The sequence below is a fragment of the Salminus brasiliensis genome, chromosome 4 (assembly GCF_030463535.1).
Source record: "Salminus brasiliensis chromosome 4, fSalBra1.hap2, whole genome shotgun sequence".
Taxonomy (NCBI): Eukaryota; Metazoa; Chordata; class Actinopteri; order Characiformes; family Bryconidae; genus Salminus; species Salminus brasiliensis.
In genome coordinates, this window is record NC_132881.1 from 44,007,120 (window position 1) to 44,151,298 (window position 144,179).

At 43.3% G+C, this 144,179-nt stretch overlaps 1 protein-coding gene across 1 annotated transcript; it reads left to right on the forward strand.

The window, feature by feature from the left end:
- Positions 1–60,293: 60,293 nt before the first annotated feature.
- hhip (hedgehog interacting protein) lies at positions 60,294–109,085 on the forward strand. The gene is made up of 13 exons (XM_072677135.1): positions 60,294–60,643; positions 65,686–65,878; positions 76,084–76,228; positions 79,402–79,603; positions 86,772–86,923; positions 88,191–88,364; positions 89,198–89,341; positions 89,592–89,713; positions 92,383–92,506; positions 93,075–93,205; positions 94,402–94,486; positions 105,412–105,560; positions 105,913–109,085. Exons 1-13 carry the CDS (start codon positions 60,383–60,385, stop codon positions 106,107–106,109), a joined length of 2,079 nt encoding a protein of 692 aa, XP_072533236.1. The 5' UTR covers positions 60,294–60,382; the 3' UTR covers positions 106,110–109,085.
- Positions 109,086–144,179: the final 35,094 nt, after the last annotated feature.

Consider the following 144,179-nt stretch of genomic DNA (forward strand, 5'->3'; position numbering starts at 1 on the left):
CATGACTTTAGATAATGTGCAGACCTGTTGAAGACCAGTGTGGAGATCTGCTGCCCTCTGCTAAGAACAAGGTCTGGGTGGGCTGATATGGAGTGCGAGCTCTGCCGGGAAGTGACAGGGGAGTTTGGGGTGTGTGCTGAGGTCAGTTTGTATAGAAATATGGTTTTTGTGTGGAGCTCAGTGAGGCAGGGTTTAGGTCAGGCTACTGAAGCGAACTGCTGGTGGTCGGCTGTGTCCGAATACTTTACTGAAACGTCCTCTACTAGATTCAGCTGACCTGGTGGCCGTGTGGATCCATTGACTTGTCAGCTCTGCCAGTGTATTTACAGAAGCAATGAGATACCAAGGTAAACCATCAATCATTCATCCATCACTTCTGTATCTCTTATTACAGCACATCATTTATTCATTTCAAACAATGTATTCATATCTAGTTACATCCCTAGGGTATCCATAGCATTGTGTGTAGCACTGTATGTTAGGATGTGTGTATATATGTGTGTGTGCATGCTTGTTTGTACTCTTTAGGGAGATAAGCAGTGCAGGTGGTCTGTGTTTGGTGGGAACAGACCCACTGGCCATAGTCTACCTGTGACCCCCACCCAACACGCACACACACACATATGTACACACTCACAAACACACTAGGGGGAAACCCAACACTTCAACACTTCACACCCACAGCCTGCAGCTTGCTGGCCCCCCACACCCTGACAGGTCAGGCAATCTTTACACCCACTGTGCCCTGTCTGCTGCTATTGACCACTCCTGCTAGAGGAAACATGGGAAACCTAATCCGTGAGCCATTGCATATACACAGTGTGGACAAAAGTATTGGGACACCTGCTCATTCATTGTTTCTTTAGCATTGTGATTTGATTGCATTCAGCCATAATTCAGCATTAGTGAGTTCAGGATGTTGGATGATCACCACCCCACCTCATCCCCAGCTCCCTAAATCATCCCGAATGTATTGGATGGGACACCAACCATCATTCCAGAGGACACAGTTCCACTGCTGCACAGCTCAATGCTGGGGGGGGGGTGCATTCCTCTGGCTCATGCCTGGCATTAGGCATGGTGCCAATAGGTGCCAAAAACTGTGTATGTACATTTGCACAGCTGTGAAAGCAATGGGTGAACTTAAAGCATGAAGAAATGTATTCATTATAAGAGGTGTCCACAAACATTTGGACATATTGTGTACATGTGCATTTGCATTATGAACATGAGTCAGAATGTTTAAAATTATAAGTATCCAATTATTTATAGGACAATTAAATGAAATTGACCTCATACACATGGATAATATCAGTGGGTGTACCTATGATCTACAAATGATATCAATCAAGTATCTTATTTCTGTCTATAACTGTGACTTAGATAATGATCAGACCACATTTTATAGTAATAATAGTAATTATATAGTTAGTGTTATTAGTTAAGTTAGATTGTTAGTTGTATTTGTCTAGAATTATCTAGATTTATTATCTGATTTAGATATTGAATTGGTTTTGAAATCAATTCAGAATTCAAAATCCAGGTACTTCCAGAGGATTTACTTACTTTTTCTAGCCTGCACTGTGGATGTTGCAGTACAGCTATATTGTGGCTGAGGCAACAATCAAAGCGCATTTATCAAAGCACAGTAAAGTACATTAAGTAGTAATGTTGAAATCTAAGTAATTCCAAAGGAATCCAGAATTCCAAAAACTTCACTTACTTTTTCTAGCCTGCACTGTGGACATTTACATTTATGGCATTTAGCAGATGCTCTTATCCAGAGTGACTTACAAAAGTGCTTTGTTGTTTACTCAGTGAATGATGTGCTCATTAAAATACATTAGAAGTAAAACTGTTTGTGTGTTTTGTGATTTTTTTTGTTACATTTATTAGTAATCAGTGCAGAGATGCCTAGATTTGACAATTTCAAAAGGTTCACTTACTTTCTTACTTTCTTGCAAATGTACATGAGTGGTCTGTGCCCGCTCCCCCCTACTGCATTCAAAATTCGCCCCATATTGTGTATCTCGGCCCACTCTGTCTTTGTCCCACCCACGAGCGCTTGTGGGTGTTGTTGGAGAATCACTGTAATTGCAGTAATCTGATACAGTCCCACAGAGTGACGGAGCATCTCTGTATCAGAGACATAGCGGGAAGTAAAGGGTGTAATAAGGGCCTTGTCATTTTTCATCAGTGTTTCAGGGCAAGTATGATCCAGGCCAGAATGGAGCAGGCATGCGGCTGACACACACTACATCACGGGGGGCAAAAGGGAGGGAGGGGGGGTGCAGGAGCAGGGCTGTGATGTTCTTGGAAGCATGGCTGCTGGAAGTGAGGGCCTCTGAAGGTAAAAGCTATCGGCTTCTTCCATTCATCTTCATCTCGCAGGAGACAGCCTTTGTTCTTTTCCACTTCCTTCCGTCACAAAGCATTTGGAGGTAAGAGCCAGAGAAAATCAAGGACACACACACACACACACACACACACACACACACACACACACTCCACCCATATACACAAATTCAGTCCATACACACAACCCACTCATAAACACAAATAGAAACACAAACACAAACCAAATACCAAAGAGTACACACACACACACACACACACACACACTAGACAGATACAGATACTGTATGTGTGTATACACTCACAAACAATGTATTACATACATTACACACACACATACACACACTGCACAAACCACCCACCAACAAATACACATTCTATTTATACCCCACACACACATTTACATACAAACCACCCAAAAACACACACCCTGTCACAACTAAATACAAGCACACACACACAGACACACAAATATGGACCATTCTTCAATTATGAAAGCTTTTATGCCCCCAGATTATAAATACATATTGGTAATGCTAGCCTAAGTATATACAGCTCTGGAAAAAATGAAAAGACCACCCTACATGATCAGGTTCTCTGGTTTTACTATTTATAGACTGTGTGTTTAGGAAAATTATTGTTGTATTTCATTAATCATGGACAACATTTCCCCTATATTCCAAATAAAAATATTTACTATTTAGAGCATTTATTTATTTGCAGAAATGACAACTGCTCAAAAACAACTGCTTAAATAATGCAAAGAAATGATTATAATAATTATAATACAAAGAAGTTATTATTGAAATTGAAGCACAGTACTAATATCTGAACTTTAAGAGCATTCAGAAATCACTATGGTGAAATAACCTCGACTGCCAATCACAGCTCTCACGTCTAGGCCGGCTCTCCACTAGTCTTTTACATTGCTGTTGGGACTTTATGCCACTCATAGTCTGCAGATTCAGCTAACTCAGCTTTGTTTGTATAAAACAAATGCAAATTTAAGAAAAAGTAAATTAATTGGTCTCTTTATATATATAAAGTTTACTTTGCAACTTATGCAACTTATATATCATATATATGGAGTTTTATTTAAATATATATATATATATATATATATATTACTTATTGCACCACTACAAAAGCACTAGAATCATTGATTTCCATTTTTATAATGTTTTAATCATCAGCACTTTGCTACTTGAGCCTTTTTCCCGACCCCGACTTCAAAAACTAAGCAATACATAAAAAAATAACAATGTGCATTTTTATAATAACCTTAAAAGGATTGACTGAATGTATTATTTCCATTCATCTACCCAACTTTTGTATATTGCAAATCTAGGTCATTCCAAAAGGGTCACTTACTTTTTCTAGTCTGAACTGAATGAACTGATGAGAGACATGAACAGTAGAACTGTGTGAGTGTTATTGGTGCAGTTAGATTGTGTTTGTCTTTAACTATGACTTAGACAGTGAGCGATGGTAAAGTAAACGAAATAAACATTTTAAAGTTGCAAAGTAAACTTCTGAAAACTAAATGACACTGTTGTTTGGTCAATATGACCGTAAGACATCAGTAAAGCTCTAGAGACAAAAAAAAAAAGGATGAAAAAGTAAGTGCACCCTTTGAAATGACCTGGAATCTCATGCCATCTTTACATCTTTGCTTTAAAACATGTACAACCGGCTTTACTGACATAATTCATAACAATAATTATTGCTATTTTTAAGTTAAAAAGAGGTAAAAAAAAGAGCACCCCCCTTACAAACCACCCATCTACACACCCACCCACCCACTCACAACCACATACAAGAGTACACAAAGATACACACACACACACACACACACACACATAAATACAAACCACCCACCCTCCCACCAGCCTACACTCCCACCCTCTCACAACTACACACAAGTGTACACACAGGCACACACACACACACACACACACACACACACACACACATATACATATAAACCACCCACCAACCTACACACCCATCCTCTCACAACCACATACAAGGGTATACACAGTTACACACACACGCAAACACACACACACACACATACACACATACAAAGCTCCCACCCACCTACACATACAACCACCCTCCCACAACCACAGACATACAAAGTGTACACACAAATACAGACAGTGTCTCACACATACACACATACACACACACACACCCACCCCTACACACATGCATAAATCCACACAACCACCCACCGATACACAGGTCCAGCCACCCACGCACCAGCGCTTTTTAATTTGATTGTCCGTCTAATCATGGTCAGAGCTGTCTTGTGGATGGAAACACACACAGTCTTCATGTGGTGGGTTCTGTTTCCAAAGAGTCCTTTTAGAAACAAACCAGCCGTCTTCGACTGTCATTTAAAGTAGCAAGCGCCGACGGGACAGTTGGCAAAGAGCACAAACCCAGAGCAGTCCCAAAGATAACGGAATCGGCCCCTGAGCATCAGCAGAGTATTCCTCTAGAAGACAACTCCTTTAAAATGATGATGATGAGTTAAGAAGAAGCTCCTGGTCTCGTTCTTCTCATTCTGGATCTTTTTGGGCTTCAGTAAAATGCTGAGAGAGGTTAGCAAAAGTAAAGTCTTCCACAAGCTGGAGCAAAACAACAGAGTCACTAGAAAAGTGGCTTTCTGAAAATTCCATCATTCATCCCCACTGGAAAAAGTGTACAATCATTTTTATGAAGCTTAAAGCATAAAACTGCGCAATTAGTTTTGTCATTTGCCAAATTTGGTGCTTGTAGCTCGAAACATGTGACCACTAGAGAAGTTTGAATGTTTGGTTAAAAGTTTATGGACACATTTCAATGCATTCCAATGGGGGGGGAAATCCGCAAAAATCTGTTGCTATGTGGAAACCATGCATCTGATTTAAAAAGACATTGTATACAAACCCACATTAAACAGTCAGGCCGTGTGAATAATGTGGAGTTGATATGGTGTCCATATCTTGAAAACTGGGATGAGATACAGTGAAAATCAGGCATAATAATAATAATAATAATAATAATAATAATAATAATGCTCACTTATTCTGTGTGTGAATTATTACAGCCTGTCTGTTTAAGTCCTGCCTTCTCACCACCACTGTTGGTCTAATGTTGGTCAAACTGCTTCCCACTACAGCCGATTGACCACAGCAAGTGCAAATAAACCCAAACCAGTTTGACTTATTTTATTGATACATTTATTAATATTAGTTTTTTTACATTAAAATAATTAAATGAAAATTATTACAGCTTGTCTGTAAACCCGGCTGTTTAAGTCCCGCCTTCTCAACACCACTGTTGGTCTAATGTATCTGCATCTACATCAGATTGCCCACTGAAGTCCCCTCTACCTGCGTCAGACCAGCTGCCACCTACCAGCAGGCCTTGCCCCCACACCACCCATGCCAGACCAGTGGCACACCCTCCTACCACTGCTACCTGTCTAATGACCATGTTCAAACCTAAATGGACTCTTAACTATCTGCCACTATTAATATCACCACTACTAACTATCATTACTCCGACCATCACTGCCATGACTATATGAAGTTCTACTACACCATGATTATTATATTATGATGATGAATATGTTGCACGTCTGAGCAGTTCGACAGTTTAGATGGTTTGGTAATTTTTATCAATAATTAATAAATAGTTCTGATCAGAGGAGGATGGGTCGGGTCTCCCTTGTGAGTCTTGATTCCTCCCAAGGTTTCTTCCTCCAGCTCTGAGGGAGGTTCTCCTTGCCACTGTCGCCGTTGGGGCTCACTAGGGGTCTTGGATCCTTCATGTTTTTTTTACGTTATTTCTTTTTTCTCAGTCTTTTACTAATTACTGATTATGTAAAGCTGCTTTGTGGGACAACAGTTGTAAAAAGAGCTATACAAATAAATTTGACTTGACTTAACTTGACATCAACTGTTGGTCAAACTGCTTCCCACCACAGTGAAGTTGCCTTAACGCAAACGCAGATAAACCCAGACCTGTTCGATTTTTTCTTTCTTATTTAATTGATGTTTTATTAATATTTGTTTTATACATGAAAATAATGACATAAAATGTCTGTAAACTCGACTGTTTAAGTCCCGCCTTCTTCAGGGCCCACATGAACTAAAAAATATAATTTTAAGACACAAACGCTGAAATGAAAGAAGATGCCTTATCAATATAGACTATGATAGAGATATGAAACTCTCTGAAATCTAAAGGGGGTGTGGTTACTTCCCGTCCCCATCTGACTACGATGACTGTATTCACATCCACCCAAACAAACTGCTCCAAGGGTGAAAACCAACCAGAATCGAATTTAACCAGACTATAAAGTGCAGTTACACTAAGTACCGGAACTGCCCAGAACAGAACTGGCCATTATAACTCAGGACTGGACCCTCTGTAAAAGTACAATCAATTAAAACACTCTGAAAAGTCCCAATTCCCCACAGCTGTAGTCAGGTACTGTACATGTAACCAGACCCGCCCAAAGCATGCTTGAATTACACGGACGCTTATGGCCCCAACGCCCCAGGTGGCCCCAACAGCAATTAGATATCATGATAAAAAATATATATTTTAATGTTATCACATTAAAGCCTATGGACTGATGAGGCATCTGGTGCTGAGGTGGTAGTATGGGGGCGCTCCAAATGAAAATCTGCTCAAGGCCCCATAAAGGCTTAGGCCGGCCCTGCATGTAACTGAGAAAACACAGCTAGCCTCTACCCACCTGTTGGCAGGGTACGTACCAGGTGGATGAAAGCTACAAGCTGGATGCAGACAGACGATGGAATGAACAGGGTCTGAACGACTGGGCAGAGCAGCACTGAAACCCACCCAAAAGCCAACAGCGGCGGAGAGAAAGGCGCACGATTTAATTACAGATAGCGACAGAGCAGGGTGGAGGTGCCGACAGGCTGATGGAGGTATAGAAACAGGTTTAACTGACAGACATGTGGCAGGATGAAGGAAAGACATAGAGAGAGAGATAGAGGGAGAGAGAGGGAGCTTACAGCAACAAGGGTGGCAGACAAGAAAAAAAAGCACACAGCAATTACGCCATGCTGCTACCTGGTTTGGCTTGTTTAGATATAATTAGCATGCATACTGCACCCTCTAAGCACAGACTCTCACCTATTTACAAAATACACACTGGTACAGTAAATAAACCCCAGCAGCTTTATGGGTATTTACTTAGTAATCTCATGCTCACGACACGCTTTTCTTGATGTGAGGGCGGAGGAGCAACCAAGAAGCCGGCAGATGAAAGCGGGAGGGCTGTTTTTAAGGTTAAGCTCACTGTTGTTTAGTCCAAAACTAGGCCACAGTGCCTGAAGATCAGTCCTAAGGCATGGTTTAAGACTTTATGTGATTGATGTTTGAGCTCCAGAAAGGTGTCCAGAAGCAGACGAGACCAAGAGGGGGTTGTTTCATCACACGCTGCTCTTATCCAGAGTGACTTACAAGGTTACTTGTATTACAGAGGTGGGGCAATGTAGTGTTAGGAGTCTGGCCCAAGGACTCTTATTGGTGTAGTGCAGCATAGTCACCCAGATCAGGAATCGAACCCCAGTCTCCCACAAGGTGTGGTAGTTTAGTGGCGTTATCTGTTGCACCACACCAACCACTATAGCTGATGCTATTGAGTCTGAACTGACCTGGCCCCAGAGTCGTAAAGTTCATAGAAGAGTTAACGTTAGGTTAATGTTGGGTTTAGGCATAGATTAAGGTGTAGGTTAAGGTTGGGTCTAAGTGTAGATTAAGGTGTAGGTTAAGGTTGGGTCTAAGTGTAGATTAAGGTGTAGGTTAAGGTTAGGTGAGGGTTAGTCTCAGGTACAGATAAAGTTGTAGATTAAGGAAAGGTTAAGATTAGGTTTAGGTGTAGATTAAGGTAAAGGTTAAGGTTAAGTTAACGTTAGGTTAAGATTAGGTTTAGGTGTAGATTAAGGTAAAGGTTAAGGTTAACTTAATGTTAGGTTAAGATTAGGTTTAGGTTTAGGTGTAGATTAAGGTAAAGGTTAAGTTAATGTTAGGTTAAGGTTGGGTCTAAGTGTAGATTAAGGTGTAGGTTAAGGTTGGGTCTAAGTGTAGATTAAGGTGTAGGTTAAGGTTAGGTTAGGGTTAGTCTTAGGTACAGATACAGGGGTAGATTAAGGTGTAGGTTAAGGTTGGGTCTAAGTGTAGATTAAGGTGTAGGTTAAGGTTAGGTTAGGGTTTGTCTTAGGTACAGATACAGGGGTAGATTAAGGTGAAGGTTAAGATTAAGTTAAGATTAGGTTTAGGTATAAAACAACCCAGTGCTACATTCAGAGGAAACGTGACATGGGAGACCTACTCAACATTAAGACAGTGGTATTAATGTTATGGCTGATCAGTGTATACTACACAGTGACAGTGTTCAGTAATGTCAAAAGTGACATAAGTCAGACAGTGACTTTAATTTTGACACAGTCTGGTCAGAGCCACAATACTGTTGGCTCTCTCAGTAGAGAGAGAGTGTTCAGTATGATGCTCGCTCGACCATTTTAGAATCATCTTCCCAGCTGGATGATGGATACAACGAAAGAACGATAGAATGATAGATGTTGTGATCTGGTTGAGTGCGATGAGGCATTTAATAATGTGATGTCAAGTAACCAAGATCCAACATCTTCTAAACATCACATGCTAACATCATATTGCTATAAATGACCTTTTAGCTGTGAGGTATGGTGACATGCAACGACTAATCGACTTAGTCGACTAAAATCCACAAAAAAATGGAAACAGAAATGCAACCATAACAGTGTAGGATACAGTTTTACTTAAGCTGCTCATTTTTACAGCAGTAATTCCGTCCATTTTTATGCAAAGCTGCAGTGAAAACACACAGACTGAGCAGCTGTCCATCACAACGGAGCATGTGGACAAAACCGGTACGGCTGCACAGCCACCCAACTGCAGCCCTATCACTCTGGTGTGTGAGTGGAGAGCAGAGTTCTATTAGTGTGAGGTGTGGGAGTCTCATTTGGAGACGGGCAGAGTGTGAAGTAAGTATAACATAACATTAATATCATTAATAACATTAATACCACTGGCCTAATGTTGAGTAGGTCACCCATGTCACCCATGTTTCCTCTGAATGTAGCACTGGGTTATTTTTACACCTAAACTTAATCTTAACTTAATCTTAACCTTCACCTTAATTTACCCCTGTATCTGTACCTAAGACTAATCCTCACCTAACCTTAACCTACACCTTATCCTACACTTAGACCTAACATTAACCTACACTAAGACCTCATCTTACCCTACCCCATAATCTATGCCTAAACCCAACCTTAACCTAATGTTATCTCAACCTTAACCTTTACCCTAACCTACACCTAAACCTAATCTTAACCTTTCCTTAATCTACAACTTTATCTACCTAAGACTAATCCTCACCTAACCTTAACCTACACCTTAATCAATACCTATATCTAACCTTAATCTACACTTTTATCTTCACCTAAACTTAACCTTAATCTACACCTGAACCTAACCTAACCTAACCTTAACCTACACCTTAATCTATACCTGAATCTAACCTTAACCTTCACCTTAATCTACCCTGTATCTGTACCTAAGACTAACCCTCACCTAACCTTAACCTACACCTTAATCTACACTTAGACCTAACCTTAACCTACACTTAGACCTAACCTTAACCTAGACCCTAATCTATGCCTAAACCCAATCTTAACCTTTCCTTAATCTACAACTTTATCTGCACCTAAGACTAACCCTCACCTAACCTTAATCTACACCCAAACCGAACCATAACCTAACCTTATTCTACATCTTAATCTACACCTCAACCTAATCCTAACCTAACATTAACCTACATCTTAATATATACCTAACCTTAACCTAGACCTTAATCTACACTTAGACCTAACTCTAAACTACACCTTAATCTACACCTAAACCTAACCTTAACCTACACCTTAATCTACACCTAAACCTAACCTTAACCTACACCTTAATCTACACCTAAACCTAACCTTAACCTACACCTTAATCTACACCTAAACCTAACCTTAATCTACACCTTAATCTACACCTAAACCTAACCTTAACCTACACCTTAATCTACACCTAAAACTAACCTTAATCTACACCTTAATCTACACCTAAACCTAACCTTAACCTACACCTTAATCTACACCTAAACCTAACCTTAACCTATGCCTTAATCTACACCTAAACCTAGCCTTAACCTGACAGGTTGTGTGTGTGACGACTAAATAGGTCATATTCTTGGACTGGAACACTTGACCTATTTGGACGTTTCTCAGTGAGATCATGCTGTTCTGACCAGAGAAGCTCCACCACAAACTCTAATACATGCTTCCAGGCTTTATGTAATAGTAAAAGGCCTGGCTCTGTGAGGTTGGACCACACTTAGCTTCCATCAACTCTTGTGTCCAACACCCCCAGAGCCCATGGAAGCAGTGGCCAGCTGGGCTCAGCAGACCCTTGTAATTAGCTCTTTGTGTGAAGGCCTTCATTTTGCTTCTCCTTTTATATCTCACCACGTGGCAGCCATCATTATTCTACCAATATAACGATTAGAGATGGTCAGAACGTGCCAGCTGGTGAGCGTGTGCAGTCCTATGGCATGGACGCATGTACTTTGGGAATTGCGAATTATAAAGCATGTGGACCGTAATACCCGCTCATTACTGAAATGAAGGGGGTTATAATATGGGACTGGCCATATCACACCAGCTTTAGCTGCCTCCAGGAACACAGACCTGTCATTGACTAAATGAGACAAATAGGCTTTTCCTGTTTGTGGTCAAACAAGATTTGGGGAGGTTGAGAATATCCCTCGCTTTCTGCTTTTGAGAACAGGATTCAGACAGGGAATAGGAGCGGGCCTTTTTCATCCAAATCATTATCAGCCACTATTTACCTAGGACTGTGAGTGGATGCTATTGTCTGGTAGGAGATGAAAGAGGTCCAGGAGGTTTTCTGAAAGGCCAGTCTCCATGTGTGGCCAGCGGAATAGTATCTCGCTTGTCTTCTTCTGTTCCCGGCGTGTAAATCAACCTCTAACTGTTACAAAAGATGGCAGAATGTGAAGTGTTGCTCCTACATCAAAGCAATGGGAGACAGGTTTCTAAGCTGAACAAAGCCTGGAGAGAATGTGGATCCATCACTTCACGTGCAAAAAAAAGATCAATTCTCTAAAACACACACGTAGAAGTTCCTCATCCCCTCCCTCGGTCTCGCCTTCTCTCTCAGCCCGGAGAAGTTATTAATGCACAGTGTTCATTACAGCTGTTCAAACATGGGGTCGGCAAATGACCCGCGGTTTAGGAAAACACTGTGATTTACTCAGCAGTGTGTGTTAAAATAATCCAAAGGGGAGCATAATAACATTTGTCATAACTCACAGGGCGCCTGGTCCTGGAGTGTCAGGAGTGGAGGTGAGGGAGGCGGAGGAAGAAAGAAAGAAAGAAAGAAAGAAAGAAACGAGGGTAAAGATGACTAGGAGGCTAGGAGTCACAAAGCAGTGATGATGAGTGCGTGCACTGGCTTAGAGAGAAATCCCATTAGCGGCGAGGCGCACCAAAGACGATGCATGTTCCTCAAAATCCCATCTCCTTCATCTCCAGAGGAGGTCCTGGAGTTTTCCATAAGATCAGAGACAGTCCTCTTCTCTTGCCTGGAGGCCGAAAGTAAAGTCAGTGCCACAGTTGCTTTGTATGTGTGTTGCTCAGGGTAATTAGCATGAAACTGCTGCCACCATGGTGGCTGAAACCGCACAGTTCCTGCGGGCAGCAGTGCCCAAACAGAGCCTCTCTCCACGCGCAACCATGGGTCACACTTGGATGCCTTTCTGGCTATTCCAATTCCTTTGAGACGGCAAAGAGGGAACAGAAGAGCTAAAGCAGAATGGAAGCAAGGAGGTGGAGAGGAGAAGGAAGGAAGGAGGTACATCAGAGGCAGCGGAGGAGGACGGGAACAGAGATTAAACTGAGGCTAGAAGAAGAAGTCCTGTGAAAGAAGAGAAAGAAGAAGCAAGAAAGAAGAAGGTCATGGCTTGAGTTTGTTTGGAAGCTGATTGACGTTCCTTAGCCACCATTCAAACAATCCTTCCCTGCAATCTTCCATCAATTTCTATCATCCATCCACGTCCAGGTGGGTTAGCTTCAGTAAACAGGCTCATTGCGCACAGTGGACACTGGGGCATTGAGGATCTCTGGAGATGGACTTGTAGATTGTTTATACTTTTGCTGATAATTCTCTGCTCTTTCTTTTCTCCAGGCTCAGTGTGGTACACAGACCCAGAGTCAAAGACTGAGTCAACTTTTCTCCATTGAAACTAGCTGGACCTGCAGTTTCTATATTGCAGCCTGATCTCCCAGTGAAAATTACATTACTGTAACCAAGCAAAGACTGCAAAACTGTCAAATTTGATGACCTTAATCTACACCAACAACTAATACTAACCTAACCTTAACCTACACCTTAACCTACACCTAAACCTAATCTTAAACTAACCCTAACCTACACCATAACCTACACCTAAACCTAATCCTAAACTAACCTTAACCTAGACCATAGCATACACCCAAACCTAATCTTAAACTAACCTTAACCTACACCATACCCTACACCTAATCTTAAACTAACCCTAACCTACACCTAAACCTAATCTTAAACTAACCTTAACCTAGACCATAGCATACACCCAAACCTAATCTTAAACTAACCTTAACCTACACCATACCCTACACCTAAACCTAATCTTAAACTAACCTTAACCCACACCATAACCTACACTTAAACCTAATCTTAAACTAACCTTAACCTACACCATAACCTACACTTAAACCTTATCTTAAACTAACCTTAACCTAGACCATAGCCTACACCTAAACCTAATCTTAAACTAACCTTAACCTACACCATAACCTACACTTAAACCTAATCTTAAACTAACCTTAACCTACACCATAACCTACACCATAACCTACACTTAAACCTAATCTTAAACTAACCTTAACCTAGACCATAGCCTACACCTAAACCTAATCTTAAACTAACCTTAACCTACACCATAACCTACACCATAACCTACACTTAAACCTAATCTTAAACTAACCTTAACCTAGACCATAGCCTACACCTAAACCTAATCTTAAACTAACCTTAACCTACACCATAACCTACACTTAAACCCTATCCTAAACTAACCTTAACCTAGACCATAGCCTACACCTAAACCTAATCTTAACCTACACCTTAATCAACACCTAAACCTAGTATTAACCTACACCTTAATTAACAACTAAACCTAATCTTAACTAGTCTTTAACCTACACCCAAATCTATACCAACACATTGACCTACACCTTAATCAACACCTAAACCTAATCTTAACTAGTCTTTAACCTACACCTTAATCTATACCAACACATTAACCTACACCTTAATCACCTTAAACCTAATTTTAACCTAAAACTTAAAAAAACCCACTCTGTAATCTACACTCTAACCTAATCTTAATGATTATTAACATACTCCCAAATCTACCCCAACACCTCAACCTACTCTGTAATCTACACCTAAATCTAATCTTAATTTAATCTTGACCTATACCTTAATCTACATCTAAACCTAACCTTAATTTAGCTTTAACCTACCCTTTAATCTATATCTAAACCCAGTCTTACCTACACCATATCTAAACCTTATTTTAACCCATCTTTAACCTTCACCTAAAACTTATCTTAACCTTTATTCTAACCCTAATCCTAATCCTCATTCTAACCCTAATCCTAACCACAGTAAAATGAAGAATCATTGATGTTTCTTCTTTAGTGTTGGGCAATTCATTTCTTTTTTAGAAGCTCCAGAAACTTCTTCAACATTATCTCCCAGCACTGTTTTTTCAATTCTTCTCTGAGTCCATTACAGATGTGTGTGCAGTTGTGTGTATTTCGCTCAGCAATGCTTCCAGCAAACAAGTGGAAAAACAACAGCAACCAAACAGGTTGTATTTTTGGACTGGAACAATCAGCCTATATGGACGTTTCTACGTGAAATCACTTTGCCAGCACCTCTTACTGACCACAGCTACACATTAAAAAAGAATCACATGACAGAAATCCTACTTTTAAAAAAGCTACCAATCATTTTGTCCAGTCCATTTCTGGATTTCGGTGAGGAATGACATCAGAGATCTGTACTTTTCTTCTTTTGTTTCAACGCAAACCAAAGAAATAAACATGCGACTACCAAAGCATTTGTAACTGCAACAATGCTCTGGAAAAAAGTGGGTCATTTTCTGGAAGAAGTGCAGGGGTCATGGCTGTAGAATGAGCAGAGGTCATGTCAGAGCCAGTTTTTGATTCTGCTGTATTTTCCAGCCTCTGGCTGAAGTAGGTTGGACAGTGGAACCCTTTTGACTGCATTGCAGATTGCTTCTGTGGCTGCTGCTCGTTTCCTGCTCTCAGGCCTGCTGATGGAGATCCACTCCCGTTACTAGGTGAGCTCTGAGGAGCGGAGAGCCGCACATGGGAAACGGGCCTCACTCGTGTTAAATTAAGCTGTCCACAAGTTGATTAATTCAGCTCCCTTTTCTTCCGCAAACAAAACGCTCTGTGCACATATCATCGCTGGCTCGGGAAGGCAAACAAATGGCATCATCAGCCATGCATGTTTTGGGTTACCTAATATTACTCCCACTGTGAAAACAACAGCTCAGTGCCTCAAGGACTTCGTGGGTAATGGTGTAATTTATGCTGTTGTGTAGAGATTGCTGCGTGTGTTGAAACGCTGCTTATAATGCTGTAGTCATGCAAAAGACCCTTCCAGAGCCAAAGAAAGCTCTTAATGATACTCAACGAACATCTAGTGATGTACAGACGCTGGTTATTCCCATGATATGTGTGGCATTATTTGGACTGTACTATATGTGGCATTTGGACCAACCAAAACCAAGTCTTCTCCAAGTGCTGTCATTATTAACCAGGGCAATAGAGGTATGATGGGATTAGTAGTAATGGTGTGTCTATAACAACTTACACAACACCAGAGGATATCAAGATTGAAAGAAAATAATATATAAAAGAACAAATATAAACTAAATTGACAAAAGTATTGGGACACATGTTCATTCAAAGTTTATCTCTACTGTCCAGGGAAGAAGGCTTTCTACTAGATTTTAGAGCATTGCTGTGAGGACATGACCGACCTCAGGATATTAGATGATCATCACCCCACCTCATCACCCCAACTCCCCAAATCATCCCTGACATATTGAATGGATCACCATGCATCATTCTAGTGTTTCTATCGTTGCTAACTCAGGCTCTATATGCTGCTAACTGCACTATGTAGCTCTGTTGAAGCGGGCAAGGCAAATAATGTGAGAACTGTGTAACGCAGTGATGGTGCTTTACCTTTCAGCTTGTCCAGAAATGCATGTGTAATGTGCATGTTGTGCGACATGTCAGATGGTAACTGTCTGTCCGAGTCTAGAAATCTCACAAAAAAAGTATGACCTCTGTGACCCTTGGAATCGTCCTATTCATCACCCTGAGTTTGGTTATGCTTGCATTGAAATCAGCCTCACTGAAGAAGCCTGAAGAGGACTTACGTCATGTGTCAGGATGTCAGCAGCTCCCCATGTTCTCCACTGGAGAAAACAAACACATCCCAGGGAGTCGAGCTCAACAAACACAATGGCACAGCACCAACCACAATGCCGTGCCTCTCCAGCTTAGTCTTGGGAGAATCTAATACTGTATATTAATCCCAAAATTGTGGTCTACCAATCCTGCATGCTCAGCCTGCAGCTCTACAGCAGCTGAGCCATGGTAACTATACACCAGAATGGTGCCTCAACTCGTTTCACCTTCTCTGCCTCAGAAGGATTCTGGGAATCAGTTGGCATAAAGTATTTTCCTAACAAGGAGATCCTAGCCTGAATAAATATTCCTTGCAGGTTTGCTCACCTATCTCACCTATCAGAGATGCCTGTGCTGATTTGGGCAGTATACGGATGTCTGTCAATATGATATGAAGGCATGGGGCACTGATCTCATATACGTAAAGACAGAAGGTGACCAGACCGCAAAGCTCTCTGTCGGCTCCAACTCAGCAAGACCAAGTTGGTTGACAAGTATGACCAGCATGGCTAAGCAGGTTGACCAGCATGACCAGCATGTAGAAGCTGGACAACCAGCATGACCAGCATCAACAAGCTGGATGACCAGCATGACCAGCATCAACAAGCAGGATGACCAGCATGACCAAGTTGGTCAACCAGCATAACCAGAATGACGAAACTGCTAGACTAGCATGGCCATCATAACTAAGCTTGTCGACCAGCATGAGCAACATCAACAAGCTGGACAACCAGCATGACCAGCATCAACAAACTGGACGACCAGCATGACCAGCATCAACAAGCTGGACGACTAGCATGACCATCATGACTAAGCTTGTCAATCAGCATTAGCAACATCAACAAGCTGGATGCCCAGCATGACCAGCCTGACTAAGCTGGTCAACCAGCATAATTAGCATGACTAAACTGCTCGACTAGCATGACCGTCATGACTAAGCTTGTCGACCAGCATGACCAGCATCAACAAGCTGGATGACCAGCATGACCAGTATCAACAAGCTGGACAACCAGCATGTCCAGCATCAACAAGCTAGATGACCAGCATGACCAAGTTGGTCAACCAGCATAACCAGAATGACGAAACTGCTAGACTATCATGGCCATCATAACTAAGCTTGTCGACCAGCATGAGCAACATCAACAAGCTGGACGCCCAGCATGACCAGCATCAACAAACTGGACGACCAGCATGACCAGCATCAACAAGCTGGATGACCAGCATGACCAGCATCAACAAGCTGGACAACCAGCATGACCAAACTGGTCAACCAGCATAATCAGCATGACTAAACTGCAAGACTAGCATGACCAGCATGACTAAGCTTGTCGACCAGCATGACCAGCATCAACAAGCTGGATGACCAGCATGACCAGTATCAACAAGCTGGACAACCAGCATGTCCAGCATCAACAAGCTAGATGACCAGCATGACCAAGTTGGTCAACCAGCATAACCAGAATGACGAAACTGCTAGACTATCATGGCCATCATAACTAAGCTTGTCGACCAGCATGAGCAACATCAACAAGCTGGACGCCCAGCATGACCAGCCTGACTAAGCTGGTCAACCAGCATAATTAGCATGACTAAACTGCTCGACTAGCATGACCGTCATGACTAAGCTTGTCGACCAGCATGACCAGCATCAACAAGCTGGATGACCAGCATGACCAGCATCAGCAAGCTGGACAACCAGCATGACCAGCATCAACAAGCTGGACGACCAGCATGACCAAACTGGTCAACCAGCATAATCAGCATGACTAAACTGCAAGACTAGCATGACCAGCATGACTAAGCTTGTTGACAAGCACGACCAGCATCAACAGGCTGGACGACCAGCATGGCTAAGCTGAGCGACCTGACCTGCATCACCGTTAAGTCCTCCTTATTCCCTACTATTTACTACTTCATGTGTCCCTCCAAGTAAGTGACGCTCTTCACTGCTGCCTATACTACGAACACATTAGGACATTTGCATCCTCACAAGGAAATGGTTCCCATCTAGGCTGCACAGTAGATGTAAAATGTATGAGATATCAGAATATTAATTATCATAAGTGCTCCTTAGTTGTCCTGTTATTTCTTTATGTGAGTGTAAAGAAATACATAAGAAGTTAAGAAGTGCATACGCTGTGAACTAGTAAGAAAGTAAAGCTACCGTGTACTCAGTCACTAATTACTAAATTACTAAATTATAACAGACATATTTAATATATAACAGTTAATTACTGTTAATTACGATGATGGCATAGCCTACTGTGGATCGAAACAGAATCCTCTTTACAGCCGTTTGCGATCTTTTCATGGCTGGTTTGTTGTTTGCAGTTCTGAGATGCCGGTCATAACGAGCAGGACGACGGCGAGGACGGCGTCCACCACACCCTGCAGTTCTGGAAGCGCCATTTTTTACACCAGCTTTGGATTCAGCATTTCAGAATGTGAAAGGCAACCTTTGGAAATCAGCCCATCCGTAGGGTCAGCCGTCTCTCCAGTCACCGGCCACCCGTGCCAACTGATGAGGGAATCGTGTGACTTATGGCACGACCCGTCACCGTTTATCCCAAAAACCCCTTTTGGCTTCTTACTATAGTATTCTAACCCAGTTACTGTTACTGTAATAACTCCCTTCATCACCCTCAGTGTTACCAAAAGCTATTCTCACCATTTGCCTTTAAAAAAACTGTAAACGGACAGCTGACAGAGTGCTAGCTAGATTACACCAAAGCCCTTTTCACCCTCCTGTTGTGAGGTCAGCACTCATCAGCACCTAGCAATTCCAGGGAAGACACTCTGATATACTAATTCCATCTCTCTCCCTCTCTTTGCTCTCTTCCAAGTTAATTACTGCCCACCTGTCCAGCTTGACACTGACGCTGATGGAAGGTTGACCACCAGGGTCTCCTGCCTGCCTGCCTCAGGCCAGTTACCTACCCCACATTCCCGGCATCTGCTCATTCCTGGTGTACCGAGACTTGGGTGTATGACTTGGGTGTTGGTGTTAAGATGAATTTCTATTTATAAGAGGGGTTTTTTTGACCGGAGAAGGATGGGACCCCATGGTTCCTCCCAAGGGTTCTTCTAAAAAAATAATCATTTGAAAAATTGAAATTGAAATTAAGATTTTGGGTTGAGTTAACTTAAAAGGTTCAAACTAAAGTATGAAGATTTTATGTTATGCTAACCTCATTTATTTTAGTTATTCTACTATTCAACTTTATGTTTTTTTGTTTACATAAAACATAATAACATATTTTTAGGGCAAATTTTTAAATGAATTAAATAAACTCATATGGGCTTACGAAGCAGTAGAAGACGATAAACTGACGCTGTACTTAGTTACTTATTACTAAATTGTTGAGTGCATGAGTGATAGGTAACAACTGCCCACCAATAATAGGTTATGAATGACGTAGTCATACAGTTAATCACTGATAATTATGCTTATGAACTGCACTGTTCTCTACTGTAAGTGTAAAGTGTTACCTCAAGCTATTCTTATAGCTCTCTTATAGCTCCGACGCTCTTAGAGCACTCTTATATCCATCTCCTTACTTGCAGCAGCTCAGAAAAAAAGCTAAACTAGCCAAAGTCCACAACTTCAGCACCACTGTTGGAACAGACCTTCATATCTCCTTAACGGAAGCTTTACAGGAGAAGGGAAATCCTTCTTAGCTTTCAGTGAAAGTCAAAAGCCGGTTTTCTATACAAACGTTTCACAAACGTTCTGAAATTTCAGCAGAAAATATGTCAAATAAGTTTGACGAAGAAACGACGATGATGGCGTAGGCAGACAACCACAGACAGATCGCAGATCGCAGACGCACCAGACAGTTCTGGGAGAGCAGTGCAGAGCAATTTTTCAGGCCAGCTTTGGATTTGGCATTTCAGAATGTGAAAAGCAATCTTTGAAATGCTGTGCTTTCTGATCGGCCCATCAGTAGGGCCAGCCGTTTCTCCAGCCACCGGCCACTGGAGCCAACTGATGAGAGAATCATGTGGTTTACACGGGCGTGATACATCACCATTCATTCTTCAAACCCTTTTCTACTGTTTTTTTTATATATACTTTTTGGCTTCTAACTAAAGTATTCAAACTTTTCTGCTTCGTTCTTGCACAACAATAAATTTGCACAAATTGTGGGCTTTTTCTAAAAAAAATTTTTTTTCTTCAAAATTCACAAACATTTACTGGATGGTAAACCTTGTAAGGTTGTTTTGAAGCATTTCTATTGGTCCACTTATCGAGAAATTTTCACACAATGTAAAAAAATAGAAACTTCCACATTTACATCATGTCACAAAGTCAAAAAGGGAAGGGATAAATGGAGATACAAGGATTTGTGTGATTTTTACAATCTAATATTACTCGAAAAATCTTAAAAGATGTCAACATGTCCCTAAATGCCTGAGAGGTAGTGTGTGTGTGTGTGTGTGTGTGTGTGTGTGTGTGTCAGAACATCGTCCTCTTTTCCATATGTAGCCTCGTTGGGTGCTTCGGCCTGTAGAGTGTGTGCAGTGTGAGTGCGGGCAGTGAGTGGATGCACACGGAGCAGAGTGAGCACTTGTACGATTCTCCCAGTCCCTCCCTCCCTCCCTCTCTCTCTCCCTCTCTCTCTATCATGGCCCCAGCCATAGCAGACATTTTTGTGGTGAAATCATTAAACCCACGTGCGGAGCTCTCTCTGTGGTCACTGGGGGTCCTGCTCCTCTGCCTTTAGCTGAATAAATCATAAAGTTTGCCGGGAGACCACACAAGTAGCGGCAGCAGCAACAGAGCAGCACAGGCAGGCCCCGAGCCCTGCGCTCACACACACACACACACATACAGCCTTCCCGTCTACTCCTCCCTACCCCCCCCCCCCCCTCACAGAGCTGAAGACCAAAACACAGTGGCGAGAATATGTGCGAGCGAGAAAGAGAGAGCCAGAGAGAGAGAGAGAGGAAATGAGAGTGAGGGAGAGAGAGAAAGAAAGAGAGAAGAGAAGAGAGTGAGGGAGAGAGTAAGCGAGTGAGAGAGAGAGAGAGAGGAGAGAGAGAGAGAGAGAGAGAGAGAGAGAGAGAGGAGAAGAGAGGGAGGGAGAGAGCGAGAAAGTGAAGGAGAAAGTGAGAGAGAGAGAGAAAAAGAAAGAAAGACAGAGAGAAGAGAGTGAGGGAGAGAGAGAGCGTGAGAGAGAGAGAGAGAGAGAGAGAGAGAGAGAAAGAAAGAAAGGAGAAGAGAGAGAGAGACAGAGAGAGAGAGAGAGAGAGAGAGAGAGAGAGAGAGAGAGAGGAGAAAGCGAGAAAGTGAAGGAGAAAGTGAGAGAGAGAGAGAAAAAGAAAGAAAGACAGAGGAGAAGAGAGTGAGGGAGGAGTGAGAGCGTGAGAGAGAGATAGAGAGAGAGAAAGAGAGAGAGAGAGAGAGAGAGAGAGAGAAAGAAAGAAAGAAAGAATGAAAGAAAGAAAGAAAGAAAGAAAGGAGAAGAGAGAGAGAGAGAGAGAGAGAGAGAGAGAGAGAGAGAGAAAGAAAGAAAGAAAGAAAGAAAGAAAGAAAGGAGAAGAGAGAGAGAGAGAGAGAGAGGGGGAGAGGAGAGACTGAGAGAGAGAAGATAAGAGTGAGGGAGAGAAAGAGAGAGAAAGAGAGAGGAGAAGAAAGTGAGGGAGAGATTGAGAGAGCAAGAGAAAAAAAGAGAGGAGAAGAGAGAGAGAGAAATCTTTGCTGAAAAACATGTGAAATAAGAAGCTGTAGGCTGTCGTGATTGTTTGTTTGTTTGTTTGTTTGTTTGTTTGTTTGTTTGACATGGACAATACAGCAAACATTGGAACTGCAACATACAGTTACCTACCAGACCCAGATGCACTGTGCTATACCAATAAAACTATTAGACGTGAGAGCAGCGTCGTTTCTGAGGCGTAATTTAACACCTCTACTGAAATCCTCAATCGAAAAACATCTAATTAATCGAACAAATCCTGGAGTGGATTTTTAACTTTCTGGACCTGCGGTTTTCATCTCTGATACTCTGTATGTCACTCAGTGATTCGTTTAGAGTTGGGCTTTCAGAACATGGAAAGCCACCTTTAAAAAGCTGTGTGTTGTGTGTCAGACCATCCGTAGGGCCAGTCGTTTCCAGTCTCCGGCCTACCATTCCAACTGATATGGGAAGCATTTTGCACTAATAACTTTACTACCTCACTGGACTCAATATTTATTACACACTGCATAATTTGTACACTACCCCCAATTATTTATTATTCTCTGTCTGTACTGTGTTGTGTTGTCTGTCTGCACTTGTACTGTGTTGTATACTGCACTTGTGTTCTGTATGCACTGTGTCTATGTTGCACCATGGTCCTGGAGGAACGGTGTTTCGTTTCACTGTGTACTACTACTGTATGTAGCTGAAATGACAATAAAACCCACTTGACTTGACTTGATACGTGAATCATGTGACTTACAGCTTGATACGCCATCGCTTATTCCATCACTCCTTTTCACATTTTGGTTTGAGCGGTATTCTAGCCTATCCACCTTGCCCTCCGTAACAACCTTGAGATATTTGAACATATAAATATTTTGGATATTTTGGGCTTTTTCCATTTATTTCCCAAAAAATATAAAACTTGGTAGACTGAAAACCTGAGGAAAAGAGAGAGAGAGAGAGAGAGAGAGAGAGAGAGAGAGAGAGGAAGAGAGAGAGAGAGGGAAGAGAGAGAGAGAGAGAGAGAGAGAGAGAGAGAGGAAGAGAGAGAGAGAGAGAGAGAGGGAGAGAGAGAGAGAGAGAGAGGAGAGAGAGAGAGAGAGAGAGAGAGAGAGGAAGAGAGAGAGAGAGAGAGAGAGAGAGAGAGAGAGAGAGAGAGAGAGAGAGAGATGTCATCAGCGTTTCTGTTCAGATCAGTTTTTATATGAATGTAAAGGAAACATTTTCCCAGCTAAACTCTGGAGCTCAGAAACTGTATCAGTTATCTGTTGTTTCTTCTGAAATCAACGGTATTAAAAAAGAGCTGATCCTGCTTTTGTTGGAGTAACTGTCTTTACTGTCCAAGGAAGAAGGCTTTAGGCTACTAGATTTTGGAGGAACATTGCTGTGAGAATATGATTGCATTCTGCAACAAGAGCTTTAGTAAGGGCAGAGTGTTGGATGATGATGATCACCACCCCACCTCATCCCCAACTCCCCAACTCATCCCAAAAGTATTGGATGCAGCACTACCATCATTCCAGAGAACACAGTTCTTCCCCTGCTCCACAGCTCAGTGCTGGGGGGCTTTATACCCCTCTAGCCCACGCCTGGCATTAGGCAGCATGGTGCCAATAGCTTCATGTATATCTTCTCTAGAGAGTCCTATTCAATTGGCAATGCTTCTATACATGGACTAGACAAGCTGTGTGTGTGCATTTGCACATATGTATTGTATTAAATATTTTATCTAAAATTGCATCACAATTTCATGATGAATGAACCAATAGCAATGATCCAAACCTTTTTACATTGACTTCCATTGAAAGTTATGGAGGTAAAGTTGCTGTTTTTTGGGACATTTGCATAGAAAATGACATTTATTTATATTTCCAGAGAAATTTCTGAATCTGGAATCAAAGCAGGACATGATGAAGAAACCTCATTTAGCTCTCTAATGTTTGATCTTTGTTATAGTTACAAAAAATTATGATAAATGATGAAATATTAGCCAATTAGGCCCATAAACATGATGTATCCACTGCTTACTTCAGATATAATGATACACTCATGTGTATTATTAACCCTTCAAAGACAATTATTCTATATTTAAGCAATAGAACCACTGAGGGGACCACTGAGGGGACCACTGAGGGGACCACTGAGGGAGCCATGATGTTAGCCACAACATCAGACATCTCCAGTGTTCTGTAGCTTTTATACAACAGCTTATACAAAATAAATGTAATACCGACAGATAAGATCCTTGCACCAAAAAGTAGTTCCACAACAAATGACTTACTGCTGTTCAACAGGGACAATTCCTAAACACCAGGTCTGACTAAGTGGAGGTTCATTAAGGTACTTGTTGAGCTCTGTATGCAGTCCAAGATAACAGTCCAAAAATGCTGATACTATAAGGCCCATCTTTTGTGGTACGGATAGAGCCACAAAACTGTCGAAGTATCAAGTTCAGTCAGAGTCGTTGTAAATGAGGAGACCGGGCTGCTGGGCGAAATATTAATAGGAGTTCACGTTATGTTTAGCATGGCATCCGTTTATGGATAAAGTCCCGTCCACCAGCAAAAAGACTTGCTTCTAGCAGAGGAGGCCAACGAAAAGCAAAGAACCATGAAAACATCCCAGTTCTTTATACAACAGTTAGTTCCGACCTCAGAACCTGATTGGTAGAGAAGCATGCTAACCATCTGATATTTGTGATAACAGCACAGCCTTTTCACACCAAAACCGTATCACTCCGCTGATGTGTTGAAACCATTGAAAAGGCTAAGCTTGGTCATAGTCTTTATGTTTAGATCAAAGACTAATAGACTTATAGACTATGAATTACCTGTAAAAAGCCCATTGGTCTACAGATAAGGCTGAGGTTGTACATGTTATAAGCATTCCAAGACCAATTTAATTTAATTATAATTTTATTTTAATTATAAGACCAATTTAAATTTCTCAACACAACTATAGAACAAGTGGTTTCTCAAATTTCAACACAGAGACCACTTTTAATGACGACTGCAGTCCCAGAATTATTCAACCTCTTCATCACAAGAGTCTTTAGTACTCAGTAAAGCCTTCTGCTGTTAAGACCTGCTGCAAACCTGATGCACAGTCAGACTAGCCTATCTTACCCTATTCCTCATGGGCAGTGGCCTCCAGTTCACCAACATTGTTGGGTTTGCTGCTGCAACCACCGCCCTCAAATTCATCCAGAGACTTTCTATTGGGTTCAAGTCAGGCGACTGTGGCAACCACTCTGGAATCTTCCAGGACTTCTTCTGAAACCAAGCCTTGGTGGACGTTAAGGTATGGGATCTGTGTCCAGTACAATGACGCCAATGCTTCAGCTTCCTCACAGAAGGCATGATGGTTACTAATAGGGTTTCTTGATACTTGACTGAATCCATCTTGCCCTCCACATGCTGCAGATCATCAGCAGCCAGAGCCAGAGAGAGCACAATCGGCCTTCTATAGGGTGGGTAGGCGTCTCTTTCGCTTTCAGTGTGATGCAGGGCGCCTGCTAGCCGTTGTATCGGATGCTGGGTACTCATCGCAGTCCTCGGAGCATGTTGGTTGCTTGTTGGCAGAAGTTCGAAAAGAGGCGGTGGCTGGTTGCGCATGTGTCGGAGGAGGCATGTTGCAGTCCTCACCACTCCCAGTGTCGGGAGCTTTACATGTGATTAGGGAGAGTGGGTTGAGTAATCTAATATTGAGGCAAATCAGCCAATAATCAGACCTGCCCTCTTCCCTTACATTTATTTCTGTACCTTAGACTTATCTGCTGAGCCCCTCCAAACCCGCAAAGCCCCACCTTGCCGACCAGAATACTGCTGTCACGCATGTCAGGGAGAAAAACGGCCAGGGCAGGACCACAGTGAAAAGAAAAGAGAGAGAGAGAGAGAAAGAGAGAGAGAGAGAGAGAGAGAGAGAGAGAGAAAGAGGAGAAAGGGGAGAAAAGAGGTAATCCTATCCTCACCATTAGAGGAGGCCACAGCGCCTCTTGACCCAAAGGGCCAAACCTTTTACGATGACCTTTGACCTCCTTCTCTACAGGGCTGGTGTTAGGTGCTTGGGCCCCGCCTCACTCTCGCGCATTCACAGCCTGTGGCTTTGATTGGGGCAAGAGAGAGGCCATTATTTAGAGATGGTATCAGTGTCAAGTGCGGACGGCTGATCCCCAAAGGTGAAACACCACAGGTGGCCTGAACACAGCGCTGTCAAGGAGCTCACATAAAAGAGGGAAAACCACAGCTCTTCGTTTCTGCTTATCAGAGAAGAGCCTGAAGGTTTCAGAGAGTTTTAGGTGTAACGCTGAGGAGCTAACCTGTCAATCTTTAGGAGGCCATGATAAGCCACCGATATCTTGGGCGATAACAAAATAACTATTTCTGTGGATTGGTGTGGATTCTTATACTAGGACAAAAGTATTGGGACACCTGCTCATTCATTGTTTCTTCCAAAACCAAGTGTATTAAAAAGAGTTTATCCTGCTTGTGTTGGAGTAACTGTCTCTACTGTCCAGGGAAGAAGACTTTCAACTAGATTTTGGAGGAGCATTGATGTGAGGATTTGATTGCATTCAGTGACAAGAGCGTTTGTGATTGTCAGGATGTTGGATGACCTATTCTACTGGGAAAACTTCTCTACAGGGACGAGACAAGCTGTGTATGCGTATGACGTGTGTGTCAGCAATAAGGTGCAACTTACAGTAGCTGAATGCATTTATCAAAAGGGGTGTCTACAAATATTTGGACGTAAAGTGTATGATGTTTGTGTTTATCAGCAAGTTGTGTTTTTGATTAATGAAACATGATTTGCATACAATCTTGTTTAGCAGAATTAAAAGAATACATCTCTCACAACTTAGCATTTTATCACTGTCTCAATGAAAAAAAAAGCTCCAAAATGGAGGTCAAAGTAAAAATATTTGATTTCTAGTCATTTTGGATTGGAGCATTTCTATTGGTCCATTCATCATAAGATTTTGTAATGATGTTTTGTAATGTCACCTGCCAGTGACCTACCACACCATGTGGGAGACTGGGGTTTGATTCCCGGTCTGGGTGACTATGCTATGCTATGCTATTGACTATGCTGCGCTACATCAATAAGAGTCATTGAGCAAGACTCCTAACACTGCACTGGCCCACCTGTGTAATATGAGTAACCTTGTAAGTCACTCTGGATAAGAGCATCAGCTAAATGCCGTAAATGTAATGTATGTAATGCTTCTAATGGTCAAACCCAATTTCTTAAACTGTGCATCGTACCATAGGTTTGAAATGCTGGTAAGTCTTTATTTAAAGGATATCTGCATAACGACTTTATAAAACATTTAGTGCATATAAGCACTAAATACATGCTTATAACGCAACGTGTTTTATGAACACATTATGCCAGAAAACTGTAAACAGCTTATCTTGGCAAGATGAGGAAGTAAGTAACATTTTATTGACTTAAGGTGCAGTGATGGGTACTTATTGTAGTTATGACATTGTTATGAAGCATCATAGGACTCTTAACTATCTGCCACTATTGATATTACCACTATGAACGCTGACCTTCACTGCTATGACTGTATTAAGTTTTTCTACACCATGATTATTATATTATGATGATGAATATTTTACACATCTGAGCTTTTCAACAGTTTAGATGATTTGGTGACTTTTATCAATAATTAATAAATAGTTCTGACCAGAGGAGGATGGGTAGGGTCCACCTTGTGAGGCCTGGTTCCTCCCAAGGTTTCTTCCTCCAGCTCTGAGGGAGGTTTTGCTTGCCACTGTCGCAGTTGGGGTCTGCTCACTGGGGGTCTTAGATTTTCCATGTCTTTTAATGTTATAGTTTGTTTCTGTCTTTTACTAATTGCTGATTGTGTAAAGCTGTTTTGTTGACAACGACAGTTTTAAAAACACTATACACATACATTTGATTTGATTATAAACACAGCCCTAGTTAAGAGCACCACATATCAGTTCAAAAGATTTTGATGGTCTCCAACTAAAGTGATAATTTGTAAAAACAAAAACAGAACTCAGAAAGGATGCTTCCGGATGCTTCTGAGTGATGTTAAAACTGGGACAAATGTCCATCACCTTAGTTTAGGGGCATTTAGTCATCTTTTAATTATCTGCATGATGTTTATTAATATGAAAGTATTGCTTTTTGCAAAAAAAAAACATTATTCTGTGTATTCAATGCCTGTTTAGTTCACAATGTTCACAAAGAGAACTGCCAAAAATGCTGATAAAGCTTTATCACTCTCGACCGAGGGAGTTTTTGCTTGCCACTGCTGCCACTAGCTTGCTTAAAAGAGGCTCAAACCCGGATCTCTGTAAAGCTGCTTTATGACAACATTTGTTGTAAAAATACAAGAAATAAAAATAAAATAGAAATAATAGAAATAAAATGAGTTGAATAGAATTTGAAAGCTCCATCATAGACTCAGATGCAAGGATGTGCAGAGAAACACCTGTCTCAGTCATTTTTGGCACTGACACAAATTGTCTACCAAAACTGGCCTTTGTGTTATTTTTTATTTTTTTTTTTTGTGAATTGATGTTTATTTACTTTATTTATTTATTATCAGAACTAATATATTTTGCAAATTTAATATTCAAAATACTACTACTAATAATACATATTATTATTATTATTATTATTATTATTATTACAGTTTTACAGAATTACTATTGGTTTGATATTTTGTATTTCCTTTTTTGAAGAATACCTAGACAGGGACCGTTAATAGTGTTTAATATCTTATAATTCAGTCTGACTCTCCTCCCTGACCAATCAGCTCCCAGTTCCTTTAAACACTGCAGTCTAATCACTTCCTGTGTGTGTGTGTAGTGGTACACCCTCTGGACTGATATCTGTGGTTGTTGGTCTACTGGTGTGTAATTACTGGTTTATAGTGGGTGAATGTGCTGTGTGTGATTTGGGTTTCTACAGTGTGTATGTGTGTGTGTTAGCATTAGTTTTAGCCTCCACTTCATTCTGAATGGGTTCTTCAGTGCTGGTTTATACACAGAGAAAGGCGAGTGAGCGGTTCTGCGGTTCTCCCGCTGGTAAAACAGAGCGTTTCAGTGAGAGTTTTATAAAGGGTCAGATATTATGGTCTGTTTTCAGGTTCCACTGTAAAATAGCTCCACACTGCAGAGCCTCAACTCCTTTAGTTACCTTCTGAGAACGTCCGCACTGCTGCTGCAGCCTGCTGGGGATGATGTCCGTTAGTGGAACATTGAGGACACCGGATGGCGCTCTGAACACTGTGGTTAAAACAAAGACTCGGAGCTGGACTGGGATTAACACCTCAACTCTCCAAGAGGTACACACTAAGGTGTATTACTCAGTAACTGCAGGGGCTTCTGTACAAACTGGTGGGACTATTCCCTGGTAATAGAGGTTTGTAATAAAGACTTAAATGGGACTGATCATCTTCTGTTGTGGAACAATTCCAATAATTCAACTGTTTTCTAAAAAAATAATGCTTCTAAAAAAAGTGATATAAATAAAAGCCTTGAACAAAAGTATCTAAAGGAGTAAGAGAACTGAGATCAATCACCAGATCAAACAGTTAAGATAAATAATTAATGTTCGTTTTTTCATTTTAACATAAATGCAGTTATTTTTTCAACATAAGAGTAATATCCTCAAAACTACTCCACCTAAAAATTAAAAAACACAACACAGACGCCACGCATAGCCAAATTCATACGACCGAACAAGGTGTTTCAATCAGAAAGACTGATTTGAAAGAACCTCGGTGGTCCGCTATCTGTGTAGAGACAAGGCTGGTGGGAAAGTCTGTAGGGGGGGGGGGTGGTTGGTGGTGGGGGTCTCTGTTGCACAGATCTCTCTTTATGCTACTGTTTATTATGCTCGAGACTGGGCCATGCCTTGTGCACTGCACCAGATCCGCCATATGTCAACATCTTGCTGGTGGTTCCTCAACTTCCAAACAACAGATAGGGTGCAGTGAACCTGCCCTGTAAACTTTGGACAAACGCGTTCAGCAGAACTGTAATTATTTACAAAGCCTGGCGCATAGGAATTTGACTTTTTCCTCTTTTTAAAAAGCAATTTGGGTTTTGTTGTCTCATGTCTTGGTGACAGGCTGGACCCGATCTGATTGGACCGGCAAAACAAACTTTCACTTACGAGTAACCAAGTAACATGACAATGGCTCAACGGCTACAGCTGGGGGATATATTTTGATGGGGTGGATGGAAGCATGGTTACAATGGGTGTTTTGTATGTGTGTGTGTGTGTGTGTGTGTGCGAGAGAGAGAGTCTATGTGTGTGTGCGTGTGTGTATAGTCTTTTCAGCTATCACACCGGTTTGTTTATGTCGTTCCACTGCGTACCTTCAGTGCTTTAACGGTCTGATGGAGAGTTCTTGAAAATGTGGCCCACCTTTCCAAAAGGGAGTGCATGGTGTGTGTATGTGTGTGTGTGTGTGTGTGTGTGTGGGTAGGAGGGGCTGTTGGTGGGGGGGCCATATTTGTGAGCACCCCTACAATGCCCCACCTGTGCCTAAGCCGTACCCCATTGGACCACCCACTTAGGAGAGAGAGGATGCAGTGGGGAAGGCCTATAACCTCTTTGGGTGGGCAACAAGACCTTGAACTGAAGTAGAGTGTTTCAGACAACTGAGAGTGAGGGGGGGGGTGGGGGGGGTGAGGAGGGGGGTAGCACACTACCATTACTGAGTGCTGCCATGGCACCAGCAAGCCAGCAATATGTAGAATGAAATGTGTGTGTGTGTGTGTGTGTGTGTGTGTGTATTGGATGCACATTCTGATAGAATATACTCAAAATTGATAAACACTAAAGAGACCAAAGCTCATGTAATTGAGCCTGTGGAAACTGTTCTGACCGAACATCATCGGTGTACAGATCAACAAAGCAGAACTTTTTAACTTTAAAGGAAAAGCAAAAATAATTAAATAAATAAATAAATAAATAAACATATATAAATTGTAATTTTTAATGGAAAGATTGTTTTGTTTGTTGAGTCTTTTCAAGGTTTGTATGAAAATGTATTTAAAATTGTGTATAATACAAAAAACACACTTTACAGATAGCATACAGAAAAAATATATATACAAAAATAAAAAGTACACGTTATATATAATTATGTCTGTTATAACATAATATATAAAATACACACACACATATATATATATAATACATAAAACATACACACACATATAAATTATATATATATATATATATATATATATTAGGCACATAAGCACATTATCTGAAACTGTGTCTCTCACCAGTAAATTCTTTATTGTTATTTTTATTTCTATTTTTCTATTTCTATAATATTTTTCTAGTTCTTCCACAGTTTTTCTATAATATTTCTATTTCTATTTCATTAGAACGGACGGAGGTAAACATAAATACAGTAAAAAAGAAACATGAAGAAAGTAGCTAGTCTGAAGAACAAAGCTTGGTCCTGGTAAGTACAGCTGGACTTCAAGAGAAGAGCTTTGCAGATGTTTAATGAACACAGTGATGTAAAACCATGACTTTTTGTATGGATGTTATTTGCATTTATTCTAATATTAGTGTTTTACTGAGGAAATAAACACTTACTGCCCAGATAAGCAGCTTTTGATGTCAAATTTGTGTCCAAATTCCATAATGAATAGACCAGTAGAAATGCTCCAAAAAATTGTTTATGTAACTCCTAAATGTACAGTGCTCATGTGGAATCACTTTTTAAACCTAAAATGGCTTTTCACAACTCTATTAAATAACTTTTATGATAGTAGTCATAGCAATGCAATGTACTACTATGTAATGTTATGCAATACTGTCTTCTTAATCCACTTCAACTAATACAGGCTTGTACAGTACAACCAAATACTGTTAGGTTAAGTCTAGGCTGGTTCAGAATAGATGGGACATGATTTAATAGGGTTGTGGGTTCGATACCCGGGCTCGGCAAGCTTCCACTGTTGGGCCCTTGAGCAAGGCCCTTCAACCTCTCTGCTCCCCGGGCGCTGGAGTTGGCTGCCCACCACTCTGTGTGTGTGTGTGCTACACATAACATGAGACATGGTGCAGAGGCAATAAATACAATACGTACAAAAATATGCAAATACAAATATGTGCATGTGCAAATGTGTGCATGAAGGCTGGGTGATTAAGGTCCAGACTTAGCTGCTATACTAACAGTAAAATGGAGTAAATGTATAGAGCAGTGATGGATGTGCCGCGCGTAGAGTAAAACAGGGGGTTGAGGAGTGTGTGCTGAGGCAGACCCCCCTGGTGTTGTAAACAGCATCATGCACATAAACAAGGTGTACAGTGCAGGAAAAAGTGTAGCAGCTCCACATTATATAGCATATCCATAAAACTGCTACTGTACTGTTACTGTACTAGCCAGCCATGTGCAAAAGTTTAAACACCCCTGTTCATTTTGACAGTAAATGACAGTTATGTTAATAAATCATCTCCAGTTGAACTAGTTTAATTTGCTTTTACCAGTGATCAAATCTAAGGCATGTGGTTAGACTGTAGTCATAGAGGCTTATACTGTATATCCACACTCAATATCGCTGCTGTCCAATGAAATACATGCATCTCCATTTCTGTCCATTTTCAGTTTTCTTTACGGTTTGGCTTCTGTACACTGCCCAAATAGTTCTGGATGAATGGATCAATAGAAATGCTCAAATTACTTGGAAGTTTTTACACTGACATTCTTTCAAAGTTCAGAACATTTTTGTCTTCTTCTGTAAAGTCGCCGTTTTGGAGATACATGCTTTTCAATGGACAGCGACGATATACTGACCAATACACATTTATGCTGCTTAAGAACTATGACTGACTGCAAGACCAGCGTATAACTCAGACCAGTCTACTTTTAATGAACTAAAGCATGGACAGAGAAGTCATTAGCATAGCCGAGCAGGTCATTGGATGGCGCTATCTAAAAAGCTAACAGGCTACAACAGCCAAAACTGAAACAACCAGTAAGAATATGATATGATCTGAGCTGTCAGTCTGAACACAGCCATATTCACAGGCCTCATTAACGTCATTAGGGCTAAAAGAGAGCCCCCACTGAACTCAAGCGCCTTGCAAACACCACATCCTCGGTGAGGTCCTCGGCCCGTTCTCTCAGTCACACAGAGGCCTGAGAGGTTATTAAACACTGCAGGAACCCGCTGTTGTTTGTGTGTGAGAGCAGGCCTGCTGGGCTGATTAGAGAACTGTTTGTTTCTGTGTTTTGGAGGGGTCAGGGCCGTGGAAGCGGCCGGCCATGAGGCAGCGAGGGCTCTAATTGGAGAGATAAGAGTGGCTGTTGGAGCTGGAGAGGCTGATGGATGAGCGGGTCGGCTGAGGGGAAGAACCCCAGCCCGGTGGTCCGGATAAAAAGCTGAACTACCGGAGCCATCGTGCACTGGCTGCTACTGACCTCCATCCATCCACTCACACGATTGATGTTCACTGTCAGTCTCTCTGGCCTGCTGTTCTCTCACAGGCTATTTAACCCCTTAACACTTCAAGGTTTATTACACAGTAAGGTGTATTACTCAGCAACTACAGGGAGCCCTGGGCTGAGCCCTAGGCTGTTTAAGGGGTTGACACTGTAGGCTTTTCTTCAGCTAAGCCCAAAATCAACCAAATAAGCATTACTTTAATACTGGTTTTAGTGGAGAACAGTACTTAACATTATGGTATTAACTAAAAATGTGGGGCTTTGTTTACCTTTGTTGTCTCACTGTATACTCACTATAGATAATCTACAGATGCTGAAATGGTTTACAAACCCTGTTGAATCCTGATTGTTAAAAGGGTTAGTTTAGAGATAGGATTAGGATTAGGATTATAGCTAATAGAGTCCTACAGCATTTAATTCCAGGTTTAGTTGCATTTAACATATATTCAGGATTGGCTCTATGCACAGAGGGAACCATCAGAATAAAGAATTAGCTAAATTTTGTACAATTTATAATCCCACTTTATATGACATGTCTTATAACTATGTAATTACACATTAATAACGATGTAATCACTGTTAAAGATTACAGAATACAGTACTTGGCACAGCTCAGGCCCAATTTGGGAACAGTGGATCCAGCTCAAGAACCACTTTTGGCTGCATAAAGAACCAAACTTTGCCATAGATACTTGATGAACACTTTAGGACAAAAGTATTGGGACACCTGTTGATTCAGTGTTGGAGTAACTATCTCTACCATCCAGGGAAGAAGGCTTTCTACTAGATTGTGGAGCACTGTGAGGATTTGATTGCATTCAGTGACAAGAGCTTCGGTGAGGTCAGGATATTGGATGACCCCCATCCCACCTCATTAGATGGAGCACCAACCATCATTCCACTGCTCCACAGCTGGCATTAGACATGATGCCAAGAGGTTCATGTTTATCTGCTCCAGAGAGTCCTATGCTATTGGAAGAACCTCTCTACAGGGACTAGACAAGTTGGGTGTGTGCATTCATTAGAAGGGGTGTCCACAAACATTTGGACATGTAGTGTACCTCAGCCAAACTCCTGTCACTGTTCTCTTCTGCTCGAATTTCAGAAAAGACCCAGAAAAGGAAATCAGCAGTAGCGCATCGCCCGAGACTCCAGCGCAAACACGGACAGGGGAGATAAAGTCAGTAAGGCATACAATCCATGTTCAAATAAACAGAAGTGTGTGTGTGTGTGTGGGGGGGTGCAGGAAGAACAAACAATCATTCATTTGGCCTTCTCTGCTCAAACGATGCACGCAGACCAACCCCCCCAAATAAGACAATTAAACACTGGCGCTGACCCTTGGCGTGCCCAGGTTGGCTGGTTTACACCCAGCCCAGCAGTTGCCCCATCCTTGTTTACCCATGCACCCCTTTGGCCGTGACTGATGGATTGTATTGTTTGGCCTTCCACGGCTATAATTGGCCCTGTTGTATAGATTAACGCTAGGGATATACTCAGCAGATCCCAAACATGGCCCCTGGGTCAATAACAATCCTATCAGTCTCTGGGCCCCTAAATGGTAAACAGGGTCAACGCCAGCTCCAGCGCTAGGCCATCCCGAGCCTTCACCCCTCCAAGACCAGACATACAGACCCCCCCTCCATCCCACATTTCCACCCCTAAAGTCCTTCTCTCCACTGATAAATATTTACTCCGGTTTCAGATGACGTGACACACTGGTAGTCCAAACAATTCGCTAAACAATTATCGAGACATGATCTGTATACCATCCCGCCTATTTGTGGCCAACGCTGAAAATAATATTTGAAGCTCGGGGCCTGAGTGCCCTCGTATCGTCAAGCACCTAGCTAGCAGTCGAAGCTACTTGAAATTATAAAGGCAGGCAAGCTGGACCTGAATTGGCCTGTAGCAGTGTTCCAGGTTTGACATGCAGCCTATACAATGTGAGCAAACACATATTTTGCTGCAGTGTGTGGTGACAGGCTTCGTTGGTGGGCAGCAGACAGAGCATTCAGCAGTGCCCGGTAGCCCCAGCTTCTGGATGAGAGTATCACCTGCATCTGCTGCATCCAGATGCTGGCGTGAGAGGTCCTGTTCGGTGAATGCCAGTGTCCAAAGTAAACACACATACTGTATGCTCTTCAGCATCCCATTGTGCCCGAATATAGCCACCTTTGACTTGACTCCTAAATGAAACATACATCACTGCAGTACTACCTCACAGATGCCAACCTTATATTATCCAGTTATGGCTGCCTGACCACAGCGGTGTCAGTCTGCACCCCTGTACGGCCTTTCCATACGGGTTATTACATATACACTGCAATAAAACACAATCGTGCTTCTCTAATCAAGCCAAAATGTGTGTAAGGGGTGTGTAAAGGGTTTTGTAGCAAAGTCTGTTACTTCATTTCTTTTTCAGAGGCAGCTGAAAGATCTAATCAGTGGTTGTGGATAAGAAGGGCTGAAGTGGGGTGGGGAAGGGTAGTGTGGGACTGAAGGTGTAGTATGGAGGGAGGCATTCTTGTGAAGTGAGCTTGGAGGCGAGTGGGTCTGGGATGCCAGCCTTCACTGTTGAGCCTTCTGGAGGTGTTGTGGGCTTAATTCATTGAGTGAAGTGCTGAGGAAGAAAGGTGCCCACCTGAAGAGTCCTGAGAAGAGCAGGCAATGCAGTGGATGGTTAGTGTATGGATGAAGGGGGTGGGGTGGGCCCTAGCTGTAAGTATTAGGGGTGGGTTTTTTTATGTAGGTCTGGTTGCTTAGTGGTTGAGAACATGGGCTATGAACATAATGTTACACAGTGCTTCTGGATCACGGTGGTTGCTTTCTTATGATCACAGCAATGTTAAAGAGTAAAGTATTTGGTGGTTGAGGTGGGCTTAACACAGTGAGGCACTGATGGACGGAAGTGCCCAGCTGATTACCCCAGTGAAGAGGTTGTAATGTGGGGGTAACTCGAATAAGTGTAAAGGGAATAAACTGGGCCTTTGTGGCCCCATGTAGAGAAGTATAGCCAATAGAGTAGGACTCTCTGTATAGAGCAGATAAACAGGAACCTATTGACACCATGCTGCCTAATGCCAGGCATGGGTTAGAGGGGTATAGAGCCCCTCCAGCACTGAGCTGTGGAGCAATGGAAGAACAGTGTTCTCTGGAATGATGGTTGGTGGCGCTCCATCCAATACCTTTAACATGAGTTGGGGAGTTGGAGGTTATGATGGTGGTGGTCATCATCCAACATCCTGACCTTGCTAACGCCTTCTTCCTTGGACAGTAGAGACAGTTCTTCCAACAAAAGCAGAAAACTCTTTTTAATGCCTTTGATTTTTGAAAAAAACAACAACAACAAATCAGCAGGTGTCCCAATACTTTACCCACTGTATACCTGTGCTACATGCAGGCTGGTTGAATAGCCCAGACACACTGGATCCTTCAGGAGAAAGCGAACGGCATAATACTGGAGAGAGATCCTGAAACAGACACGACGGAGCAAAGTGCAGTCCGGCGCGTGCTGCAAGAGTTAAATCAGCCGAAAGGCCCAAGGGTGTTTAGATGTGACTAGTGGGGCCGCGACCGCAACAGTACACTGTCCAATTGACCATACAAATATTTGGAGTCGGCAAAGTGCTCATATTTGGCAGTCGACTCACCCTCAAAGCAGCGCAGAAACCGCAGGTTAAGAGGGACAGGAAAAAAGGAGCCCTCCCAAAGGAAAGACAAGTGCTGAAAGGCCTCGGAGAGTTCGTCTCTACAGGCCAGTGATTTATGATCAATCGGCAGCTTTGCTGCTGTGTCAGAGTGGGTTTGCCTCGCCTTGGCCGGGACGATCTGCACTGAAAGCTGCAGCGTCTCGGTGGGCTGAGCGCACACGGACGTAATGTCTCGTTTCATTTAGGAGCTTAATACGAAACACACAGTGCGGCCTTGTAGCTTGGCTCGTGGAATAATACACAGCGCCTCCGCCTGAAGTAAATACAGCCAGTGTTCATAAATGTGATACTCATTCTGCACACTTGGCAGCTGCAAGATGCATTCTGAAAAATACACACAAATAAACATAGCAGTACACATCTCTACAAGCCTGATAGCTGATGTTGATGACTACTGTCACTCTGCCTTTGCTATTAATGGTCCATACAGTTGCCTCCACAGTCAGATCACTGGCACATTTTTTTTGCTCCCTGAATTAAAACAATATAAAATGTCAGTTGCAGGTCACAGATGTGCAAATGCACACATACATACAGCTTGTCTAGTCCCTGTAGAGAAGAACTGCCAATAAAATAGGACTCTCTGGAGCAAATAAACATGTATCTGGCACCTTGCCTAATACTAGTGGTTGGCCTGAGGAGTATAAAGCCCCCCAGCATTGAGCTGTGAGAAGTGGAGCTGTGTTCCCTAGAATGATGGATGGTACATTTGGGATGAGTTGGGGAGTTTGGGGATGATGAGGTGGGGTGGTGATCATCCAACATCTTGACCTCAATAATGCTCTTGTCGCTGAATGCAATCAAATCTTCACAGCAATGCTTCACAATTAAATAGAAAGCCTTCCGTGGACAGTAGAGACAGTTACTCCAACAAAAGCAGGATAAACTCTTTTTAATGTTTTTGATGTGAGAAGAAATAATGAATCAGCAGGTGTCCCAATGCTAGTGTACTTAAGGGACATGGTCTGTAAAAGAAACAGTGAGTCACTGTTTGATGAGTCATTGTTTAACGAGTCAGTAAATTAGTTTGCAGTGAGTCAATATGAAGTTTATGCAATCAGTGATTAATCAGTAAGTCACTGTGCGGTGAGTCAATATGCAGTGAGTCTGGACACAATGAGTCAGTTATTATGGATTCACTGTTTAATGAGTCAGAGTGCAGTGAGTCAATATGCAGTGAGTCTGGACACAATGAGTCAGTTTTAGTGATTCACTGTTTAATGAGTCAGAGTGCAGTGAGTCAATATGCAGTGAGTCTGGACACAATGAGTCAGTTATTAGTGATTCGCTGTTTAATGAGTCAGAGTGCAGTGAGTCAATATGCAGTGAGTCTGGACACAATGAGTCAGTTATTAGTGATTCGCTGTTTAATGAGTCAGCGTGCAGTGAGTCAATATGCAGTGAGTCTGGACACAATGAGTCAGTTATTAGTGATTCGCTGTTTAATGAGTCAGCGTGCAGTGAGTCAATATGCAGTGAGTCTGGACACAATGAGTCAGTTATTAGTGATTCACTGTTTAATGAGTCAGAATGCAGTGAGTCAATATGCAGTGAGTCTGGACACAACGAGTCAGTTATTAGTGATTCACTGTTTAATAAATCAGAGTGCAGCGAATCAATATGCAGACACTATAAGTCAGTTATTAGTGATTCACTGTTTAATGAGGGAATGGAGGGGAGTGGCAGGGCCTCAGTCTGCTTTAAGCTCATGTGCAATGAATCAGTGTGTGTCTTACTGTGTGGAAGGGAGCTGGAAGCAGTAGCAGGGCGCTGTCTGGCTCTGAGCGCAAAGAGCCAGGCGACTGTCAGGCCTGCAAACGGATGGCCAAGAGAGGGAAGCTCTTTATCAGCCTCTTTATACATCTTAAGTCAATAAAGCGTACTTACAGTCTTTGGTGGTCCTCTCTCCACTATCAGCATCTGGAATGCAAACGCAGAGGGGACCGCAACCAACACAAGTCCCTGTGGCTGTATCGCTGCAATTAGCTGAAGATAAACTTGGGGTTTTGCACTGTCCTGATTTATACTTTGTTCTCCGAAATATTTACAAAATGAGCTTTCCCGCACAAAAGCAGCCGAATGTGGAGTCTGTTTATGGTAATTGGCGCTACTTAATTTGTTGCCTGGCTGAAGCCTGGTCCTGGGGCTTTGGAGGGGGATGATGTTTGTTGGTAGGGAGAGACACTATTGCATGCCTCTATGTGTTAGTGTGGGTATTTCGGTCAGTTTTGTGTGTGTGTGTGTGTGTGTGTGTGTGTGTATGCTTGTGAACATTTGTCTGTATATGAGGGTATTGTGTATGTATGAGTGTGTGTATGTGTGTCTCAAAGTGAAAGTTTGTCAGAAAAGAAAAATGTACATATTGTCCTTTACCGCAAAAGCAGCTGATCAGTCAGTGAATACACAGAATTCAGGCTTCAGGACAAAACATAGACTTCAGAGCAGAACGTAGGGGTCAGGACAAAATTAGGTTTAAGGACACAATTCAGGCTTCAGGACAAAAAAAACAGGCTTCAGGAAAAAAATTAAGACTTTTAGACAAAATGCAGGCTTCAGGACAACATTCAGACATTAGGCCAAAAGTTGCTTAGACAAAATTCTGGCTTTAAAACATATTTTAAGTTTTCAGAGAAGAAAATCCACATTCAGGTCAAACATTCAGGCTCCAACACAAAAATGACTTCAGGACAAAAAACAATCAGGCTTCAGGACAACAATGCAGACATTAGGACAAAAATTAAGACTTTTAGACAAATTACAGGCTTTAGGACAACACTCAGACTTAAGAATAAAATTCAGATTTCAGGACAACATCTATGATTCAGGGCAAAAATTCAGGTTTCAATGCCAAACATTCAGACTTTAAGACAAAATCCAAGTTTCCAAATAAAAAATCAGGCTTCAGCATAAATATTCAGGGGATAGAACAAAATTTAGGCATCAGGACAAAAAAAAATACAGACAAAAATGAAGACTTTTAGACAAAGTGAAGGCTTTAAGACAACATTCAGACTTCAGAATAAAATTAAATAAAATTTAAAATGATTCAGGGCAAGATTTTAGGCTTTAGGACATAAATGCAGACATTAGGGCAATGTGAAATGAAGACTTCTAGACAGAATGCAGACTACAGGATAAATATTCAGGCTTCAGGACATAAATTCAGGCTTCAGGACAAATATTCCGGTTTCAATGCAAACATTTGGACAAAATTCAGACATTTAGACAAAATCAAAACTAGACAAAAAATGTAGACAAAAGCTTCCACATAATAACTTCAGGCTTCAGCATAAATTTTCATTGGTCAGAATTAAATTTAGGCTTAAGGACAAAATTTAGGACATCATTTTAGGCTTAAGGACAAAATTTAGGACATCATTTTAGGCTTCAGGACAAAAATTTAGGTTTCAATGCAAAAAAAAACATTGATGTCAAGACTAAATGTAAGCTTCAGCATATAATTTCTGGGGTCAGAACTAAATTCAGGCTTCAGGACAAAAAGAGATTTTGGAAATTTTAGGATTTAGGATTTTGTCCATTTTTGTAAATGACTGTAATTTGTCCACCATTTATATTTTCAGACACTTCCAGAAACCACTTCGTTTATTAAAGCGATAAGCCACGAGAGGCCAAGCGTTACAGTTACTTTACCACTGTTAAGATTTAAACACAGAGGCAGAACGAGCATGGCACGTCAAAGCAGACGTCTGCTGGTACAAGCGGTCATATATGCGACATGTAACAGTATGTTACAGTAAGTTTGAATGTAGTGGTTTGGTGTGAATTGCTCCATTACTGAGTAAGAACTGTTCATAGTTACTGAATATGCTGCCCTGCTGCCTGAAGCATGGTCTAACACTATGATTGAGAAGATCTCGGTCGGTAAGTTTCTCTATAATGAACCATTTCACACCAAACTCGACTCAGTGTTTGTGCTTGAGTGTAAGTAAATAAGTACAGAGGGAAATCTCAATCTGTCTGTCTGAGCTCAGATCTGTCTGTCCTTAACAAGCACCATCCCACCCCACAACATCCCACCCCACCCCGGCTCGATGCCTGCGTTTAGGAATGAAGGGGGTGTATACGATGCTCACAGGGCAGTGACCCGATCCTTGCCTGGGTGAAGGCCCACTGGGAAAGGTCTGAAGCCCAGGTCTCGCCTGCTCAATCACACTGACTCCAACTGCCACTCTCCAGGGCTGACGTGGAGAAACACCCTGACACCCGCGTCACCCGGAGGCTAATGAGAACCTTAAGGCCCCGGAGCTGACTAACACCCACATGTGCATGACTAACTGATGGATGCTGTTAGAACGCTGGTAAAAACGATATGAATAACAGACACATGAATTCGCTGGCAGCGCTGCTTCTTTGGAGACGCAGAGGAATTCTAAGCAACAGCGCAGAGAGAGCGGCAGGTTGAGCCAGAGGGCACGAGCGCCCGGGTGCAAGTGTACAGGCACTTGCTCCTCAGCCGCCACTATCTCGGCAGTATCTGTGTGGCATCGGAAAAACAAGCAAATACCTTCCACAGGCTGGATCAGCAAACACAGCACTGGCCGCGGTTTGTGTTTCGTTCAGGGTGGCGAGGGAAAATACACAGTGCAGCCACCGTGTCGTGGTTTCTGCTAGACCTACCGTACCTTTCCCCTAAGAGAGGAAAAAAAGGCAACAAAAACTTCCTGGCATGGGAAGTAGAGCCTAGTAGGCATGAGTCATTCCGGTTAATCAGATTCCAAGACAAGGTACGGACTTTCTGATATAATAGAGAGAGAAAGAGAGAGAGAGAGAGAGAGAGAGAGGAAGGGTAATACTTAGTTCTCAACGGACGAGACCTCAAACACTTCCCTGGTACAATAAAACGAGGAGTGCGGGTGCCAACCCCTGACCCCTCATACGGAGATGAAAGCAAGGGAACGCCAGCTAGCGCACCACACCTACATACACGGCTTCCTGCCGGACGACCGCTCGTTTCGCCGCTATCAGATACGGGGTACAAACTCCAGCTGGAGGAAGAAAGAAAAACCCCACACTGAATCAACAGGGTATCCATGTCACATTTCCGATTCCCACACACGCTGTACATCAATGTTGTATAGACGTTGGTGAGGCAGCTCCACTGCAATCTGTCTACTTTGGATCGAGTGTGCTCGCAAATAACGGTATATTCATGAGCATAACATCTGGGACATATTCATCATAGTTCACATTACCTGATATGAATTTCAAGTTCGGTGTCACGGGCGCAAAGAACGCACACTTTGAAGTCCAACATAATTCAGTGGTCAGTTCAGGACTCGGTAAACCTAGGAGGGACGTGATGTGCCTTCCTAATGGCCAGCGCCCCCCTTTGCAAAGTACCTGGAAAGGCTAACGTAATCAAACGTAATGGAAAAGTCAAATATGGCCCACTTCCCGTAATACAAAAAACACATGCGTGATTCATCACTTTTGGCCTACTGTATATCCTAAATCTATTGCTTTAGAGAACTTCCTTCTGAAAGCCTGGACTGTGGTGACGGCAATGGGTCCAACACTCACATGGTGAAACGATGCCAAATATGTCTACATCACTACTCTCAGCCATCAGTTCGACTTCTCAAAGTTACCTCAGTTATTAATCTCATTGCTTGTTCTCCAAATTATCCTGTCTACAAAGAAAGGTATTTAAGCTCCCCGGACAAAAAATAAGTCACCTTGTGTGTTTAGGGTGGGAGTGACTTCAGGCTCCTGTAGATGGCGCTGCATGAGGATGATCTGGCTTTACAAGCATATAATACAAGCAGGCTGAGTGAGTGGATTCATAGATTGAGAAGAGGTGGTACAGTGCAGTGAGTGTCTCGTTGGAAGTATGGGAAGTGGGTCGCAAAGCAGATGCAGTTAATGATTGGCTAAAATGAGTGATTGCATTTGGGCGTGGCCAATCACAATAGAGTGAAGGAAGTAGCTGAATCCACGGGTGTATGGAAGCTTACGGTCATACGGGTCTACCAGCAGTGGCAGAAATCCCAGCCTACAGGAGATTCTCTGTAGAACTGTGACCTAAAACCAAAACTGTTGGACAGGGACCACCGGTCCTTCACACAGGTGGTCCCTGTCCGTCAGCTTAGTCTTTCCCGTATGACCGTACGCTTCCATACACCTGCAGATTCAGCTACTTACTTCACACTAGGGTCTTTAGTCATTCCCAAATGCACTCACTCCTTTTAGCCAATCATTACCTGTATCTGCTTTTCGACCCATTTACCACACATCCAATAAGACCCTCACTGCACTGCACCACCTTTTCCCATCAAACACCACAGGGATTAATAGCCCGATCAACCTTGTGCAATGGCACTATCTTAAAATGCAGAAGGTGAGTTGTGCTTGAGTTGCAAGAGTGAAAAGTAGAATAGTTGGACCAGTCAGTGGGTCAATGTACCCAATCCAGAGGTTGCTCATAGTTGTAGATAGGGATCTACACCGAGGAATCTACCTCCCACTTGCTGCCCATACATTTGCTCGGAGCACTTGGCCAGCGCTGGTAGAACCTCTCGCTTTGTTTGGCCACCAGAAGGCTGTAGAAGCCCTCCATAGCGGAAGCCTTGCTGATAGAGAGCCAAGCGGGCCGAGTGGGAACAGATGGGCCGAACGTGGGGCACTGCTAGGATCATGGGGAAAGGACCACCATCAACGCCGCTGCTGCCCACAGCCCTAACAGTCTCCCTGTCCGCTCTTCTCCTCCCACTCGTTAGCATGATGCACAGGCCTAATGATGCCTCCCTGCAATTTGCACACACATATGGGCAGCACATCTATGGGCCTGCTCTGGGTCGCTCTGTTGGCCCCTACTGGCACCATTTACAAATAATTACAGCAAGGAGAAAGAGTGGGGTGGGGGGATTGTAGGAGGGGAGGAAGAATAAAAGACATCCATCTGTGCGCTAGCCCTGCGCTAGCCTTTCGGGATGCGAAGCGTCTTGTGATCAGGACGAGGTTCGGGAGGCCAAGCATAAAATAGACGTAAATGATGTGGTTTGTTCGACATTAGCCAATCTGCTAGACCTCTTAGCGAGCAGCTGCAGGTTCCCTGTGGTCTATGGAGAAATCAGAGAGAGGGGGAGATTTGTAGATGATGAAAGGGGTGTAGGGGAAAACGCCTCCATGATAAAACGCCAGCGTGGCCCGAGGGTCAGGCAACAGCCCTGAGACATGGTTTGGTGGCGTCTCTTGAGACGCCTGGTTTGGGCACATTGAAAAAGCCTGTGCTTCCTGTAAAGATCACTACAGTGCAGACCCCCATCACACTGCTCTGGTTAAACCCCCAGCACAATATCCAGCACTAGCATCAGCACCTCTACTGACCGTCTAGTAATGTGAGCAGGCTAAGGAACAAAGTGTTGTGTTTAAGGGAACTGATAATTCTGAGAACCTGATCAATGAAATCAAGTGGAAATGGGCAGTGGGGAACCCTCGGGGCTCTGTAGGCCTTCATTTGTATGTAATAGAATCATCATGCTTGTTGCAGTTGTCCTCTTATTTCATTGTTACACTTTGGTTGCAAAGAAAAGGCTAAAGATCTTGAAACACTCAATGGAAAACTGTCCATTTGGCACCCATGCTATTTATGAGCAAGTGTTCATCGCACTGATGGCAGGCTTATACTTGCTAATATTGGCCTATCCTTCAGTTTGGTGGACAGTCAGCTTAACTAGCTAATATGCTAGCTAACATCTCACTGCTAAGAGCTGTAAATAACGTGAATGTGCATTCAGACATGCGGCACGTTCACGGTCGTTTTCGATGCGAGGTTAAGTGGGCATGCACTTTTGCCAGACCCCTTATAAAACATGCTACGACCAATGCAAATGGCCTGAATTGTTGCTAACTCAGCATGTTAATGGTAACTAAGGTAACTGCAGCTAGTGAACTACATTTCCTACAATGCTGCGTCGCTGGTCGCTTCGGCATGCAGTTTTGCCAAGCCCCCTTTGTGACTGTAGGGGCTCATAGCGTGTTAAGCGCAGTTAAGCGTAGCTGGCCTTTTTGAAGCATTTCAGGTGTGACTCCAGGTTGATTGGGTTAACCATTAGTTAACTGAAATGTGACTCAACCAATCAACCAATCAGATTTTTATCTCCAATTTAACTTCAATTTAATACCCTCTGGTCCACACCGGGCATTAGGCAGCATGGTGCCAATAGGTTCATGTTTATCCGCTATTCTATTGGCAGTCGTCTTCTCTACAGGGACTAGACAAGCTGTGTGTGTGTTGTGTGTGTATATTTGTGCATCTGTGTCAGCAACGGGTGCACCCTAAAGTAGCCGAAGGCATTCATTAGAAGGGATGTCCACAAATATTTGGACACATAGTGTCTCTCAATGATCTGTGCAAAAACATAGGCAACTCATGAGATATGAGCTGGCAAGGAGGGAGAAAACTGAGCTTGGTGGCTTCACGTAGTTAAGCAGAGTGTGTAAGTAAACCCAGGGTATGAGGAACTGTCCAAAACTAACACCGAGGAGAGAACAAGGGAAGAGGAGAACACCAAAGAGAGGAAGAGAGATCAAAACATCAGCAGGACGGGAACGAGACAAGCGGACTAGAATGAAGCAGAAGGCAGAGAAGACAGCATTGAGGAGGTGAAAAGAGAGAGATGGAGGACAGGGCGAAAGGAAACTCAGTGTGGTCCGACGGCTGGAGCCACTGATTTAAAGGTTGTTGATCTTGGGCAGCCGTCCCAGCCGTGCAACTGCCGCCACTGACACACTGACTCCCCTCGGTGGAGGCCAACTCTTCGCGTAAGTCACCACACTTAAAACGTCCTTATGTGTTTAGAGCTATTGAAGTGGAAATTGGGGCCTGCGCACACTGCTGAAAAGGGCTACTGCATGGCCTCCCTCCCTTCCCTCCCTCCCTTTCTCTGAAGCATTCATAAACAGATGGCAGGACCTCATTAGACATGTCACAACTACTGAGAACGCCGTGAACACTTTCCATGCTCTCGGAATCCGAGAGCGTGTGTATGAAACGCTGGGTCATTACTGTTACCATTACTGTCAGATAGCAGAACACGGGGCCATTAACTGCTAGATTAAAGCATGTGCTTCCTATATCATGTAACCGGGGGTCAACTGAACAGCGTTAGGGTCGGGAGCTATTTTTATGACTCCCTTCCAAGCTAAATCTAGAAAATTTACACTGGCATTAAAGTTGAGGGCTTTTTTTTATGACACTGCACTGGTTTTTAAGCCCTAAAGGGGAATGGCACTAGGTTAAACTTTTTAAATATCTTCAGAATTTAGTGGTTGAGTAAATAGGAGGGTTTGGTGTGAAATTGTTTAGATCGTAGAGAAACGTACCATCTCTGATTTCTTTACAGTGGTATAAATAGGCAGTCCTGGTGAGCCCTGGTTCAAATGTACAAATGTAGCCATATTTTATGTACTACATCATGTGCTCTCTGAGCTTTACATGTCAGGCTAATGACTTTACTACTACTGGGGACTATTTTAGTCCCCAGCTTGCAACACAGTGCATATTCGGATTTAGAAAATACATTTTAGGCCGAAACCATCCCTAAATCAATCGTGAATAAGGTTCTCAAGCATCAGGTGGCATATTCATAACTATTATTGGTTGGTTTGCGTAGTGGATAACAGCACTGCCATCCCTATTGCAGCCTAGGGATGATTGGGTTCAAATCCCCAATCCAGACAAGCACAAGCAAGCCACATTACACCAATAAGGCTACAGTCACACAGCAGGTAAAGTGTCCCGGATCTGATTTTCTCATCAAATCCGACGTTTTTTTGGGCTGTTTACACAATCTTTTTAATGTAGCCAACAGCCGACATTCAGCTGAGCAGTTCATGCTCCTAAACTGATGCACAAAAGAGCAATGCTTCACGCAGGAGCCATCAAGGAGTTCCAGTGGCTGAGAGGTCGGGTTATCATTGTAGAATGCAATCAAGCTCACTGTAAAAAAGGCACTTCATCCGGACATGGTAAATTGGTTGGTTTGCGACCTTGGTTTCTTTAAAGTTCTAGAGTTTCTCAACAGCAAGAAAGTGAAGAATGCGAAGAATGGACTTGTCGGCGGCAGCCGAGGCCCCGAGAGAGCACAATTGGCCTTGCTCTGGCGTCTGCAGGCTCCACAGGCCAACATCACTTTGACGCAGAATGGAGACTACATGCTAATGTTGCTGGTTTTATGTTGTGACGGCTGCGTTGGAGTCAGGTATGCAGCGCTTTCAGGCACGTTGGTTGCCCAGCGATGTTGCTAAGGCGACATCAATGAGCGGCTCGACTACGCACACATCAAAAATCGATTAGAGAAATCGAATAATAACAAAATAAAACTTACAATTTTGGATCAGATCAGTGTCTTTAGCCATCAGTCACCAACTGACGCATCCTCAGTTTTCAGGGTTCTTGGTAAAAACGTTGGGCAGTGGAAGACCAAGAGAAGCGAAGAACATTAAGAACACATTAAAAACAGACTTAGTTTTTACGTTTTTTATTTTTCGACACTGCAGCAGCGCCCTCCTTTGACAGCGTTTAGTAATTTCCTTTGGAGTGGTTGCGATACGAGCCTTCTAATTTATTTTGAACAAAAAAATCACAGCAAATATTTATGAGGTCTGTAAAATCGCATGAATTCTGATCAAAGACGTATTGCCGTGTATTGGATGTGTTTCCGATTTTAACAGCACATAAGAAGGTGGTCCATATTGGAAAATGAAAAATGTCTGAGTCTGTGTGTTTTGACCGTTCACACAGATAACACATGGCCAAAAAGACCGGATTTGGACCACTTTTGCCTGCTGGCCCCTGGGCAAGACTCCTACCACTAGATTCTCCTACCATACTCCTACATCATTCACACGTACGTCGTTCTGGACGTAGAGCATCAGCCGAATGCCGTAAATGTAAATTTTATGTAATAACTTTTTGTGATGTGGCTTTTAGGGGCATTAAAGTCTTTATAGACATCTGGCTCCAATCACCACCCCTGTGAACAATTCTGAAGCTGCAGGTTTCTCTACACCATAGCGTCTCAAATCGAACCACTCTGAACGGCTTTGATCACATTTTAGGAATTTAATTATGTGGAAATTTTGGAGAAATGTGTGGAATTCCCCTTCAAGCCTCAAGGCTGGATGTAAATTCCCCACATGCTCCGTTCCTCACAACTACGTACATTAACTAGTATTGGCTTCACAGTAGTTACTCAGTAATTGAGGTTGGGGTAATACAGACCAAACGCAAGGCTCGCCCGATTCCAAGTGTACAGTAGCGGGCCTAAATGTAGCGCTCCAGTCAAATATGCATGAATGTACCAGCGCACGTCTGTTCTCAGGATCCCGGCATTTCTTCCACTACGCCTCACGCGTGTAATTACGATGAGTTAAATTCAGAGTGATCTCTGCTCGCTTTGCCATGAACACTCACTAACGCTCATAATTACAAGCCTGCAGAGGGAAGTTGCTCTGGCATGCAGTCTCCGTGCCTGCACGCCTGCATGCTTGGCCACTCTTCCTCACTGTATTTCTGCTTCTCGATGGGTTGGACTGATTCTGAGCTTGAGGTGGACCTGCAGTGAACGTGCACCCATAAAGCTGAACTGCGGTTTGACAGACAGATGGGATTTACATACAGCATCAAATACAGTTCGAACAACATACGTCACAAAAAAAGGGGAAAATGTTTGATAAACTTGATAAAAGTTTGACATTTTAATAGGTTTGCTTCTTTAATTTTACACTGGGCCTACACGGACAATACAGCTAAGGTATGGAATGAATACAGGGTCTAATAAGAGCCCCAATGAACCCTTAGAAACTCCTTATGGTATCATACACTACAGAGACAAAAGTATTGGGACACCTCCTCATTTACAGAGCGTTAGTGAGGTCAGGATGTTGGATGATGCTGATCACCACCCCACCTTGTCCTAAACTCCCCAACCCATCCCAAAAGTACTGGATGGAGCACCAACATCCATCATTCCAGAGAACACAGTTCCACTGCTCCACAGCTCAGTGCAATGAATAGGTGTCCACAAACATTTGGACATATAGTATATGTGCTGAAGCACAAAAAACACCTTGCTTCTGTTCATTTGAACTTGTAAACATAATTTTACATTGTTTTAAACTTTTGCTGTTGGGTTCAAATCTCAACAGTCGTTCTCCAGAATTGCATACAGTGCCTTTAATTGATGGAGCATAAGCTCACATTTAGCTACATTAGCCTCATAGGCCTTGACTAATAGTGACTAATTCTTGCGACCTGGAATCACCGGGCTCAAGGTCAGAATGCCCCCTGGTCAGGGCACTAGAGTGAGTTCTCCAGAATTGCATACAGAATCGCATACAGTGCCTTTAATTGGTGCAGCATAAGCTCACGTTTAGCTACATTAGCCTCATAGGCTTTGACTAATAGCGACTAATTAACCATCCATTGATCTACTTATCTGCTTCTTCCTGGCCAGGGTTGCAATGGGTCAAGAGCCTACCTGGAATCACTGGGCTCAAGGTCAGAATACCCCCTGGTCAGGGCACTAGTCCATCACATGGTAGTACCAAATACATGACTTTTTTAAGCAGATTGTGCAAAAGTCTGGGGCTTCTGCGAAAGTGATCTGTGAAGCTATTTATCTGGGGAATGTGTGTTTATTTGCTCAGAAAACAACAACATTAGAATAAACACAAACAAGTAAACATGACATTGTGATGTGACCTGTGTGAATGTGTTAGCTTAACCATTTCCAGATCCGTGGCAAATTAAGGCCAGGATTTCCAAGGCAGTTGCAATCCAGCACCTCCATTCTCAAAAACAAAGCTACTACAAAAGGGTTTTGGAACCGAGTCAGAGAAGAACCACACTGGCGGTGAATCTTCTCTTGATAGAAAAGGTGTTAAAGGATCTTTACACTCTAACACAATCACCATCCCTATTAAAAACATGCTCCTTTATCCAACCAAAAGAGGTTCTTCTAAATCAGGGCTGTTCAATCCTGGTCCTGGAGATCTACCACCCTGCAGATCCAGATCCAGATAATGAAGGCCTTCAGGAGCAACTGAACATTAGAGTCAGCTGTGTTGGATCTGAACTAGGGTGGTAGATCTCCAGGACCAGGATTAAGCAGCCCTGTTCTAACCCAAACCTTCTAACTGTGTCCTGTACGTCTTGGCTATTTGACTATATGTGAGAAAACCCAGCTGACCACGGACATTGGTAGATGTTAGAGTCTCTATAATGTAGGTCATGAGAACATCTAATGTCAATGACGACAGCTGATGCTGATGTTGTTGGTGCTATGTTGGTAACCTTAGTAACCAAAATCCAGAATCTTCCAAACATCACATGCTGACGTCATACTGAATTAAAATACATAACATTTAGTCATGATGGTGTGATGGTGATACACTATATGGCCAAAAGTATTGGGACACCTGCTCATTCATTGTTTCTTCTAAAAACAAAGGATATTAAAAAAAGGTGAACTCTGCTTTTGTTTGAGTAACTGTCTCTACTGTCCAGGGAAGAAGGCTTTCTATTAGATTTTGGAGCATTGCTGTGAGGATTTGATTGCATTCAGCAACAAGAGTGTGTTTCATCCCAAGGCAAAATAACAGGGTTGTAAATATGTTTATTATATGACATCAGATCTGATTGGGTGCTGCACCTGCTCAAGGCTTTCTACTAGGTTTTAGAGCATTGCTGTGAGGATTTGATTGCATGCAGCAACAAGAGTGTGTTAGTGAGGTCAGGATGCTGGATGATCACCACCCCACCTCGTCTTTAACTCCCCAGCACATCGCAATTTTTGAGTATTGGATGGTGTACCATCATTCCAGAGAACACAGTTCCACTGCTCCACAGCTCAATGTAATGGATGATGTCCATAAATATTTGGACATATAGTATAGCAAAACAAAAGGTGACATAGCCAGACATTGATTTGTGTGATTCTTACCTCCGTGTCGGCTTCGTGCTTCTCTCAGGTACAGTGAACTCCTCTATAAACAGATCCGGACCCAGACCAGAGTCCGCCTATTGCAGCACTCTGAGAACTCCAGCTGTTTGCTTAATAAGAGCTCACATGAACAGATGCTGCAGCGGTTAGAGCCTCGAAACACTGACACTGCAGTCCAGCAACAAACCCGGCAGCTGCAGTGATTACTGACTGAAGCCTGAAATACACTACAGAAGATCGGCCTTGCTTCAGTAGTACACACACCTGTAGCAGAGTAATGAACTGTGCAAGTGTGTGGTGGTGTGGGGTAGGGAAGTGGGCTGGGAAGGGGAGGGTGTAGATGAAGAGAACAGGGAGTGCTGACAGGCCCTTATTACCTCCTCTAATGCCCCTTTAAATGATCACATGAGTGAGTTTTGCCACTTCTAGTCATTGACTTGGACAGTGTTGGTGGTCTCCGTGTGGTCAGGGGCTGTCCAGGCTTTTGGAACGATAATGCGGTTTTCTTTAAAGGACGACTAAAGGACTGCAGTTACGCTTTGCCATTTTGGAGCGAGAGAACCAGTTTTACGCCCAGGGACTTTCCCAAATGACAAAGCAAGAAATATTCTGGAACAGGCCACCTCGGTTGGTGAACATGCTGGGCTTCCTAACCGCTGATGTGTGTTTTATATGAAAAGCCAAAGGAAAAACAAATCGTCGTAAATATGTTCAGTACGATATGGGAGTTCTTGCCCTTAGGCTGAGCTTGTGGTTTTTCTTTTCAGCCTTAAAAAAAAAAGCTTTACATTCATCAACTATGTGCCCTTGCATGGGCCTTTTGTGTTGGAAAATAACACATGGGTTTCTTAATGACCAGGGTGATGTGTCAAATGTGGTGTCGGAAGTTTGCTTGTTTAGCTTCAGTCCAAACTACACTGTAAAAAATGTAAGGCCAGGCCAACGTAAAGTGATACAGTATCTGATTACATCACGTTTTTTGAGTTAACTTAACTTAGTTTAGGCCAAAGTTCTCCTAACTTGCATTTTTAACTTCTGCATCTCAGTTCGATCAGCAATACATACCGAGTTGAGTCTCAAAAACATCAGTAAATGATCTGAGGCTGAAGCTGATTAAATACTGTGTAAGATGTTTAGTCTGTGGTTCCACCCTCAATCTGTTTACTGTTTATTCCCATCTGCAGGTTAGGCAGTTTGTATTCTTGACCAAACTGGTCAAGAATACTGGAACCCCTTAAAGAGCCTATGCCCCGCCGGTGGGCCCCCAGTGTTATTATGAACTTCTATTACCAAAGAATCTGCCCACCAGTTACAGTATACAGAAGTTAGAGGAGTTAATGTCCATCCGGGTCTCAGTGTGCTGCTGTGGGTCTTTTACTTTAGTAAGAGAAATAGAGATTGTGGCCTGCCAGCCGCAGCAATTTGTGACTCAAGGTTTTATGGAGAATTCCCCATAAAATACAAAAAAAAAAAAAAGAATCAGCTGCCAAAACTTTAGTACCAATTCCCATTAGCCGCTTCTTTTCTCCTCAACTTGGGTAAATAATTAGTTCTCCTGAATGACAGTCTGTTGTGAGCATGGAAAGAAATATTTAGTTGAGCTAACATAAGGATGTTTGTTGTACTAAGAAGTACAACTAGTCAAAACTCTTTCGGGCTGTTTACACCGTGCATCAGCATGTGTTTTCAGTGATCAGATCACGTTCCGGTTCCACTTGGCCACAAGAAAACCCAGGTCGTAAACACATCCACAACGCATCCTGATCAGTTTACGATCCGATCACTCAAACCACATTCAGAGTTCAACACGAGTGTAAACACAATGCGTTTTCTGTGCCCGCATGCGGTTATGTAAGCGCTGAACTTTTCCACAAATTAGAGTGTCTGGCCTCGTACGTGAAAAAATGGCAGGTATTCTGTATTTGTCAAAGCAGGCACAGTTCCCTCACACCAGCGTAGGGTTCAAGAACTTGGACCCTGGACAGCAGAGCTGCTGATAGTTACAGAGAGCACAGCAAGGGCAAGAGAAACCAGTGCAGGTGATGCCTTGCCTGGCACCATGCCTCAAGCCAGGCGTGGGCTAGAGGGGTATGAAGTAGGGATGCACTGATTCGGCATTTTCAGTTCCGATACCGATCTGATACATAAACTTTACATATCGGTCGATACCCGATACCAGTCCGATACCATTGCTGAATTATTAAACCTTATATACCGATCCAGCTAATTTTGGTAATATTGGGGCTGATATCCGATCCTAATATCGGATCGGTGCATCCCTAGTATAAAGCCCCCCCCCCCAAAATTTAGATCTGAAGCAGTAAAGGAACTGTGTTCTCTAGAATGATGGATGATGGAGCTTCATCCGGCACTTTTGGGATGAGTTGTGGGGCGTTGTGGATAATAAGGTGGGATGGTGATTATCATCCAACATCCTGACCTCACTAACACACTTGTCGCTGAATGCAATCAAATGCTCACAGCAATGCTCTTCCAAAATCTAGCAGAAAGCCTCCTTCCCTGGACAGTAGAGACAGCTACTCCAACAAAAGCAGCAAAAACTATTTTTTATACCCCTGATTTCAGAAGAAACAATGAATGAGCAGGTGTCCTGATACTTTTGTCAATATAGTGCATGTAAGTTAATTAAGAGGTAAAATTCCACAGAAGAGGAGCTCAAACTTAGCACACAACAAAGTGAATACCTGGGAAGCAAACAAGAATCCGCTCCAGGCTAAAAGCTAACACTAGCCAATGCTAGCCTTTACTATCTGTTCTCTCCATCGTCCAATCGCACATCATGCTTAGAGGACACAATTAGAAGATCGCAACACTGTCCAGGCTGTTAGGAATAATTACAGTGTTTTTGTTAGTGTTAAGGCTATGCTACAATGTGCAGTCTCTGTGAGCCGTGGCGGTGTTTTAAATCGGCCAATAAAAGCAGAGCTTATCATAGCAGAGCAAATCAGTGCATTTCTTTTGAAGGCACAATAACAGGGTTGTAAATAGTTTGAAATCTGAGTATTTTCACCCCAACCAAAGTCACATACTTACTATTTATACATCAAAAACTACTTAAAATACTAAATACATGATTTGGACTTTTTTGCTACTGGGCTCCCCCTAGAGTTGTGGAGTGTAAGTTACCTTTACACCACTGTTGTGCCGTATACAAGTTAGATTTCTGATTATGTCAACAAAATCTGGTCATTAGTTATAGGGAATTGGGGTGAAGTGAAATATTGGTGCTGCCATCCAACCACTTGCACACGATCACTCAGGTTTTTGGATGGTGGAGCAGGTAAATGCCAGTGTTTGATGGTGCGCTTATGTCTGTGTTACCTTCTGGCTCTCTCCTATTAGTTAGGCTGCTGGAGGTGCTAGCCACACTCTGATATTTTAGTCATATTCTCTGTACTCCATAAATCCAAACTGATGCTGTTCTACTACGCTGCATGTAAACCACCATAGACAAGAACCGCAGCATCAGATCTCAGTATGTGTGTCCAGAAACATGGACAGTCACTTTTTGCTTTTATACGAGTTGCTAGACTTGACCTCTTTTGTGGCTCTCCTCTCTTCTTCTTTCTTCCCTTCTCTTCTCCTCTCCGTCCACAGCTGCCTTCCATATGTTTCCATCCCAATCAGCATGTACAGGGCTGATCTCAGACCTGGCTGAGGCGCATCTTACAACGGCCGTTGGTTTTCATATCTGTGGTCTAATGCTCACTCACCACTGTTATTTTCAGCTCAGGGGTCATCGAGAGACCATCGCTTTTATAGCCGTTTGTTATCCACTTTGTTATGAAGGTGCTTCAAGGGGTTCTTTGAGCGATGCCCTAGAAGAACCAGCGTTGGTTCTGTGAAGAACCATGAGATGCGTGAGTGTGTGGAACTTTTCCATTAAGCAAAGCAAACCTTTAAAAGGTCCTGTACACATCTCTATGACTAATGTGGTGTTGCATGGACAGTGGCTCTGCTATGGCTTTACCTACATGAATACAGTAATATTTAATATAATAGGTAATATTTCAGCCATCCTTATTGTGTATACTTTGAGTGGTTTCTCAGTGTCCTTTTTTTTTTACTATGGAAGAGCTCTGAGCTCTGAGCTCTGAGCTGTTTCCATCATTGCCCAGCAGGCCAATCAGTGTGGATTCCTGTGGCTCCTGATCTCTGGTGATAAGCAGTCAAGAGTTCTGGTCAGGGTTAGACCCCCCAAGGAAGAGCAGGTGTGGTAATGGATCTGATCTGAGGTCTGCTCTCTCTCGCTCTCTCTCTCTTTTTTTTTATTGCCGAGGACATTCCCCTATGGACCAGCAATCTGGAGATCTCTCTGAAGACGAGAAGAAAAGAGGACTTGTCCCGCGTTTGGCTCTGTCTTATCAGGAGCCTTCTGAAGAACAGAAATACCAGGCATTCTAACATCCCCACTAGCGTAATAGCGTAGCATGTTTTAATCAACTGCGACTGTCCTGCTGTGGCCTCCTGATTAGCCCTGCAAGAGTTTGTTTGCACTTAATGACCAAAAACGTTAAAGGGCAGATAAAGAATTCCATTATCTCATTCCCTTGGGTATGCTAGACCCCGGCCTCGTTCCAACATCTAAATCAGCAGAAATGTTTCAATGAGCCAGCATTTCGGTGAAGGGTACGGGCGTAAAAAAAATGTCAGTTCACATTTTTTAGATACACATATAAACATTAGTCTTCTGTACAAAACCGAGCCATGCTTGCAAGGCTATTCTGTCTAGTTTCCATGACAGGCATGTTAGCACAGTGTAGCACACTGTTTACTGCATGTTGGGAGGTGAAACTGGGCCACGGAAGGCACCATATCATGTCAGGGTACTTTATGCCCCACTTATGGGAAACATGCAAACATGTCCCACCGCCATGGCCGATTTAATGCAGAGGCTTACCTGGGCTTAAGCCCAGGGGCCCTGAGTACTTTGAGGCCTCTGACTGACCTTTATTTATTTATTTATTTAATTTTTTTAAAGATTTATTTATTTAGCCTCCACCCACCCACACCACTGATAGTATGGGACTGATGATTGGAGAGATTTTTTAGCAAGGTCAGATAATATACTAAATTATTTATTTATTTATTTTATTTAACTGGATATATTCATCATTCTGTGGCAGTGCCATTTGGGTTATAACTAAATTCATACATTCAGCTCCAGAGTAGCCGGTTTGTGGAGACGTTTATCAGCCTAGGTTGTACATTTAGCAAGAAAACTGCGTATATAATACTTCAGATACGGCATTTGATACTGTTTGTGCCTAGAAATGGCTAGAAATTCCTAGAAAACCGTACATGTCACGAGTCAGATAAAGACCAAAAGTGCATGCTTACATGTGATGCAGCTGTGAATGTAGAAGCATGATGCTGGATTAGAACCAGGAGCAGAACATCAGCTGCAGATGATCAGAACAGGGTTGGAGAGGATTATTCTGGAGGAATCTGGAGTCTTATTTAAACCTCAGACGTTTAGTCTGGTCTGCTCTTGATTGTTGGAGTGAGCGGTGAAGATGATCACCATCATGGCCAGATCCGGAGAGCTCACTGAGGCCTTCAGAAAGAAGAGTGTAGACCCAAGTACTCTCAGAAGAGGAGGGTCTTCAGTCTGGGTGTGAAGACAGCGAGCATTGGACTCTGCTGTTCGGACCCTCAGAGGAAGTTTGTTTCACCACTTCGTTGCAGGACAGAAAAAAGTCTGGACGCTCGTCTTCCGTGGATTTTAAAGGATGGCGGGTCGAGACGAGCCGTACTTGCAGCTCGAAGGGCTCTTGGTGCAGATCGGCTTTAGACCATTGCCATCAAGTACGGAGTTCCACTGTCCGCTAAGTCATTTACAAGTGAAACAACTGACCGACATGGCCAGATCCGGCCGTCCTAGCAAGTTCATCCCGAGAGAAGATCACAAGATGGGTAAAGGAAGCTCTCGGTTGCAGGTAGCTCTCATCACAGCAAGTTCAAGTTCTGTGATGGAAATTACCATCAGAAAGAGACCAAGCAGGTTTGATTATCATGGGAGGTGAGCAAGGAGGAACCATCTTGACTATCTTCTCGAAGTGCATTTCAAACCTACTTTGGCTTTTTGTGCTCCAGAGATGATGCGAGGCGCTCGGTGAGTGGGGTGATGTTGGGTTATACTGGATATATTTATGGAAGGCCAGGTCATAACAAGCAGGTTAAAGCGCCTATGCCCACCACATACCCCAAGACATTATGGCCTGTTGGGAGAAATGGATATAAGGACATACCCCTTTACATCACGCCAGGCTAGCCCATATCCCACTGGCTATACCCTGTCAGAAAGGTTCTGCGTAGCCACATTTCTGTTCCTCTAAAATACAAACAGTGCATTCCTCTGGGAATTCCACTCATTTCTCAAACTGCCGGCGTAATTTAATCAATCAAATGTAAACAGAGTCATTACGAGAGGGCTCGCCGTGAAGTGCTTCATTGTAGAGAAACGGGCCGAGTCAGATTTCTTTCCAGTGGTGGTAAAGGGAGAGTTTCATGTGCAATGTTGATGATGATAGAATTCCAGATGAAAAAAATCTATTGGGGACAGGTTTTGCCTTAGAGCACCCTGAAGGCACCTCTAAATTAATGAATGCCTTTTAAAAAAGCATGTTTGGAGGCCAAAACCTGGGGAATCAGACGGCACATTCATGACCACTCAATTAATAAATGATGCAGTTTGTATAGGACTATCTGGAGCATATAAACCAGGGAGTCCTATTCTTTTGGCAGTACTTCTCTACAGGGACATTAAATGGACAAAAGTATTGGGACACCTGCCCGTCCTGCTTTTGTTGGAGTAACTGTCTCTGCTGTCTGGGGATGAAAGCTGTCCACTAGATTTTGAAGGAAACTTGCTGTAAGGATTTGACTGCATTCAGCGACAAGAGTCCTATTCTTTTACATTTACATGTATGGCATTTAGCAGACGCTCTTATCCAGAGCGACTTCCAGGGTTACTCGCATTACAGAGGTGGGCCAATGTAGTGTTAGGAGTCTTGCCCAAGGACTTTTATTGATGTAGCGCAGCATAGGCACCCAGACTGGGAATCGAACCCCAGTCTCCCACATGGTGTGTTAGCTTAGTGGCAGGTAGTGGTGTTATCTGTTGCGCCACACCAACCACTTTTGGCAGTACTTCTCTACAGGGACTAGACAAGCTGTGTGTGTTTGCGCATATGCACATCTGTGTCAGCAATGGGTGCAACTTGTTGAAAAAAATTGGAATGCATTCCTTAGAAGGGGTGTCCACAAATATGTGGACACATAGTTATTCTATTTTATCTGTGTTTCTGGTTTGTTTTTGTGCTATTCGTGTGATCCTGTTGTGTCATGTGATCGGACAGTTGTCAAAGCGTTAGTAGTGGTAGATATACCGTGTAGTGCACCTTCATGACCATTCAATTAATAAATGATGCAGTTTGTGGAGGTATTATCCAGTGAGCAGTCGACCCAGCCACTTTATGTGACTAGTATCTGGTGTGTATATATATATATAGTATATGGTGATAAGATTTTACCCACATGCATGTACACTCCGACCAGTCAGACTGAAATCTGATTGCTGTGTGGGACGTAATATGCGAACTAGCCTGTTGTGCAGCAATTATTATTATGGTCCGGTCGTACTGGGAGGAGTTTTGGTTGTGGAATGTGTCTCGTAGAGCTGGGTGTGTTTACACTGCTATAACATGTGGCTCAAACGCGTCTCAGACCTCCTCCTGAAGACCTGACTCCTGGTTTGAGTGATCAGATTTGGTTTGATCTGTCTTGGGTGTGTTAGTTTACACTTGCACTCCTGTGTGTCTCGGCCTTATCCAGATATAATCCCGACACTCAAGACTCATGAAGTGACCAGGTGTAAACAGGGTCCTATGTTCAGACTGCTGGCCCAAATCTGATTTTCGGCAAATCTAGATTGGATCTTATCTCATATCTTATTATCTCTGTATAGGCACTAAACGGACAAAAGTATTGGGACACCTGCCCGTTTATTGTTTCTTCCCGAAACCAAGGGTATTAAAAAAGAGTTTATCCTGCTTTTGTTGGAGTAACTGTCTCTGCTGTCTGGGGATGAAAGCTTTCCACTAGATTTTGAAGGAAACTTGCTGTGAGGATTTGACTGCATTCAGCGACAAGAGCATTGGATGATCACCAACCCACTTCATCCCAAATGTATTGAATGCCTCACTACCATCATTCCAGAGAACACAGTTCTTCCACTGCTCCACAGCTCAATCCTGGGGGGCTTTACACCCTTCTAGCCCACGCCTGGCATTGGGCAGCATGGAGCCAATAGAATGGGACTCTCTCTAGTCTCTACAGGGACTAGACAAGCTGTGTGTGTGTGTGTGTGTGTGTTTGTGCATTTGCACATCTGTGTCTGCAATGGCTGAATGCATTCATCAGAAGGGGTGTCCACAAATATGTGGACATATAGTTATTCTATTCTATCTGTATTTCTGGTAGTTGTACCGTGTAGGACTGTGTACGTGACTCTTAAGCAGTGCTTAGATTTGAACTCGGTACCAAATAAGCTCCCAAACTCCCAAAAGTGCTGAGGGTGCCAGTCCAGCCACAGCTGAGTACCTGTATTCCCATGTATGGGCAATGGATCTGACCCCATGTCCACTTAGGGAAGATGGGTTTTCCAGTCCTGTTGTGCTACTGCATATGTTAGTGTTCCCCCATGCTACACACACACACACACACACACACACCTGACTCAACTCATCATCAGCTCAAGCCTAAAGAGCTTGGGTGTGTTAGAGCAGGGAGATCACCAATCACCACGTCGCGCGGGGCAGGGCAGGGCAGGGCTACTCCGGGATCAGGACTGGGAAGCCCTAGGCTACCCCTGCTCATCGTCCTGCCCCAACAGGTAGTCTCTCTCGCTCTTGCGCGCGCTCTCTCTCTCTCGCTCGCTCTCAAACACACACACACACACACACACACACACACACACTCACTCACGCCTGCGTACGTCATCCCTCTCGCGTCTCGCGCGCTGGTTAAAAAGAAGGTGGAAAAGTGGGAGCACCATGTGAGCGCACTGAAGGCGCTGCAGGAGGCAACACGGTGCTGCTGCTGCTGCTGCTGCGTTCCCACCAACCACTGAGACCACCAACCGGGGATCTATCCGAAGCGTGCGCGCACGGGAAAGCTGCCAAAGCAGTTTGCTTTGGGTCGACTTCGATTTTTCCTTTTTTGACTTTTTTTTTGCTTGCGTTTGTCATTATGCAAGGACACGTTTGCGCACGTGCCGTGCCATCCTAACCTAACCTAATTTATTGCGTGATTGGCGTTTAAGCGCACTTCAATTACGCATTGTTGTTTTTTTGGCTAAGCTGGAATAAAAGTGTTCAAATAAAACTTTAATCTTCTCGAAAGGACTGTGAAGGAGGTTATTTATAGAAGAAAAGGAGAAGAAGAAGGAGAAGAAGTAACGTTAGTGTTTTCTTCCACCTCCACCATGAGGCATCTGAAGTTCGTCCTGGTGCTGGCCGTGGCCGCCAACCTGTGGGAGTGCGGCGAGGCCAGGCTGGGAGAGAAGGGAGAGCTCAGCCCGAGGAGGAGGAGATGCTACGACGGCAGTCTGCCCAGGCGCCTGAAGAAGAAGGAGCGCAAAGTGGCCGTGGAGGACGGCGCCGTGTGCTCCAGGCTTTACCCAAGAGTGTCCTGCTGCCCCGTCCGCAGAGCGCCCTACCAGAGCCTCCACCGAAGAGACACCATGGTAGGTTGTTGAGCAGGTCGTGGACGAGGCAGGAGGGATGGCCAAGGCTGAGTTTGCACACATGCATGGACGTTAAGTAGTGCTTGCTGGTGCTCAGCTGAAGTTTGCTCGCACGCATGGATGTAAACACATCTGCGTGGTGGCCAAGCCTCCAGATAGCTAGTTGCATGTTCTGCAGTGTAGTGTGCGGGGTTGCATGGGCTGTTGCATCGGTTTACACGTGTGCATGGAGGTAAATAAGCCTCAGAGTTGCTCAAATACACGTGCTGGCGTGGAACTTGCTGGATTGCATGGGTTTTGCTAGAGGTTGCTCTTATTAATAGATGTAAACAGGCGTTAATATGCATGCAGATGCACGTGCTATCATAATTTGCTGGATTGCTTGGGCTATGTGGAAGTGTACACCGATGCACTAATGTCAACACGCAGCCAGTTGGTGCTCAAACTTGCTCAAACGCACGTGCTATCGTACTTTGCTGGGTTGCACGGGCTATGCTGAAGTTGTTGCGTATTTATGGATGTAAACAGATGCAAATGTGCTTCCAGATGGTGCTCAAAGTTGCTCAAAGGCACGTGCTGTCGTGAATTACTGGTGCATTGCTGGATTGTGTGCGCTATGTTGAAGTTTGCTCGTGTTAATGCATGTAAACAGGCTTCCAGGTAGTGCTTAAAGTTGCTCAAATGCACGTGCAGTGGTGGAATTTGCTAAATTGCATGGGCGATAGTGAAGTTTGCACTTATTTACGATTGTAAACAGACGTTAACATGCTATCAGGTAGTGCTCGACGTTGCTCAAATGCACGTGCTATCACAATTTGCTGGATTGCGTGGGCTATACGAATGTTTACACGTTTTCATGGTTGTCCAAAAGCACCCATATAGTGGTCAAAGTCGCTCAGATGCACGTGCTATCATATTTTGCTGGGTTACATAAGCTTTACTTAAGTTTACGCTAAAGCATGGATGTAAACACGCGCCTAGTTAGTGTTCGGCGCTGCTCAAATGCACGTGCTATCATATTTTGCTGAATTGCATGCAAGTTGGGCCTTATTTATAGATGTAAACAGACGTAAACATGCTGCCAGTTCGTGCTCGACGTTGCTTAAATGCACGTGCTATCAAGTAGTTTGCAGTTACACGGGCTATACTGAAGCGTGCACCTATGCACGGATGTAAACACGCCTCTAGTTAGTGCTCAGATGCACGCGCTGTCATGCATTTCGCTGTGCTGTGTGGACGACATCGAAGTCTGCATGCATGGTGGATAAACATGTGCTGGGCTGTAGTTTGCTCGCATGCGTGGAAGTGTAGCAGCAGTCCGCGTGGTGGGCGAAGCCTCTCGTGTACAAATGCATGGACGTAAACGAGTCAGCGTGGTGCTCAGCCCTCCCGGTGGGTTGCATAGGCAGTGCTGAAGTTTGCTCGAGTCTGCATGGTGGTCAGACCTGTCTCAGAAGTGTTTCAGTGTTGCTGAAATTCACGGGTGCATGCACGAGCTAGGCTGGGATGGGTTTACCTTATGTTGCACTGCTGATGATAAAATGCTTCTCTTCCCAGTCATAAACAACACACGGGCTGCCTTGCCTTGCCTTGCCTTGCACGAGACTCATTCACAGGCTTGCTTAAAGTGAATGCAGTAGTTCTACAGGTTGGTGTTGTCTTCTGCACCAGGTCAGCATTGGGTTAGTGTGTTTATCCCAGGGTCTGCTCTGGATGGTCAAGCATTGGAGCATCCATGAGTTGTATAATTGATGCAATGGATAAGTCAGTGAATAAGCTGTCATTGCGCTCCTTATCTGAGCAAACCCTGCAGAAAACCTCTCATTTGTGCTGTCTAGTGCATGCAGAACGACCTGGGATCGAGGTGCATTCTGTGCAACATGTGAAACTCCAACCATCCAGCCCCCCCAAAAAAACAAAAAGCGCCGTATTTTCGCCTCTATAGTGAATGCAGAGGTGCCTCTTTTCTCATGTAAACCGCCTCAGTGAATCAACATATGCGGCTGGGTGGCATTGCACTTCGGCTTGCGACAAAACAGCCATATTGCATCATTTAATTTGCTCAAGTCATGCAAATAGGAGCGAGTCTGAATGGAACAAAAAGGAGTCGACATGGCCTCCTCCCCGCTACACTGCCCACACACGGAGTCTTTTTAGCTTATGGCAAAAGAATAACAACAACACCATTGTGTTTGTTAGTTTCACTAATGGGTGAAGCTGGAGAACATCACTCTCCCAAGTCCTCGGCTCTGTCCAAGTGTTAATGCTGTGGAGAGAGAGTTTGTCCTGCTCCCTCGCCCCCTTCTCCTCCTCCCCCACCACCACCACCACCCCCCTCGCAAAACTTACACCTATTCCCAGAGGGGCCAAGAGTGTTTTGCTTAAGCTGTTAAACACTCACCTCCTTTTGGGGTGGAGGGGTTGGAGGGGAGTTTTTTTTTTTTTTAAAGGCCGTAGTTTCCAGGTTCAACTACGATTCCACCGAAGTATCAGTACTAATGCTGTTGTCACGAAAAAAGGACACACACACACACACACACAACACACTCGCTCCTGCTTATCCATGCATGGCATGACGCAATGTGACTCCCACCCTCCTGGTTGCCTCTTATGGCGTGACCTTGGGAGGCTTCGGCGGTCTCCTTTGTCTGCGGGTGAATGACAAGCAATTGTTTTCAAGTGTGTCTTTGTGCGTTTATATGTTTGTTCTGGCAATTTCACTGACAATGGGGATTGTGCAAGTCTTAATAAGTAACCCTACCAGCTGCGAACACACAGCCCACTGGTCAGTCGCAGGAGATTGCAGCATCAGTTGTTGCATAGAATGTGCTAGAGTGGACCAAAACCATGCATTTACATGAGTTTGGCGAAAGGACCACCTGGAACCGATCTTCTCCACTTCCAACCCGCCTGGTTGTTGTTGTTGTCGTTCTTCTTCTGTGAACGACCAGTTTCCAGCATTCGCATTGACATGGACCTACATGGAGCAAGTACCTCCGCTCAGCGTACCTCCACTACGCATACCCCGACCAGCCTTTGGAGCAATTTGTCAGAATTTCCTTCCTTGTGCCTTCAGTAGGTGCCGCATGACTAGTACTGGTGGTTTTGTTGGAACCGCTGCCATTTTCAGAGCTCATAATTACGCCCCCCCCTTAATGCCACAAACAAAAGTCTTCTTGTTTGTGGTGTGGGTGATGGCATCACTGGAGCCCATCCCAGCAGCATATGGGCACAGGGCATGGTTGAGAGCACACAAATGCTCCTCTCCATGGACTGTGTGCCAGTCCATGGCTCGCTAAATCAATGGGCGATTTAGAGCAGGAGTAGAGTAGGCGCTAGGAAAAGCTGGGGAACCGACCAAGAGCACCAGGCCGAGAAGGGAGGAGAGCTCGAGATGCTGAGCTTCTGCAGGGCATGGAGTATGCAATCATTTATTTATTATATTTTTAAAGTTTTTAAGATCTGGTACAGGTCTTTAGCCAGTCCTTACCACCTTATTCCTGTCCGTAGTTTTGATAGTTTGGCCTTAAAACACTAGGTTCGCCTTACCTCGGTGTAGTCAACCAGACCAGCCAAGGCAGGTTTGAAGTCTGAGCTTGGCTTCTTGAGCTTAGCGCTGGAGCTACAAGGCAAATTATGTGGTTTCTGGACAAGCGTATGGACACGGGTTAGGCATGAAGGTGGCTACTTGGGTACTTCTAAGGATCTTGGATACACAGCTCCGTAACTTTCCTGCAGTTTCTACCAGTTCACTGTTGAGGGTCTTGTTGGAGAGGGGGGGGGTTTGTTGTTGGGGTTAGTCGGCGGTGTCTGCAGACTCGGCTGCTCTAATTGACTTGGACAGACTGCTAATTTGTTGATACCAGCGGTGGAATGATGTGCCTGTCTATCTCTAAATTGGTGTTTACACACGGACCTCACACAGAGCTCACGAGTGTGTGTGTACCAGGCGGCTGCTGGTGGGGCACAGGCGCATGCCTGCTGAGGGGAGGCCCATTACACCCTTGTTTTATTACAGCTAATTTGTTACGTAAATAAGCCTGCTAATTTTCTCAGCCCGGCTCTGTTTGCTTACGTTTGTTTGGTAACGTTTCGATTACGCTCGTTTTGCTCCATTTCACGTTGCTCCGTTAATTTTTTGGCACGGCACGTTGTCGGCATGTGAGGTGTAATTGCGGATTAACTGTTTGTAAGCCTGTGCTAACGAATCTGGAAGGAAATTCGGCTTAATTGGTATGGGGGAGGTTTAAGTGCTGTTTACGGACCTGCAGTAAATGCTAAAGTCAGTCTGACTATCGTCAAATGACAATTTTACAGGAGAAGGAAAAAACCTTCTTAACTTGCAATGGAGGTCAATGTAAAAATATTATATTGCAAGTTTTTTTTGAGCTTTTCTGTTGGTCCATTCGGTATGGAATTTGGGTTGTACATAAAGAACAACAGGCGGATTTAGATTATGTCAAAAAGTCAAAAACGTAAAAAAAAAAGATTTCTGTGTTTTGCTAGATCTCAACATATCTCTTAAGGAGAAAATGACCCCTATAGTTGACAGCTGCGAGCGACTCAAAATCATCTCTAAAACTGCTCAAACTATCAACAATTATTTATTAATAATGAGTTCACGGTAACTTTTTTTTTTGCGATATTGGGTCCCATATCGCCCCCTATGCTTCCTATAGTGTTTTACAATCTGTCAGATCTATCATATCTTTTTTTTATTTTTTTTTATTTTAAATAAACACATAAGCAATTCAGCTCAGGCCATTTTTATGTTTTCAGACTAATCCTGATAGCCCTACCATGAACCAGGCCTTCCTCCTCTCAGTCGCACTCATTCCTGTCCATTATCTTCTGCTGGAGTCCGTCTGCTGGAGTTGAGGGTTTTGATCTGGTTTGATCCAGCGATTTGATCCAGTGATTTGATCCAGTGTCCACACAGTCAGGCTGACCACGAAGACTGAACAAACAAGCGCTGTAACGTAACATTCCTATGGCAAAACCACTGTGATGATTTCTATCCTGTCATTGCCTGGTCTCCTCAGATCTTCTCCTCCAACAATACGGAGTGTTCCAGACTGCTGCAGGAGATCAAGTGTGCCCGCTGCTCTCCGAACGCTCAGATGCTCTTCCACTCTCCCGAGGAAGAGATTGCGCGACACCGCGAGCCTGACCTTCCCCGTCTCTGCCCCGACTACTGCCGAGAGTTCTACTACACCTGCAGGGGACATGTACCAGGTAACAAACTCAACACACAGTCCGTAACACCGATGCCCTGCGAATGTGTGGAAACTGCACCTGCGTACATCGGGGGCGCCATCAGACCTGATGTACCGGGGGATGTGCCGCTGTCGGTCACTATTCAGCGTCAAACTGACATCGGCATTAGACGTTGTTGTTGTGACTTTGAGATTTGGGGTACCTTCCTTCAGTATGTAGAGCTGCTGATTTACCTTAATAATAGATTGGTAGTAATAATATACTTTCCACACTGTCCAAATGTTTGTGGACACCCCTTCTAATGAGTGCATTCAGCTACTTTAAGTGGCACCCATTGCTGACACAGATGCAGTGCAAATCATCCAGCAATTGCACAGTTTGTCTAGTCCCTGGAGAGAAGTGTTGCCAATAATTTAGGACTATCTAGAGCGGATTAACATGAACCTGTTGCCGCCACTGCTGCCTAATGCCAGGCGTGTGCTAGAGGGGTATAAAGCCCCCCCAGCATTGAGCTGTGGAGCAGTGGAAGAACTTGATTTCACAATAAACAACAAATAAGCAGGTGTCCCAATACTTTTGTCCTTATATTTGACATAAACTCTTACTGCCCTTAGGTGATTTAAACACCTGGAAGGCTCGAGTGCATTTGATGGACAGTGTAGATCTTCATAAGATAAGAACTTCACAAGATGAACCAAATGTTTACGTACGAACGTTCAGGCTTATGCAACCAACAGCAGTTCAGCCAAAGCCTGAATCCCCATTGATTGCTGTATAATGAAGAGTTAAGACTGTTCAACGTGCAGGAGAACTCACAAGCGAGTACATGTACATTTCTAGCATGCTTACGCAGTCAGAAGCCTGCGGGAAAAGACGTCAGATCCAACCCCTCCGCAAATGTTTGACTGCAACCGTAGTAAAGGTTAGAACACAAGGATTACCATTCCAGAGATGCTACGCAAAAGACACTACGCTGTGGTATTGCCTTATGCCGCAGTACCGGCCAGTGCTGTTTATGGGTCATGACTCACTCTACACACACACACGCACACACACACACACACACTCACAAATATGGTGCTGGAGGCTCCTGGCAAACCCTAACAAAGCTGAGTGATTAATTAGTCAACAGTTAAGCTCTGGCGTTCAGGGCCTACTGCTTGTCTTTTTCCCCGCTACAATGCCATCCCACACAATGCTTTTTGGAAAGGCTCTGTAAGCTCCTCCAGCACCAGGCACGCTGCAGTTCAGTCCCACCACTGGAAGGATTATGTGCATTTTGAAATATTTCTGGCTTTTGGTACAATTGCAGATGTGGTAAAAGCCTCTTTACAAGTCAGTGGATTTCACCAGATAAATCTGTTGAATATGCATATGAGTTTATATGGTGCAAAATGCAAATCCCATGCTTAGCCGGCCATGAGAAGAACCTCGAAACCGAGATTCGGACCGAAAACGCAGGAATGTTCTCTGACTCTGTTCATAGCTTTTAGAGTTTGTACCAGGTCAGTTGGTTGAATGTGCATGAGTTTGTGAGTACTGTGATTTACTCTTGAAGAGATCATGGTGCTTTAAATGGTTTCTTGAGCAGTGCCATAGAAGGACCACCTTTGGTTTCGTAAAGAAGCATGAAAGGTTCATTAGAAAGATTGAGAAACATTTTCCAAGAGTTTGCTTTAGGCTCACATATAAAAACTGGTAATTCCCAGACCTGGACTAACCATTCTAACTGGGAATCACTTTATCAGATCTGTAAGGTGTTGAACACACCTCAAAATAAAAGTGCTTCAAAAGGTTCTTTGGACGATGCCATAGAGGAACCACGTTTGGCTCCATAAAGAAGTAAAGCAAAATTACTGATATCTGAAAGATGTAATAGACTCTGCACTCATAAAAATAGAGGAACTTTAAGCGGTTCCATAAAAAGAACCATAGAGATGTGCGTTTGTGGGGCCTTTTTTTTAAAGATCTGAAGAACCTTCTCTTAATGGAAATGTACCAATTTAACCTAAATATCTCCAAACATGAATCTTTATGGAAGCAAAAGTGGTTCTTTAAGCAGTGCCATTGAGGAACCACTTTTGGTTCCATAAAGAACCATGTTTTACACAACCATAGAGATAAGTGTAACTGTGAGGAACCTTTTTAATGATCTAAAGAACCTTCGCTTGATGTAAATGTACCCATTTATAGGTTCTTCGACTTGCACCAAACATCTCCAAACTGGCATTTATTTCTTCTTTACTTCTAACATCTGTAACATCCCCAACTCTGCACTCCTAAAAATAAAGGTGCTTTAAAAGGTTCTTTGAGCAGTTTCATAAAAAGAACCATGTTTCACACAACCATAGAGGTATGAAAAAGTTTGAGGAACATTTGTGAAGATCTAAAGGACCTTCTCTTGATGTACCAATTCACCAATTTAAAGGTTCTTCACATTCCACACTCTCCACATCTCCAAACATGGTTCTTTATGGAACCTAAAGTGGTTCCTTAAGAACCGTTTGAAGCACTTTTTGTATTAAGGGTGATGGGATTTGAACAGCAAGCTTTGCTCCTAATGCTGCGTTCACATCTCCTCGCTCTGAGCAGCCCTCCTGAACCAAGTGAAGAGCGCTCTCTCTCTCTCACAAACACACACACACACACACACACACACACACACACTAATACATATGCTCTCACGTCCCAGCTGTCAGACACACACCTCAACACCCATTAGCGGACCCACCCCAAACAAAGTCCCACAATCTGGAGCTGTGAATGAATGGTTTTATGACCAGTTTCTTCCCCATGCTTCTTTGGCAAGCCTCTGGGTTTACGTCAGTGGCGCTCACCATGATGTGTTTGGTGTGTATGTGTGAGTGTGTGAGCGAGAAAGAGAGAGAGAGACTATGGTCTAGACATGACTGCCCCTGACACCTTGCCCCACCAGGAGAACACACACAAACACACAAACACACACACACACACAATCCCCCTGCATGATGCAGCGGAAAATACCAGCTGTTTAAGGCCGCTCACATCATCAGTTTGTTTTTCTTGGTGGTACGTTCAAAAGAGCACAAACAGCTCAGGCCTGCTGGTGGGCGTCTAAAAAAGCGCCGGAATGGGGGGCGGAGGGGTGGTGGGGGTGTGCAAATTCGCAGAGGACGGGCTAGGGGTGTTTATGTTTTTTTTCCATAGCATGAATGACATCAGGAACAAACTTCCTCTGTTTGCCTGGGCGGGTCACCGCACAGGGCCGCAACTGTCACTGTTTGGCGCATTCCATCAGATGCAGTGGTATGCGCGAAGCCGGCTGCCGACCCGAAACCTCTTCCTATCTGTGTAGGCATAACAGATTAGATGGGGGAGATATGCAAACAGGCAACAGTCTCCAGCACACAGCACACAGGCCACACACACATACACAAGCAAATCAGACAGCCTAAACACACAATCAGCACTGTGTCCCAAAGCCTCCCTCGGAAACCGATTGCTGCTCAAACGAACCGACAAGCGATCAATTCTGTTCAGGTCAGGCTATTTGCGATCCTTGTATGGAAAAGAGAGAGAGAGAGATAGAGATGGACGGACATAGAGACAGAGAGAGAGTGGCTGAACGCAGTAAAGGCAGTAGAACGGGAGCTCAGGCCAAGAAGGCTCAACCCTCCTCCCCACCGCTCTCTCCTCGCCCTCCAAAATCAGCATATGTGGTGACGAATGACACATTTATTTTTCTACAAAGGTTGTGTATATGTAAAACTGCTGAAGTGCATCAAGATGTCAAGTACTTTGGGTGGCCACCCAGGTTGCTTTGGAAGATAACCAGATGGAAGTATAACCATAGTGCTGGGCCTGTGGACACAGTCAGTCAGTCTCTCTCACTCTCGCTCGCTCTCCCCCTCTGTCTCTCTCTCTGTCTCTCAGGGCAGTACGACACAACCAGGCCGGATTATAGAGGCAGTGTGTGGCCGTACGCTAATTTTGTCAGACGTTGACTGCTTTAATTTGATCACGATTGCAGTTTTTTATTAAGTTATTTTTGTTATATTTGAAACCCATTCGCTCTCTGCAATAGGCCTGTGTCCGGGGTGCAGTATTGGGGAGGAATTAGGACGATTCTAAGGGCCTTATAAAAGGGCCTTAAAAACTTATTAATTGAGTTTTGACTTTTAATTGTTAAAAGTTGTGGGGTCCCAGTGTAATGTCTTTTCATCGGGCCTATCATCCCTGGCAGCTCCCTGCATATATATATATGTATATATATATATATATATATATATATATATATATATATATATATATATTATTATTATTATTTTATTTTTATTTATTTATTTATTTTTTTTTATTATTATTATTTTTTTTTTTTTCCATACAACTAGGAATATCACATCCAAACCAGGCATGTCTTAATGTATCGGGAACGGGCTATTTTAATCCAAATCCAGTTCCATAACCACAGTGTTCAGAGCACCATCTGGTGTCCTCAAGGTGCCATTAACAGACATTATCCCCCAGTCGGCAGCAGCAGTGCGGACGTTCATAATATCTGATCTGACCCTTTATTAAACTCTCACTGAAGCGCTCGGTTTTACCAGCGGGAGAACCGGAGAACCGCTCACTCGCATTCTCTGTTATTTTTTAATGAGTTGAGGTTAACGCTAATGCTAACACACACACACACACACACACATGCTATATAACCCCCCATCACACCATCACATTCACCCACTATAAACCAGTTGTTACACACCAATAGACCAACACACACAGATATCAGTCCAGAGTGTGTACCAACACCACACACACACACACACACACACACACACACACACACACAGAGGAAGCGATTGGACTGCAGTGTTTTAAAACACTGGACTAGTAGTGAAATTTGGTATTACCGCTGTTTTATTTAAACCTTTTGAGAAGCTAGTCGCCCCCGAGCGTTTGACGGACAGCGTAAAAGCATGTACTGTCTCACTCCCCCACACCACTATGACGTGTTGTAGAGGCAGTGTGTGGCCATACACTAATTTGGTCCTGTGTTTACCTAATGTTTACCATAAATTATCCAAATTGCAGTTTTCGTAAGTATGTAGAAGCTATTCTCGTTCCTGCAGTGGGCCTGTATTTACATCCTGTGACCTAAACTCCTAAAAATAAAGGTGCTACAAAAGGTTCTTTGAGCAGTGCCGTAGAAGAACCCAAACCTGCTGTAGAAGAACATTTTGAAGGCTGAAAGAACTTTCTCGGGATGTAAAGATTCTACACTTTTAACGTTATATCCCAAACTGTGCTCTGTACATCAAGTGAAGGTTCTTTAGATCTTTAAAAGGTTCCTAACACACACACACTCACACATCTCTAGTACACACAAACCTCTTTATTTAAACAGAAGTGGTTTTTCTATGGAATCGCTCTGAGAGCCTTTTGTAGCACCTTCAGGTGAGCTGCTGGTGGAACTTTACAATCCAGACCTCCATCCAGTACTTCTAACCAACATGTCTAGAACCTAGTTCTAGAGCTGCTGACTCACGAACCACATATAATTAGTTACAGGTCTGTGAAAAAATGTAATAAAGAACCATGCTTGGAGAAGAGACCCTGCACTGGTGGAGAACCTTTGCATCAAGTGAAGGTTTGTAGGTTAAGAGAGCGGCTCTGGTGCCACAAATTCAGCCTGAATGTGCCTAAAAGTGCCCAGTTTACTTTCTGGTACCGGTTTCCTTCAGCCTGGTTAAATGGTCTGACCTCATCTCAGAGCGTGATAAGGCCGTTCATTAGTGCCTCCTGATGGGTGAGAGTATTTGCCTTTGGGGATGTCTGTGGAAGTCAGTGGGCTTTAAATGAATGTTAGTGAGTTGAGCTGGTCTGCTTGATGACTGACGCTCCACAGAGGTGCATTAAACTCCCAACTGGGGGTATTTACAGAATATTTACCCCTCCTTCAGCACCAGAGACACTTAAGACTGCTCTAGACTGGGCTGTATTTGTACACAGCATGGATAAATAATAATAATAAAATAAATGAATAAATAGATAAATTAAATGTTATTGTTTTTTTATTAAATTTAGTACTTCAAAGTTTTTTTCCCCCATTTACAAAAAAAGTTAAGTAAAGTCTCCACAGCTTTTTTTTTTAAAGATTTTTGCTTGATACAAAACAATTTAACATTAAATGAGTAAATAAACAAAATTAAACATTAAATTGTTTTTGTATCAAGTAATTTTTTAAAAATAAAAATGTATTGTTTAATTTTATTTATTTATTCATTTATTTTAAGGTTTTTACTTGACGTCATGGATCTGGCAGTCATTTTTTACATTGTATAATAGAATATAATAGAAATGCTCCAAAATTGATTTGGAATAATATCTTTTTACATTACTTTTTTTAACTATTAAGGGTTTTCTGCAAAGTTCCTTTTTATGCACATTAATGTTTTATTATTTATTAATGTTATTATCATTATCATTGTTGTTGTTATTATTATTAGTAGTAGTAGTAGTAGTAGTATATTTATTATTTTATTTAAACATTTGGAAAATGGCTAGTCCCCAAACTTTTGACGGGCAGCGTAAAAGCATGTAGGCCCGCTGCTTCCTTCCCGCACACCACTATGACGCACGGTAACTTTCGGATGCATCTCAGCGCTCGCACTCCAGGCAGGCTCTAGATAACCACTACAGCTTGTGCGTGGGTGGCATGGCTGTGTAGGGGTGTGTGTGTGTGTGTTTGTGTGTGTGTGTTTGATCTCTGTTGTGTTTAGATGTTTGGGGATATCCTATCACCTCTATTGTTGGTGTGGTCACCCCCCACCATCACACATATACATACGCGCGCGCACACACACACACACACACACACACACACATTTACTCCTCCTGTGGAGGGGCTCGGTGAAGATGAAAGCAAGGAGAGCAGTGTGTTTGTGTTTCTATCAGTGGTGTTTGCTGTCCCCCCGTGAGGGTTTAGCTTGGAGGAAACCGTATCAGCCGGGTTGTTTTTAGGCCACTAAGGGGCTGCTAACAATACTCCAGCAAGGCGATTTTCTCCCCAAGGTCTGGCTGCTGCCATTTTTGCCTGTGCTCTGTACATCAGGTGAAGGTTCTTTAGATCTTTTAAAGGTTCCTCACACACACAAGCACATCTCTAGTACACAGAAGGCTCTTATTTAAATAAACGTGGTTCTTCTGTGGAGCCTTTTGTAGCACCAATCCTTCATTACAGGAAGTCAGGTGAGCTGCTGGTGGAACTGAACCTGTCCAGACCTGTGTTCTTCTAATCAACATGTCTAGAACCTAGTTCTAGAGCTCCTGACCAACGAACCACATATAATTAGGTACAGGTCTGTGAAAAATGTTATAAAGAACCGTTCTTGGAGAAGAGACACTGGACTGGTGAAGAACCTTTACATGAAGTGAAGGTTCTTTAAACGTCTCCAAACATGGTTCTTTATGGAACCAAAAGTGGCTCCTCTATAGCATCTCTCAAATAACCTTTTGTAGTAACTTTTAATTTCAAATATATATATATTTTCTGGCATATTGTGATAAATGGACCAATAGAAATCCTCCTAAATTACTTAATAAATCCTTATATTGAAGTCCATTTAAGGTTTTGTTTATCATCTTGTTTGGAAAATATGATTTTACTCTTTCTCTTATATATCACTGCTGTCCAATAAAAAAAAAAAGCAAGTATCTCCATTTTTGTCCATTTTCCGAGGTTTGAACCCTGTAGCTGCTTCTATACACTGTGTAAAAAATCTGGATGAATGGACCAATAGAAACGCTCTAAATGACTTGGAATAAACTCTTTTTTACATCGACGTCCATTCAAAGTTAACAGCACTTTTGCCTTCTCCTGTAAAATCCGCATTTTGGAGATACATGGTTTTCATTGGACAGCGACGATATGCTTCTTTGAATGCACTGTAGCTACTTAGTGTATATTAATGTATAACTGGGGAATGGAATAACGTTTTTTGTTGGTTGCTAATCTAATAATGTGTTATTGAAAATATTTGAGAAGGATTAATATTATATAGATATAGATATATAGATAAATACTTTATTGATCACGAAGGAACTTTAGCAAAAAAAAAGAAAAAAAAACACCATCTGATGTTCAGAGCACAAGCCCCCCACCTCCGTTTGGCGTCCCTGTGCCTATTATTTTGTATATGAGCGACATCTCTGCTAGAAATAAAAGCAGAAACTTTGTTTATGAGCAGTTCTGCAGTAAATAAAGTTTGTGCAATTGATACTGCTAAGCCTGTAGGCACGGTTATTTTGTAACAACTACTAAATAATCTAGTAAATAAATACAAGCACAATTCATTCAATATAATTCTCTTTTCTTTTACCTAGATGAGCTTTCAGAAGGAAATTTAAAAAATATCTACATTTAATTAAATATGGTGAAAAGAAACTGTGCTGAATCCTGCATGTTTATTTTAAAGCACAACAGCAAAGTATCGGCACCATAAAACACATGAAATATATTTGATCTATATCTGTAGTTTAAAAACTGCCAACATTTAAGGCCTAGGTACACACACATCAATGGAAGTCAATGTAAAAAGATTTTATTTTCTATTGGTCTGTTCATCAACACATTTGAAACAATGTAAAGGGTAACAGACCTTTTTTGAAGCGATATCATAGAGCCACGTTTAATTTTTTGATTTTTTAATTATTCACACCTTAAGGCCACGGTATACTTTCAGTGAAGCAAAGCTTGCAAGTGTTGTAGGAAGTCAAAACTACCTTTGGTCGCCTAAGGGTGCTCCAGTACTACAGGGGGCGCTATGTGATTTTATTGTAATTTCCACAGCTACAGTATGCACGCTGTAAGTTCTCTCTCTCTAGCTCCGCCCAGTCACATGCTATCTGTATTGCGCTCATGCCAAAGCTACCCGCAGTCACCCGCTTGCTTCCATCTCTACGCTGGCAAAACATGCTAACTAGCTTTAGCCTGCTACCAGCGAGGAGTAGGGAGGTTGAGTTAGCAGGCCAGGGCAGCGGCAGCACCACCACTGCGGATCAGTCACTGTCGTTACCTAATCTGCACCCCTAGGCCAATGTGCACTGTTGGGCAGGGGGCACAGATCTGGCAGTGGCAAGGCCTTGTTCACATTCAGGGCCTATCTAGTCTCGCAGGCCAGGCTTTTTTTTATTGCTTAGAGCAACCTACTGTATTGTGAAATTGTGAAAAATTTGATTGTGAAAAGGGTTATGGATGTATCATGCACTGAAAAGCTCGTTCTTTATCCCAGTGTCAAGTACTGGCAGCCAGACGTTAGAAAATAGAAAATTTAAAAAATCCAAAAAATCAAATCCCATCAAAATTTTATATATATATATATATATATATATATATATATATATATATATATATATATATATATATATATACATATATATATATATATATATATATATATATATATATATACAGTATATAAGCTACATAGTGTCAGCATACCTACCAAATCCTTATTGAAAATTATAGCCAGCTTAACCCAGCACAGATATCATATGTTCTGTTTACATGTGAGTCTTTGAGAATCCAGGGAGAGATTTCTGTTGGCTGTTAATAGAGAAATAAATAAGGGTGTTTTCCCTAAAAGCAAACCTAATCTGCAACTCCCAATCAGTCAAACCTGGGCGTGTGTTCACCATCATTTATTTGGACTTGACCCACATGTTCCAGCTAAAAAATGCTGAGAAGTGCTGGGTTTGGTATGCATACTCACGTTTGATGAAATGCGCCTTAATAGAAGGTCTAATATTTCCACATGCAGACCACACATGAGGGGTTTTTATAGCTGGATGAGTGTAGCCCGTCAAATACTCCGCCAGCGGGGCTCTTTTCTGAGCTCAGTGAAGTTCACCACGGTCTGCGGTGACTCCTGACCACCATGTCAAAGGTCACGGGTTCAGGCCAGAGAGCAGTTTGGTTCACATTTGTGAAAGGAGGAACAATATCAGTATCTGGTAAAGCTGACATTTCATAGTGTCCCACTGATGCACCAGAGCCACAGATGGGCTTTAGCTCGAGCCTGTGGTGAAGTGTCTGGAGTTGCGCGAGCTTGCCTGGGGAACAGCTTTAACTACGGGGGATTCAGCCGGGTTTGGAGGCGATTACATCATCCTCTAAAGACCGTGTGGCGCGTGTGTGTGTGTATGTGTGTCAGGCTTGAGCGCAGTTGTCTGTCTGTGTTTGGTAGAGCTGTTCCAAGCCGACGTGGACGAGTTCTGCCAGTACTATGGGAGGAGGGACGGGGGCCTGTGCTTTCCCGATTTCCACCAGAAGCTCCCACGGGGCCAGGACTCCAACTACTTGGGAGATGAGAGAATAGAAGCAATCAACAGGTACGTGCACGTCATCATGTTTCTTAGATCTGTGTTTTTGCTAATGATCCTGATCAGTTATAAGAGAAGATAAAGACGCCTGTAAACACACAACACAGCTTTTATATCCACCAGCATTTCAGTTATTCAAAACCTGATAATGCAATTGCCCCCCAAACCTAATAACTGTTTGTTCCAGACATTCAGACATTTTTTAATGAGTCTGCGTTTCACATCACTGTGGAGGAATTGCGGTCCACTCTTCTTTTCAGAATTTTGTTCAAATTCAGCTATATTGAAGGATTTTCCAGCATGAAATACCTATTCAAAGTTTTGTCCCAGCATCTGAGCAGCAGCCAAAACCTTAGTTTTGGTTTCTTTTGAGTGTGCTTCAGATCATCGTCCTGCTGCATAACCCAACTGTGCTTGAGCTTTAGGGCACAAAACCTTGAGTAGGTATTTCATGCTGAAAAATCCTTCAATGTAGCTAAATTTTATTTATTATCTGATAGAGAGCACGATTTATGGCTCCATCAGTGATAACAAGTCGCACAGATCATCCACAAGTTCTGCATAAGCAAAGCAGCCCCAGACCAATACACACACTACTACCACCACCACCATGTTTGACTGTTGGAGTGATCTACTTATGGTGGAATGTGGTGTTGGCTTTACGACAGATATAACGGGACCGTGTCTTTCAAAAAGTCCACAGAATATTATCCCAAAAGTCTTTGAGGGAGGGGGGGTCATCTAGATGTTTGTTTTGGCAAATATGAGATGAGCCTTTTTAGTGAGCAGTGGCTTGCACCTTGCAACTTTACCGTGGATGCCATTTTTACCCACAGTCTTTCTTACTGTGGAATTATGTACATTGACCTTAACTGAGGCAAGTCAGGCCTGCAGTTCTTTAGATGTCTGGGGTCTTTTGTGACTCCCTGCACTCTTTGTGAAATTTAGGTAGGCCAGCCACCCCTGGAAAGGTTAACCACTAACCTTTCTACAGCACTGTACATCATTTTTTAAAAAGCCTGTACTGAGGAATCCTCGTCTGACCGTTTTCTCATTTACGCTCAGTGATTGAACGAATCCTCACACTATTCATGAAGCAGTTTATTCCACACTGGCATTTTCAACTGTGCCTCTGTTGAGAAAGCCATCGATTGCTGCTTCTGGACGAAGGCAGAGGTCACTAGAGACACGACATGCATGAATGACCTTATGCGTGAAAATATTCCAGCACAGGGTTGTGGCCTGGCCCACTGCCCCCCCCTCCCCTCCCTCCCATGGCTAAGCTCCATGTGTTTGTCCAGTGTCAGTTGAGCCAGGTTTAAGGGCACAAAGAAGGTGTTTATACTGCTGCCGCTCTGATCTGGACCAGTGGACTTTAATCTTTTGTGAAAGGATGTGATCAGAGAGCTGCAGAACAGCCACCTCAGCTGATAAAACCAGAGAAGCACCATGGACAGTGTTTGTGTTCGGAACAGGGCTTCAAAAAAGCCCGAGCCGGAAAACTTGCTTATTCAGTTTGGACATCTGTGTGCTGTGCTGGAGTCCGAAAGTTCATTTAAAAAGGCTTTCAAAGTTCCTGCTTCCTTTCTCTCAGCTTTTTGCAAAAATTCTAGACATCGAAACAAACAAGCATCTGTAATAAGTGGATGGTCATGTGTAAATATCTGCTTTACGCATCATAACCCTGGTCTAAGGCCTGTCCGGATCTCCTGGCCACAGTTATTTGACCTGACTACAAGAGCCTTGGACTTCTATAAGCTTGCAATTCTGCTGAGGCTAATTTAAATACCAGGTAATTACCAATTGGCCTAGCTTCTAATATTACTGAATAGTTTATACAAATAACTATATTCTGCATGGACGACATCGACACTGTGACCATGTGAATGTTGGTGTTTCTTGCCATTTGTTTGGTTGAAAACCAAAATATAGTTGTAAAATTTAAGCATTAGCCCCATCATCTGGAGATTCCTGGTGGTGCCACAGCCATCTAGTTGGATCCCTGGTGATACCACAGCCATCCTTTGCTAGATATCCCTGAGCGCTTTCTCTGGGTGGGTGGAAAGACACTCCAGCTCCCCATCACTCAGCTCAGTGCGCTGGTCGGTGTGGGCGAAGCCGATGTTCTCCTCCGAGCGTGTTCAGCTGTTCGACGACGTTATGCGTGAAAAGCTAGAGGAAGTTTAAAGACATGCGGTGGAGCTTCACGAGCCTCGGAGGAAGCGCATGCTGGCCTTCACCATTCCCAGCACTGGTGGCCTCTTGTGAGGCAGGAAGTCCTAGCTCCCACCTGCTGGGTGGGAATTGGAGATTGGCTCAAATTTGGGGTAAAAAAATTGGGTTAAAATAAATAAATATTTTTTTATTTTTGCAATTATTTGTATTATTATTTGTACTGTAATTTCTGTAGTTACTGTTTCAGATAGTCCCAAAAGCATTCCGCTATGCATATAAAAAAGGATCAGGAGCGCTCACCATTATAGGCTTATAGGCTGGCATCGTAACTCTTAACAAGGCCCCCGTCAAAACCTATATATGGCCAGCAAGTCAACACATCTGCTGTGTGCCCCAGTTAGCAGCTGAATTGAAATTATGCTGAGCTAAACTGGAAGTTCCTGACACACAGTCTATTCCAGTGCCCATCTGCTCTCAATAAAAAAATACCTCCCAGCCTGCCAACACCTTCAAATAAGTGCACCCGTGCTGCCGATGCCCATATGTCTTACATAATACATAATGTGGTTTGCCTTTTTCTTCTGCGTCTAATGTGACCTGCGGTTAATGAACACTTGTTTCACAACTGGAGAGCTCCCGCATGTCTGCCTTAAACAAACACCTACAGTGATCCGTTATGCCGAGTCCCTGCTACACAGCCAGTCCTGCTCAACTTCAATAAGTAATACAGTACATTTACTGGTGTTCTATGGTAAATGTACTGTATTTCTTTACTTATTCAAGTTAAGGCAATTGTGACAGGCCCAGGACCAGGGTGATGATGATGATGATGCTTAAACCAGATATTTACATATGGATTTATATATGGATAAGCATAGGCCATTTTTGTTTATTTATTTGCTTAATTAAATAAAGATCTAATGATATATTTGCATTGTCACTTTTTTAACAGTTCATTTTGTTCTCCTGCTAAGTTCTCCTGCTAATCTGGCCGCTCTCCTTATTAGGAAGCACAAGCACAACTGCTACTGCGCTCAGGAGATCCTGAGTGGGCTCCGGCAGCCTGTGGCCGTGTTGCACTGTGGGGACGGATCTCAGCGCCTTTTCATCCTGGAGAAGGAAGGCTTCGTCCGCATCCTGACCCATGACATGGAACTTTTGAAGGAGCCCTTCCTGGACATCCATAAACAGGTTCAGACAGGAATCAAGGTAAGAGTCACGAACAGGGTGGATACTGGGTAATGCCGAACAACGGTAAAATGTGTATGTTGTAAATACACGAGTCAGTGACGCCTGGCTTTAGCATGCGTTTTTGGTGACGTGGCATCAGGATCACGTTCGGGTTAAAAAAAAAAGCCAAGCGGAAACACCCCCGGGTCCCACCGTGATCGGATTAGGCTAGAGATATACTTGCTGTTAGCTACGCGTTCATGTACACATGATGGTGACTACCTTGCGTCCTTGCATCCTTTTGGTGCGTGAGTTGTGCCCGTCCTCAGAAGTTAATACTACGCAGACGCAGGAGGTGCAGTCCACACAAAACGGTCGAGGCACTGCTGCTGTGGATGCTTTTTCTGCCATGGTCGTAGAATTATCCAAAAGGCTAATCTCCTGTAGTGTCGCCATGTTTACATTCGAAAGTAAAGCCGAACGTTTTTTATGGTCAATGTTCTCTGGTCTGCCCTCTAGTGGAAGCATGCAGTAACACGCGTAGCTCATAGGCAGCTATGTGAGCCGTTAAGCTCAGGATGCAGCAGATTGTCTATGCGAACGTGTGGCCAAACAACAAGCATGTCTCTAGCCTTATGATCGGATCAGTCAGACCACATTCAGAGGTGGTCAGAGACGGTGTTCCCTTGCTTTTTAAATAGCCGTTACGGTTTCTCTAAACTGTTCTCAGTTTCCCAGACCCAGATAACAATGATGAGAAAGCCTTGTTTACTCTGGAAAGTAAAATTGGCTCTCATCTGGTCGCGCTGAGGACCTCTTTTAGTGACCAGTGTAAACAGAATCGGGTCAAAGTGGATCCAGAAACTATCCGGATATGAAATGGATGGTAATAACAGGTGTAAACAGGCTCAGTACTATTTGGACTAAGGTTAGTTTTATCACAGCGAGATGGGGAAATGTAATATTAAAATTGTCTGCATTATTTGACCAATTAACTAGGCCTTTTTTCTTAAAAGTGTGATTCTGTAATCCTTCACGCCAAAAAAAACTTGACCGTGTGATGCCTACTGTGTATCCTCACAGAGATCTTTCCATCGCCTTCGTGATGTCTCTGCTCACACTATCTGTAGAAGCATTAAGCCTTGGTGTAGTTGTGGATGACCAGCTATCGTTCTTGACTCATGTTGCAAACCTGACTGGACCGTGTAGATTTCTCCTCTACAACATTCATAGAATTCGACCCTTCCTCACTAGAGAGGGCACCCAGATGCTTGACTGCTGCAACTTCCTTTTGGCTGGTCCTCCTATGCCCATCATCAGGCCCTAGCAACTGATCCAGAATGCGGGGACACGACTTGTCTTCAATCTTTTTCAGTTCAGCCATGGATCAGTTGCTGGAGCTTGATCTCAGGTGCACCAGGCTAAAACTGCACCAAGAACCCTTTGAGCTTCAAGTATGCCTCGGCTTGACCCACCATCACTCAATGTGTATAGAGGACAAGCTAACCAACCAATTATTTTTTTGGTCATTGTCCTGTCCTATCTTGTCTTGTCCTTGGTTCTGAGATATTTTGTTGGTCCTGACTTCATAATTTATCCTGTTGCTGCCATCAGACATCTCACCATCAACACAGCTTATTACCTGAAGCTGGTCAAGAAACAGCTGGGCAGCCGTTTATTCAGTTGCTAATGGTCCAGTGGACGGGTGATAACAGGCTGTCGATTCTCGTATGGTTCTCTCAGTAGAACCCAACAGTTCACGCTCTCCAACAAGCACTTTGGGCTTGGTGTACATCCAAATAAGGCTCATGATAGACCAGCTTTTGAAGGACCACGTCAGAAGGTATTACTTTCATAGGAATACTGTTGCCTGTAACCTCATTCTAAAGAGCTCCGTTGAGGTACGCATATTAACACAGATCGGTGTGTGTGAGGACATGTCTCTCAGAGATGGGTGGCATTGCCAGCAGGGCCTGAGAGGTAGGAGTAAACATATGTATTCAGTGTCAGGCTTGGTCATAATGAAGGGTTTGAGAAGAGTGAAGAGGAGCTCTCTCACAGCTCTCTCAAACAGACACACACATACATACGTGTGTGCACCCACACTGCTCTGTGGTTTCGCTCCAGACAGGAAGCTGTGGACATGTCTGTACTTCTGAGGGGGAATTAGCACCTATCTGACATCCATCCAGCCTGGCCTCCCACCATCAGGGAAGTCTGACTTCCAGAAAACAGGAGGCCGCCACTTGCCCTGAAAGATATGCTGGGTTTTGTTTTTTTTTTTCAGTTTGCTTTGGCACCTTCACAGAGGAGACCTGAGGAGAGCAGCACAGAAGCCTTCACACAGAAATGAACCTTAAGGAAACACAATCGCCACATGCATTTCCATGGATCTCCTGCTTTTACCCCTGTTCCAGCTGCCTTGGGGCACTGCGTGAACTGAGGAGGATACCGGAGCTGCCGGGATGGATAACGGTGTAGCGGTTCTCGATGTTCTCGATCCGTGACCTGGATGAACTCGTGAAGTCTCATGCTGTCACGTCCTCTGCCGGTGGAGGCAACTTTATCCGTTTGTTTGTGAAGGATGGGCGCAGGAGTCTGAAACGTAGCCCACCTGATTATGGGATATCCTCCCGTACGTGTCCAGCTGTCGGAGTAGCCTGTGCATGTCCGTCAGCAGCAGCTATGGCGTGTGCCATTGCGGATGTTTACCCGCCCCCCGCGTTTGTGCCCTTGCAAGAGTTTATTTGACAAAGTGTCTGGAGATGGAAGAAGTGGCCTTCGCTTTGACAGGAAGTTTACGTACTTTGCACGATTTCGGAGTTCCTTGGATCGGACATGCTAAAGCTCCACCAGGAAGGTCTCTTGCGCCTTATCGTAATGGAACATAATTGGCTGCGGATAAAACAATCATTATGCCGATTAAGGGAGTCTCGATCCCGGGAGTCCTATTCTGTGAAGTTCTGCTCCTTATCAGAGAGAGCTGCACCGAGCTTGCCTGTTTACTCGAAGCATCAACAGGACATTACTCCCTTTGTGTCCGTGGTTGGGGCCCCGGGTCCTCCGGGATCCGGCTTAGGCACTGGGAGGGCGATAGTGTTTTATCACGACTTTGATTCTAATGTTCTATGTCTCCTCGGACCCTAAATTCCCTTGCTGCGAATTAAGCCGACCTGCTCGGAAACAATGCGCCGTCTGCCGGAGGGAGGTCCCCCGATCACCGTGGGTGTTCTCTGATGAAACCCTATCTCCCGTCTCTCCACGCACATGCACACTTCTCCCTGTCATCATCTCTCGGACTGCGGCGTTATGGTTTTGCAGATTGCTGGCATAGTTTGCATAGTCCAGTGCTTCCTAGCTCATGCCCTGCATATTCATGGTGTTTTCCTGGCTCCAACACACCTGATCCGACTAATATTCCTATCCCGTCCTTGGTTAAAGTGCATGCGCGAGCAGGGAGAAGCCTTCAGGGTAGCTGTAGCTGTCTTTCTAAGGAGCCAAGACTCGCCTCGCTCCTCTCTCTTACCGTAATCACCAAATCCTCCTATCTGCCTTTATGACCTTTCCCTTCCTTTCCCAAGGCCAGGGAAGGTGCCGGAACTGTCCTCCTCAAATGAAACCGTGTCCTAGGACAGCTTTAACCAATCGGCAGTCTGCTTTTCAGGAATGCTTGTGCTTCCTTGATTTCCCATTTGAGGAAAGGCTTTGGTTTTTGGCTCCTGCATCTTCATGTGCCCGGTTCAGCTGTGCATTGCGCTCACCGCTGTGGCATGGTTACGAGCGGGACAATAGGATAATGATCTCGCTTGCTTCAAGGATGCACGCTATCGCAGCTGTGCGGGGTGTTTACCAGGTTCGCCAGCCACAGACCCTAGAACGCCGTTAACCGCTGGGGCTTCACCAATTAACTCCTTTTGGGACGAGCCCAAGTCAGCCTCTTCCAGATGCTGAAATGAACTCCAGTCCTCCCAGTAACGTGGAAAAACCCAAGGCATGTGTTGATCTTTTCAAATATTTGCGCAAGGGGGATGGTGATTAGCCGTGATTCGTTGCACGTTGAACTGCTAGCAACAAAGGCATGGAACTGCTGCGCTGTTGTGTCTGCAAGACCTGCTGGGCGATGAAGACATCTGTAGGCAATGTGAGCGTAGCTCTATTGTAGAATATTAGCCAGCGCGAGGGCAGCCAGCTGCAATAAAGTACGTCTTGCTGAAACAAATAGTTCACGGCATGTCATGCTCTCTGTCACACTACACACACAGCTGTTGAGCTCTTTCAGTCAGATGTGCAGGAGGGCTCTCAGCCCTGTCTCAGATAAGTACCCCGGCTTTGACAAATGGCCTCCTTCCTCCCCTCAACCCCCCCCCAACCATGTTTTTTAACAGATCACTTCAGGAAACGACCACTGCCTTTGCTGTCATCTCACTTCACCTCTCCCACATTGTATTACGCTCCAGAGGAAGGCTTAGGCTGCGAGTGGAGTGACCTGAGAAATTAGAAAGTATGCACGGCCAAAGTCATTAGAAAAATCCAAGACCCATTTTTTATTTATTTTTTTTTTCTCCGTTTGAAAGCGAGAGATCTTCTGATATGTGTGTGTGTAATATGCGAATGTGTGTGTTTTGAGGAATGGTGGGAGGGCTCAGTAAGTGTTTTAAGGTTTTGAGGTAGGGCACGTATTGTGTTCTTTTCTCCAATCAGCTTCGAGGGCATGCTTCTTTATGTAGAATTGCCTAAGAGTGCATGAGGATCAAAAGGTGCTCTGCAACAATGTGCAAGCTAAGCCATGCATCATGCCCTGAAAGCCAGGCAGCTGCCAGTGGCTGGCTGGGTGGTGGTGGTGGTAGTGGTGGGAGGGGGTGGTGGTGGGGGGTGGGTCAGTAGCACATTTTGTTCTCAGTTCCTGGCTCTAGTTCCACTACTGGTGGTGTTTTGCTAACACCCTTAGCAAGAGAGAGAGAGATTCTTGCAGCCTTTCTCAATGGCTCTTCTTCCAGTGTTGCAAACAAGCAACCGTTTTAATAGCAAATGGACCATGTTGCATTGCAATGCACTGGCAAACGACCAACACATCACAACTGTTTTCTGTGATAATTTAACCCCAGTCTGAGATCGCTTTAAAAGACAGGAATGCGTCTTACCCTGACACCCCCCCACCCGTCATGGTCAGAAAGAAGTCTCACAGGATTGCCAAACTTGAAATTCCCGAGGGGGTTGCAAATATGTGGTTAAACCGTCTTGGCTTTAGATGAGGGCCACACTTCTTCTGCCAGCGTTTCAATTAAACAGCCTTGCTCTCTGGACACGAGGCTGCCAGCAACCCACCTCCGCTGATATTGCCACCTTATGCTAATGACGAATGGTCATTACATTGACCATATGCTGTTACAGAGGAGCGGACCTTGCCTATGGCCCGGTGTCCCGGCTATGGAGCATCTACTCGCTACTAATAGAACAGATCGAGCGTTAGCTGGCGAGCGTTAATTTGCTGCCATTCCTCGGTGGTCCGTGGCTGGAGATCATACGACTCCTGTGGAATTCTGGTCCTGACCTCCTAGGTGTTTGTTTTGGGATCCAGGTCAGCGCATCGAGAATATGGGTCAGGTGTTACAAGGCAGTCCTAGGAAACGGAGGCTTGAAGCCATTCTCGCTAATTCACTCACACTCACACACACACACACACATCGTCAACTGCTCCACACTCGCCAACTCGGGAACAGGCATTTAATAAAAACCACAAAAGTCTGCTCGAGCTCATTGAGCCCGTAAGTCATTATTTATCTGTCAACTTTCACAACTCTCTCCCGCTTTTGTGGTCGGATTGAAAGGGCTCCCGAGTGCGATTATTCAAATCTCTAAAGGTCTTTTACGCTCTCCTCCAGAGCATTCCAGAGATGGCGTGGACCTCGTGCTCGCATTTGTGCCACTGGCCCGTCCAACTTGGATTAGTCCGACACAGCCTAACAGAGCCTCTCTGACCAGTTTATGATCTGTGTGTTTTGGCTCGCTCTGGGCGCTGAACCACACTGTTAAATCAAGCAGTCCACAGAAGACCTCTCTTTACTTAATTCCTGTGCGATATTGGGAAGGAATGCCGCAAGGATTGACATAAGCGGCCTAATTCCATGCCCGGCGTATTTGTTTACTGGACGGCTGGCTTGCTCTGTCCCCGTCCCGAAGGGCAGAGTTGGGGTCATCCTCGTTCAAGAGCAGGCCAAGAGCAGGGTTTCGCTCAGAACACCTTCATTCACTCGTGCTGAATACATAATCCTGGCATTCTGCTCATTGCCTTTATTATTTCTGTTACAAAGAAAAAGAGGGAGAGCGCGCGCGCGAGAGAGAGAGAGCGGGAAAGAGAGGAAAGCCCAACCTGATTGCTTTGCCCAGGGACTGAAATGATACAGCCGCTTATTACAGCTGACTATGATGAGTGGACCACCAGAGTTGTGACAAGTGATGTAGCTGCCTCCGGGGTGAGACAAAGGTTTACCTATTACACAAGCAATTTCAGTGTTTTCTAAACATGTTGCCAAGACAGTGGGAGTTGGCAGTTTGCTCCTTGTTTAGTTTTTTCCCCTCGTTTCTGTTCCTTTCCCCCCCTCCTTCCTCTCGCAGATTTTGCACGGATTAAAAAACAGAGAAAGAGGGAGAGAGGGAGGGCCGGGGGTGGGTTTTTTCGGGAGAGAGCGAGAGAGGGAAGGAGGTGGAGGCTGACGGCTCGGGGTTGATTGACTCCTGGACTTTTGTGCTCTCTATGAACTGCCAGCGAGCTAATAAATTCTTTCAGCCATTCGGCATTGCGTTCACGGATATCCCCCAAAGATTACACCCACAAATCACTTGCGCAGAGGAGGCTGCAGGGAGGGCCCGAAAGACAGGCCGCACATAACCAGGACCTGAGGAGAGAAAGGGGGGGGGAGTCGGGGGTGTTGAAGGGGGGTGGGGGTTGCTGGGAGTCAAATGTTTTATAATCGTTTGTAATGCAGTAGTCAAGGAGAGGTGGGGGGGTGGAGGGATAAAAAAAAAGGCAAGAGGGCATGGGGTAACTGGCTCCCATATGGAGAGAGCGAGATAGAAAAGGGGAGAATAAGAAAGCAGTGACAGAAAGGGACGCAGGGGGCCTGGCTTTAGGCCTGGCCCTACGCTGGTTAAAAAAAAGGGACATAATTAACTTCTGGATTCTTTGTGCTCCCCATCTGACTTGCAGGGAGGAGATGAAAGGGGCTTGCTAAGCCTGGCATTCCACCCCAATTATAAGAAAAACGGAAAGCTCTACGTCTCCTATACCACTAACCAGGAGCGCTGGGCCATTGGACCTCACGACCACATTCTCCGTGTGGTCGAGTACACGGTGTCCAGGTAACGGCGAGCCACACACAGGGCACGGTCATCTTCTCTGAACAATTTATGTGAGGGAACAAGTACAACTGATTCAGTAATATGTTTATCAATTAGAAAAAAGTTATAAACATTATAAAAAAATTTAATTAAACAATTTAACTGACAATTTAAAAAATGCATCTCCAAAATGGTAACATCAGAAGACATGGAAACCTTCTTAACTTTCAATGGAAGTCAATGTAAAAAGCTTCTGGAGCATTTCTATTGGTCCATTCATCATGATGTATACACCACAATGTAAAGACCAACTCCCCGATTTTAATGATGACAAAAAGTCAAAAATCTGACTCTATGGCCCGAGCCATGCCGCTTTGCCATCAGCAGCCGGAGACTGAGAGAGCACAATCGGCTTTGCTCTCTCTCCGGGTAGATAGATGGCGCTCCCTACCCTCATCGGTCTTAAGCGATACTGGCTGGCACAGACCTCTCTTGGCTGGTGCGGTGGAGCTAGGGACCCGGCACCTTCCGCAGAGCGTGTCGGCTGCCCGGTGATGCTGCATCGGCGGCAGTTTGAGAAGAGGTGATGGTCTCCTAGTGTCAGGAGCATTTCTAGTGCTAGGAGGAGTTAGGAAGGGGTGGGTTAATCGTCAGAACCAAATTGGGAGGGGAAAATTGAACAAACATTTATAAAAATAGAAAAAAGTGAATGTGGACAGAAATGGAGATGCTCTTCCGAAGAGCAACATGGACTCAGTTCCTGCTCTTAAATATCCTTAAATATCATATTTTAGAATAATAATCATAACTGCACTCGATTTTCAACCAGCAATTTACAGCCGGTTGGAAAACCCACTTACAACAGGCAGTTTTATGTGGGTGGGATACTGAGACGTGGTATTTTTAACCTGGGTGTAATTCCAAACTGGAAGTTTAACTTAAGACGTTAGAACCATTTACAGTGATGTATTTCAACTGTTCTATTCTTCCTTAAGAAAACAGAAATTTCCTCACACTGAAAGATGAGACTTTGGCAGGATTAGGATTTATGCCTCGTAAGCCACGAACACCAACATTTCAGTACTTGAAATCAAATTTATGCAAGAGAATCCCAAGAGAAAACAAACTGAACCTCACTAGCATTTTTCTTCCAGAGTTTTTCAATCTGCATGAACTTGAGTTTGCTTCAGCTACTGCGACCAGACCGGTCGCAGTAGACATAGATATGCAGTGCCATGGCACTCTGCATAGGCTTGTGTCTAATTTGCTATTGCATATGTGTCTCAAGGAAAAACCCCAACCAGGTGGACACTAGGACCACCCGGGTCTTAATGGAAGTGGCAGAGCTCCACAGGAAGCATCTAGGAGGGCAGCTGCTTTTCGGGCCTGATGGCCTGCTACACATCTTTCTTGGGGATGGCATGATCACACTGGACGATATGGAGGAGATGGACGGTTTGAGGTGATTTCATCTGAACGTTGCACTTCAGGGGCATCAGACTTCAGTGCTGTGTAGAACTTAATGTTTCCCTAATTTAACAAACTTGGTTTAACTAATTACCTCACAAGCAAAGCTGTTGTATAGCATGGCGACGCTAAATAGTGGCTTTTTAAATTATCAACATTTCTGCATGCACTATTTAAACAAAAAAGTATTGGGACACATCTTTTAAATTTTATAAAATTTTAGTGTTCCATTAGGCCCAATGCTGCAGTTGTGTAAAGTCAAGCATCTAGCCATGAAGCCTGCCTATAGTATATAATCATCAAGATTTCTTTTTTTTAATTGACAGCTTTTCCTGTTTTAGCTTTTCTAGTAAGCTGAGTCACACCCCTGGACCCCTTGGTATATATTGTTCAGTTTTGAATCCTAATGCAGGAAACTGTTGTGAATTATTTGATAACCATTCAGTTTAGCATATCTTGCGGAGTCCCACAGGGTTCTATTTTAGGGCCTATAAAACTGATATAAAATATGACAGCAGTGCAGTTACAGAAGTGTAACCTTACATGCAGAGTCTAAGAGGTGGGGTGTGCATATACACCTATACTATTGACCTACTTCATCATTGCTGAAGCACTGCCAATAAAATGTTCTATAAAATTAATACATGTCCATCATATCTGTCAAAAACTGTGAAAACTGATCAACCAAACATTCATGATTCGTAGAAGCTGGTTGCAAGGTGTCAGTCTCATTAGATGACTTGTGATTTCTGCCAGCTTGTCCATGCTAGCTGTGACTGCATATAGAAAACCATACAGTGAATACTCACGCACACTCTTCTTTTATAGTGACTTCACTGGATCAGTACTGAGGGTGGATGTGGACACCGACTGCTGCTCCACGCCATATGCCATACCCAAGAACAACCCGTACTTCAATAGCACCAATCAACCACCTGAAATTTTTGCCCACGGGTTGCATGATCCAGGCAGGTGGGTGATGCACGGTGTGCTAATCCTCTAAGAAGTTTCAGAAGTGCAGAAGAGGGCTTTATTATGATGAAATTGCAAGAGAATGCTGGAGTTGATCATTTTCCTTTTAAGTGAATGGCATAATGCTGTAGTTTACCACAAAAGGAATTAACTATGGCTGCATTAAAGTACATATCCAATCATATCTAAGTCTATATACCCCATAGTCCTTCTACGGCTTAAGGCCGCCCTAATCTACATCCTGTGCTAGGTGTGCAGTGGATAAGCTTCGCATGGACACCAATGGGAGCCTCCTGATCTTGTGCACGGACTCCGCAGGACGAAACACAACAACAGGGAGGATCCTGCAGATCAGTAAAGGAAAAGACTACGGTAGGTCTCTAATAATACACTAGCTTTCGGTCCGCGTAGATATCAGATACACAACATGTCCAAAAGTTTGCAGACACAAGTTTGTAGACACAGCAGTGGAAGAACTGTGTGCTCTGGAATGATGGTGCTCCATCCAGTATTTTTAAGGGGATAAGGTGTGGTGGTGATCAACCCAACAAACTGACCTCACTAAAATCTAGTAGAAAGCCTTCTTCCCTGGACAGTAGAGAACAGTTACTCCAACAAAAGCAGGCGAAACTATTTTTATTACCCTTGATTTCAGCATAAACAATGAAAGAGCGTGTGTCCCAATACTTTTGTCCACATAGCGTCATTTAAAAGTGCCATAGAACGCACTTGTATGAGTACTGTGAAATGTTGTTTGATGTATGAACAGTAAGTATGTGACTTAGGCCGGGGTGAGAAATGCTCAGATGCAGTTTTACAAGCCTGTTTACCACCCTGTTATTTTGCCTCAGAATGAAGCACACTGATTGTTCTGTTATGGGGGGCTTGTAGTAAAGAACGATAAGCTCTGATTTTACTGTCTGGTTTACAGCACCGCTCACTGGATCTCACAGGAGCCACATAGTCTAGCCTAGCCTAGCCTTACCTAGCCTAGCCCAGCCTTATAACTAGAACTTGAGCAAGGTCCTTCAACCTCTCTGCTCCCCGGGCGCCACAGCAATGGCTGCCCACCGCTCCGGGCATGTGTGCTCACTGTCCACTGTGAGTGTTTTACTGGTGTGTATGTGTGTGTGTGTTCACTGCACAGCCGAATTCCATCTGTGTGTCCGTCACAAATGGTCAATATGGTCGTCTTGTCTTGTCTTGTTTGGGTTGTGATGTAATGCAGGAAAAGCTTTTACGCTGAGAACACCCATCATCTCTAAAGGAATGATGGTGCTGTCCACGAACGGGCTGTATTGTTTGCTCTCCCTGAGAACCAAATGTCCGCAGTGTTGAGGGATGCAATCGTGAATTCTTTCAGAATGTGAGAACATGTTCTTTGGGACGTCTCCAACTGTGTCTCCAGAACATAGTGAAGCAGGAGAAAGGCTTTATATAAATACTTGCTGATTCCTTCTTGCACAACCTTGCCAGGGGAATGCAAACTTGTGTCCATGAATATGATTTATCACTGTCAGATACATTGAGCATGTAGACGGTGCTCTAAAGCAGTTAAGGCACATCAGCCGGTACGTTGGTGGATCTCTCACTGGTGGAGAATCTGATCAATATCAGATGTTTTTTTTTTTAAATACTATTTCCTTTCAAACAAGGGATTATTTGATTTGGACTGCTGTGTATTGTCCCCACCCCTACAGGCACCCGACATACATGACCTCACCCGATCACACATCCTGCCAAGACATTAATGCATGCCCCAGAAACAAGGCCTGCTGCGAGTCAAATTACTGGCCATTTACACTATTAGAGCATCACCATGCTGAATGAGTTGCTTCATTACACTGCACTGAATACTTCAACAGGGCGCTGACTGCACCGGTCCAAAAGCTGTCTGTGTCACAGACAGTACACTAATACTCATTAGAAACCGGTTCCTCTTTAGTCCTGCGTCCTACGATGACGTGAACTTACTAGGTCACTAACTGACGTTAATGAGGGCATTTTGTAAGAACTAACTCAGCTTCTCCATAAATCAAGTTTACTGTGGTTAATTAGAACCACTCTAATTACAGAAACCCATAAATTACCATATTATATAATTTAGCATCATCCAACTCATTTTAAAGTAGCTACGATTTTTTGATATCTGGGGTTCCATCAATTACGACAAGCTATCCAGATCCTGCAGAAGCAAAGCAGCCCCACACTACCGCCACACTACCACCACCATGTTTGATAGTCGGTATGATGTTAGCTTATGACTCATTAGTCCACATAATATTATCCCCAAAGTTCTGATGCCGATTTGTTTTGGCAACATTGTTTTTTTTGGTCAGCAGCAGTTTGTACCTTGCAGCTCTCCCATGGATGCCATTTTTTGCCCAATGTCTATCTTAGGGTGGACTCCTGTACATTGACCTTAACTGAGGCAAGTGAGGCCTGCAGTTCTTTAGATGTTCGCCTGGGTTCTTTTGTGACCTCCTGGAGAAGTCGTCGATGCACTCCTGGTGACATTATGTTAGGGCGGCAGCTCCTGGGAAGGTTCATCACACACAGGTTTTCTCCATTTGTGGATAATGGCTCTCACTGTGGTACACTGGAGTCTCAGAGCCTTAGCAATGGCTTTGTAACCGTTTAAAGACTGGTGGAGTTCAATGACTTGGTTTCACATCTGTATTTGATGTGACATCATGGGCGGCGTTTTGAGACCTTCTAGTCTGCTTGAGATTGCCAGACAGGTCGTATTTAAGTGATGTCTCTTATTATCATTATTATTCTGATCGGTATTGTTGTTATTAGGAAGTTTCATAGTGTGATATTACGGTAGATTCTCGACTACTTTTAAAATCTGCTTTATTTTAGGTATGTTCTGAATGCAGAACTTAACAATTGAGGTTAAATGTATTGATAACTTTGCTTAAAGTGGTTGCCAGAGGTACTTTTCCCGTATCAAAACTGTGCAGCATATTTATACAGATTTGCTATGCCCTTATTTCCATCTGTACAACTTGCTCTTTCTGCATGTTTTGTTTCCATAGAAAACGAACCGTCAATATTTGACTTGGGATTGACTGGTGGAGCAGTTCCAGTGGGTGGTTTCATCTACAGGGGCTGTCAGTCAAGAAGGCTTTACGGAAATTATGTGTTCGGTGACAAAAATGGGTATGTTAATTGCATTAAGTAACCCTCACTGTGTTGCATGTAGACACAGAGAAGTCTGAAATAACTTGAAGGTTAAAGCAAACAGAAGAAGTCCTTACAGATTTTCCTCATCCCTTTTGTCTGATGTGATTGTAACCCAGATTTATGGAGTTAGTGCTAATCTTTACAATTACAGATGCCAACTGACATCTTTCCGGTGGTTTTGTCAGTGCCAGTGTACACATGTTCACCCGCTCTACTGAGGAAAGGGATTTTTTATTATTTTTTTTCCCGGTGAAAATTGAGATTAAGCTTCCCGCCATGTCGTTTGCTCATAACCTTCTGTTGTTCACATTTCGCACTGGTTTGTAATTTATCTTCCTCCAATATCAATCTACTGTTTCTGTATAACAGTAGACAAACAGTGGTGGTGGTGGTTGAATCCAGCTCATTTCATTTGTCATCCTAATTGTGTTAAAATCAAGGCCAAAAATTGAACAGCTGCTAAACATCTCCATGTTCTCCTAAGAAAACAAGGCTAAAAATGTCATGACCTGAGTGTGACACCACTGCTGTGTTGGTGTTTCAGGAACCTCCGGATCCTCCAGAGGCCTGCAGAGGACCGGCCATGGCAGGAGAAGCCACTCTGTCTTGGAAGTAGCAGTTCATGCGGTTCCTCGTTGGTTGGCCACATCCTGGGGTTTGGTGAGGATGAACTAGGTCAGTCTCTCTTAAAAAGCCACTTTTCTTTGGACTTATAATGATTTATGACTACAAATGATCATTTATTATTATTGTTGTTGTTGTTATTGTTAATTAATCAAGATAGAAACTTCTCTTCAAAAGAAAAAGCTTAATGTGCTAAACACTTAATGTGCAAAAACCTGCTGAGGTGCTAATAAAGGAAGGAAAGGCTTAAGAGCGGGGGAAAGAGGGGTGCAGCTGTAGGGCGTTTTTGCCTTGCTGTTGGGGGAGTTCTCACTTGACAGAAGAGAGGATACAGAAGAAGACTTCCAGGAAAAGAGTCAAATTCAAGAAGACATCCGAATGATACAGAACAGAGGCTGCCAAAGCGGGGGTCACCATGGAAAACCAATCCATTATCCAACTCCCACTACAAGATACCTTTCCTCTGTGGCACATTCCACTATGACACGAAACTTCTTTCGCTTCCTGACAGATTACTTCCTCTCTCTCTTGCCGCTGACAGATGATATGACCAGGATTCAAAGGGTCAGAATGATTTGTCAGCGGGCGGGGTTTTCCATTTGCAGTCATTTCCCTGGTAACGGCCTCCCTCCCGCTCTGTGAATGGTCATTCATCTGGACTGTACGCTAAAAATTCAGAGATGAAGTTGCTGCCTGTCGGAACACAGGGGTCAGGTTGCAGGCAGGCCTTGCTGGAGATCGGACCTTAGGAGCGAGCCTGTGTTCCATCATGTACAGCAGGCTGTACCATCCCTCAACCTAATATCACAGGGAACATGAACTCCTCGTTCCAAGCGCCCAGAACGAGCATAGCAGGGCTCTATCCTTTCGCCTGCCAACGATGGGGGCTCTGCGAGGGTGAGATAGCATTTGGTGCTGATTTGTGAGAGGTATTCATTTAAGGGCTGGGCTGCTGGCCCAAATGGCAGTCCTTTTGACACATGTTTACAATCTCCACTCGCAAGATGCTGCTCTGCAAGCTTGCTGCTCATTAGATTACTCACATAGGCCTAGTCATGAGGATCCACTCGCACTCCCTCCTGCCCGCTATGAAACATTCACACGTCATGGTATCGAGTGGAATGCCAGTGGAGAGTGGTAGGAGGGAGGACGTTTTGTGCAGCAGCGTTGAACGTAGATGAGGATTCTCACACTGATCTGCACATTTATCACAGGTCTTCTCTTTTCTATCTTTTTCTTCCTACCAGGTGAGGTCTACATCTTGGCGTCCAGCAAAAGCCTGGCCATGCAGTCACATAGTGGGAAGCTCTACAAGCTGGTGGATCCAAAAAGGTATTGTGTGAATTCAGTTCATATTATAATGCTATTTCCAGTCTTGTTTCTAGAGATCCACCACTCTGATCAATTTCCAACCCTTACACACTTATACACACATCATCCAGGTGATCAGGGCCTTTACGAGCAACATATGAACCCCAAGAAGTTGCAACACTCTCACACTCCAGGATCGCAACTGTAGACTGATCATAGTGTTCACGTCTGTATGGAAGATATGATGTAGTTCGTCAGACATGATGGAAACACCGGGATACTCTGATAATCATCTGACAAGATCAGCATCCGAATATAGCAGCACTGAGTGCTGAAATAGGCCCACCGTATCTGCTGTAACTGAAACGTCCACCTAGTTCGGGGGATAGTGGGCTCAGATGCTCTCAAGAGACGCATGCATTCCTTATCTGACCGAATTAACAGTGTTATTTAGAGAAAGGGACGCTAAGGCAAGTACACTGTTAAAAATAAATAAAATAAAGGTGCTTCAAGTGCAATGAGCAATGCCATTGTGAAGAACCTATGTGAGCTGGATCCCCTTATACCTGACATTGATGGGTTTGTAGATTAATGTGCATCTGACATCAGTGTGTTGTCAATGCGACGGGTCGTTTATTCCGGAAAAATGAGCAAACTGATTCATTTGGATCAACTTCAAGCACTCCAGAGAACTCCAGACTGGTTCAAATTCACAAAATAAGCTGCCAAAGATACGACGATACGATCGTCACCCATGTGCTCTCGCCACTCATTTTTACGTTCTTTCAGGTTCTTTTTCTTCCTTTATCGTTTAAATGGTGACAATAGCCTATCTCTAGCCTATTTCTAACTGGTCCAGAAGTCTGAACCATCCAAAAAAAGTGCTTTCACACTGCAAATGAATTCACACCATGGCTCACTTCACTTAGATCCAGACAGAGATCACCTCTTTCGGTCAGACCAAGTTTTGGTCCTTTGGTCCAGACCGTGGTCTGAGGTAGAGCTGGGCAATAGGACGATATTTTATCATATCGTGATAAATTCTGTTATCGTGATTACAATATGCTTTTACAAGCATATGGAGGAAACCGTTTAATAATCAGTGCTTAATAAACACTGATCAGCTGCAGGTTTCATTACTAACAGTGTTATTAGACTGGGTTAATTAGATGAAGAGCAGCAGATGTTGAATAAAAAACACTGTATTCAGTACAGGAGAGGATCTGAATAGTAGATTATAAGAATCTGTGGATATTGATGTTTTTAGGCTGTGATTACATCGTAATCATATCGTTATAAATATTGTGTATTTAAATGTCTTTAAATATTGTGATCTAGTATTTTTACCATATCGCCCAGCCCTAGTCTGAGGCATCTTTCATCTGTTACACTTGCTGTTTTGCATCAGACCAGACTGCAAATTCTGAAGTTGGGTCTAAAAGCACCCCTAAAGGACTAGGGACAGTTTCCCACACTGAGGGACCAGCATAGACCAACAATATCATACATCACAAATATTGCACTGACACTGCAGTGTAGTCCAAGACGATGCTCTCAGTCAGTGTCCTGGAAACCATCCCTAAAAGTGCTTTAAGATAAGAGATAGACTAAATTCTGCTGGATGTCTGCAGCGTAAGAAGGTTAAGCTTCAGCAGTGGATTTCAACACAGAATCCTCTGGTTTCGCTCCTCGGATGTGATATCAGCCCGGCTAATGGATCATTTCAACATCACAACTGATATCAGGGCTTAAAAGGAGCATGACTGAATCTTCACTCGTTCCGTCTCATGAAGCAAGCCCTCTTGTCCCTCTGCTGGTTGGCTGTGGCCTGATCGTCTGGGTGGCGAGCTTACAGCAAAAGTGGAGTTTGGAATTAGTGTGGACTTTTCTAAATTCTTTCTTTCTAAATACATTACTCTCTCTCTCTTACACACACACACACATGCGCGCGCAGGGACGTACCCCTTTAAACAAATCATCACACAACTGCCGGACCTAGCCAACACAAACCTCAGCCATAATTGGAGAGTAAGCATACCATTTCCAAATGTTAGTGTAACGTGTTTCTAACACCAACACTGTCAGGGCAGTTCAGGCGTCACCGGTTAACTGGGATGCATGTGTGGTCCGCTGGGATATTTTCCGAGCTTTGACGAGACTCGCACACCTGTCGTCAGCAGCGCCAATGTTTTCCTTAAGACGGCAGAACGCGTTAGTGTGTCAGCGACGGTTCGGAGTCTGAATCCACCCAAGAGCGAGTGCACCCTCCCAGAGCGTCGCAAGGCCCTCATGTTCCTTCGTGTTCCTTTCGTGTCTGTTCGGAGTTCATGGTGACAAATACAACAGATGTGAACGGGTTCTGCATGTATGCGTGTGCTTTCTGCAGTGCAGCTTAATGAATCCCATGTGTTTTACCCCATTACAACCACCATTTTTTGGTTGATAATGACAGATTTTGAAAATGCGTCGAGCATGTCAAGCCAAGCCAGGCCAAGCTAAGTACATATGAAACACATTTCATCTATCGGGAACACACCGAGCGTACAAATTCCCACAAAACCACCGCCGAGCTGTGAGATGTATGCACTTGTAGCGCAGCTGATGTATCGTTTCAGCAGAAAAGGCTTTACAGCAGGCACAGCCAGATCAGTCGGATCTCTAATTCAAACCAAGCGCACATCGAGCTTTCCTCCTCCTGCTACTTTCATCCCCCTATGGGGACTTTAAATGTTTGGCTTCTACTTAGCAGGTGAAATGACTCTAAACACTACAGATGGCTGGAAGTACGTCCAGTCGTGTCTTGGTTTAACTCTACCCCCAAAAACCAAGCTCATGAATCCTAGGACCGTGTTTTCTTTTTTGTGGGAAACACAATCAGAATCTATGCCTTTCTAATTATTCCTAGGCGATGACAGTGCCACCCAAGTCTAACTCAATTAATTATGCAACAGATGTTTCCACGGGCCTCCCTGCCCAGGCCCCTCGGACTCGCTTTTTATTTATGTTTTCTGGCATCGCCGCATTTTTCCGAGGAACAATTCTTTCCACCATCGATTGGGCTTGTTTAGTCTGCAGGACCTGCGGTGTTGGGTGTGCTGTTTTACACACCCTGTCAGTTTGTGGGATCTCATTACCAACCGGAGATGGGGATAACACCCCTGACCTCACTTGCACCCATCTCGAGGGGTGGTCTTGTGCCGAGGTACCTGAGACCCTCTGGGTCTCGTGGCGCTGGTGTGTGGCGGTTGTGTGTTTTAGCCTCGTGTGCTGGCAGAACTGAATCGAAGGCCTTCAAAACACCCACATCGTGTTTTGATTTTCGATCCACCGTGTTGCCTTATTGAGCAAAAGCGCTTCGGGCCCCCGAGTAGGGGGGAAATGTATCACATCAAGTCAAACGTCTAAGAAGTTTCGATAAACATGTCGCGCCGGCGTGACTGCACCCATCCGCGTTTGTTTGTCAGTGCGCGAACGTTGAATAATAAATAGGCCACAGCACGCTCGAAACCTACACATGTGCAAGTCCCATGTGGACAGTGGAGGATTGTGAGATTGTTTATTGGCCAGTGGCAACGATGGAGAAGATGGAACTGTCGAAATACAGTTACGCTCTCACACAGATCGGTTTCAGGACCACTACAGTCCAAAGTGCCACACTTGCTAATAATTAATCCCAGATATTAGGGGTTACTTCAGTTGCTTCCTTGTGATCTATAGCAAGCGTCCCTCCAAAGTCTAAAATTTAAGCTCCTTAATTCCTATAATCGACTCATTGATTACAAAGAGTGCAGTTCTTCAACATCGAGCTCTTCAGTTTTGTTGTGTCTAGAGACACAGACAGGATAACACATGGGAACTGTCGTCATCTAGCGTCATCTCAGTGCTGAAATTCAGTAAGCAACAGAAGATGTTTGACAGTGAAGAGATTGTGCTGCCTGCTTTACGGGAAGGTCCACTTGTACTTCGACATCAGCCGCTTCATTTTTGTGCAAGAAGATTGAGTTTCGGGTTAAGGACACTTTTTTAAAGCCCCTGGGAACATGGTTGTTACACTATAACACGCCAAAAATCACCAAAAAGCACTCATCAGAACTCTCCGAGAATGGTCTTGGCATGGCCTTAATATTCTAATAAACATGCGGGACTGACAGCCCTCTATCGTTGGGAGCAACATGCACAGCCTCGAGGCCGAGAGGTTGTGAGGGGTTGTGCCATGGTTGCCGGTCCTGGGGATTGAACCATCGACCTTCTGGTCCCAAGCCTGCTTCTCCAACCTTCGGTCTAGTGCTGGTGGGACTGTGTGAGGCCTAGCTAATGGGTGGAAAATGGCAATTTTGATTTTGGGGGGGGAAAAAAGAAGCCCTAAGGAAATTGCTCCTCCTTTGCAATCTCACAGTGCTCTTCGCTGGAGAGCAAAGGTCTTCAAATAATCTAGACCTTAAACTTTGTAATCCATGGTAGGTATGACTCTATGTGGCCAATAAGTTACAACTGTTCAGCTGTTCCCATAACTTCCAAAGAGAACAAGATCCAGGACTGGAAACCGGATCCAGATTTCCCAGGCCTGTTTCTCTAACCTTTAGGCCACGGTTGCCCCAGAAAACCTATAAATTCCCTATATTCTCAGGGAGCAGAAAGCTCCCTATTCCCTTTGGTGCTTTATAAAATTCATATTGAGCCAAAAAAAGTTTCAGAACCTTCAAAACGTTTTTAATATAACAGCCGTTCCTGATGCCACAGTCCAAATGAGCTTAACTGGCCTCATTTTCTTTGTGGAGCAGAGATGCCCACCCTTTCCACCATTACTCTATGTGATGCTAGCCAGCACAGAAGTTTGTTAGCTGATGTAGCAGCATTGTTGTGCGGTGTGATGTAGTGGTGCTTCACGTGTCTCAGAGGGAGCATGTATTCACTTTACCCTCCCAGTGCTGGTGGGACTGCATGAGTCCTAGCTAGTGGGTGGGGAAATGGCAATGCAGTTCTTTTCAGCCATCGAATCTCACAATCCTCTTTAAGCTGCAGCATATTGTAAGGTAGGGGTGGGCAATTCCGTTCCTGGAGGGCCCGATTCCAGCACAGTTTGGGGGTTTTTTTGTGCTTCTCGTGCTCCGGCACACCTTAATTCAACACGGTCTGTTGGAGCAAAGAAATCCCCAAACTGTGCTGGACTCTTGTCCCAATTGTTGGAAGGTATGCTCAAAGGCACCTCAGCTGTGGTTGCTGGTCCTGGGCATCGAACCAGCGACCTTCCAGTCCCAAGCCCGCTTCTTTGACCTACCCTAGAAAACCACAGTTGGCCTCAGTCTTTGTGTGGAGCAGGGATGCCCTCCCTCTCCAGCATTACTCAGCGTGAGCCTAGCCAACACGGGAGTTTGTTAGCTGATGAAACCGCCCTGCTGTACATTGGGAGCACTGTAGCTCCCGTTTAAAAAAAATATATGGTGGTGCTTTACATGTCTCAAAGGAAGACACACCTTCATCCTCCTAGTGCTGGTGGGACTTTTTGAGTTCTAGCTAGTGGGTGGGAAATGGCAATGATGGAATTGTGTGTGTGTGTGTTGGGGGGGAGCTCTTTTCAGTCATCCAGAGAGCCCTTTATACTGGAGCATATTGTAAGATATGCCGAAAAGCTCCTCAGCTGTGGCTGCTGGTCCTGAGAATTGAACCAGCGACCTTCTGGTCCCAAGCCTTCTTCTCTAAGAATACCACTAAGTTCTGTCTCTGAACATTTCGACTGTATTTTAGCACTTCTTAAAGCTCCCTCTCCCCTTTCTGCGTAGCTAGTGGGTGGGAAATGCCAATGATGAACTCCTAAGATACAGCTGGGTCCTTTTCAGTCATCAGAGCTCACAATGCTACATAGACTACATAGAGTAGTCAGTACTGAATATCAGCACCTGAACTATTGCTTTATGAAAGGCTTTTAATGAAGTGCTGCAGTTATGGATGCCACAAATCACTCCTCCTCCTCCCCAGGCAGCAAGAATGTGTGTGTGTGTGTGTGCATGCAAGTGAGAGAGAAAGGAAGATAAAGTGTGCATGTGTGAATTAAGAGGAGGCTGCAAATGCCTCCAAAAAGTGGTCACATTCTCTGCCCCCCCACCCCCAGCCCCATTTCTTAGCCAAAGACCCTTTTATTTGACTTTGTGCTCTAAATCTCACTTGCTCTCCATTAACGTTCCTCCCCTTGACAAAGCCCCTCCTCAGCATCACTGAATAGCCGACAGCTACAATACACAGTAAATTTTTCAGACACAATGTAACCGCAGAGTGCCTGACAATGGAGAGAGATGACAAAAAAAGGTGGAGGAGTCGTGGTGAGCGGCGGGATAAAGCTCTTTCTGCTGTGCCTGATGTACAAAACTCTTGCAGCCCACCCGGCTGAATCGATAACTCAGCTATTTATTATAAAATCCAACAAGTTAAGCCTTGGGCAATAAACCAGTCCCTCAAGGGAAAAAAAAGGCTCAGACCTATTGGACTCTTAAGTTACTGCACATATTGTTCACTAGATCCCGGGAGAATTAGGGTGTCCTCCTTGCACGCCTCCCATGCATGAAAAAAGATGCTATTCTTTGACGTCAGCTGTCAGCACTGGCCATGTTGGCAGTGGTTTCGTCAGTAAGTGATTTGGCGGACAATGGAGCGGCTGCTTTCTGATTGTTCTGAGATCTACCTGTAGGTCCGTAAGCATCTGAGGATTGCTGGGGACGTCTTTATCCATCTTGCGGTTCTGCTCTTGGGCTGAACCTGCTAGTTTGATCAGCTGTTTCACTTGTAAATAATTTAGCAGACAGTGGAAGGTCTGATTTTCTAACTGTTCTGAGATCTTTTTAAACCCCTTCATAGGCTCATCTGCATCTACAGCCTTCTCTCTAAAGGCCTCAGAGAGCTCTGTTGATCTGGCCATGATGGAGATCTTCACCACTCCTCCAGAATCCTCTCTAACCATGTTCTGATCATCTGCAGCTGATGTTCTGCACCTAGTTCTGATTGTGCATATTTGAAGTAGTAAAATGTGGGTGGTTCAAACTTTTTCCCCCACAGGAAAAGTTGTTTTTATTATTATTATTATTATTATTAATAATAATTACACATTATAAATAATGTTTCAAAGACATTTCTTCAGTTTTATTGTGTTTATATATATATGTTTGAAGATTAAATGTCACATGATTGAACGTTAGCTTCACAGCTACAGTGGAAAAATTAAGCAAGCAAACTTGTCTTGGCTTGGCTGAATCCAGTGTGCACAGCCCAAGCTACTGTAGGATGGTGTAGACACTGGGTAGACTGGATCTAGCACCAGGATGACCGACACCGACCCTGGTGGAACAAAAAATAATAATTAAAAAAAAAAGGGGGCACAGTCATTGAGCCTGTAGAAACGGCAGACTCCAGGACAGTCTTAAACTAATAAGCCCGGGCCCTCCTTTAATTTATCAGTCTGTGTTTTATGCAAGTGGCCTCCCGGAGTTGATGCATTCCCACAGTGCCTGTTGACCCAGCTGCCTTTGTCAAGGGCCGTAGCAGCAGGTGTTGTTTTCACGGCCACCCTGCCAGTAATGCAAACTGTTTAGTAGCTGCGCTGACCCCCGCGTCATTAACAGTGTTAGCCCAATCCTCCGGGGAGCGCCTCCCTCCTTCTCTCTCTCTCTCTCTCTCTCTCTCTCTCTCTGTCTCACTCTCTCTCTCACTCTTTCTCTCGTTTTTTTGTTTTAACAACATACAGCCTGTCACAACAGCACAAAAAAGAGCCCGAGTGTGTATGAGAGAAAGGGGAGAGTTGATGCGGGTGGTGAAAACAGCAATGGGAAGCATGGGAACTGCCCACCCCTCCCCACCACAGAGCTCCCCAACCCGGCCGCCCCAGTGCAGGCTGCCAGAAACCCCCTTGTTACCACCCTACTCCTGCCATCAGTCACTGAGCTCGTCAGGGCAGCTCAGAGCTCCTTCAAATCTCTCTCTCTGTCTCTCTCTTTCTGTCTCTCTCATATAGAAAATGAAGATACACCCGTCCTGTGAGGTCCATCTTAAATCCAGCTCAGTTTCAGATGGTCTAAGCTGGTCCTTGATGGTCAATATGGTTGAAAAGCAGGTCATCCAGGGGATCACATTTCCTAAGCTGGTTAACCATCTTAGCTCTTGACCTGTATAGAGCATGTTTTTATTTGAATTTGATGAACTGATTGGGCAAGCTGCTTAGACTGGACCAGAGGGCTGGTCATACTGGTGAACCAGATGGGTCAGGCTGGATATGCTTGGTCAACAAGCATGGTCATACTGGTTGACTAGCATTGTCAGGTTGGCCATGCTGGTAGACCAGCTAGACCTATACTGGTCAAGAGCTAAACCAGTCACCCAGATTGGCCGGCTTGGCCAGGCTGTTTTTGTCTTTCCAGCAGGAAAGGTTTATGTGCAATAGCGTAAATATCATAAGTGACCTCCATAGCTCTCTGAATCACCCCAGGCCACAGTTGTTGTCTGACCCTTCTTAAAGTCTCGCAAAACGAAGCTCACTAGGGTTGTGCAAAGTCAGAACCACCTTCATGAGCTTCACAAGCCGGCAAAAATGGAGATCCAAGTTTCAAGTTTAAGGTTTATTTGTCATCTGCACAACATATCAGGACATTTATGCATTAAAATGCTTGTGGTGAGGCTCAGGTTGATGTTCTACAGGAGGACAAAACTATATACATACTAAACATATTAAAATAAAGTTATATAAAAATTATATTAAATAAATACAAAATATACACAAAATACAGAATAAATAAATACAGAATAAAGAATAGATCCCAGGGCCTTTTCATAGTAATTTAGGTATATTCTACAGCACATACCTTCATGTTCATCAGAATGGTCAAGTGTTGCCTGAAAAACAAACTGCTAGAAGCACATCTGGGAAATTTTGTGATCCACAATTGTTAAAATAAGAAAACTAGCTCATTTACTAAAAGCATTACGAAAAGGAGTTTTCCCAGACGGTGTCCCCAAACTATTGATGGACATTGTATGTGGCTGGGTATGTGGCATTTCGTCATGTAAGAGCTCGGTGGATCATTAAATTATGAAGAAAGACCTACACAGTGGCTTGTACCCCTCGCCCTTCTTAGCACACACCCGCTCGCTTTCCCATGCACCACTCCCAGTGAAACACACAGGATGTGAACTAACTAAGTGCTCTCCAGCCCATTCCCAATACAGTTACTACTTCAGCGGAGTCCAATTACAGTGTGTGTGTGTGTGTGTGTGTGTGTGTGTGTGTGTGTGTGTGTGTGTGTGTGTGTGTGTCAACAGTCCTGCTCTGCAATAGACAGCCTTGAGGAGATTTGCCTGGCTCATTAAGCAGTGTGCTTAGCGGAGTGAGGCATTAGAATGTTTTGAAGAGCTGCAGCTCTCAGTTTCATCGGCAGCCACTCGATATGGCGGCGAGCGTTCACATTTGAGCCCCATTACACACAAACCGCTTTTCTGTCCGCTTCCAGATGTTGCCAAGCCAAAAACAACAACACAGAACAGCATCATCCATCATACGAAGGCTCATTAGCGACTAATAATAATTTGCTTTGCGTGTCCATGTGTTTTCATGTCTTTTGAGAGGCAGAAAAAGAGAGATGAATCCTTGTAAAGTCTTAAACCCAGCAGGCACCGGACGTCAGTTTGATGTCAGAAAGACATTACATCCTTAACATCTGACAGACGTTAAATTTTTGCTCAAATGAAAATCGTGTTGATGTAAAAACCCTGTGCAAATGTTGGACATTGAATTTTGATTGGAAATACATCTAACAACTGCATACATCTAACAACATTTTAAAATATGATCCTTATCATCTGACAGACGTTGAATGTTTACTTGAATATAAAAATAGAGTTGACGTAGAAAAAAAAACCCTGCAAAAATGTTGGACATTGAGTTTTGATTGGAAATCACAGAAAAAACAACATTGCATTGACATTAGTCTTCAATATTAGACAGATGTTAAATTTCAGTTACTTAACATCTAACAACATTTAAATGTGATCCTTAACATCTGACAGACATTCAATTTTTACTTAAATGAAAATGGCGTTGACGTAAAAAAAAAAAAAAAACTGCAAAAATGTTGGACATTGAATTTTGATTAGAAATCACAGGTAAAAACCAACATTGCTCTGACATTAGTCTACAATATTAGACAGACGTTGAGTTTTGGTTGCTTAACATGTAACAACATTAAAAGTTGATCTGACAGACGTTGAATTTTTACTTAAAAATAAAAATAGAGTTATAATAGAGTTATAATAGAGACATTGAATTTTGATTGGAAATCACAGACGAAAACTGAGGTTAAGCTCCAGTATTAGACAGATGTTGAGTTTTGTCACTTAACACCTAACGTTAAAAACTGTGGTATGATTGTTAACTTTATGACGTTTAGCAGACATTAGGTTTGGGTCACCATACCTCACCACTCCATATTCTTACTTTGTCAATATGACGCTGGCATGTGATGTTTAGAAGACGTTGGATTTTGGCTACTTAACACCGCAACCTAAAACCAGCGAAGTATCAATGCTAGCTACCGTTTCAATTCTATGTCTAATTGATGTTGGCATTATTTTGGTTGCCCGACGTCACATCCTACATTCAACCAGACAACAACGTCTGTTGACATTGGTGGCCATCTGGGAAACCTCAGAGAACCTCCTAAAGAGTGTCTGTGTGTTATCATGGTTAAACAGTGCCGTATAGTTTTTATTTAAAGTTCGCTTGATATTAAATGTAACGTTTAATTTTATTACCGTAAGCATTTTTGTGATCTTCCCTGGAAAGCCATGACTGCCCTGGACCCACTATCCCTAACCAAAGAGCTCACCCTGTAATCAGTATGGCAGCAGGATGGTTCTGCGGATAGAATTGGAGGCCTAAAATGACAATGATGTGCATTTTGTTTCCACAGGCCCCAAGTCCCCAAGGAATGCAGACGACCCGTGGAGGCTCCTGAGATGCTGAGCAGCTCCTGTTCAAGAGAGTGCAGGAATGGCCACTGCACACCAACTGGCAAGTGCTGTTGCCACAGTGGCTGGGAGGGTCCCTTCTGCATACGAGGTATACACTCAGATTCACTGCCTGTAAACACACCGTTATTATATTAATATCTTCAGGGTATATTAGGGATGGGGGGGGCTTTGTATCCATAGTACTGTACTGTTATGGTAAATGTAATTGTTAGAGGTGGTTAGCAGTTAGGCCAGTCACTAATATAATACTGGCTATGGGCTACCATTCACTCTGTGTGTGTGTGTGTGTGTGTGTGTGTGTGTGTGTGTGTGTGTGTGTGTGTGTGTGTGTGTGTGTGTCTGCAATGTCAACCAGTTTAAGAGACTTTCTGAAATACTCCCTTTCTTCCACTGGACAAAGTTAATGAGAAACACCATGTTGTTGTTTGTGTCTTTCCTAGCCAAGTGCGAACCTGCTTGCCGCAACGGCGGGGTCTGCATTGAACCCAACAAGTGCTTCTGTAAGGAAGGCTTTTCCGGAGACCAGTGTGAGAAAGGAGAGCGTGGCGTACAAGAGGACCAAGACAAAGATGGCATCATCGACCACATCATCGACATGACGTCTTATCTGCTGGACCTCACCAGTTACATCGTATAAAAAAAGGCGAGGAGCAGAAGCCATCTACTCCAGCCCAAAGACTGAACTTTAAGGACACAATCAAGGGTTTGCCTTCAGAACACCCTACTCCCACCCCCCACCCCTACCCCCAATCGCCAACTGCATCCCAGCATCTGAGTGTAATTAATGTTAATAATGACAATTGGTCCGTATTTGGGTAATACATTAAAAAACTGGTAGTTCAGGCAAATATCAACCACTTCACCACATGAAATCTTCTTCTTTTACCTTGTTTTCGCATTTTTATTCAGTTTCTTAACAGAAACCCCAAACTGAAATTCATACAGATAAAAGTATTGGTTCATAGATTTGTACATGGAGAGATTTCGAACCACATTTTGCCCAGGGAACTTTTGCCCATCATAAGCTACATGCTTTGGATCTTCAAGCAATACCCCTTACACCATAAATACACTCACATAAACACAGCAAACCCCTCGCACAGCCGTAGGGGCTGTGGCTTAGTAAAGTCTCCCGGTGAAAAGGACCCTTCCGATGACTCAAATCACTGGACTCACCATTTGGGCTCAGTTTGGATGTTCTGCTCTGGCACAGGGCATTCATTGGGACACCCATGTTCAACAAAGGTGCAAAAAGCAAAAAAAAAGACAAGTATAAACCAGGCTTACTTCAGGAAATCTGATGGACAGTCTACATGACTGAAATGTACCGTGGGAAGCCACAACTGCCCTGGATCCACTTATAACCAGCATGGCAATAAATATAATGAACAGAACTTCACTGTATCCACTGTTTTGGGTTTTGGTCAGTCTCATGTATATTGTACACCGTTGATGTCTGAACGGCAAGAGCACAAAGGTCCAAAGAACTGAAGAAAGATGCTGACGGTCGCTGATGATCCGTGCCGTAGAGTTATCGCACCCATATTCACCCAAACCTGGAGTTACTCAGTTGGGACGTAATGCCAGCTGAGTGTGCTCGCAGTTTGTGAAGTGATCTAGGGAGTTAAGAGGTCACTGGGGGAACCCTAAAAAAAGTCAAACCTGAAGATTGGTTGTATTCAGTGTGTATTTTATATTAAGAAAAAATATGTTGAGCTGCAAATCAAGAATGTTTTGACAGTCACTTTTATTCTATTTTGTACACTGTTCATTTGGAGATGGTTTTAAACTGGTACGCTGAGAAAATGCCTTTGAGCTGAACTAGTCCAGTTCAGCACCGGGGCATCAAACCATGCTATTTTCCAATATCCTTTATGACCATGCACGCTGCTTTCAGTACGAATAATGTATTATAGTACGTTCCATTATGCCTATGTATCTTTTTTTTATCATTTTTTTTTTGTTGTTCGTCCCTGTTTAAAACTCAGCACAGAAACAAGCTAGTTTCTGTTACTGTTGTTTGTAAGGCACGGAAGTCCATTTCACAGAGACATTTGTTTTGAGCTAGTTACACTGCCACAAGTACAAAGGGTTTTGATATTGGTTTTAATATTAATATAATAATATTATAATATTAATGATTATTATTAACGGAAATAGAAAATCACTGCCAGTCACTCGGCCCTTTCCGCGAATAAAGGTCCACGTCTTCTTCTAATTACTGAATGGTGTTCAGCTAGCGTTTTCAAAAGGGAACAAACATAGTGTTGTACATTTTCTCATAGTACTGTACTAAGATGAGTACTACTTAGCTTTGCAAAATAATATAGTATTATTATTGTTTTGATAGAGGAGGGTTTATTTTTTTAAGTGTTATAATATATGGAGGAGAAGAGTGTTAATAGAAGCAGTTTTACAGTAAAGCCTATGAATGATATCTTAATATTGTATATTTTCACTTGTGCATACTCTTATAGTTCCAACATTTTAAGGTTCAGCTATTCGATAGGTGAAATTGCTACCATTACTACTTTCCATATTCATTCAATCACTTACTTTTGAAATGGGTCTAGTGTACCTGAGGGGTGTCATGTTTAATAGAAGCGGACAGGTGTGGAATAATGCGTAGCGCAGTCCTGAAAATCTATAAATGATCCTGGCAATGCAGCATTACAAGCTATACAGTCTATAAAGTTGGATTAGATTAAACGACTATTCTAAGAATCACAATACTAGATTAGGGCTGCACAGCATTAGATAGTTTTTTGGGGGATTTTTTTTCAGCAATATATATATATTGTCATATTTAATATACATGATTTTCCTCCCCAGATTTCACCAGAGGTCAATGATCCAACATGTCCTGTTATTAATAATGCACTCCATGTAGCCAAGACTGGAGTAAAATCAGTGAAACTGAAATGGAAAATGAGGAGTGTGAATTTTCCAGCCAAGAAAACCTGTGTAATTTGTCCTATGTGACATTTGCACGTCCTGCGCTGTGACTATTGCACATGCGATGCTAAAACGATGCCCTATGCTAGACCGTACCCATGACCGACCGACAAAGGTGAGACCTTTTATACAGGACAGAAAAACTGTTGGCCCGCCCAGTGTACTGCTACGCCAGTGCAGTCCACTGTGCTGTGTTACTACTGCTGCACTTAACTTAGAGCAGCCCTACCGGTCAGTCAGATTGCTCTCTTCCGCTTGCCATTTCCTCCAGTACTACATCTTACATTGCATTTGCTCCTTTTCATAAGTCAGGATACAATGCTACTTAGTTTAGCATCTGGGTAGAGCTCATTGATCACTCTTTTTCTTTCTCTTGAGAAAGTACGCTAACAACGATCTATTGTCTTCGCTATGAAACGGACTGTCTTGGTTTCAGTGTAAGGAATCTATGCTGTAAGTCTGTTCTGTAATATTAGCACTTAATGTGAAACTTGCATCGGAGCTGCTGGGAAGGTGTTGTGTGAATAGAGTAACCCTTTTTTTCTTTGGTTTTTATTTTTGTTTTATTTCATTATTTAAGTAGTTACACCATAAAGTTATTTAAGTTTCTACAATGTTTGTACTGTTTCATGTGAAGAATTTGATCATGTATTGTAAATAAAGCTAGGGCTATCTCAGTTGCTTCCCAGAAATATCATTAAGTTTATTAAAGTGTATAGCATGTTTGAAAACTTGCTGCAAGGCTGTTAAGAGTTTTTCCCCAGGCGGGTTTTAATGGTATTTTCCTGGACGTGAAGAACAGAGTCCGCAAACCAATTATCACCCTGTAATTTGATAAACACCTTTATTTACATGTATGGCATTTAGCAGACGTTCTGACCTATCACAGTGACCTATTGCCAGTTCATCAGTTGTTCTTTCTGATTTCTGTTCTTACTGACTACTGCATACCCGAAAAACCCCACAATAATCGTCTGATGTTATATGAAACAGCAGTAAAGAAATTCCTGACTGATGCCATAGCTAATAATGTAGACGCTACTACATACAAACTGCTAACAGCCATACTACCTTCAGTGTTGGCCATCTAGCAAATGCTCCTTCTACCTTCAGTCCACATTATCAGAAAGGGGCTTTTCTAGTCTTTAGACTATAATCTAAGGGGGTGGTACCTCTGCTGCAGGAGGTATATAAACTTTTATTTCCAGAAGGGTAACTTTACAAGGACTGTCATTTTGGCGCATTTCTATTGGTCCATCCGCCATGAAATAGTGAACTGCCAAAATCTCCTTATATCAAAAAATAAAAAACAGAGAGGGGATGCATTTATGGCATTCAGCGGATGCACTGATCCACAGTGACATACAAAAGTGCTTCACTGTCCACTCAGACAATATCCCTTACTCGTGTAAATAGGACAGGAAAGGAGTCCAAGGTCCAAAGATACACTACACGTCCAAATACATTCAACTACTTTAAGTTGTACCCATTGTTGACACAAATGCACATACGCAGCTTATCCCATCTCTGTGGAGAAGTAATACTCTCTGGAACAGAATAGGACTCTCCAGGTGTGAGCTGGAGAGGTATAACCCCCATAGCATTAAGCTATGAAGCAACTCTGGAATGATGGTGGTGCGGTATATAATCAAATCCTCACAGCAATGCTCCAGAATCTAGCAGAAAGTCTTCCCTGGACAGTAGAGACGGTTACTACAACAAAAGCAGATACAGATACACTCTTTTTAATACACTTGACTTCAGAGGAAACAATAAATGAGCAGGTGCCCCAATACTTTTGTCCATACAATGTACCTCAGGATTAGAGAATACCAAGTACTACCCTGCTCTTATTGGTTTTGTAGGCCAGAATCAGGGTCACGCTTAAGACCAGTCTTGCCGCCTCAGTCTGAAAACTGGAAATACAAGGTATATATATATATATATATATATATATATATATATATATATATATATATATATATATATATACCTTGTATTTCCAGTTTCCAGAATAGTAACTTTACAGAAGGATTGTCATTTTGGTGTATTTCTATTTGTCCATCCATCATTACATTTTGATTCTCATTATATCAAAAAGTGAAAAACAGCAAAATGGAGATATGAGGCTTTTGCAGAATATATATATATATATATGTGTGTGTGTGTGTGTGTATATTTGTCGTCCTAGCATTACAAATGGAGAAGTAGAATGTCTGATGTGTGTATATATATATATATATATATATATATATATATATATATATATATATATATATATATGTGTGTGTGTGTGTGTGTGTGTGTGTGTGTATATATATATATGTGTGTGTGTATATATATATATATATATATATATATATATATATGTGTATATATGTGTGTGTGTGTGTGTATATATTTGTCGTCCTAGCATTACAAATGGAGAAGTAGAATGTCTGATCAGACCGCATGTTCACTTGAGTCCATTTTACACCATTTGGACTCACACTGACTCAAACAAGCGCTGATATTCTGAGCAGGTTAATGGCGTTTAATTAAATTCTGTCAGATTAAGCTTGTTATAATAACGAATAAGGACCACCCACATTATCCAAGCCACCATGATGTGTTCAGAGCATGGCAGTGTAAGATTGTCTTTTCACTGTTTAGAGCCAATCAAAATGGCATTAAAGGGGGTGTAGGGGTGTGGGTGGGGATGGGGGGTTTAGTTTCTATGCTATTTGTGGCATGAATCATTTCTTTTTCATTCTGGAACGGTTTTCTTTTTCTCCCCCAAAGGGCCCTGGCCTGGCTATCTTTCATAAACAGTGTAACCCTGTACTGAGTAAACACGGCGATCCTGTATACTAAATATTTCCGCAACTCGCATGGTTGGAGAAGTATGTTATAATATTGTGTACTTGGGCCGGAGAGCCATTCTTACAGATAATGGATGTAGATAGCAGAATGACAAAGGAGAAAAAATGGACAAATTAGCTGTATTTTCTTTTCTCTGTTTATACACGCTCTTACACGCTCTGCTCACGTAAAAGTAATGATCTTCATTTCTGGAGGTAGAAGCTCTAATCATTCCGAAGGACTTCAGTGTAAATAACTGCACTGATTCATGTGAAAGCTCTGGCTGATGAAGTTTCCATACATGACAGTCGCCTGGTTTTATATCTGGTCTTGTCACGCCCTTGACTGCGCAGCGTATTCTGTTACCTCATGTGTTTACATGACTGAGTCACTGAGGACTACTGCTGCAGTGTGTGTGGCCGGGGATGAGGAATTCTGATATTCCCTGCAGTACACACTCGCTGATGAAGCTGTACACTTTAGCAAACTTTAAACGCTGACCTTTAACCTGAACTTAAAAAGGGGAGAAAAGTGAGCTTTCTTCAAAATTGGAAAAGTAAACCTAACTGTAACCCTGCTCTTCTGCACCCTACATACTGTATTTCCTACCCCTAGACAAAGACCAGGCCTTATGGAACAATCTGCTTTGGACAGATGAGTCTTTCCTCTTTGCCTCCCATGACAATGAACCTACCTTGGTCTCTTTCTGATGGTAGATGCTGTGTTTTGACATCAACTGTGACTTCTTTACTTATCCTGAGGTCTGCTCTTGGGCTGAACTTGTTAGGATGGTCTGCTCTTGGGCTGAACTTGTTAGGATGGTCTGCTCTGGCCATGTTGACAGTCTATGGCTGATTCTATATACCCTGAGATCCACAATCGCTTTTCTGAAGGTCTCAGAGAGCTCTTTGGATCTGACCACGGTGATACCACTCACTCAAGAGCAAACCAAACCAAGGCTACATCCGTAACCAGCAAAAACACACTGAATCGGACATTTCCGATTCCGATTAGGGACGTTTTCCTTTGGGTACTGAAACCCCATTAAAATATCCAACACATAGCCCTACAACAGTTAGTCTGAACAGCTGGATCTGCAATTCTACGGTTTTTATGTTAATCCCACTCCACATTTGCTGAGGAGAAGGAGGAATGGATGACAGCAGCGTAGGAGGGGTTTTCAGTGGTGGGATAGCGAGGTAGCAGACCTCATAAATATTTGGGGTGATGTCTCTTTTCAGACTAAATTAGACGACACAAACCACAACCGCTTCGAGTTTCCTAAAGAAAAACTCCTAAAGAAATGTCCGAATGTGGCCACAGGAGGGCGCTGCAAAAAAAACAACAACCTTAAAAGCAAAGTTTAAGAAAACAAGGACACAAATTAAAGAAGTGGGTGTGGCCTAATAATGTGGCCTTTAACATGGAGCTTGAATGCATTCTCGGTGATAAGCCCAGCTGTCAGCCACTGGAACTCCATGACTGTTCTCATTCAAGACTTCCTCCGATTTTAGAGTGTGAACTGTTCAGATGAATGTCAGATGCAGGCCAGATTCAAATGGATTGGATTGGATGAAAAAATCGTATTTGGGGCACTTTACCTGTTGTGTGAAATAAGACAGGCTCCTCCAGAATCACATGATGTTTAAAGGCATTTCTTCAGTTCTCTGTGTTTAGTTATATTACCTCCATCTCTCAGTGTGTCTTTGCTATCGTAATGATGGGAAAAGTTCGCCTTGCGTGGCTCAAAGTGTGCAAAAGTCATGTACTGAGTCTCTTAATTAATCATGGGTGTTTTTTTGAGCGTAACGTGCAGTAATAAACCAATCAGCGTGTCTCTCGCCGTTCCCTTTAAGAGCCAGGTGTGGTCTGACTTTGGCGGGTTGCTATTTCAGTGGTGTAAAGCGTGGGGGGTGTACGAGCGTTGGGCTGCACGCGCCTGTGTTGACAATTCACTGCCATGATAGCAACGAACGTCTGACTGTTGTCATCTGCCTAGGCTGTTTTCAGTCAGTGGAGCTCCTGATACGTAGCAATACCCTAGAAATTGACCTGAACTCACCTCATTTCGAGACCACCACGCCCATCAGCGTAGATATATTCACAAGCAGCGTGGTTATTAAAACGAAGCAGGTGGAAGGCATGAAAATAGACTGTTGGCGGGGTGTAAGATAGCAATGAGCATCGTGATTTGCCTTATAGAAATAAGACAAAGGTTTTCATGGGGTGTCCTAACTTTTTCACATGACTCTATGTTGAGAACTATGTATCTTTGCACATTCCAGGGCTTCTATGACTCAAATTTGATCTAGTTCATGATCACAGTCCAGTTTGCATCATCACAATGCAGCAGTCGAAGCCTTATCCAGGCCCTCGCTGAACAGCCAATAGATGACTCCAACCTCCAACCCGTGTTTTTCATGTTTGCTAGAAGAGCTGCGTCCAAAGCCCTGGTCCTCCACTCCTGTTTACTGCCTGTAAGCCAGTACGCTGACTCGCATCCATGAAATGATGCAATTAAGGTTCCCACTGGGGCCCAATCTGTCATGTAAACACACAACAAGCCCAATCCAATGGCCAGGGCAGGAGATTGGCAGGGGAAGACAGGTAGATGTCAGGGAAAGGAGGACAGGGGGATGGGCGTGGAGGAATGAGATCATGGTCCACAGTCCACTGGTGTTCTGTTGCTAATTACGATTGGTATTAAATGCATCCGTTCTTGCAAGCATGTTGGGCTCTCTGCGTGAGTATGGTTTTACAAGAAGGACATGCATGCATACATGCAAACATGTGTTTGGGTAAGAGCGAAAGGCTGCATCTACATCATTGTGTGAGGTTGTGAAATCAGACTTGTCTTTTTTTTGTCTGTTTGTCTCGGCTGTGATCTCTAGAAGAGCCTGGTAAACAGTCAGTATCAGTGGAAAGAGACCACCTACGTAAAAGTTTCCATGTTGAGGTGTCTTTGCAAACTGAGGGGCCGCAAATTTTCCCAAACACTTTAAAACAAGCTATGCAAATGTTTTATGGTGGTACTTGTGTAGGGTAGTGTTGTATTAACCTGTACACACGGCCATCCATCTCGGCCACTTGCGGCATGTGTGTTTTTCGAAGCTGTGAGGCCTTTTTCCCCTTTGTGCATTGCTTCGCTCGAAAAGTCAACGTGGTACATCAAAGGGGCGCAGCACGAAACCTCTTCAGCCTGATCAAAGGAGGCGGATTTACACTTAGAGGCCTTGCGAGATGATCTGATGAAAGTGGATGAGTGAATTCTCCATTCCACCTCAACTTCAAGGGCGAGGCTAATTGCCAAGCTCTTCGTGACTCAAATCAGGTGTGTTAGAATGAGGCCTATATTTAAGTTGCACCCATTGCTGCTGACACAGATGTGCAAATGCACACACACAGCTTGTCTCTCTGGAGCAGATAAACATGAACCTGAACGTATCTAATGCCAGCCTTGGGCTAGAGGGGTGCAAAGCCCCCCAGCATTGAGCTGTGGAGCAGTGGAGGAACTGTGTTCTCTGAAATGATGGATAATGGTGCTCCATACAATTCTTGTGGGATGAGTTGGGGAGCTGGGAATGAGTTGGGGTGGTTGTCATCCAACATCTTGACCTTACTTACACTCTTGTGGCTGAATGCACTCAAATCCTCACAGCAATGTCTAGTAAATCTAGTAGAAAGCTTTCTTTTCCTGACAGTAAAGACAGTTACTCCTACAAAAGCAGGATAAAGTCTTTTTAATACTCTTAATTTTGGAAAAAAAACAATAAGTGAGCAGGTGTCCCAATACTTTTGTCCAAATAGTGTAGCTTTGTGAATTAAGAATAAGAATGGGGCCCTTGCAGTTAGGAAGGTTTTTAAAACTCTCTGTAGTGTCACAGTGGCTCACTGGTCACCTCAGGAGGAAGTACTGTACTGTTCTGGCTCCCTCTTACAAACTTCTCAGCTCCACACAATCCACTGACCTTTCAGTCAGACCCACTTTTCTCCCATCTCTGCTCCATATGTAAGGAGCCTGTGCTAACTTTCGCTGATCTGCTCCAGCTGACCTTAATTTAGTGTGGGCCCCCAATGCAGAGAGCAGGGGAAAGAGAACACTCTACTGCTCACTCACCTCCCCAATCAGAGGCAAGCCTCAGAAGGCAGGGCATGGGGACATGTCCATCCCATACTGACGGGCCCTTTCATTGCTCTGAGGTGTGCCGCCAACCTCCCTGCCCAGCTTGCCCATGTTCCTAATCTGTGAGTCCCTGTTTAGGGACGTGGTGCTGGGTTCACAGTTGTCCCTCGCTTGGCCTAGCTAGGACCCTTACATAGCCCCACTCCACCCTTGCTTGGACCCGTTCTGCCCTCTCTTAGCCCTACTAATTCTTCGCTTGGCCCCCTCTTACTTTGCTTGGATAATAAATTGATAATAAATAAATGATCTTTTTCATAAAAAGAGTGAATTGAATCCCGAGCCATGCCGCTTTGCCATCAGCGTCCAGAGTCTGATAGAGCACAACTGACATCACTCTTAAGGGATTTGCACTGTTATCCATTAGCTGGTACGGTACGCTACTGTACTGTACGCTTTCCTCTAAGCATGTGGCTGACTTCACATGTATCAGAGGGTGACGTGTTAGGTCCTTACCCTCCTAGTGTTGGTAGCATTGCTAGTGCTAGGGGGCGCTACGAACGGCTGGGTTAATTGGCAGAAAAAAATGTGACATATAAAAATAAATAAATAAAAGTCAGGATTTTTATGAATTTGGACAAAAGTATTGGGACACCAGCTCACTTTTTTTTTTCTTTTTTTTTTTTTTTACAAAATCAAGGGTATTAAAAATAGTTTCTGTATATCATTTTTTATATTATATATACTATGTGTGTGACTCATCATATCATATCATATCATCATGGTAACATGAACATTTACTGGATCTGTTACCAGTCCAGAATCACATGTGAAAGTGGAGTGGCTCAGATCTGATTTGGAAACATACATACATAAAACTCAATCAATAAATAAATAAATAAAGTGTAGTGTTCACACAGATCAAATCTTTTATGTAACATCCCAATTCGAGGCCACTCCCAGCCAGCAAGGCAGCCTACGATCGTTCTGTGGACCTGCAGTAGTTGAGCCGGCATGCGAGGCTGGTGCCCTGATGTGTGCCGAGGGCCTGTGCTTGTGTTGGCTGTTACTGTGGCCTGCCTGTCAGTCGTCTCCCCCCAGCTCGAGGCGTGAGAAAAGAATGTGCTGTTTACAAACTGCATTCACAGTGAATCAGAACGGTGAACGTCTACTCATGGTAGGCCACACACAGGCCTGCATGCACACACACTCACTCACTTAATGGAAAACATCCTGATCTGACCACAAGCACTGTCATGAGTCTTACTCCAGTCTAAGCTGGTGCGGCTGCATGTTTCAAACCAATTAATCATCCCAGTAATAATGAATATCTAAGAGTATCGTATTTTTCTTGCATCGCTGGTGAAGCTTGGCGCAGGCTTTGATGTAAATCATCTCTCTGGTTTCACATAATTTGAGCTTTTTTGGCATGATGCACCTTTTTTTCCCCCTCAGTCCGTTGCTTTAAAAAGCCCAGCGCTCTGGTTTTCATACACTGCACAGTGCTGTGATCCCCCACGCAAAGGCTGTGTATAATATCCGTTTTCCAAAATCGTCCTCAACCCCTTCAGAGCTTTAATCTAAGCCAAATGATGCCTCTGCAGCAAAGTGCCTGTTCTAAGGGAGCCAGTTTGGAGGTCAACGCTGTGACGCTAAGCAGGATAAAGGCTCCCTCTGCTGAAGTCAAAAAGGAGGAACTTCTAATTCTCTCTCATTGCAACGCCTTTGTGTCTGGCGACGTCTTCAATGCTGATGCAGATATACGATGATATGTGTCCAAATGTTTGTGGACACCCCTTCTAATGCATGCAAAATAGGTCTCCCTGAAGCAAAAAAACAAAAAAAAAACAAACCATGCCTAATGTACATAGAGGGGTATAAAGCCCCCCAGAATTGAGCTGTGGAGCAGTGGAAGAACTGTGCTCTCTGGACTGATAGTGGAAGATGCTTCATCCAATATGTTTAGGATGAGTTGGTGTGTTGGGGATGATGAGGTGGGGTGGTGATCATCATCCAACATCCTGACCTCACTAACGCTCTTGTTGCTGAATGCAATCAAACCCTTAGAGAAATGCATTCATTAGTTTTTATTATTATTTAATTTGCATGAAAATATGAAAAGGAAATGGTTTAGCAATCTAAGCCTATATATATATATATATATATATATATATATATATATATATATATATATATATATATATAAAGGCTATTTATTCGTTTTGGTAAATGAGTAAATGTTAATTTATTAATGTTCATTAACATAGCTGCATGATTTTAGAGATATTTAACTCCCTCCTACCCTCACACGCACACACACACACACACTGCCATGGCCCTACAACTCAGGCCTACTTGATCAACCAGTTTGTACAGATCCTTGAACCTATCAGTGATCACGCAGGTGTCCCAACACAGGCCACTCTGACCCATCCTCTGACCTCCAGCACCTGGGAGTTGCCCCATTGCTCCGTGACCTTTAACCACACTGCCCAGCACTCCCAGGCACCTGTTAAATATATCACAGTGGCAGGTCTCCATTCTCCTCCTGCATGAGCTCAAAGGCCAGCAGGAGTAAAAGCACTCCCTCAAAACACACCAAAACTCTGGTGCAAGACTTTTTTTCCCCTGTAATCAGGATTTTTGTCAGATCAACTCTGGAAGGAATAAGACACCAGTCTGTACTGCCAAAGCCCTGGGTTTCTATGTCCAAAATGATCAATGCTGTGAAGGAGATCCTCTGTGGTTTTGAAGCCACAGTCTTCTCAAGGCAAACGGAAGGTGGCAGTCCGTTCATACTCCTGGGCCAAGCCGGTGCTGTGCTCCAGTGCTGCTTTCAGCATGGAACGTGCTCCCATATCTGTTCCCAGCTGAAAGGACTGTTGTGAATTTTGCATTGTCCTGTTTCTAGAGCTCTAACAATCAACGAAAAGAAAAACATCAACCGTGCCTCCTGCCCCCTACCCCCCCCCCCCTAAAAAAAACCTCAAAAAGAACCGCTTCAACCGCACATTCATCTGAGCAGTGCAGCACTGTCATCTGACGAGATGAATGAACTTCAGAGGCTCTCGGCTTACAGACCAAGTGGCTCGTGGGTGGGGAGGGGGCCGAAGAGTTTAACCGTCCAATTCGCCTTGACATAGAAACCCACTCAAGAAGCCCATCATTCTTAATGCCACACACCGAGACGACTGGGGAGGTTAGCCCGGGTTGTCTTCTACATGATCTCTCTCTGTCTGCCTCTCTCTCTCTCTCTCTCTCTCTCCTGGCAGCAAGGATTATGTTTAATTGTATTATCATGATGAACAGGGTCTGAGGCTTGGCAAGGAGTCAAAGGCAGATCATGCACAACTCTTTCTTTGGTTCCTGCCCACTTGCTGATGTGTAGCAGTGCACTTGACAAAACCGCACTGGCTTCACCCCGAGGATTTTCCCCCAAAACTCTTCGCCGTTACTCGGGCTTAGTGAAGGTGCTGCGGTTTCCAGGCCTTAAATAAATCACATTCTATTATTCTTCGCCGGAGGAGGATTGAGATTTGACTGTCACCCAGCTATCTATTACGCTAATCTTGTAATTAGCATGTAGCAGAGTGTGGTCTACGCTGCCAGAACTACACAAATTTACTGGAGGCTTTTACCCTTTTACCTATTTTGGGATCACAGTTGGTGCTGGGTTGAAACTCAGTGCTGACTTGCACAAAGGAACATGCAGGCATCCTACACTGAGGAATCCACTGGCGTTTCGGTTTTTACATCATACTTGGAATAGATTTAGACATTACCCCGTTTTTGCCTTTTTCCTCTTTCTGATTATAACAGCAAATTCTGACCCAATTAAGGCACTTACAGCTTTTGTGGCGATTATCTGTGTACTGAGGCCCAAAATGGGCTTGTTCGGCATTAGATCTCTGTGTCCATGCAGCCTACCTTGCAAAACAATTATTTATTTGAGTGTATCGTGGCCCAAAACTGGCCCAACTGTAGCCGTTTGTGGCTGTATGTGGGCCGGATAAAAGCATAAAGCTGTTTTCACACTGAACGCAGGAAATTCTCACACTGCACTTTCAAACATGTCATTTTCAATGGAAAACTGGTAACTACAAATCCTCCATGTTGGAGGGAACTACCAGATGCACCCCTGCTCTCCTATTGGCTGGTAACTACAAACCCTCCATGTTGGAGGGAACTACCAGATGCACCCCTGCTCTCCTATTGGCTAGTAACTACAAACCCTCCATGTTGGAGGGAACTACCAGATGCACCCCTGCTCTCCTATTGGCTGGTAACTACAAACCCTCCATGTTGGAGGGAACTACCAGATGCACCCCTGCTCTCCTATTGGCTAGTAACTACAAACCCTCCATGTTGGAGGGAACTACCAGATGCACCCCTGCTCTCCTATTGGCTGGTAACTACAAACCCTCCATGTTGGAGGGAACTACCAGATGCACCCCTGCTCTCCTATTGGCTGGTAACTACAAACCCTCCATGTTGGAGGGAACTACCAGATGCACCCCTGCTCTCCTATTGGCTGGTAACTACAAACCCTCCATGTTGGAGGGAACTACCAGATGCACCCCTGCTCTCCTATTGGCTGGTAACTACAAATCCTCCATGTTGGAGGGAACTATCAGACGCACCCCCTGCTCTCCTATTGGCTAGTAACTACAAACCCTCCATGTTGGAGGGAACTACCAGATGCACCCCTGCTCTCCTATTGGCTGGTAACTCCAAATCCTCCATGTTGGAGGGAACTACCAGATGCACCCCTGCTCTCCTATTGGCTGGTAACTACAAACCCTCCATGTTGGAGGGAACTACCAGACGCACCCCTGCTCTCCTATTGGCTGGTAACTACAAACCCTTCATGTTGGAGGGAACTACCAGATGCACCCCTGCTCTCCTATTGGCTGGTAACTACAAACCCTCCATGTTGGAGGGAACTATCTTTTTTAGACCTATAGTTAGTTGGCTCTGGTCTGATCAGTTTGAGGATTGGTTTTCTTGTTCACACAGGGAAAAATCCAAGAGCACCAAAATGCGTCACAACAAACCATGCAAGAATGTCCTCTCCGCCCTATTGGTCAGACCTTTTTGAAAGCAAAAAAAAGTAAATACAGGAAGAAGGTCCTGTGTTCTGGACTAATGCTGTAGATATATGCAGATATACTAATGCAGTATAACATGGAGCCCTGGCAGAGATCAGAGGCATCTGTTCATAGCTGTGGTAATTATCTGGGCAGTATAGCCGGTTAAACGCAAAGCACAGCTGGTTACAGGAGCAGTTTAGCTCAGACTTGTTAAGTAGAGCCAATAGTTCCACAAACAAAACGCTCCAGACTTCGTTTAGGTCCAGACTGAGACCACCTTTTCTTAAGGGTCTTGGTGGGGTTGTTTTTGTCTGCATCTGAGTGCAATTACTGTATTCACACCTGCCCAAACGAACCCTTGCAAGGGTGAAAACACCCGAAGGGTGAGCCAGAACTGGACCTGGATTGCTAGTTTCCTGACTAGGATGGGAATAAGCTGAATGTGTTCAGCGCTGAGTACTTTTCTATTTGGCTTTGCTTAGAATTGTATAGTTTATCATGTTTGTTATTTTGTCATATAATTATGGGCAAATACAGCATAAATGTAAAGTTTGAGAAATATGTAACGTCTCAGTCATTTTTTGGTGGTTAGAATATTTCCTTGTCACACATGAGAACAAAACTGTTGCCCTGCACAGCCCTGTCTTTTTAAACTCTTTAAAGCCAACACAAAAAATGTCCCCTAGATATCATGGTAATTAGTTAATGCCTTTGCACAACACTGAATTCAATTAGACAGCTGATGAGAGCTGATCCTGGATCAGTTCTTTTACTCTGAGATGCTTGATAAACGAGGCCTATGGTGTCTTTTCCGGCCGTTGAAGCTACTTGTTCATGGTAATAATGTGTGTGAAGAACGTGATCTAAGAAAAAGCCCAAAAAGAACATTTCTGAACAGCGGACAATTTAATAGGAATACAGATAGTCACACTTGTTTAAACGAATGAAAATATCATCGCTGTATAATAAAAAATATATATATCTCTCCAAAAAGGTGGCTTTACAGGAGAAGGCAAAAATGATCCTAACTTTGAATGAAAGTTAATGTAAAATAAAAGTTTAGTGGAAGTAATTTAGAGCATTTCTATTGGTCTATTCATCTAGAACTATTGACACAGTGTGCAGAAGCAACAGGACTAAAAAAGAAAACTAAAAACGGACAAAAATGGAGATCCATGTTTTTTATTGGACAGCAGCAATATACAAACCTCTGATAAAACTGATCAATAATAGTTGCTTACAGATCTGAACTGCACTCTGAACAAGCTTATCTTCTCACTCTGAAAATAATACAGTACATCCAACAATAAAGGAAGCCTAATGGATCTTTTATATAGTGCTAGAAAACATGGAGGCACACAGAGAAGTATATACGTAGAAAAGTATATCGAAAAATATACACATGCACAGATGTTGAGCGCTTTGTAAGTGATTGAACGCGGCATGGCAGCGATTAGGCATTCCCTGTCCCCTAAATCAATCAAAGTGAATGCTGACCGAGAACATCGGTCATATTTTGACAGGTGACGGAGCCCTGATGCCTTCTGAATCACTGCTATCATAGTAGTACAGCTATAAAGTGTCTGGCCAGTCATCAGCAGCCCAAGTGTTCATTTATGTAATCCTCTGACGTCGAGCAAGGAAATCATTTGTGACGGTTCAAATGACTTCAAATGGCTTTGAACTATAAAGCCACGAGCAATTTCTCCTTCGATTTTTTTTTCTCGAGGAACGATCAGTGAGCCAATCAGTTTTTGTTATCCTCAAGATCACAGGGCATGCCTCATTGCTGTGCAGTTCACCCAGCACCCAAAGGTGGGCTATCTGTGTGGGTTTTGACCGCCCTCCTTCAAAGCCCATTTGGCGTAGGTGGGCCGTGTCTCTTTTATGTTGTGCTCAGGTGCTTGAGTGAATCTCAAAAGTGCTTAATTGCTTAATGCATGACGACAGATCTTCTGGCCGGTGTAGAACATACCGGTGTCATAACATGAGCGGATAATCTGTGTGTGCAGAAGCAACCACTGGAACTGGAACTTTGTAAGCAGAGGATTAGTAGCTGCCTCGTTGGGGGGGCAGCTTCAGATGCAGTGTTTACTTGTGGGTTTCAGCTTTCTTACACTTTCTTTTGACCTCATCCCTGACTAAGGCTTGCTCTGACCTCGCTCCAGTTCCAGTAAAACCACATGCATGCTGTTTACACTCACAACCAACACGGTTTATTAAAGGTATTGTAGGGAATACTCTGGGCCAGATGTTAGATCACAGCACCACATTGGCCATGTTTTTACCATGTATTTATTTCCATGTATCTTGACTCATTGGATAACTGGTCTGGGATACCATGCAAGTGCACTTTGTAGAAAGGGGGCGGGGGGTGACTGGTTGGGGATTCTACCTCTATTAAATGGACTCCAGTTATGACTAAAACCCCTGCAGGGTGCTCTGTATTAGTACTGCAATCTGCGGTGAGCGGTGCAGTGAAAGTAGTAGATACTAGCTTACTTCTGTAATATTTGGGAGCAGGGAAAGTGAGAGAATGACATATCAGGACAAACTCGGCAAGCATGACATGAGCAGGACTCTCATTAATCATAAACGATGAAACTTCAACCTCATACTTGGATATTACCAACTATCTCATTTACACTATAAGTGCATTTACCTGTGACCAGTTCAGAAGCTATACATCCCTGAAGCCCACGCACATTTCACGGGTGCAGGACGTCTATTTCTATCAAAGAAAATTTTAACAACGCAATCCTAACAGCAGGACTCTAGGACATTTTACAGTCTCATCAAGACCAGAGTAACCCATTCTGAGACATGCCGCTTTGCCATCAGAGGCCGGAGTCTAAGGGAGCACAATTGGCTGTGCTCTCTCTCTGGGTGGGTAGGTGGCGCTCTCTCCCCACATCACTCTTAAAGCTTAAATGCTGTCTGGTAAAGTCCGGCAGAACTGCCCGACTGCACAAAAATAAGCGTTAGCTGGATTTGCATGTATTGGAGGAGACATGTGATGGGGGGGCAAGCCCTTACCTTCTTAGTACTGGGAGCATTGCTAGTGTTAGTGGGTTCATTGGCAGCACCAAAAATGGGAGAAAAGTGAATAAAGGATCAAATCATAATGGTCACATGAGCATTTACTGGATCTACTGGATCTACATCCATTGAGGCCACTTCCTCAATTTCACAATTGGTCGTGCTCTCTCCGGGTGGGTAGATGGCGCTCTCTCGGCGGCAGTTAAAAAAAAGGAGGTGGCTGGCTTTGTATTGGAGGAGACGTGTTAAGTCTAAACGCTTCTAGTGTCAGGAGCGTCGGAAATCATAGCCTTAAACATTTGTGTGTACTGTTACACCTCTAGCCAGGCACTACTCTATTCCACATTCGTACCTTGTAGCTCCACCATACACACTGTTACAGTGTACAATTTGCCCCTTCTGCCGGCCCCCTTCTCTCTCCCCCCCTTCTCTCACACACCTACACACAGGTGACATGACACGAACACAAGAAGTCCTGCCAAGGCTTTCCTTCTACCAACAGCACCATCATCCCTTCATTCCTGACCAGGGTTTCACTCAAACTAGAGAGATTTTTCATCATCAAAAGGACATGAAGCTCCGAGAACTCACCTTTCTGCTTTGACAGTATTTCAGACAAGCAGGTTTACAGGGTTTACAGCACACCGACCGACACAGCGACAGAATGCTTTCTGTAGGTAATACGAAGACCCTCATTGGTCAGCTGCTCCTGATCACTACGGTTTTCTTGCACGTGTTCTGCAGTGCCTCGGTTTCCAGCAGGTATGTGCAAATCTCAAATCTTTTCACCATTTCATAATAAACCACCCAAAGGATTCAGTCTATCACAGTAATGGTAGTAAAAGCAAATTCTTTCAAATCTGTGCAATTTCTGTCACCAACTCTGAATACAGCCCTCATCATGTGTTCTCCAGGGGTGCAAAGGCCAACGACACATTTTTTGGTGATTACGGTAGCAGATAAGCACTCAAGCCAGCACTTTGGTTGATTCCTGTCTATTTAATGAAGAAAAATGTCTTAATGAGTTGACAGAACATAATGATGAATGTATCTACAGTGGCCTTTAGGAGCATGACTCTGTTTTGGGGGAGCCTCTGAACAGCTTGACGTAGTCGCTAATGGCATGTTTTTGTATTGTGCTACGCTTAAGCAGCATTCCAAGACTTACAGACGACATGGTGTTTATATCCAGTTTTACTCCCTAATCCCTGTACATAGGCCCACACTTTAGTTCTTTGCTCTCATAACTAATTAGCCACAATTAACATCAGTTTCGTAGGCCCTAAAATTGAACCTTGTGGAACTCAAAAAAAACATAAAATATGTTTAAAATGTTTAATCAATTATTTATGGTAGTTTCTGCATTAGGATTAATAGCAGACTAATAAAATTGTGCACGTTACCATGGAACATGCAGGTGAAATATGCTCTTACATACAGGATCTCATCTTCACCTGAACAGCATTCATTCGGGTTTAACGCAATAACGTAATTCGCTAACTGTAAGACACAGTCAGTGACAGATTTGGCTGCCCACCGCTCTGCCCACAGATGGGTAAAATGTGGAGGACACATTTCGCTATACATAGTACAGTGACAAATACATACACCCTTTCTTTTTATTTACCTTTTATTACTTGTTACAAGTGAGTTTACAGATCAATTCCATATTGGACCTTTAGTGTCTTTATGGCGTCTTTGTCTTTAAACTTTAAAACCACTTTTAAAATTAGATTAGCAAATAACACTGATTAAGTAATCATTTAAATTTTTTAATTAATTTTAGGATAAAATTATTAAATAATTAATATTAGTAAGTATTAAGTACTATAAAAAAGTAATATTTAATCTACTACATCTATACATCTATACTAATCTATACATCTACTGTTTTTTTTATAAAATCGAAGGTTTGCTCAACAGTACAAAAAGGTGCAAATTGTATACTAATATCACTCACAGTTTTATTATCATATAAAATATATATATATATATATATATATATATATATATATATATATATATATATATATATATATATATATATAATACTGTTCTGTTCCATTAGCTTTAGATTAGACTGTACTGTAGATAGGAGTAGCACTAGATCGGACTAACTGTGAGTGACTTCTACTTCTACACAGAAAGGAGAAGGATGTGTCTTTGCAGCGTGGGAGGCCGGGGTTCTGCACCTTTGGCCTGCTGCAGTCCTGCTGTTACAGCTGGAGGAATGTTAACGGAGGCTGCCAGCGTGAGTGATGTATTCTGTACTGTCCTATATATTTTATTATAAGATCCTGCTAGTCTAAAAGCTGGTTCATCCAGCTAGACATAATTTGAATTCAGATTCACTTAAATCACTTTTGTCTGATAGTTTATATGGAATAGAGTTACGAACAAATTAACCAACAGATGAAAACGTTAACATGCTGAACCCCATTTAGACCTGGTTCAGTTCATTTCATGTGAGAGTATTAAAAATTCCAATTCAGATTTAAAACCTGATTACTCAACTACAGAAGCTGGTCTGAGACGCATTGAAGTCAGATGTTTCTACAGTGGGGAAAGTTCAGGGGAACTGTGGAGGTTCACCTTAGTGTTTAATAAGCCTTGGGGTGTTTAAGGGTTAACATAAGCATGATCAATACTCAGCGCTAGCACACTGCTGAGGGAAGAGCTCAGTTCATGAGAGATGAATTCCCCACTAACGACACAGGTGTCGGAGACTGTGTGTGTGTGTGTGTAAAGATGTCATCTGTTGAAATGAATAAGATAAATGAGTGAGAGTTTTTGAGACAAAGTTACAAATATGCTTTTTATTCTCAGGGTTGAGAAAGTGAATGTGTGTGTGTGTGTGTGTGTGTGTGAAATACTTGATATTCTAAGTGCTAACAGCTAAGAAATAGACTCCCTCTCAAAACACTCATCAATTTCTGCAGTCTCTATTTCTAGTGTGTGTGTGTGTGTGTGTGTGTGTGTGTGTGTGAGTGAGTGTGTGTGTGTGTGAGTGAGTGTGTGTTATTTTGGAGTAGCGTTCATATCACATCCTGAAAACCATTATAAAGCAATTAACAGAGCAATGAGCTTTTTCCTCTCTCTCTCTCTCTCTCTCTCTCTCTCTCTCTCTCTCTCTCTCTCTCTCTGTCTCTCTCTCTCTCTCTCTCTCTCTCTCTCCCCAGCCGTATGTAAAAGGCCATGTTTGAATGGTATCTGCATCGGTCCGGACAGGTGCTCTGCACCCACAGCTGTATGAACACTCTGGGGAGCTTTCGCTGTTTCTGCGACCCTGGCTACAAGTTGGATGCAGATGGAAGGTCCTGCATTGGTAAGTCTTTGTAAAAGAGAGAGAGTTTTCCAGCACTTTTTAAAGTTTAGGATCCTACAGATTGAGGATGTCAGCCTCCAACAAAGAGTTTAATACGTAAAACTGTCCTAACTCTAATTTAACGTCAATTCATTCAGTATCTCAATGAAAAACTACATATACCCAATTCTCTAGGCCTCTATAGCTAACAAGTGACACAATGCTTGCACTGTACATGCCAAATCATCTTAAACATGAATCAAACCAAGTGACCTGAAACATACTAAAGAAATGCACAAGCAAACACTGTATGGACAAAAGTATTGGGACAGAGCTCAGAGCAGAGTGCAGAAAAGCCTCCAACTGACTCAATAACTGCAGCAGAGCTCCAGACCTAAAGTAAAGGGGGGATCAGCTCCATATTAATGCCTATGGGTTTAGAATGGGAGGTCATAAAAGCTCCTGTAGGTGTAATGTGTAGGTGTCCCATTACATTTGTCAATCAACAGCAGCAGCAATAACAACAAAAAAAAATACAATCAACAGTTAACATCCCGGCAAAACTACACCAAAGTTATAGCTGTTGCATATGCATATATATATATAAATATATGTAAAATTAGACATATACACATATACTGCATGCATATCATCGCTGTCCAATGAAGAGCATGTATCTCCAAAATGGCAACTTTACAGCAGAAGTAACAAACCCTTGTAACTTGCAATGGAAGTCTATGGAAATTATGATTAAATTATTAAATTAAATTATTAGTTATTTTGGACCATTTCTATTGATCCAGTCATGCACAATCAATCACACAGTGTACAGAGCGAAGCTTCAGGGTTCAATCAATGACAAACAGCGACGATATACACATATACAAATAGTCATATACACAGATATTCATATTAATTAATATAGTAAATTAAATAATATGTTATAATACTGCATTATACAATAATTACATAATGATATTTGAAATTATTTTAATTAAAAAGATTTGCCATTGTTTCCTGTTTTTATTTTTTTTACACAATTTCACACTTTGGCTTATCAGCAATAAGAGTCCATTATGTCTATATATGTCAAAACATGCAGCCAAACAGTTAAACATTAATTTCCACATATAGCTAAAGAGTAAGGTGGGGTAAAATTTATATAATATTTGATATCTCACCAGAACATCACTTAAATTTGTAATAAGCTGAATTTTGCATGCCATACATGATGATTGGCAAAACACTCTTACACCCAAAGAGCAGACCCATACGAAACAGAGCTGTATTTGTCAGAAAGCATCTGAGTACAACAATATTTTGTTTGTGACGCCACTTCCTGTTTTCTTCTTCTGTCCAGAGGAGCCGGACTGCAGTGGCCTTCGTTGCCAGCTGGGCTGCCAGATTGGAAGGAATGGAGCACTGAGCTGCCTGTGCCCCCCGGGGCTCCAGCTGGCAGTAGATAACAGAACATGTAAAGGTGATTCCACAGACAGTCCAGTTTACATCGAGTTTCAAGAGCAACAAGGATACACTGACACAGTTACCCTGGGTGAATGAAGGACAGTGGTTACTAATGTGGTACAGTAAGTATACAGTGGTAGCACTGTATAAATGTACGCCCATTTTCCAGAGAGCTCAAAAAAGTTCAACTGGCTGCAAAGAAAAAGATGGGGTCACAGGTCACAGATTTTAATACCCTCTATTAGGCAAACTGCTTCTGTTGGTGCTCAGTGTGGGCTCCTTACCTCTCAGCTAGGCGTATTCTTGTAGCGCTCTAGCTCTAAGTGAGAATTCCCAACACAGTGTCATGGCCTGAATCCATCCTGAAGCTAGTATGGCACTGAGCATAAAAAAACAAAAACAAGCAAGAGCACTTGAGGTCAATTAAAAAAATTATAAAATAATAATAATTATTAATAAAAAATAATAATAATTAATATTATTTTACATATATTTAATCATACGGACAAATTTATTTATTAATGAGCTGCAGATGATCAGAACATGGTTGGAGAGGGATCTGGAGGAGTCTGTCTGATATAAACCTCAGACGTTTAGTCTGATCTGCTCTTGATGGTTGAAGTGAGTGGTGGAGATGATTACCATCATGACCAGATCCACAGAGCTCTCTGAAGCCTTCAGAAAGAAGGCTGTAGATGCAGAAGAGTCTGGGAAGGGGGTTAAAAAGATCTCAGAACAGTTAGGAATCAGCCGTTCCCCTGCTATCATGGCCAGATCAGGATGTCCTGACCACAAGCGTGGCTCTCACCACGGTTAATGTAAAAAAAAAGCATCTACCATCAGAAAGAGACCATCAAAAACATCAGAGCAAGACTGAAGATGCTGCAAGTCCACAAAGCCTCTTCGGCCTCCCTACAGGTCCCTACAACCACCATCCTGAACTGACTGTGGGAACCCTTTAAACCCCAGACTCAAGGTAGCTGACCTCCTTTTAGCAATGGCCCAGTACTGACAAACACTGTCCAAATGAAAAACCACAACCATGGCTGACCTTTAGCATAATTCCATCTATCATCATCATCATCATAGAAGATTCTCAGAGCTATCTAAAGATCTTCTGCTGTCAGAGAACTTGCATGCTTGTCCTGATGCTCAAAGCATGTGCGTTCCTATCCGCTCACCAGGAAAATTAGTGGGTTCTATGTTCACTGTCAGCGATGACTTGACACTTCTGTAAAAGGTAAGAGGTCACAAATTAGTCCAGAAAAGACCGGCTTTAGAGAAGCAATTGATGATGCTAACTTGCTGTGCCTCTGTAATCTTTGGTGTGAGTGCAAGGTGAGAGAGAGAGACCCTCCCGTTCTTAACAGTGGTGTCTATTTCAAAGGATTGTCAAACTGGTCATTTACTCCTGTGTGATCAGTACAGAGCGGTGGTTCTGAGCCAAGCTTGACAACAAGACGTGGTGTTTGCATTCAGGTTCAAGCTGTATTCTCTCAATGTGAATTATCTTTACTCTAAACCTAGAGAAAAATGCACTTAATTGTATTTAAACACACTGAGATTTGTCCAGGTCTGCTGTGACTACACTAGCATACAGCTCTAGAAACCACTTCACTTGTTTTCTTAAATTTGCATCTCTCCATGTAAGTCAGCCATCTCTTTCCAGGCACTTCATCAAACAAAGCTGAGTTAGCTGAATCTGCAGACTATGAGTGGCATAAAGTCCCAACAGCAATGTAAAAGACTAGTGGAGAGCCGGCCTAGACATGAGAGCTGTGATTGGCAGTCGAGGTTATTTCACCATAGTGATTTCTGAATGCTCTCAAAGTTCAGATATTAGTACTGTGTTTAAATTTCAATAATAATTTAATGTAAAAAATCTTTACATTATAATTATTATAATCATTTATTAGCATTATTTGCGCAGTGTAATTTCTGCAAATAAATGTTCTAAATAGCAAATATTTTTTTTTTAAATTTAGGGCAAATGTTGTCCATGGTTTATGAAATACAATGTAAATGTTAATTTCCCTAAACACATTTCCTATAAATAGTAAAACCAGATAAACTGATCATGTAGGATGGTCTCTTCATTTATTCTGGAGCTGTATGTAATTTCTTTATTTAATAATGTTAAAAATCAATTTTTTATATATATTAAAAATATATAATATTTTATATTATTATTGTTATTAATAATATTATGTCATCAAATGCTTACAAGTAAACCTTGATCACATAGTAAACACATATAGTAAACACAATATAGTCTATTTTTAGTCATAAATGACAAATTACAATTACTATTATTACCTTAATTTTAAGGTAAAGTAAACTCAAGCATGCTAACCTTTAATATGCTACAGCGCACCAAGTGTACTTGTAGCCACACTAATGATCAGTGATGCCAAAATGAAACTATTTTTCCTATTACACTCGGGCAAATACCAATTACTAAAAAGATGCACAAAGGTGTAACTTTAACTGTGTTACGTTTTTTTAACTGCGTTAAAATTGGACTATTTTAAATAAACTTACTGCTGCACATGCATTTAAATCTTACATATTTTACATACTGTCCACTTAAAGTGAAATGGAAACACGATTAATAAACATCTTCATCACTCTTGTACATGTGATTATTATACAGTGTATTAGAAATGTACTAAAAATATGTAATTTAACTAAATTAAATATATTTTCACTGGAGTACAGATATACTTCTAGTTCTTGTCTTACATAAACAGCACACTTCTAGGGATACTGTGTAGTGCATAACAAATAAATCTGAATATACTGTACTACACTTCTTTGTATGTTTAAAATATTCTTACATAATTTTATTTCAGAATCTGAGTATGACATTTAATAAGTGCACAGATGGGAAACAAGTATCACACTATGATAGACAAGTACACTAAACAATAAATAAAATAAAGAATATTAAAGATAATATATATATATATATATATATATATATATATATATATATATATATATATATATATTTGAAAACAAGTCATTACGATGTCTATCAAATTTAATAAAAATAATTTAAACTAAACAAATATTTCATATCCATGGTGGAAAAACAATTAATCATACTTGAAACATACTGAGATTTGTATGTTGTAAATATATGGCAAACTTATGTTCTTATTTCAAATATATTAACAGTTTTTAAACATTAATATTATGCTTGCATCAAAACTTTAATCACACTTTGTAGATATATATATATATATATATATATATATATATATATATATATATATATACTATAGTATAAGATTTATATATAGTTATATATAATATATATTTCTTAAATTCTTGTGTTAAAGTAGACTTTTGTATATTTTAAACAGCTACTGCATTAATTCACTTAAAGCACACTTGAAATGTCACATAAAATTATGTAAGTATACTGTAATCTCAGGGTTATTCTTACCCAAATAATTTAAGCTTTAATAATTCTTGGACGTTCTTAAATGTTATGTCATTTTATTTCAATTGTAACTATTTTTAAGAATGTATATTCATATATTTATAAGAATGAATATTTCTTTCCACTATGGGTTCACATAAAGTAGTTTTTAGAACACCCCGTCTCTGAAGATGACTGTAGAAAACCTTTAGAACAGTTAGAGACAGCCTGTATGTGCAGAGAGGCTTCATTAAGGCTCCTCCAATACTCTTTTCTTCTGTAGATATAGATGAGTGTGAGGGTCCCTTGCCAATCTGCTCTGAACGTCAGGAATGCAGGAACACCTTTGGGAGCTATGTGTGTGCATGCAGGTCGGGCTACGTGCTGGGAACAGTTGGGAACTCCATCACATGCCGAGGTACTGTCATCCTGACGTTCACTCATTCCTAACCTTGCCTTTTGTCATTGAGGATTTCAGCATTCTGCAATTCAGTGGCTTCTAAAAAGCTAAAGAGTTAAAGACAAGTGACAAGTAGTCATTTAAAGCCCTCCTCACAAATCCATCAATCGGCCAAGACCTGTTTGACAGTTACAGGGTTTTTTTTTTTCATGACTAAATGCTAATCCTATTAAATCCTAATAATGCCTTCATTCTTTCAGCAGTAGCTACAGCTAAACTGCCTACTCAGCTTTATTGCTCTCCAGCTACTGGCTAACACTAGATTACACAGGTGAAGGATGTCCTCCGTTTTATATTCTGCATATATTCCCATACTAATATGTCAATATTAATAATTAAATCAAGCAAACCTTCTATTGTCTGTTGTGAAAAGATGCAGATATGCAGCTAGCATTCATGCTAACAACTTTAAACTTTAGCCCTGGAGAATTTAAAGTGTCAATTCTACAAAACAAAAACAAAACAAAAAAAAAAAAAAAACATGCATCAATAATGAATGCACTGAGCTACTTTAAGTTGCACCCATGGATGATTGCACACACACAGATTGGCTAGTCCCTTTAGAGAAGTACTGCCAATAGAATAGGACTCTCTAGACACATCAACATAAACCTATTGGCACCATGCTGCCTAATGCCAGGTGTGGGCTAGAGGGGTATAAATCCCCCCAGCATTGAGCTGTGGAGCTGCAATTGATGCTGCTAAACAAACCAGTTGTGATTATCTATAACGAACATTCATAAACGGGACACCATCCAAACACCTCACCAGTGTTTACGTGTGTCTTTGCCCTCGCCTCATGTAAGAACGCCCACCAAACCCCACCCACCCACCTCCATTGCTGATTGGCTCGAATAGTGCGGTTTGGCTCGACCCGAGCCGCTTTCTTTGTTTCTCATTTACAGACCACGGCTTTTACAAATAGTGTATTGGGCTGAAATCGCATACAGCTCCTTTAACACGTAACTTCTTTAGAACTGATAAATATCTTGTGATATCTGAGTCTGTTACGCTACACTTTGTGCTACAAGCAAGGCCTTTGCTATTGCACAGCAGTCACAAGGGAAGAAATTCACAGGAGTATTTGGTCCATGCCTCTGGGTGCATTCAGTATAAAAGGCTACGCTGATTTTCAGGGGTGCTTCCATACAGTAGCTTTAATGAGAAAACCCGACCTACTCTAAAACCTTGCAAGTTATGTCCTCATACCACAGACACACACACACACACACACACACACACACATACACATACAAACATACCTATAGGATACCTGCAGAAGCTCTCACTCTGACCTGGGGCTCTCCTTCCTACAGATGAAGATGAGTGCTTGACGGGCCGCCACCGCTGCAGCCGCCACGCACTCTGCGTGAACACGGTCGGCTCATACACCTGCCGCTTTGAGGACGCTGACTATGCTGGAGATGGCCTCAGTTGCTGGAGGAGGAAGACAGGAAGGTCACAGGCCACGGTGTACTTCCAGTATGAACGCTTCAAACAGAGCAGGCTGAGGGACAAGCTGTCAGGACAGCGCAGGCGTGGAAACTCATTAGCAGTGAAGTTCAGAGAGCTTCTGTAGTTGGCACTGAATTCTGCAGCACTCCGAGACTGAGACCTAGGGGTAATTGCTCTGGATTTGACCCAGGTCATTGCCCAAGAATTTTTCCTTCTATTATATTGTCGCTGTTGCACAAAAACCTTGAATCTCCATTTTTGTTGCATCTTCACTTTTGCATGTTGTTGACTTTTTGAAATAACGTGAATCTGGCTGTTGTTCCCGTGTCTGAATGTCATGATTAATGGACCAAGAGAGATCCTCCTAAATGACTTTGCATTAAATATCTTGCTAGGACTTCCAGAAGAACAATTTTTTGGAGCTATAATGGAGATACAAGACCTTGTATGACAGTCATGAAGCAAGGCCAACGTGCAAACCTTTAAGCAATAATGAGAGGAAGTGCTACAACGTGAAATACTGGCACTGGTGTTCTGTGGTCGTAGGAACGAGGCTGCAGGCTGAAGATACACCAGCACCAGTAGTCTCATGTTATTGAACCTTAAGTGTTCTATTGTGAGTATACCACAGCTCCATTATCCCTGTTTATTGTTAGATTTTGGGAAAAAGAGGCCGGATTAAACTATTAAGTATTTGTTTATCAATATTCTGTGAAGGAAATTATACCACACTTAGTACCGACCCCGCAATGTGATGCAGTGTGATGTGTTTTGGGAGTGCCACTATTGCACGATAATGGCACTGTGACTAGAGCTCATGAGTTCATTGAATCCACTGGCTTTGAAGATGTAGCTATTATTTTGACCAGCTTCAAACTTCCGATGAAAATGGGTTTAAAACTTAAGTGCATTAGTCATCAGAAGTGTTGCTAGGTAGGTAGGGTACTTTATGTGGTTTGAGACACAGAATTAGATCAGCCAATCAGAGGGAGCTGATCTGCTGCGCCATTAAAGGTAGCGCAGATAACTGGAATACAGAGCGAGCCTCTGATGCAGCATCGCCAGGCAGCCGACACGCTTGGAGGAAAGTGCCAGCTACTAGACGCCCGTGCCGGCCAACACTGCTTAGTAATTAGTGGAGAGAGCACGGCCAATCGTGCTCTCTCAGACTCCGGATGCTGATGGCACAACAGAGGAAAGCACAGCTCCCCAGTTCACACTAGGAGCGATGTGGGGACGAGGGAGTGCCATCAGCCAAACCTTGAGAGAGCAAGACCAGTTGTCCTCTCTCTGACTCTGGCTGTTGATGGCAAAGCAGCATGACCTGGAATTCGAACCAGCAGTAAAACCAACAGTACCAATAGTACCCCTCGAATCATAGGGGCAGGGTCTTAGTCCAGTGGACCATCTGGAGCCAATTCTGGAGCATTTCTATTGGCCCATTTATCATAAAATTCAAAGGGTAAAGAACAACTGTCAGATTCACATCAGATTCACAAAAATAAAAATTAACTTTTTTTATTATTATCCAACTGTATCGTGTATCCGGTTATTTTGTATCAATAAGAAATCCATCTGTGTGCCCTTAAACTAGCATGAAGTTCAGCCTACTGGTTTCCATTGTTTATTATTATAAACTGTGGTTTACGGGAGCGTAATGCTGTGCTAACTCTTAACAATGTTCTTTGGATGTTGATGTTTGTAGTTATTGAGGCATCACTCAAATAACTGTTTCTTTATGAAGATTAAATCAACAATTATATTCACCTTTAATCTTCACCAGTCCCACTAACCATTGAGGTAAAGGTGCACGTATTTGTCACTGTACAGCGAAATGTGTCCTCCGCATTTAACCCATCTGGTAGTGAACACACACTCACACACACACACACACACACACACACACACACATGTGTGTTAGGGGCAGTGAGTACACACACACACACACCCAGAGCGGTGGGCAGCCAACTCCAGCGCCTGGGGAGCAGAGAGGGTAAAGGGCCTTGCTCAAGGGCCCAACAGTGGCAGCTTGCCGAGCCCGGGAATCGAACCCACAACCCTGTTATCAATATCCCGGCGCTCTAACCGCTGAGCCACCACTGCCCAGCTTAGGCCAGGTTAGGCCAAGTAGGAATATGCAGGAACAAAAACCCCGAAACACAACAGCAACGATATACAACACAATATACAAACACACAGACCAAACCTCCAACCCAGTCCCTGTAGCTTGAGGGCATGCTTGCTATTATGTAGCCTGGTGGCAACCAGTTCCTTTCAAACCCCCGTCAGCTACGCCCACAGTTAGCGTGAGTGGAATGGGATCTGGAATACACGGTGCTGTTCCCACCTCACTGCTTTTTTTTATTAATATTATTGGGCATTATTGGGCATATTTAATTCCAATTATTAGATTTATTTATAAAATATTGCCCTCTGGAGGACACATTAGGCACTGACTTTATCTTCAAATTTTCTTGTGTATTAGTCTCTGATGTTTCTCCATTCTGGTGTTTTATTAGCAATGAAGGACAGATTAAATACATGTCACCAGCCTTTTTAACGATATTACTGGTGTTAGTGATGATTAAGCTTCAGCAATGTAATTATATATTCCTCTAGTAAGGTGTGTTATACTGTAGGCATCTAAACACATTATTTAAAGCATATAAATAATGTAATAAGAGATTTTCTACTGTAGAAGCTCCAGATCTCATCAGAACAGATGCAGGTGAACATAAATCCATTAAAAAGGAGAAACAAGAGCTTCTCATTCTGAAGAAAGAAAGTAGTGAGATCTTGTCGGTGAGCTAGTCTGAAGAACAGAGCTCAGTTCCTCCAGGTTTCTCCTGGACGCCCCCCAGTCCAGCCAGCACAGCGTGGAGAATGTGTTCAACTCCATCATCATCATCATCATCAGCAGCAGCAGCAGCTCACCTGATTTACCATCATTAAGCCCTGATTTACCACCAAACCAGGTGTTGATCTGAGGAGAACTCTAAATAATACTAGACTCCATGAGAGAGGAGAACCTTGAAGATGTTCTAATGATGAACACAGTGATGGAGAACCACCACCACTTTCTGTTAGTATTTAATTTAATATTAGTGTTTTACTGAGCAAATAAACACTCCAGAGTACTGCATATGTTAAAGTCATGTGATTTAATAAACCAATGTGTGTGTGTGTGTGTGTGTGTGTGTATCTCTTAGTGTCATCATGCACGCCTGCTTCTATACATATGTGTGTGCACATGTGTGTGTCCATGCTCCTCCAGAGGCAGCAGTAGGAAGTAGCAGCTGCAGTCAGAGCCCGTCCCGGACCACCCCCCCCCCCCCCCCCCCCCCACATTCATTCTCACCACAGCAGGTGTCACACCGGGCCCTCGCAATCACGCACTCTCTCACACACACATACACACACACACACACTCACTCCCACATACAGACACACAAACACAGCCCCGCAACCCTGGAACTACTTACGGAACAGCCAAGAACAAAAGAGTGAAATCAAGGAAAAATGCAGCCCTTTCGAATAACCCTCACCACAATGCCTGGAGTGGGAAACGGGGGGTGGTTTTGGGGGGGGGGCAAAAAAATCCCCCCAAACTCACCGCGAGAAAAACCTGGACTCTTTCTTTTCTAAGCTGTCAGAGTGTCTCTCTGCTAAAGCACAAACAGAAAGCACAGAAAACATTGCGCATAAAAGCTTCCAGGCCCTTTTATGAAGCGGACCTCACACTAAGCCGGGTGTAATTCCTACCAGAAACCCGTTTATTTACTGAAAAATAATAAGATTTAATGCCAAGCACTGACTGCACTACAAATAAAGGGAACAAGAGGAGAGGGAGGGAATGAGGGAGGGTAGGAAGGGGAGAGGACGAGAGGGAGCAAGCGAGCAAGCAACTGAGTGAGTGAGTGAGTGAGTAAACGAACGTGGAGAGTGGCAAGAGAGAGAGAGAGAGAGTGAGAAAGGAAACTCGCACAGCAGTGGAAAGTTTCCCTACCCTCTCCCACTCAGTTGTTTTCTCTACGCTTTTACGGCAAGCCTGGCCATAGAGGGGTCCCGGGCGGCCCGCCGGAGCAGAGCAGCATCCCTGCCCCATCGCCACACCACTCAGGAGGGGAAACAATAAATATGTAAATCTAATTTAGACCTCTGCAGTTAGGCCGCCTCTTTAGGAACGTTGGGGCTTTCATCACGAAACAATCTCGCCCTTTTCCGAGCAAAAGAGCTGAGCGATGACTCGGAGGGGTGCAGAGAGCCAACCACAATACGGAACTTACTGGGCCCTCTCTCTCCCTCTCTGTCTCACACACACACACACTCGCACACAGAGAGAGAGAGAGGAGGGAGTGTGTGTCATGGTAGTATAACCTGCCACCCACGTTGCTGCAAAGAGTGTGTGCTGAAAACACAGGTAGTGAAGTGTAAAACCACAGAAACCTCCAGCATTACCCGGACTGCCCCTTCCACTAAAAAGGGACGTAAAACAGGCCCTTCGGGATCCACTCCGCCAGACGCACGGCACTGTTTCCGACAGCAAAGGCTGGGGAGAGGAAGAGACAGAGACAGAGAGAGAGAGAGAGTGAAAGATGATGACAAGCTCACACCGAACTGAGCAGTTTAGATGATGATGATGATGTGGGTCACCTCGTACTGAAGTCTAACCACCCCTTATCAGCGTCCCTGGGCCTATCGGTGAAGCGCAGAGCTGGAGACAGAGCAGAGGCTTCATTACAGACAGCATTAGTGGGGTGTAACAGTGCACAGTACAAAGCCACCGCTCAGTTCACATCACGGTTCGGAACAATGGGAGAAAGGCCCACAACCAATATGCATAGACCTAGGATCCCCCCGAGGTAGCTGGTACAGCCTGTGGTGTGTACAGTAAGCAGTAAAATGACACACGCAGTCGCACAGAGAGTACGCAGTACACAGTAACCGATAGACGAAGACTGAGGAGCGTGATGTGGAGCCACTTAAACCTTAAAACAGCACCCCTCAAAATCACTGTGATGCTCCAATGACCTGTTATAGGGAGCTTCACTGCCGTTGCTACTCCCTGGCTCGGCCCACTGCTAACTGTACTGTGTAATTTTGGAGAAGCAGATGCATGACAGCTGAGCAACACTGTGTCATATTTGTAAAACTTTGTGTAAAATCCTGTAGATTACTCTACCGTGTCAGTCCACATGCTTTTTGCCCATCCACATGGTTCTGCATCTCTCAGCTCGTCCAGAAAAGTGCATCCTTCAGTTGTTGCTTAAACCGTGAATTGCACCTCCTTACAGTAGGGGGAGCCCATGAGCAAGAATGACCAATTCTTCTTTTAAATGTTTGGCAAATGTTTCCCCCTTTTCTCCCAAATTGGTACTACCTATCAACCCCCCAATTAGCTCCTCTCAACACTAGCCACTCAAGCACCAGTGTGTGGCAGCTGACACGCTGGCCAGGTCCCCAGCTCCACCATACCAGCTACCAGACGCCTGTGCTGGCCAACACTGCTTATGTATTGCAATTTGCAAAGCCAATTACCCAATCCACATATCACGCCAATTAACCAATCCACATATTACTAGCAAAGACTTTAAGACGAGTAGGGTGAAGACTAGCACATGTCTCCACCGACACACATAAAGTCAGCCATCGCCTCTTTTCCAAACTTCCACATCTGCAGCATCACTAGGCAGCGCCTTAGTTGACCTAACACCCCAACCAGCCTCACCCAGCATTACTACCACAGTGTTAGCGCCCCATCCACCTTCCATCTCCAGCAACGTTAATGCCCCAGCAGCGTTAGCATTGTTACCACGACATTAGCATCACGACTGCACTGGCATCATCCAGCTTAGCATCACCACCGTACCAGCAGCTGGCCTTACCCAGCACCACTACTGTGCCGAGCGATGGCCTGTCCAGCATCGCTACCACGCCATTAGCATCATGACTGCGCCGGTGTTAGCATCGCTACTGCAGCGTTAGCCATAAGCCATGTTTATGAAGTCTGGGCCCTTCACATCTAAAAACGAGTAACTTTGTAGGGTACACTTAAAGCTCTGAGAGCAAGGCCTGAGTCCTTTACCAGGCAGAGTCACAGGAAATGGTACATGAACCATAATAGAGGTCATTCTCTTGTCAGCTCTGGACAAAGGACTACATTTCCCGCATGGAGGGACTTTACAAACTGCGAAACTTCAAGATTGAGCTGCTTCTCGTTGTGGTTTGCTTAATTTGACGGGTATATTTTATACTGAGGGCTTAGTTGATCGGGTGGGCGACATTAGGAGGACATTTCCGCGTTGTTAGCACAGGTTAATATAGGCGGCTGCTGCCATGTTATCATGTGCAGTTAGCCATCTGTAACCGTCGTCCCACGTCTCTATGAACATGCTGTGCTGGTCCTTTAGAAACGCACTACTTTTGGCCTGCGTTTGTGTGTAAATGCTGCTCTCAGACTCCCGTCTAGCACTGTAGACCTTTCAGGAAGATCAAATGTACATTCTCATGTCTTCAGCACTCTAAGCTAAGCTGTGGGTGGCATGGGAGCAAGGCCACTCAAGCTCCTAGAAAAGCTGGTTAAATGCACTGTATATCTAAGGCTCTCTCATTCCCAGTACCACATTAGGCTTCACATAGGTCCATTGGGGGGGGTCTCAACTCTCAATCCTCTCAACCCACAAACCCAAAATAGGCCTTTGCATTGTTTTTACCAGGAACCTCGGTATGAATCAGTCACGTTAAAACCAGCATTTTGATCTCCTTGCGGGCAAGTACGAACAACCCCGAATTTCCTGCCACAAAAGCCGGCTTGCTCCCACAAAGCGGAGAGTGAGCAGAACACCCAAAAATCCCGGCACGAGGGGTGGCCGTGCTGACCGGAAACCGGAACGACGTGCCCAAAGCAGCCGTGCCCTGGGGATTATCCCGCCAGAACAGGAAAGATTTTCGACCTAATCTACAACGGTATGCCTCTTGGACGGGAATTCGCTCTTTTAAGTGGACGGGAAAGGAAGTGGCCAGGAGAGGAGCTCCAGCAGTTGGGACCGTTTCCTTTTGTACGGTGATTAGTCCAGATCGGACCAGACGATTTCGGCTTTTTGATACCCCCAGTTTCTGCCTCGGATCACCTACGGAGACTTGCATTAATGTAGCTGGCGGTCTTTCACAGCCAGGATGAAGAAGGAGAGGAGTGGAGGAATTTGAATCACAATTCAGAGTATTTGAAACATCTGTGTTGGTGGCCCATCTGTGTTTCAATGGGCGTCCATAGAGAAGATGCCTCAGCAGAGCGGGATCCCTCTTTCTGGCCCGCGCCCTTCCTGTGTTGCTGCTGCCTTGCACACGTCCTGTTTCAAATGGTGCCCTCAGTGGCAAAATGGGGAGGGGAGAGGGGGTGATTGAGGGGTTTAGGGGGGGAGTTGGTAGACGAGAAAAAGAGGAAAAACGAGGCCCTTAGTGAAGAGATCAATTACGCACAGATTAAATCAAAAGGCAGGGGAGGGAAAAGGGTGAAAGCAGTAAATTTAGTTTAGAAAAGAGCTGGTCAATAACTCAATTGAAATGTGCAATCCTGGGCAGCTGTTGTTTGGGAGGTTGGGGAGAGGGAGGGAAGGGAGGGGGGTGGCTCAGAGCGGGTAGTGGTGGTGGAGGTGGTGGGTTTCTGGCAGTAGCTGCGATAGACGCAGCTTTAATTAGTGCTGTATTGGAAGTGGAACAGTGGAAGCGTTGTGGAGCAAGACGGAACAGCTGCAGCGCAAGTCTGGATGGTTGGCTGGCTGGCTGGCTGGCTGGCAGGCAGGCGGGCGGGCGGGCTACACTCCACAATTCCCCTCTTACTGTTCTTCTGAGATCTAAGCCTCTTTTGCTTTAAGACCCTTTAAGACTCCACAGTAAAGCTCAGGTAGGTATGGTCTAATAGATCACTTTAGTGCCCCATTATAGTGCAGTTACTGTCCACACACACACATACACACACAGGTACACATAAACAGCCGGCATTGTGTAGTATAAGGCAATGTGTCAGCAGAAAGCTCAGGGCCACTCAACATTTCCAGTGTTTACTGGGATATACAGTCCTATGCAAAGGCTTGAGGCACCTAAGCACATTGTTTAAAGCATGTCTAGAGAGTTTCTACAGTAGAAGCTCCAGATCTCATCAGAACAGATAAAGCAGGTGATCATAAATCCAGTAAAAAGGAGAAACAGGAACTTCTCATTCTGAAGAAAGAAAGTAGTGAGATCTTGTTGGTGAGCTAGTCTGAAGAACAGAGCTCGGTTCCTCCAGGTTTCTCCTGGACGCCCCCCAGTCCAGCCAGCAGCAGCAGCTCACCTGATTTACCATCATTAAGCCCTGATTTACCACCAACCAGGTGTTGATCTGAGGAGAACTCTAAATAACACTAGACTCCATGAGAGAGGAGAACTTTGGAGATGTTCTAATGATGAACACAGTGATGGAGAACCACCACCACTTTCTGTAGGAATGTTTATTAATGTGTTTAGTCTAATATCAGTGCTTTACTGAGCAGATAACCTGTGCACAGTGATGGCTCTGAGTGGCTCAGTGACCTAATGCACTACAACTATGGCCTGGGGGGGTCGCGAGTTCCAATTTCAAGCCAAGCCGCTTTGCCATCAGCAGCTGGAGTCGGAGAGAGCACAAATGGCCCCACTATTGGCCAGCGGAGGCGTCTGTTAGCTGGTGTGGTGGAGCTGGAGAACCAGCATTTTCTCTTGAGTGTGTCGGCTGCTTGGTGATGACGATGAGGCGGAGGCCGGCTTCGCATGTGTCGAAGGAGATGTGTTAAGTCCTTTTAGTGTTGGCAGCATTCCTAGGCCTAGGGGGGGCTATGAACAGGTGGGGTTAATTGGCAGCACCGAAACCCAGGGCTGCAAAGTTTCGCCGAGAATAAAACATTGTTCAATTTCAAATGTACATCACTGGGTAACGATGAGGTAACGAAGTTAGCCGTGCAACAAGATTAAAACACTACGATTTGATCCTGCATGTGAGAAAAACCCACAAGACTGCCACAACCTAACCGCACTCCGTTCCCTGCCCAGACCAGCAATACAACACAGTGCAACTCAGTTTACATATCTTTTTACTGTGCCCTAACTGCCTGCATGAAGAAGAAGGAAATTGCTGAGGTCCACAGAGAGCTTTCTACCTCCACACAAGTTGACTTTTTAGTGGGCAACTATGTAAATCATCCTGAATGTGGAATGTGTTTAGGCCTGCGCCGAAACCCAACTTTCCACAGTAAAAGTAACAGCGAACTGTGTAAGGACAGACATCCTGCCAACAGAGTCCAGCTGACCATGACTCCGGCCACAGAGGACTTGGATTTGCTTTGTGACGGGTAATGGCGGCCTCTAGTGGATAACCATGCAAATTACATCCAAAGCTAAATGGTTGAAGGAAGCTAGATAAATGAAATGAAATATAGATTTTTTAGTAGAATTATTTAGTAGTTATGGTTTTAAGTTTTTTTTTAATTTTTCAGATAAAGGCTAATCAGACTCAACCTGATCTGAAATGTAACCATTCCTCCAAAGGCTACAAGGGTTAAACACACATTTACATTAAGTTAACTTTACAGTATGCAGCAAACAATAGAAACAGTATATGTGTGATCCTTGGTTAGGGGGATCATTAAGACCCCAGGTACTAAAATTTGACCAGAGGAGGATGGTTGAAGGTTCCCAAGGTTTCTTCCTCCAGCCCCGAGGGAGTTTTTCTATATCACTGTCCTCTTTGGCTTGCTTACGGGGTGGGTTTAGGTTTCTGTGCAGCTGCTTTGTGATGCCTGTTGTCAAAAACAAAATAGCTATACAAATTAATTTAATAATACAATTGAAATGAAATAAATAAAACAATTTAAAAACTTTTACTTATTTAAATTAATTTCATTTAATTTCAAATTTATTAATAATAAACACATAAGGAAAAACACTTCACTACAAAAGTCATAGCTTTGATATTAAATGTATTATTTTTTGCACCACCTTTAAAATCTGATAAAAAATATATAAAAAAGTGGCATTCATTAAAAATCACAATGTGTTTTAATAAGAACTTAAAGACACTGAATATATTATTTATGCTAATTTTATTTATGCAATCTACCTAACCCACATACATCACCATCCTCAACATTTCTGTCACAGACACAGCTTTATTCTGGGGTTCAATTCCTGGTCTGGGTGGCAATGCTGTGCTATACCAATAAGAGTCCTTGGGAAAGACTCCTAACACTGCATTGATCCTCCTCTGTAATACGAGTAACCTTGTAGGTCGCTCTGGATAAAAGCATCAGCTAAATGCTACATCTATGCCCCCTGTTATATTTTTGTTAAATGGTAGAAACATGACAATCTCTATGTCACCCTGTAAAGCGTCTGTGACCGCTCAGTTGACTTGCCCAGTTAGGGTAAACAGAATTAGATGCTAAAGTTAGCATAAAAACTGAACAAGAGCAGATCGGCAGTTGCCTTGCTAGACTTAGATGTGGTTTGCTATTAGATTGGTATATAATACCATAGCCAT

Bases quoted from the DNA above. Each gene is read 5' to 3' on its own strand.
- hhip (XM_072677135.1), top strand. From the start codon at position 60,383: ATGAGGCATCTGAAGTTCGTCCTGGTGCTGGCCGTGGCCGCCAACCTG. The intron at 60,644-65,685 runs GTAGGTTGTTGA...TGGTCTCCTCAG, and splicing joins TCCACCGAAGAGACACCATG to ATCTTCTCCTCCAACAATAC. The intron at 93,206-94,401 runs GTCAGTCTCTCT...TCTTCCTACCAG, and splicing joins GTTTGGTGAGGATGAACTAG to GTGAGGTCTACATCTTGGCG.